Below are 127457 nucleotides of genomic sequence, written 5' to 3' on the forward strand. Positions count from 1 at the left end.
TCATGCTTGTTTCAAGCTGCTTTCTCCACTGCAGACAGCAAACACTGACTCCTGGGAGCTCAGGAGGGAACTGCCAGAGTACAGCCCAGTCCTGCAGGTCTCCTGCAGAAACTGTTACTGCAGGAGTCTGGAAACTGCTGCTCCAGGGCTCCTGGACACACAGATGCCTTAAAAAAAAAAAAATTAAATGACCATCAGGACAAAGTGTTTAATATGTTTTAAAATTATCTAAAGCCAGGATATGAACCTATTATTTCTACCTTAAGTCTCCATAAATGCAAAGTCTTGATCAGGAGTGACACAAGCCAACTAAAAAAACAGAAAAAAAAAAAACCCCCCCCCCCCCCCCCCAAAAAAAAAAACCAAAAAAACCAACCTCAAACCACTGAATTCTCAGAATCTTACACCTTTGCTGATCTGGCAACCATCTCTCCTATCACTGTTTTATACACTAGGACAAAGAGGCTCTGGGTAGAAATTTAACTCTAAAGAAATGCAGACACATCAATGACACCAGGGGCTTTTTAAAAAGACTCTTCAATTTTTATACAACAAAAGTTTCAACTGAAAATACTTTTTCACAACAGTGGAGCAAGCAGTAACTGCCATGTGTGCATTCACAGAACGTCACGAGCTAAAACAAAGATGGACAACATCACAAACAGGATCAGACACTCTCCTCTGCTTTTGTCCAACCTCATTCCGTGGCAATTGAAGTGTTTTCTGCACAGGTCTTTGCAAGTGAGTTCACAAATCAAACCTCTACAGCTTGAGGGTTCTGCATAGAAATCTCCATCCCTGTGAGATGGTAACAGGATGTTCCAGCACAGTTTCCTCAAGAGTTCCACAGTTTCACACGTGGTCATTAAGATCTACACAGAGAGCACAGGGTACAGGTGTCAGTGCTAGAACAAAGAGTGAGCCTACACTCACTGATGTGGTTTGCTTCAAGTCTCTGCTACACATTTGGACGTGGACATTGAGTGGTTGTCTCTGCTTCAACTCCCTCAGAGCTGAGCTGACTCTGCAGGGAGGCACCTACACAGGCTGCAGGCAGCCCTGGAGCACCACCTGGAACACACAGGGGTAACACTGACAGTCTTTCACTGCTTGCCCTTTTAATTTATTTTCTTTTTTTTCCCCCAAACCAAACTTGCAAGTAGGTAAGACCTCAATGCAGTAATTAATAAGCAAACTTTTACAAGCTGACTCCAGATGCCACCTTCCTCCAGCACAACACAGGCAGCCTGGTTCTTCCCCCACCAAGCAAAGGCAGAGGCATGGTGGTCAGAGGTCCATTCCTGTGGGCACACAGCTGGCATCGTGCTCCTGCCCCCAGCCTTCCAAAGGGGAACTGTGGGCTGCTTCAAAGAATCTTGTCATCTTTTACCAAAGGAGAAATCCACCCCTCCCTTCCAAGGACAATGGCTTCAGTGACAAACAAGTCCAAAACTCCAGGCCCAGCACAGCAGTCACTGCTTGGCCTTTTTTACAATGGTGCCCACAGCTGAGATCACCGTGGTTTTGGAGCCACTGGCACTGGTTGTCACTGTGACAACACCTGGCAGTGTTGCAGTGGTGGTGAGGATGGTGGGCTGAGCTATCGTTGTTACGGGGATGGCAGAGTCCCACTTGCTCTTCCTCTTCTGGGCATCTGTGAATTTGATTAAACCAAGCACATAAGGATTAGCATTAGAGGTCATCAATCCCTTCCTAACACTCTGTCTTGTCAACCCTTAATATCCCATTGCTTTGACTAGACAGCTTCCCCTCACACTAATTTCAAGATACACTGGCAGTAAATAGTGAGGAGGAAAGGCAACTTTTCTATTGGGGTACCAGGATTGTAGACCTGAACTCCAGCAAAAGGGGAGACAGGACCACTTTCTGCCCCAAAGCAGATTCAATTTCAACAGAGCACATGTATCCCACTTGCTCAGTGTCAGGCAGTGGACACACTCATCAGCCTCCAGTGGTTTTTGTCTCTTCCCCTCAGTTTCCAAGGCAGGAGAATGATTTCCAAAGTTTCCAAATCTCAAAATCTACCAGTCCCAGGAATACTCTACAGCCACAGACAGCAGCAGGCTTCTTGACCCACTAATAAGTCTCTTCACTATCCCATCTGGCTCCAGTCTTCCATTCCAGAAGGACAGCCATGGACTACAGGGACTAGAGGAAAGCTAGTCCAACACCCCTCAGCAGAAACACTCCCTTGCTTTATCTACAGGATCATTAAGGAGGCTTCAGGAAGCACTAATCCCAGCATTACTGCAGCTTAAGGGGTACATGCACAGCTATTCTTTACCTCCCACAGTGGTGCTGGATGTTGTGGTGGTTGTGGAAGAAGCACTTGTTGTTGTACCCTTTTTAGTGCCAGTCACAAATTCAATCTGGGAAGGGAGAGATGCACAGGAGAAAAAGGAAAAGATTAAAAAAATGAATTGTTAAGATACACAGCCTTTTTTAACCCACTGCACCTCTCTAAGTTTTTTTAAAACTGCTTTAGTGTGATGTAAGACATTGGACTGGCCTCTGAGCTGCCCATCATGTGGGAAGGAAGACACAGACCTCAGGCCATGAGAATTAAAGATTAATTAAGCTGCAACCCAGCTCCTAAGCCTGATACAATAAAAATGTGTTTGTCTACTAGTATAAGCACAAGATTTGATACAGCTCAGACAGGAGAGATCCTGGTCATTTAACTCTGTATTTATACAGTTAGAAGCTCATATTCATTTTCCTTTAAGGAATATGCAAGGCAAGTCCCTGCTTGTAGAATTTATTGTGGCTGCATCACAGCAGGAAACCTGGCAACAAGAGCTCTAACAGCAGTGCAGCCTCAGAACTGCAGATCTGGGCAAGGACATGATCAGATACCTGGGTTACTGTCCAAAAAACCAAAACAAGCAGCAAGACACAGCATGCACTGCACAAAAAACCCTCCATGTACTCGAGATGGAAGGAGCCTTCTGCAGCTTAGGTGGCAAATCTCTAACATTAAACATGTTCTAATGCCAGTCACTGGCTTAAAGGAAACACAGGACAGGAATGAAATCTCTTCCAAAGCCTGTCTGTGTTCTTTCTGGGGCATATCTAAGAATAACTGGGTTTGTCACAAAATGCACAAAGTTAAAATAGGCTCAGTTTTTCTGGAAATTGGTTGCAACAAGTTAATACCACTGAGAACAGAAAGCAGGTATTGTCTCACACTGAGACATGGTGAGGAAATTAAGCTTTAACTAGGCTAGGCACCAGGCAAAATGTCATAAATTAAGGAAAAAGCTGTTCTTTATTCATTATCTTGCCTGCATCTGACTTACTAAATGCCATTTTTAGAGCTCTGGTTTAAAAATACCGACAAAACAGCAGGAAATCCAGTGGAATAAACAACCTATAAATGGACCTATAAGGAAGGGCAAATAACTTGATCTGTGAAGTATGGAAAAAGACATGCAAGAAGAAAGGAGAGATCTGGGATAAAACAAGCAGTTTTAGCACAGAAATAGCAAAGCAATAGAATGAAATTCAGCAGGGAAAGGAAAAAAAGCTCTGCATCTGCATCTCTTTAGGTTTTGAGCAGGTACCTTTGTGCGTTCCTTCTTGGCCTTCTCCAGTTTGTCCATCTCGATCTTCTGGGCTTTAGCTGAGAAAGAGCAGAAGATGTGAAGCACTAAGAACAGTAAAATTCAACAGTTCTCATTCACACACTTCCCATGATAAAAAAATAAAAATTCAAATTCTATATATAAAAATTAAACTGCCATGAAAGCAACTGCTGCTTTTTAATCAAAGCATTGCAGCACTAATTTAATGATTTGAGAGATGAAAACATTGCAGAACCAATTTAAATTAAAAGCCTTTCCAAACTGATGAAGCATCAATAACATTCAGGCACATCCAACCAGAATGGAGTCATTAAAGAGCAGCATGTGATGACTTCTCATTTATACATAAAGTGAAGACTCCAGTGCAGTTAATTAAGTACAAAACACAAAGACCTAAGCTAGGACAAAAAAAGAAACTTCCTGGAATTACCTAGTGCCTCGTAATATGAATCCTCTGACCAGCCATGAGGATCAAACATATCCTGAAAAAAAAGGAAATAAATCAGATTAGGGCTATTCCCACAGAAACACAAAACCCAGTGCAAAAATGTTTTACGTATTTCTGTTCTCTGATGATAATCAGAGGTGACAATGAGAATCATCATTGATTTCTTCCTGTATCCCAGTGACACAAAGGTCCCATCAGACCTTATTTTATGGGACTTTTATGTTCTGTTGTGAATGAAGAAACAGCTTTGAAGCAAAAAGGATGCTGGGGTAAGTCATGCATTTTTCTGTTACTCAGATTTTTTTCCCCCTCAAGGAGTTCCATTCAGAGCTCCACACTTCAGCAGTTTTTGTGCAGAATCATTGTAGCAAAGTTCAGGCACTGAGGCTCAGTGCTACACAAAAATGTTCACATCACCGCAGAGGCTCAGACTGAGGTTGCCTTAACAAGACTCTAAGCAAGCAGGCTCAAGAAAGCCTGAGGTGAGACTTTACATCTCTGTGTTATCTTTACCCACTCCTTTTCCAGTCAAAAGCACTGCCCCTCACCTTTGGATAATTTGTACCAAGTTCATCAATGGAACAAAACTGGATCAGCTTTTCATAGATGCTGCAAAGGAAAAGCAAGAGGTCAGAACAGAACCAGGGAGGTAGAAGGGAACAGAAGTGTTTCAGATGTGCCAACAGAGAGAGGTTGTCACCTCTTCACACTAGTAAAATGAGAACCTGGGAAGCTACACCTGCTATGATGGATGTGGCACCCCATTATCCACAGTATTTCCTATTCCCCAAAACATCTCCCAGCTCCCAGAACAGTCATATCTTCTAAAGCACATCATCTCGAGCCTTCACATTTAAAATCAACCAACACACCAACTCCAGCTGCTGCTTCACCAAACACAAAGAAGAGTTTTACTGTTTCAGTCACAAAACTGAGAAAGACAATTTGTAAGCAGTAGTCCTTCCTGTTCAGGATCCTTCTGTGACAACTCCAACAAAGAAGAAAATTCTTCAAATTTGCTCTGTGGTGCTGTGGTCACATGAAAGGATGGTGGCTCACCTGGGATTGCGAAATTCCTTTTTCCTCTGGATGATGTAGTTCATATCCATGCCCTCTTTCACTTTCCTCTCATATAGCTTTTGAATTTTATCCTACAGGAGAAAGATTATAGGGTGAGCCAGGATGAAAAGGAGCAGCACACCAGCTGATTACTGTACATGTGGAAAGAAGCCAACTGAACCAGTGACCTCCTTGAACAGAGCTAGGATTTCACCTTTACACCAGGGCCAGGCTGCTTAAGAGACACTCCTTGAATGTCTGAAGTACCTTCATGAATTGTCTGATTGGTAAAGAAATTCTCTTTGCACTTACTGAAAGCTTTAGTGATTAAAGATCTGCATACAAGGCACAGACTCCTCCTTTCCAGTCTGTTGTTTCCCTTTACAGCCATGACACAGAAATCCAGAGGTTCTCCCACAACTCCCAACACCCACCTGCAGCCTCAGGTGAGCACCTGAGAAACAGCAGCTGGGCTACAGTGCCCACAGGGCAAAGTTCCTGCTCGTCTGTTACCCAGGCAGAACCAGAGCCAAGCTCTGCTGGAGAACTAAACCCAGAGTGATCATCAGGTATTGCTGGGGTTGCCCACTGCAGCCAAATGCTCTTAGGAACAATGTGCTCATAAATCCCTGCTTTGGTACCAGTCAGATGGAATCAGCTTCTCTTTGCACATCACCCAAAAGGCACAAGCCCATGCCAAAGGCAACTTAACTGACCCAGGTTGCAGATGTCAAGTGGTCTACTCTCCAAAAAGGCTACAAGATTTCAAATCAAACATGATTTTTTTCCTTCCTCAGTAAGGTGGATGAAAGTACATAAAAGTATTCCTACTCTGGTGATGGTGAAGGGACAGCAGAGGCAGGAGCTTTCAGACAGATCAGAGAGTTAAACAGTACTGCTAAAATATCTTCAGTAATTTGCATCATCTTTTCTTTACAACAGAAATTTCTCATGTACAAGAGGCACATAAGACCAGAGCTGGGCCTTCAGTCTTTCAGGATGGGAGAAGCTGAGTCAATTTTCCTTTGTTGCTTCTGGATAAATCACTTCATGTCTCCTTCCCTGGACAGTCAAACACAGAGCTGACTATTGTCTGAGGGCTTGCTGCAGCCTGAATAAAGGAGGATTGTTAAGAGCTGATATGAAACTCAACAACCTTAAAAAAAAAATTTAAGATAAATTTTCATCAGGTTGTCACAAAATCAGCAAGAGGAAATGACACCATCTCCACGTCTAGCAACACATTGTGAGTTTTGAAGGAACAAACTGCAAAAAGGTGAATCTGGGGAGTAAAAATGATTAAATAGGTGTTCCCTTTTAACCCCTCCCATGGAGTAACAATGAGGTTCCCAAAATCCAAAGATGGGCAACTACTCAGTCAACTTTATAATAAGAAATCCTCCCTTTGGCAGAGTTCAAAATACAGTTTATCAGAGGAAAAAAATTGACAAAAGAGCAAACTACCAAAAAAAAAAAAAAAAAAGCACAGAACATTTTGCATTTCTAAGGAACAATCCCGTCTCCTTGCTCAAAGTGCTCTAAGATGTGGTTTGACCTGCCAACAGAGGACAAGCTCCCCTTTGATGTAGCACACTAAACTTATGTCAAAGGGGAAAAATTCTGCTTTATTCTGTCTACCCCGTCAAGCTCTGTGCATTCCTCAGGTCTAACACACTCCAGTTCATTGATGTCAGAACAGTAAAATCCTCCTACAGCACTAGAGGAGGTTTGGGTGTGCCCAGGTACAGTGTGTGGAGAGGAAAGCATCATCTGGATGGTGAGTCACTCTCAATCACCACTGCATGTTAGGGGCAACTTTATAGAGCAGCCCAGGAGTGATTCTTTACTTGTATTTCTGCTGGGCAGAAAACCAGAGTTAAAACTCAAGCATGCATTAGGAGACAGCAGTCCCTGCTCTTTCATTTGCACTCCATGAGGAGAACAGAGAAGTTTATTGCAAACTTGGTCACTACTGTTATTTGAGTGTGCACCAGACAAAACATGTGTTTGTGTTCTTTTGTTGCCTCTAAGCTACCAGCCTTCCCTCTCAATGTTTACCATCCAGAGACATGTAGGTGGGAAAAGGAATCCAGGCATTGCTGCCTCAACTATTCCAGTTTAGGGGATTTCGGGCCTGTATAGAAAAACAATTTGTTCTTTGCCAGGGAGCTGAATTTGCTGAGGTAAGGAGGAAAGCAACCCTGACAGTAAACATTGCCTCTGTGTCACTGCTGGGATCAAGAGCTGTTTTAAAGCATAAGTAACACACAGAGGCTGGAAAGCAGCTTAAAGCTACTTTGAGATTCCTAAACTAGAACTGCTGGAAAGCCTAAAGCATTAACACGGTGCATTCATAAACTCAGTGTGGTAAAACCCAGCTTTAATGCTGGAGCTTTGTGCAAAATTACTGAGCAAGGTTCCAAAATATGCCCCGAACTACAAATCTTAAAAAAAAAAAAAAATGAAGTGGAGTTATACCAACCTGCAATTGGTTAGAACATCTGCCAGGAGGCTCAGGAGGGATTTTGATCTCATCTGGAGACATGTTCCGCACTCTCTCTGAAAAAGAAGCTGGAGAGAGCAAACTGGGATGAGTTCTGGCACTACTGATTGGAATTTCAGCCATACAAGTCATTAAATTTGTTTTATGTCTTTGTCAGCACTACTCCCTCATGGGAACCCAGGGCAAAGGTGATGAGAATGCTGACAACTGGTACTTGTGGTGTTTTCAAGGAGATGAGCAAGAAGCAACTAAAGAATCTGAAGGTTGGGTCATTACAAGAGGAGATGTGGTGCTTGCTTTATTGATACCTACACTCTTGGAGAGAGAATGGGACCGTGCATGTGGAGGAACACAGGATCAATATTATGCGGTCTGGCTCTTTGCCATTTTGGGGGAGATAATCACTTGGTGAATATTTAGTTCAGGACATACCTGGATGAACCAAAATGGCTCAAGGAGAGAACAACACTCCCCAAGGCTGTCAAGAGTTAACCACAAGAAATTACATTTCATCCTTAAGTTAACACTTCCTTAACAGGCACTTTGATCTTTGCTTACAGAGACAGACTATTGCTAGAAAGAACAACTCGTCCTGCAGGACTGGGAACAGCCCAGTCCAGATTGCCAAATTTCCACAGCTGTTTGTACTGGGATATACTACTAAAGTACCTGATTGCCCTATAAAGATTAGTTTACAGAGTTATCAGCAAAAGAAACAGCCACGTTTCCCCCCATTGCTTGCTACTTTCCCACTATTATGGGAAACCCGGGCAGTTCTCTGGCCAAGCCTCGGAGCAGAGATTTGTGCCCCATTTAAGCAGCTGGGATTGTTTTCAAGCATAATTTGTCCAGGGAACACATCCCAGAGTTGCTCTGTAGTGGATAAGAGACCTGAGAGCAGCACACAAGACATATCGACCAAGTTTTTCACATGTGCAGCTCCTCAGTTACACATTCCTCAGTAAAGCTGCCTGAGCTACACTCCAGCACCCAGACTTCAGCTCCTCTGGATAAAGGCCAGGAGGGCCCAAAGGCCAGACAGGGCTGTTGCAACCCTGGAGAGCTAAGGCTACAGATAAACAACACCACACATGATCAGTGCTGCTACAGTTTCCATGTCCTTTGTAAAAATGTGAAGCACTCAGGACAATATCCTTTGGAGAGGAAAAGCTGGCAGGCGACCACTCATTCTATTTGATCAAGATGTTGCTGAGGGTTAAATTCTTCAGCAGTTGCCAGTAACGAACAAAAAGTGTCCTTTGGCATTTACCAAGTGGGAGCCTTTATGGAAAGAGGAAAGCTTGCCAGAGTCCCCAAAGAAAGGCAGGCAAAGGGAGCTCCCTGACAACAAGGCACACATTTGTTACAGGTTACAGCTACTGGTGGGATGGGGAGGCCTCTGGGTTAATTAGAGCTTCGGGAAACCCAGAAAGACAGTGGCAAAGACACAGAAGTGTGGTAATACAGCACACAAGGCTTGCTGGGAAAGGTAAAAGATGATTAGTGGCTTAAGAGGTTCACAGCAGAAGCACAGAAAAAAAGACCATTAAATCCAGATTTCATAAGGCAAAGAAAGCACCTGAAAAAAAAAAAAAAAATCAAGCCTAGCTCCACATTAGACATCCCACAGACTCCCTTGTCTTTGCAGATGAGCCACAGAGAAACGAAACATTTATGGGAAGGGGAACTGTGTGCTCATATAAACTCAGGAACTCTGGGCAGGACCTCTGTTTTACCAGCAAAAAAAGTCGAAGTCATAAGAATATCTTCAGCAATCCATTCAAAGCCCCCTTGAAAAGGAAATCATTTTGGAAGCAGAACAAGAGCTCCCAATGAGACAATGTATTTTGATGCATGACTTTTCATGTTTGGTGCTCATTTCCTCTTTTGTTTGAGCCTTGTGAAAATAATTCTTTATCAACATTATGGGGTAAAGCATCTTTTAATGGTTTACAATGAGCTGGAACTAAGGAATCTTTGCCTCCTGCAATCCCACCAGAGCTGGAGGCAGCTGAACACTGCCAGCAGCAAGGCAGGACATGCACCTCACAAACTGAGCACAAACCTGCACCATTACTCAGTTATTTCATCACTTTGCAGCCAGTCTCAGGTGCCACATCATTGGGAAGAAAAAGGTGAGTTTAAGGGTGAGTTTAACCCCTTTGGGCTTATTTACAGTAAGGAAATATAAATTTTCCATGCCCTCCAGCAGTCCTCAAACTTGCTCCCCACACAGACAGAATGATTCCACAGCATCTTCCCACCAGCTCTTTCCCTTGAGGAAAGGGCAGCTGGGATTATAATCCTGGCACTTGCATGTATGGCTATATGCTCCTGCATAAAACACTTTGTGTTTTCCAAGTCCCAAGGGCAGCTTTCCACCATCTCTACAGCAATAACTGCAGATGAACAGCTCACAACAAGGTGTGTCCTCACAGGATACATCCAACTGCTCTGTGCATCCTGTTATTCCTGTCAAGACCAAAGTTTTACTTTGACATGAGTCACAGGTAGTGACACTGGCTTCAGCCCCTAATTTGTCCTGTGATTTGCAGACTCACAGCCGAGAGGATCTCCAAGTGTGGACCTCAGGAAGTGGCTGTTGGCACAATTAATCACTCCAGGCACACCCAGATTCTGGCTCACAGTAAGTAAATATCTGCCCCAATCAGATTCTCAGTCCTGACAAAAAACTAAGGCTGTGAAGCAGATCCCATGAGTCAGATGGGGGTGCAAGAAAGCAGAGGCCACTGCCCCTGAAAGCTTCCTGCTGCTAAAGGACACTGCTGCTGATGCTTAGTTCGTGCATTCTCCTTCCACAAGCTGACCTAAAAATTAAAGCCTTAATCAGCACAAGCAATAGGTGTTTGTAGCTTTTTGGGCAGTCAGCACATGCACTGTGGTAAAGGAGAGCCACTCCTCTGCTCTCAGGCCATGCACAGCAGACCAAAGCACAGGCAAATATTATCTTGCAAAGACTCAGCACCTCAGCAGTCAGTGAAGGATATTTCACAGATTTCAAGGATTTGCTCACCAGATCTTGGTAAGGCACTAAAACTAATAAATGGAAATGATACATTTAATGTGCTTCAGTTTGAGACAGATGGATTATGTGACCTACACCCAATAGCAGGAGACAATCTGCAAAGCAGGAGAGAAAGTAGCACAGTGCAAACTGTGAGCTCCAGTTCCAGAAGGAAATGACTGCTCTCAGTCCAAAGGCTGTGCTGGAGACATTGTCAGAGGGCACACAGGAATTTTGTTTCCTACACATGGGTAGGAATGTTTTCCTAGTGCAGAGAAAACCAAAAGAACAGAGAGCACAGGAGCTGGCTGTACAGGACAGACATGGTATGGATCATGGCTCTTGGATTAACGCTGCTCCCAGGTGGGATGAAGAACTCCTGTCCCTTTCAGGGGTCACTTATATGCTGTGTTTGAAGCAGCCACAAGGGAATAGAGGCAGTTCAGGTGCCAGTTTCTTTCTAAAGGTCACACTATATAAAAAAAACAAGGAAAGGGTCAGAGCAACAAGGGCTTCCCCTGGAGACATGCAAACCGGTGGTGCCTGCTCTCTAAACTGCATTCCCTGGCACTCTAGTCAAGGCTGCTTGGCATAAACCAGGGTGTGGGGGGTTCTGATTTCCTGGCACCAGAACAGCCAAATCAGAGGGAAGAACTGGAGACAACAACATGCCAGTGAGTCACCCATCCATGGAAGGACACCAGGTCCCTTTCTGCTCTGTGGGCTGAGAAATGCAGAGGGAGACCTGCAACTCAGCCATACTTTCTGCTCTTATGAACACTGACTTTGTGCTTAGCTATCCCAAGGGCTGGAGAGAACATTTCTTAAAATCCAAAAGGAAACCAACCATGCTGCAAAGACCTTCAGGGCAAGAAACCCCTACATCCTTAAAGTATTATTTTGCAAGGCTGCAGGAAACAGCACATGCAGTGTTGTGGCAGCACCATGAACTCTTCAGAGTGCTACAAAAAGCCCAAAAGGACAATACTGATGTAGAAATTTATGAAAAGAAGTTTCACACATATTTCCTTCTCAACTACGGGGCTGAAACCTTCCCTCTCATTCTGTCAACCATTTATTATGTGATCACTACTTTGGCAGAAGAAAGGACAACTGTTCCCTTCCCAGCAGCTCATCCCTACTGTTTTCTTTGTGCCAACTCCAGTGCTCACCTAGCATGCACTAAGCACGTCAGGGAATGGATCCAGCTGGAAGCCTCACAGGGAAAAAAAAAAACCAACAAAAAAAGAGCAGTGAAGATGGATCCCCGCTGGCTCCCACTCCCAGAGCTGCTCCAACGTTATTGTGCATCCGGGGAGGTAAAACACAAACAGTGCTTTTGGCAGGAGCCTACATTTATTTAATACTTAAGCAACTGCACAATCACAGACTTTAATAAAGGTGATGCTGAAAAATGTGGGGTTATCTTCTGAGAAGGGCAGGCCTGTACTCTTGTACTGAGTAATACAAAAAGCAGTTGTGGAAAACTGTCCAAGGAGGACCTTGATTTCCATAGACTGATAGACAAAACTTGAGGTGTCCAGATTGGAGCAGTTACTCACTTTGTGTCAGAAAATCTTGCACCTTTTTCCATTAAAGAAATTTAACTGTGAAAGCCCAAGTTTCCAGAAAGGGAGTGGTTCTTACATTACTCCAACTGTAAGTCTCTTGCAACAGTTCCTTTTCAACTAGATAAGATATGGCCTAATGGAACAGACCTACAGAATCCAGCATGGCAAGTATGCTGGCCTCTAATAACCTGGTTCTGCACAAAACCAGCCTGCACACTGCTGTTGGGAAAGGATATTAAAGATAAGATTGCAGAGACCTCAGTCCAGGTCTCAGACTCTTCAATGCTGCTCACCCATGAGTTGTGACACTACCAAGTGCTCCCTGTGCTGCTTTTAAACCCATGTGCAAGTCTGGGCCATGGTGAGACAAAGAAATCCAGTCTGGGCAGTCACTGTGGGAAAAGGGGACTAACAGAATTGTAACCTGAGCCTTACACCTTCAGTAAGAAAGGACTTCCCACTACATTGCTTCACAACTGCACAGCTTCACCCATATGTAAAATACAGAGGAAAAGAGCAGTTGGCTTCCAGAGATTTTGCTGTACTTTTTACCCCAAATGCTGTTGTCTCATCCATGTTTCCAGAGTGCATTTTGAGGAGGATGAGTAGATTGGCAAAAGATTTCTGTTGCATTTGATGCTGAGATTTGTTGAAGCAGTTTTGCCCTCTAAAGGCAGAAAATCCAATAGAGCAGTTGCAAAGTCTGGGCAGGTGAACTAAAAAGAACTTACAAATCCCAGACTTCAGTGATGGCTGCTGTAGGAGTCACAGCTGAGCACCTGAGTATTTACCATCTTAATTTACACTTACCACATTTTATGGCTGAAACATCAAACTGATTTAAGTGATGAAGCAACTTACAAACTCATTAGTTTTTAATTATATTATTACATGATACCACACAACTGCAGGAGTCACCTCAGGAAGAGAGGATCAGTTCAAGACAGTCAGAAATGCAATATAAAATGCAGTTTCTGTGCAGCTCCAAAGAGACCAAGCAGAGGATTGTATTTCAAGCTGACAACTCTGGACTTTCCAAATCTAATAATGGTGCAATGAATAAATGAGATGTCACAAAAATCAAGTTTTAGTAACTATTAGAAAACATAGAGTACTATGTCAGCACAGCAGCTGTAAATGGCTCACATTTAAATGGGGTTACTTTTAGTGAGTTTTGGAAGCCACAGAACAAAGTCATTACTCCTGGTTCCATTGGCTCTGTGTAGACAAAGCTACACTTGGTTTTAAGCTCATCTAGAAAAACACCAACACTGCCCTTTACATACATGTTTTAAACGTGAAAATATTTTCATATTTTTAGGTACGAAGCCTTTCTCTCAGAAGAAAAGTTCACTCAAAATACTCAGGCAGTAATTGAAATTACAGCATTGCCAGGGGAGAGGGAAGATGCTTTTTACAAAGTGAGACTTACAAGGTCTAGTTTGAATAAAAACCTGTGAATAAATACTTTTGAGTGAACTTACCAACTAGCTCCTGAGGATCTCTCTTCTCCACTTCTGAGAATTCCTACAAAAAAGGAGGAAGAAACAGATTTTAGTCAAGTTTGCCTCCAACCTAAAAAGCCACTGTTTATTTAGAAAGGTACAACTTTTTTTCTGAGACAAAAGAATAAAAATTAAGAATGAAATCCAACTTATTAGGTAAGAGGACAATGTCTGGACCATGGAAAGTCAAAGTCTAATAGGATGCTCCATTTCTTTGCAAAGCTAAATTTAATGAAAGAATTAAGGCTTTGTTTCACCATGTCTTGGACACTGAACTCCTTTGGAATTCCAGAGAAACTGCTGTACACAAAGCCTTTCCTCAGATCAAACCATAGATTCTTCATTTTTGGTGACTGGCCCTGGGTACCAACCAGGAGTCAGTGTTTTAGAGCACAGTTAGGTGAACACAGGCTGGATCCAGCCCACAGGAGACTCCTTTAGTCCTGGGAATGCCAACCACAGGCCTGTGCAGCTCCCAGTGCTCTGAGCAGGATCAGCCTGGTGCATTCCCCAGAGGAATGTGACAACAGCCCAGGTGCTCCCAGAGCCAGAGCTCAGAGACTTCAGGGCAGCACCTGATCAGCCTCTCCAGGCCCTGGGAGGCTCCCAGAGCTCTGCAGGGTCCCAGGCTGCAGAGGTTTGCCAGGTGTGCGTGTGTGTGTGTGATGCTAAATTCATCTCTGCCACTGTGCCATGCAGGGCTTTGGCTGACAAGCCCTCTCCAAACCAAATTGCCAGGGAGTGTGGTGGTGATGCAGATCCTGTGTTCCCATTTTAGAAGGATGATCCCACTGTCAGTTCTCTTGCTGCTGCTTTCCAGGAGTGATACAGCCAATCTGCTCTACCAGGGACTCAAGAGCAATCTGCACTGGCTTGCAGTGCTCTGTTTGGAGATGGCCACACAGCTAATCCTTGACTCGTTAAAGAAATTAAGGACACTTCATTTGCAGATGTTTGCAGCAGAGTATGCTGAGCAGGAGGCATTATGTAGGATAAGACACTCTTAAATATGGTTTCACCGTACTGAGACCAACACCCAAATATTTTGGTGTTTCTGGGAGATCCCAGCAGAGTCACAAGCGATATCAAGTTCAGCACAAATAAAGTTTCTGAAACAGTACCAGCTGTATCCCAACACTGCCCTCTCCCTCTGCCTCCCTCCTAAAGACCTTTTGTGGCTCACTGGACTGTTCGTCCAAAATTCTTCAGTGCCTCCAAACACTGAAGCCATTCATTGAACCTGACACTAACAGAATGCTGCCTCCTTGCTACTTGGTAACAGCTCCCTGACCCTCCCTCCTTTTCTCCATTTCCAGTCAGATGAGAGGTGCATCAGGTGAATAGAGAGCAGTGAGGTCACCAAGCCAGATGTGGGAACAGCTTGTGCCAAACTCACTCTGAAAATGACCCATTTTTAGAGAAGCCAAAGCCCTCTGGAAGCAGAAAAACAATTCTTTGTGTGGCACTAACTGCTACAGGGCATTTTTTATAGCCATTCATGGAAGACACAAAAAAAAAGAAAAAAAAGAAAAAGAAAAGCACTATTTCTGCATTAGTACAGTTGGATCACAAAAATACAAGGCAAAAGCTATTTTAGAAAAAGAAAGAAGTACACAGAGGAACACGCATCTTCTCCCTGGCCAGCTGGCCCCAGGCCCCTCTGAGATGGGCTGAAGTGTCACAGCTCCACCCCCTCTGAGACAATGCCTTTGGTGTGTCCATCAATAGCTCTTCTCCCAGCATCACAGACAGAGAAAAATTTAAACAGGAACATGACATTTCAAAGCAAAAAATTTATGCCAAAGCAGCGGCTCTCTCTGGTGAGTGCACTGGACAGGAATCCAGACTCTGTTCTCCACAAACCTACGTGGATGAGGAGTTCACAGACTGGGCTTCAGGTCACCACTGGAGAAGTGGGAGCAATTCTGTGGTAACTGATGGGCTGTGAGGACAAATCCAGACGACCATGGAGGCAGGAGAAGCTGCCAGAGCTGCAGATGCAAGTTAACATCTGTCCAGGCACATACAGTGACTCAGCAGCAGTAAATACATGTGTCAGGAGGCTGCTCATTCCCTTTCATGGGGGAACTTGCTAGATGGGTAATTAAAACTATTTCTCACCTTGGTTTGAGACAACAAGCAAATGTTTGTTGAGGTGAAAGGAGGGAACTGCTTTAGCTCCAACCTTGACTAAACTACATCCTGCTCTCTTATCTCTTGCAAGTTTTAAGTGGAACTGAGAGGGAAGTGGAAGAGACAGGCTATCTCCCTGAGCACCTCTTGATCCTTCCTCATATCCAGCATTGCATTTATTATTCCATTAAGCTTCCCATCTCCTTCTGCCCACTTCTTGCAAGAGAAATAATCCCCCAAAATAGCAATATTGCCAAGCAGGCACTTAAGCAACCCAGTGGCACAGCCAAATTCAGATCATTAGACATGGGCTACATAGCCACAAAAACACTGCCCTCTTATTTGGACCACTAACAGCTTTGGAAGGGGCTGTGCTTAATTCCTGACTTGTCCAGAAGCTAATTTTCAAGTCTCCTGTATGCCTGGAGTTAGTACCAAGCACACAGCTCTCAGGAAACATGAACTGAGAGAGAATCTAATGGCCAAACCCTTTCCTGCCATGTACCTTATATTAGACAAAGATCTCTGAAATGTCAGCTGCTCTATGAGCTTCCAGAATCATCAGTAAATCTGCTTTAACCAGAATTTTCTTCTTTAATTTGCATCCTTTGAGTCTGTCCCATTTATAACAGGCTAAATCAAGCCAGTGCTATCAGGCTCCACTGTTTTGCCCTGGCCCACACTTTCCCACCACAGACACTCCAACAAGTCCAGTCCCCACGTCCACAGGCCTCAGCCAAGACATCAGAGAGCCCAGAGCTACACCAAGCAAAAGCAAACACGTTCAGCCCTGGATTGCAGCCACACCTCACTGCCCAGGGACAGGAATTTTGCTTAGTGATGAGTTCCTTCATACCTCCACCCACTGCACCATCCTGAACGAGCTGGAGACATCAACACAGCTTTTCATTAACTTGGGCTGCTTTCAAACCTCTTAAATGCCTTCAAAAAACAAATGGATGACCACCTTCTCCTCCAGTGCTTGTTCATATTTGCTTAGTTTGCTGTTGAAAACTATGAGGCAAGCATCAACAACTTGACTAAAGTTTGGCAAATGCAAGATTTAAGGAGTCTTGTTCAAACCTCTGACTATCTACTGAAGATCCAGAACGTTCCAAAAACTTCCAGTGGAGCAATCACACGAGAAGTGTTCCACACTCCCTTAGGCTAATTTAAGTTTGAGACACATGATGAGTACAATGAACTGATTAGGAAAGACAGCATAAAAACCACAAATCTGCAGGTCTTACCTAATACATTAAGTGGAATGAAATGGAGAATCACTAAGTGGAAATATAAGGTACAATAAATACTGGAAAGTTGCTACCTTTTGGTTATGAAAGAGAAGAAATATTTATGCGTGGATGAGAGATTTCTAAAGGAATTCCACAGCATTTAAACAATGGAAATTTGAAGGTAACTGCTTTTTATATAGGGAAGTTAACTAAATCCACTTAGGAAAAGGTGATCTCTCTGTAGATTACATCACCAATACCCACTGTGTTATGTATCAGTATCTCACATGAAGCATAAAATCAAGCAGGTGAGTGGTTCCAGCAGGAGGGATTTTATGTCAATACTCCCTATCAGAGTAAATATATGAAATTACTAGAGATTTCAAGCATCCCAGAGCTAAAGGCATCACTTAAAGAGTTCATTTCCATTTGAATTCTGAGGCCTTTCAAAAAACAACAAGGTTAAGACTTTGCTAGTGACAACTGTACCATAGAGTTTTCACAAACCAAACCACTAAAACTCTGTACAGAAGCAACTCTAAATTCACTTATTGCTCAACTGAGTTAAAAAAAAAGAAAAAATAAACAAAGCAACAAACAAAAAAAACCCAGTACTGTGCTACATCATGAACTCAGCAAGTTGATTTTCTGGCTGCCATCTACTCTGCAGCTTTGATCTTACAAGATCAATGGTTTAAGGGCCCAAAGCCAGACAGCCTCACTCCAACAGAGCCACTGAAAGGAGTCAAGGGATGCCACAGTGCTCCAGAGCCAAGCTGGAAGACTGGAACACAAAAACAAGCAGGAGGGAGACTCCTTCCCCCTGATCTGGAGACTAATAAAGAGCAGCCTCTGAAGGGCACAAGCTGCTATGGACAAAGTATTAAAAAAACCCCAAACTGCACCTTTTCCATAGATTTCTGTGCTTCCAACAACAATTGTGCACATCAGCTCATTGACAGCAGAAAACACTTATGCTGTTACTAATCCTGTTCGAGTATAGGAAAAGGTCATTCATTTTTTCCACTTTCCCAAGACAAATGTTTTTTTTTTTTCAAGCCCTGGACAAGATGATTGCTTGCAAGAGCCTGGCTCATGAGCACCAAGTGCTGGTTCAGTTTTCATGTATCATCATCAGTTAAAGAGGAGTAAGATGAAGGGAGTGTGTGCACACACATAAGGAAAGTGCTGCGTTTTGCCTGAAGCTTTCACCTCACTGGGGTGAAATATAGACCATCTTATCAGTCCTACAGTGTCTCCATCCAGTTACATAAAAAACAGTGTCTGCTCAAGCCCCAAGGAAAATAAAAACAACCCAACACAATCCTCACAGCATGGAACAGAGATTAAAGGAAGGAAGCAAAACAATATGAATCTGAGACTGATGAATTCCAGTTTGGACAGGCTTGCCCAGAACAGCTTTATTTAATGGAAAGAATGGACAGACTTAAAACAATGCTCACTAAATCCTTGCTGAAACAAGACCCATAAATCCGGCTCAATGCTCACATCCAACATAACTGCTGGCATTAACAGTCACCACAAGATACAAATTCAAGCAATTCTTGCAGAAGCAGGTGCACATGTCAGTGCAGGTGCACTTCAAGCTACCAGGAGAAATGGCTCAAGAGGGAGGCAGAAGACACAAAACCAAATCCTGATGGCTTTGACAAAGATGCAAATTTTAAGAAATGGTGAAGCTGATGTCAGGTTTGCCACTGCTCAGTTGCATTCGCAGACTTGCAGCCAACTGCAGCTTCATTCTTCCACTGACTTCTAGGTAATATTAAAAGCAACTAGCTCAGACAGTACCTCCCCCTCAACATTTTCTATTTTTTTTTTCAGCAAATGCTCTTGTGTTGCAGAATTTCTTCTCTCTCCCAACTACTTCACATGATTGTTTGCACATAAATTTAATGCCAATTTAAACTGTCAGCCACAAAATGTACAGACCAGTCACATCATCATCAAGCAATGTATTAATGTGAAGATATTGCAGAGAATTTTTCAGTACAGTGCTTCTACCAGTAGCCAGGGGATCTGCTGCTGTAACAGCTGTTACAGTGGATTTCTTGAATCTGAGCAAGTGCCAGCAACAAGTTTTTGTAATTTTCCCTCCTCTCTACAATTCAAAATATCTCCTGTACTCCCAAAACACAAACAGCCTCACTTGGCTGAGTATGATGGAAAGAAACTATACATTAGCAGAAAGTGTTAGAAGAGCTGTCTAAGCCAATAGTGATGATGGCCTTGCCAGAGCAAACAGGTGAAATGTCTACATCATGCAGGCGGCAGGAGAAAGACAACCCCAAACCCTGCATCGTGCTTTTTTTTTCTCCCCTTTCTTTTCTTTTTTAAAAGGAACATGGTAGCAATTATGTTCTTGCTTTTCCTCTACAAAGATCAGAAGTGCTCATGGGAACAGAAGACCAGAAATGTCTCATTTAATATTAAAAGTGCATGACATGATTTCAATTCTTGCTCCCCAGATCTGCCTGATGTTGGTATGCACCCAGGGTAAAGGCAGCAGAGTGCATGTCAAGTGCATTTAGAGTCTGGGGAAGAGAAAGCCAGGCAACAGGAGTACAATGCTTTTATTCCTCCTCCCCCCCCCCCCCCCTTTTTCTTTTCTTGTATTGTGAGAGAGGAGAATCCCAAGAGAAAGCTTGAATCAAGCACATTTCCTACAGCCATATCCTGTTTGCCAGCTCTTCTACATAGCTCCAGGCAAAGTGCCCAGTTCAGCATAAGAAATTTAACTAAGAAAAACCTGTAGGGACCATGATCTAGATACCAAGAGAAATCCAGCAGCTCAGAAATAAGCCACCATATGAAAAAACCCTGATACATCCACCCTTCAGTGACACTTATATACAAGCTTTACAAATCTGTTTGGAGATACAGTCACAGACAGAAAGGGAAGGAAGAACAAATCAGAGTCAACTCCTGAGACATTCCCTATCAAAATGTGCATAGCTGAGACTGCCTTTTACTTTTCCAGCTAAATTACATCTAAAAATACACATTCATTAATGAAATTTAAAAAAAAAGAAAAACACTGAAAAAATTCCAACCAAGACCTGGCAAAACATTTCAGCAAGAAAGTGCTTTAGAAAGGAAGCATTCATAGCATAAAGCCTTTAAATAGCTTCTTTGAAACTTGACTCCATTCACCTGACATATGCTATCTCAGTATTTGACAAAGATTATTTGTTAGGAGTAATTTCCAGTCAAGGAACTGTGTGCCAGAACTTTTGCTTTCCATGTGGAGGTACAATGAATAACACCTGCTTCCCAGTGGAGCCTGGTCCCAAAGCTACCTGCTTCCCTTCACAGCCCCAGGAGCACAACAGCTCCCAGCAGCAGCCTGCCCCTGATCTGCACAGCCCAAAAATTCTTTTAAGTCATTTTTGCTTACTACAGTGAAATAGAAATTCACTGGTGAAGTACCAGCAAGACATGACAAGGTTGGAGGTGTCAAGGTACTTTGATGATTTTATTTTTTACAGCTTGATGCACTGCAGAATCAAGTAGAAGGTGAAGGTGGGCTGTGAAAATTCTGAAGCCTCACAGCAGCAAAGGAAAGGCTCGGAAGACAAAATTCACTTCTTGCACAAGCTTTCTCCCCTAGCACACAGTACTAAAAATTCTTCATGGTTTGGAGTAGAGGCAAAGTGTAATAGCAAGTATCCTCAGCGAGAAATTCACTCCTTCATGAATGGATCCCATGGAGTTTATCCAGATTTTGCTCCTTCTGTACCCAGAACAGGGCAGCTGGAAGGAGCTATTTTCAGCTATTTGCTGGTATTTGAGGCAATGCTCCATCTGTCCTGGCTGCTCAGCCTCTCACTGTGACGTGCACAGACCTGCACACTCAGAACAGCCTATTTGAGAAGAGCAGCCAGAAATAATTGCAGCTACAGAGCTGGACTTGAAGAACTCAGACCTTTATCAGGTGAAATATGCAAGGGGAAGCAGCTCCAGAAAGGACTTTTCTTCAAGTTTAAAGACAAACAGAACAAGCCTGGCTCTTCTTTGGAAGAAGGCAAGCCACACCTGTGTCAATAATCCCTGGTATTCAGTACTGCAGGGAGTGAAGAGTCTGCTGCAACATGTATGCCCGGCGGGGAGGAAGGAACAAGCATGTCCACGGACATGTCTCATCTTCCAAACAGCTCCAGAGCTGGATGGAAGCCAGGAGCTCTCCAGGAGGTATTCCAGCTTCAGAGCCTGACAAGGCTGCGATCTGTCTCCCTCTCAGAGCTGGAGACAGGAGTACGTGTGGCAAGGGGTAAAATAATCCCAGATGCCAAATGTTGTTTTGCTTCCTGCACACAGAACAGCTTTGACTGCCTGTGATATTCTCTGGCAATAACCACGGTTCACCCAGATAAAATGGGAACCAGGTATCAGCTGGTTTCATGTCTGGGCATTCACTGTAGCAGTGCAGAGACAGTATTTGCAGCTGAGTTACCTCTACTCCCCTCTAAACTCTCTGCGAAACTCTCTGGTTCTCTCTATAGAGCTCTGAAAAAACATCTGTCAAACCTAAAACAAGGGAAAAACACACAGAGTTGGAAGCATTTTACACAATTATATTAAAAGGAAGCTAAAACACAAAAAACAAATCTGAGGCTGCAGTGCTTATCACTGGCACCTTCAGGCTGTGCTTCCAGGCAAAGGAATGAGTGAGGAAACAAACCACAGGAGTTCTAACCTTGACCCCGACCCTGGGAACTGCACAGTTCATGCTTTGGAAGTGTTTACAGAGGTATGCTCACAGCCATGCATAATGCAAGGATATTAAGTTAATCACAGAACTTTTCCCAAACATACTTTTCCCCTTCTTTGGAGCAAAATAATTACATCTGAGATGAAAGTTAATGAGTAGATTCAAGCATTTTTTGAGAACCTGGCTTGATGAATGTATGCTGAATTCAGAAAAATTAATATGCCATATCAAAGTAAGAGTTAATTTCAGGGATTACATTACGGCACACACACCCATTTACTGGTTCTCAGCACTTACCACTTTTACTTTAAATCAAGATAATTTTGGTATTTAAACAAACAGGTCAATGGGTAGGCAAGATAAAAAAACCACCGCAGTCAAAAGCCTCTAAGTATTAGTACACACCTACACATCATAACACAGTAGAATTACTTTACAGGTATGCTGGATCAATAAAAGCTAAACATAATAAAGAGCTGATGATTATCAAGAGGAGGTACTTAGACACGCTTAGAGGCGCAGCATTCCTCTGAAAATCTGACAGCCTTCTGAGAGATCCCTGTTTGGCTGCCTCTCCGTACAACACCTCGAGCATGCAGAGGGGACCCTTAAAACAAAACCAGGAAAGGAAAACCTCAAAGTAGTCACCTGTTCTGAAAAACTGCAACCATGTGTCAGGCATTCACCTGCCAAGGGAGTGGCAAATTTCTTAGCTTTCCTGCACTGGCTGGTCCTGATACAACAATCAAGGCTCAAGAGTTAATGATTTCCCTCTGGGAAAGTTCCAGGAGCCAAGCTGCAGGGCTGGGCTCTGTCCTTGATCAACACTTGCAACCTGTTATTCATCCAGCCCTCCAATATGAAGCACAGAACCCCTCAGGTGAGGCTTGGTGCACAAGGTCAATATTTTAAGGTTCATTTTTCATTTTCCAGCAGGGCTGGTCCATTTAGTGAGCTCTGAAAGCTTGTATCTTGTTACTGCATCAAGGATGTAACCAGAGCCAGCTGCTGGCCAGAGCCCCAGCAACCTGCACCCTGTTAACCCTGTCCTTCCAAACAACACATTTCGCACCCAAGCCCAAACCTCCTTCAGTTTGTACTCAGGGCTCCTTTCCTCCATCTGAGGAAAGGGCACAAAGAACTCATCCAGGCTGTGGATATCACTGTTAAACAACAGATTTTGTTGCCCATTTCTTCTCCCTCCAAAGCAGAAGATTTTGTTTCTAAAGTGGTTTTAAGGCAGATGCTTGTTTACAATTGGTGACTGCTCAGGTAAAAGGGATTGTGCCCATTCAAAAACCTGTCCTGTGCCAGAGCCTGAGCATCCATCCAGCTTTGATTTCATCCAGCAGTTAGCTCTACCCAGATTTGAATCTCCAGTTTCCCATGAGTACCTGAAGCACTTCAAAATTCAGTTACAGGATGCAACTGAATATATCTGAATCTGCTGCTTAAAAAGAAGGAGTCTGCTTTTTGCTGCAAGCACACCATGTTTTTGAATAACTCAGAGATGCTCAGTAACATGAATTCCATGGGCCAGATGTCTGCTCTGGAAGAATGCATCTAGGTGACTGATGAGGCTTAAATATTCTCCTCCTCCTGGCACACCTTTTCTTCCAAACAGGTGCATAAAAACTTCTCTATCTCGCCAAGCAGTGGTTTGACATGACAATGTTAGAACTTGGAAAGCTTATTGTGACTTGCTCCTTAGCAAAAAAAAATAACCCACAGGAAAGCTGCAGTCCCAACCAGCATTTTGAATTGGCTTCCCCTCCAGTGAGGAACTAGGGCTGAAGAGCCAGAGGGGTGCCCCTTCATCAGAACCAATGAGGCCAGATTCCCTGGAATCAAGAGAAAAACCTGAGAGAAATATAAAATAACTATCTTCCCAGTGGGGCTATTTGAGGCAGGCTCCAAATTCCACTCTCCTCATCATCACTTTACCAAAGAATTTTTACATCATTCCCCACTTTCTGTCTCTGACTCCACCCACAACTGACACCAACCGACCCTTCTGGAGGTTTTGTGTCTGACACTATCCAAGTGCACAATGAGGCCAAATCACAGGATGCACCAGTAACAAAGGAGCTGCTGCTCCACACAACCTGGCTCCATTATTCAAGGTATAAGCTCTACGTAGCTCATTCACAATAAGTACAAAGAGGCAAAACAACAGAAAAAAAATATATATGTATCTTCAGGGCTTGAAATGACTATAATTGATGGATGAATTGCATTTTCTTTTTCTCATTCATGCATTTTAAATTATTTACTTTCTGCCTATGGTCAGATTCAGACCTTGGAAAAGCCCTAGCCATATATAAAGAGCATGGGGAATCTATTTAAACATGTTTCCAAGTCTCCGATGTCTCCATGAAACTGAGCAGGCACAACTATAGCACTCTTCAGGTTCAAAACAAAATTAGTTTACCCAAAAGTGTAAGCAAGTTATAATCAAGGGCCTCCCTTTTGGCTGCACTTTGGATTTACAGTAACTGCAACACCTGTTAGCTGTCACAGACATTACAAGCTCCAAGCAGTGAGGATGGAGGAGAACACTGCCACTTGGTGGAAAAAGGGGATAGGAAACATTTGCAACTGCTCCAAGTACAAATACTTCCACAGGGATGTTCCATCTCTCCCCATCCCAAGTGAATTTCCTAACAGCATGGCTGGTGCAGCTGCACCAGTGCCCCCAGAGCCACACCCCAGCAGGGCACTGGGCAGCCTCCTCCTCCTTGCCCAGTGCCAGCTGGCTCTACAGCTATAACTTAATATAAAAAAACAAACAAACAAAAAAAAACAAACAAAAAAAAACCAAAAAAAACCAAAACAAAACAAAAAAAAAAACCCAAAAAAAAAACAACAAAAAAAAAAACCAAAAAAAAAAACAAAACAAAACCAAACCAAAAAACCCCAAAAAAAAAAAACCAAAAAAAAACCAAAAAAAAACCAACCCCGAAAGGCCAAAGGACACAATTCCCTTTTTCGCCTGTGTTTGAAGACATCTATTAAGGATGACATGGAAGTCTGAAACTCAGCAGTTTCAGACTCAGTTCAGCTTTGCCTCCCTCCTACATTTCTCAAATCCTCACCTATCAAGCCACACTGGAATGGCAGGAATTACATTTTACTGTTATTTTATTGATTTCCTTTAATGCACATTTTCAGTTCTTGCAGAGTTACTACTGCACAGTCTACCAAGGTACAAAATGCTTTTTATTTTTAATACAATCATTATTTCTTTGCTTCCTCACTGAAGTTGAAATGCTGCTCTGTGGCCAGGTGTGGCTCTTCTTCAGAAGCACAAAATGCACCTGGACAGCAGCACACAAAACCCACTGAAAGCAAGAGGCTTCTTAAGCCAACATGAAATGTCAGTGACATATTAAAGCAGCACTCACACAATTCAGTGGTGAGATTTCTGTCACGTATGATTACTCAGATAAGAGCAACTACAGTCTAGTTCCGTTTTTTCTGTCTGCCAGAGCTATTCTCCACTGCCCTGAAGTCCTATAGCCCTTTTAGAGAAGACAGAAATGCACACACTTGCAACAGGGCCCTAATATGCAACTTCAAAAACTTGATTAACACCAAATTTATCTTCTAAGGAAATCCCGTATTTTTACTTCACATTACACATTTGAATCCAGCAGTTTTTACAGAATCATCTTGCTAGCATGTTTACCAGGGCAAAAATGTAGAAGTAGAAAAAGGATAAAAGTGAAAGATTCCCTTTTTTTTTCTTTTTAAAAAAAAAAAAAAAAAAAAAAAAATCATTCTTGCAAGAAGGAAAGGAGAAAATACATTCCATTTTCAAGTGCCTGGGAGCCATTTCACACATTGAGGCTTTACCAGCTGCAGTACAGCTGCCAAGATTTCCAGCTGTGTATCACTGTAAATCCATAAGAATATTGAAAAAAGGTACTGCTATAAAACTAATTCAAATAGAATAGCTAAACACATCCATTTGCCTTCATCTTAGCCTATCAAACCCCTGTGATAAATCAAATTCTCCACAGAATTTTGCTTTGCAGCACAGTCCTCTGGTTTTTGTAGCAGAGTTTGGGGACTGCCTGCATCCTTGAGGAAGCTGCTGGATAAAAAAAATGCCCTTGCAATTGTTCATCACTCAGCATCCCTGATGAACAGGACTGCTTCTACTGAATTAACATAAAAAATTTAAACACAGTTGTCTATAGTTTCAAATGGATTTGGTCTTTTGTCTTCCAGCTTCCAGCCTGATCCATGTCCTCTGTGCTGTTAAATACCTGCTGTCCAGCAGGAACAAGGTGAAATCCCAAGATAAAGATGATTTCAACTATTTATGATAATAGCTATTATCTGGGGATCTTATTTCACTTTTTAAATTTATCTATGACCTTTACAAAACTGCTTCATTCAGAAGGACAGAGCTGGAGAGAACTGAATTGATTCTGACACCTTCCATGGCCTGTAAGAGCACAGGATCATTTATTCATTAAGCTGTTCTAAACAAAGAAATTATTCCAACTAACACTGGTCATACAGAATTCTGTACTGGATGCTGCACTTCCCACATCACTGCAAAACAGGTGAGATGCTGTTAGCAAACTTCAGATCTAATGCACAACATGGCCAAGTTCATGAAGGCCAACCTTCACTGTGACTCAGCCTGTGATCAAGTGCCTTTGGCAGAAGCCAGAACGAAAGTCAGAAACACAGGTTAAAGCTACAAAAGGTGTGGAACTAACTACAGATCACAAATGAACACCAAGCCATGCTGTTAAAACTTACTCCTCTTGTACTGAGCTTCCCCACCACCACCAGACCACACTTTCAAATACCTTTAGGTCACCAGCCTCAGGTTTTTCAGTCTCTGAATCGTCATCTTCCTACAAGACAAGAATTTACAGGATTAAGCTTAAAGAGCAGGCCTGGCAAGTAACCGAACTTACAGCAAAGGGCATTCAGCAGCCCAGCAGCAGTCCAAGACCCTTTCCATGGAGAGCAGTTTTGCCCCACCCACTCATAACCAGAAAACAAGTCCTACAGTCAGGGGGAGAAGTGTTTGGTGTTGGGGTTTTTGTAGGCAAAAGCATCACTCAGCAGCAATTGCCCCTACAAAACTCATGCAGTTCTGGAATGCTCAGAATTAGACAACAAGAAGCAGCAGAACTGGGGAAAAAAGCATTTGTCCTTTGATAATTCTGTCCCCTCCAGTTGGTGGTGATTGAAGAGCCCCTGTTTAGCAGTACCCACAGAAAAAGCAGCATTTGCAAGACCTGTGATAGTCCCAAGCATCAGCAACACACACAGGACACACAGCTGGCCTGCCACCAAACCAAACATGCAGGCTTGGAGAGGGTCTGGCCTAGCACCAAGTTCCAGGGATCCAGCAGACACAACTTCCTTGCTGGTGCAGAGCTCTCATGCCTTGCTTGCAGATGCTGTGAACCTCCACAGAAGGGATCACTGACAAATTCCAGGTAACAGTCTCCATTTCTTAAAAATTTATTTTATGAACAAGAAATAAACCAAAGAACTGGGAGAACTTCTGGCCTGTGAGAGCTTAAAATACTGAAAACAGCATTGTTTGAAAATCCACACCAGGTGAGCAGGAAGCCCCAGGCTGGTCCCCACTGGCAGTAAACCTGCTGTCCCCTCACTGGGCATCTTCCCAGTACCCCTGTTTCTAGACATAAACACATTCTCTGGGTTCAAAACAAGTTTGAGGAGCAGAAAGTGTTTTTTCATGCTCACATAACTCAGAAAAATGTTTTTTCTTCCAAACTTTTCCACAAATTTCATTGTTGGCCCCAAAACAAGAACTTGGTGTTTCAGCTTCAAAACGGGCAACAAAAGAAAAAGTGAAACGAGAGGTGCAGCTGAAAGGAAGAGTTTACAAGGAACTGCCCACCTCAAATCATTGGCACATGAGCCAGTTCTGACAAGGCAAGCAAGAGACTGACCACACAATAACCTCAGTGAGTTTTAAGTGACTGAATTAAGATGCCTCTCTTACAGATTTGAGACACAAACTCCTTCACTTCAGCTACTCTCCAGCTTCCCTTTCTGAAAGATGCACATATGACAATAATTCAGTCCAGACTGTCAAAGGTTAATTACAGTGAGTTTGTAACTAGCAAAGAATCAACTAATTTGGTGTTTACCACAAATGAGATTACTCTCCCCTCTACAGTCTCCATTATATAGATAAAAGTGACTTTCATCAAAGCAATAATGGGTTGAATTATCCATGTTGCAGACAGTAACTGAAACAGCTCTCAAAAACTTCTTACCTAGCAGGGAGCAAGAACATTAACAAACAAAGCAGCATTACTGAGAACTGGCTTTGAATAAAAACAGAGGCTTTTCAGTCACTGTTAAAGTACTTAAAGTAGTTAAAACACCCACTGAGTTGTACAGAGCAAAGCACAGGACAGCCTGAGAGCACCTCACCCTGCTTTCTAAAAACAACTCATAACCCCCATGAGCTACCAACACAAGCAATGCCAAGGAAGTCTTCAAGTCTGCTCAGAGAATATTTAATGGGAAAAAAAAAGGGAAGTAACTTGTGCAACCTGCACTGTAAACACAAACCAAGTTCCACTGGCTGATACCAAAGTGATTGACTGATTGTCCTTTCCTGAACAGCAGCTGATGATGGAGAGCTGCAACCTGCACCAAAAGCTGCATATGCAATAAAGCCACCCCATTTACAAGCCCTTTACAATACTAACTAAGCACAGCTAACCTTGGCAAGCACCTGGATCACACACAGGGCTTCCTTTGATCTAGACAGACCTCACTGAAGCAGAGTCTAGAAGTGCTGGATATAAAAAGAAGAATCACTGAGGCAGTAAAAAGGTTCACTGCTTTGCTAAGGGAGACACCAGGGACAACAGAACAGAACTTAAAACAGGAACAAGAGACTGAGGAATATTTTGGCTGCTACTTGGGCAGACAAATGGCGGAAAAGAGTGTCTCCTAAGAGACTGATCCAACACACACAAAGCAGATTTCAGTGAGAAAAAGTTATAGGAGTAGTCCTGGGTTTTTGGCTATGTGGTAGAAGAAAGAACTGGAATAGGGAGAAGATAACACAGTGGTAAGAAAAAGGGCAACAATAAAGAAAGCAGATGAGAACTTTCCCTTTTCCCCTCCAAACTTATTGTTTCACTCCCCCAGACCCAGGGCAGAACTACACATCCTTCAGTGTGATGCAGCTGCACTCACAGACTGTGAGCTCTGTGCCCTGTCCCCCCACACTGTTGTTATCTCAGAATTCAGGTGATATCAGACATGTGCCATGCACCTGTGACAGACAAAAGCCACCCACATGTAGACAGGACACTGTTACATCAAGGTGACTTGATGCAGGGAGTGCACTGAGCTACACACAAAAGAATAATTAAGACAGCACAGAAGTTTATTCTTTTTAATCCACCAGCTGACAAGGTTCTTATAGGCCAACTATGTTTAAAGAACAGCTTTTATTTGGAGTGGCTGTGACAGCCCTTTTCCCATAAAAGAGTCCAACAACAACACAGTGACGAGCAACAAGAACTGTGCCAAGCTGCTAATGGGTTTCGGGGCAAATGCTTTCTACTTGAAAACAAAGTGGAAAGGAGGAGGTGGAAAGTGCTGAAACCCACACCAGGAGGCCAATATTCCGGGTTCCATCACGGGTCGTTATTCGGGCATTTTATTTGAAAGAGAAAAGCCTCTACAACTTATGTAAGGGGTCAAAACAAGTTCCCGGAGCAGGGAGGTACTTACTGACTGCCTGCTGTTCTCATCGTCCTCCTCTTCATACCCTTCCTCGTCCCCATCCAGGCGGGTAAAGTCATCTTCTCCGTACCCAACTGACACCAGGCCTCCTTTCTCTCCTAAGGAGGAAGAGAAAAGGAAATCGATGAGGAAAGGGGAGGTGGCAGCGCACGGGGCCTTCCCTTCACATAGGGGAAAGCGCCAGGCCGGCGCGGGCCGCGTGGGGTAAGCCTGGCGCCCCAGCCCGCCGCCTGTCCCATCCCCCTGCCCGCCCTCACCCGTGGGCGCTCCCCCATCGCTCCCCGCCGTGCCGGCCTCGCTGTCCGACTCCGGGTCCGAGTCCTCGGCGTAAACCGCCAGCGAGGAGAGAACACTGCGCTTCGCCGCCGCCATCTTCCGCCTGGGCCGCGGCGCGCTTCCGGCGCGCGGGGATGACGCACGCTGCGCTGTCACCATGGCAACGCTGCCCTTCTTCCGCCCTCAGCGGGCTCCCGGCGCACCGGGGGAATCCCGCCCTCACGGCCAGAGGAGAAGCTGCTCGGGGAGCTCACGGCCGGAGGGCGAAACCCTCAGCGAGGCGGAGCGGAGCGTTCGATGGGAGGAGAGGGGGTGAAAATTGCGCGGGCTGGGCCTTTAATTGAAGCTTTTGACGTCATTTTGTGGCGCCGCGACAGTATCTGCCGGGTCTGGAGCGAGCGCGGAGGGTGGGGGCCGGGACAGGGCGGAGGTGGGACGGGGGACATGGAGGGTGCAAGGACACAGGGCCCTGGGAAGGAAGGGGGATGGGTGAGAAGGAGCCGCCTGCCCCCACACCCCCCTCCACCTCGGGTGCGGCCGGGTTTGGCGGGCACTGAGGCCCCCCCCGCTATGAGCCCCCCCTGCTGTGCCCAGTGGGAGGGGGCTGGCCCAGAGTAAACACAGTGTGGCCCTCTCCAGTGAGGGGGTCTGGATAAGCATCCTTGAGAGACCCAACAAAAGGGAGAGTGTGGCAGGGAAGCCCTGGGGGAGGCCGTGCAGGCGGCAGGGGGTCGGGGCAGGCCTCGGGCAGAGCGGGGCGGCAGCGTCCGGGTCTAGCTCAGGTTCCTGTGGTCGTTCGCAGCATCCTTAGGATGAGCGGGAAAGCTCCCCCAGGCCTGGAGGGCAGGGTCAGGAAAACACTGCAGAAGGTCTTCGGGTTTGAGTCCTTCAAGACTTCCCTGCAGGAAAGTGCAACCATGGCTGTGGCGAGAGGTGAGGCTCGGCACGGGAGACGTGTGGAGCACGGCTGGGTGTCCATCTCCATCCGTGTGGGGTGACGCTGCAGGAGTTGCTGTTGGGCCTGCTGTGAGCAGACCTCACCTGGATTAAGCTGCAGCGCCCAGCCCTCCTCTGCTCTGAGGTGGTTTTGGGCCCAGGGCACGTGCTGCACACGAGCTCTGCATCTTTTAATTTGTTTTTAACACCGTCATTGCATCATGGGAATGGGAAAATGCTGCATTGTTGGAGTCTTTTCTAGTTGTCTCCTCATACCTGCCAGTGTGTTTGTGGTCAGATGACATCAAACCTGTTAACATCCGGACATTTTCAGAGTAAAACTGTCCTTGTGTTAAAGATAATACCAGCAGAGGACTTGATTTTCTTGGCATCCTCAGAATCATGGAGCCATTATCAGAAACATTTTTGTGCTGATGTTGACACATGCCCCAACCGCCAGCCAGCTCCCCCAGCAGCTTTCTCAGTGTGAATCAGAGCTGTGCCCAGTTCAGTTTCCATCTGTCACCACTCACTGTTGACAACAGACTTGTCAGAAGTGGGATTCTGTGTGCAAGGTGTCTCTACCTGTTAACCTGGTGTCACTGGCACCTTCCTGGCTTGAGCTGGATCCCGGTTAGTGCAGGAACAGTCACTCACTGCAGGATGTTCTCAGTGTGGTTGAGATTTACAACTCCTGTTTCATGTGAGGGGGCCTTTCTGGGATAAGCTTTAAGAGGATGTGGTGAAGTTCTGTCATGGGGCTGGTAATGTGGTAAGTGGAGGTCTGTAAAATGAGTGAAAGCAGCTTTTCTGGAGGAGATTCAGCATGAATAACTTAATTTCTCTTTATCTTGGTTTCTGTGTATCTTCTGGTACTTTTGTGCAGCTGCCTCTAAATGTTTACAAAGCAATCTGAGGTTCTTTGAAGGAAACCACTGCTGGCATGCAAAGTATTGCTGTGCTTTTAGAACCTAAACTGAAGGGTTTTTCTTGCTATGCCACCTGGTACATGCACACATGTGAGCCCCAGGAACTCAACACCACTCAGAGGCCTTGAGCTTTCTTCTGTTGTTTTTGCAGGAGAGAAGGATGTCTTTGTGTGCATGCCCACAGGGGCAGGGAAATCCTTGTGCTACCAGCTTCCTGCAGTTCTGGCAGTGGGCATCACCATTGTCATTTCACCTCTGATTGCACTGATTCAGGTAACTGTCTCCTGTTAGCTGGGAAATAGCAGACAGAGAAGAGGAGACTCTGGAGGCACAGCAGCTGCCCTCTTGTCTTTCTGCCTCTGGATTTTCTTGATGTCTCAGTGTGCTTTCCTTACCCTGGGATAGCAGAGTATCTCTGGTATGATACTTTGCATTTCTCTAAAAGGATGGTTTTGCCTCTAATAATAACCTGGTGGTTTTTATAATTGAGCCTTTCTCCATTTTCTCCAGACATTAGCAGCAAAGCAGACTAACTCAAATGCACCAAAAGATGGATGATTAACCAGGAAAAAACCTGCCACTTTACCTATAAAGTAATCACTCCAGGAGTGATGAAGTTGCCTTTGAAGGCACAATTCATTCTGCATCAAAATGTCTTTTTGTTGCAGTCAATCTGTGATGGGAAGAAGCTGGATTAGTAGAGCTGCTCCATGAGCACTTTCATCTGTGAGACTTTTCCCCCTCTGTTTTGCCTTTTCTACTGTTTCATCACCTGTTGGGAGAAACAATTTCCTGTAAGAGCAGCTGTAGCATTGCTTAGACTTGTGTAGACCATTAGCACTGCGTGACATCTGGTGCTGAAGGCTGTTGGTTTGGGATTTGTTATTTGTGGAATTATTTTAACTCCTTTACAATCTCACTGTAATACACGTTAAAAATGATAGCAGGCTTGGTGATACTTCTCAGAAAGATACTGTAAAGGGTGAATTTGTTCCAAGTGTGAGGATTACTGATGAAACTCCAGCATGGCCAATATTAGTGAAATGGAGGTTAAGATATCATTGATAAGAGAGTTACAAATAGGTTGAGATGGGCTTGATGAGTCTTAGGGGAAAGAGCTGGAGTAAACCCCCAGGGTCTTCTCATCCCTGAGAAGGGGTTGCTGTGCCTGAAATGATCATGATGTATTTCAGTGTAGCCAAACTTCAAGAGTTCACCCTGTGCAGTTCATTATAGGGAAGGCTGAGAGGTGACTGTGAACAGAAAACAGACATTAAATCAATTACTGAAGCCAGATAATGAGTAAAATAATGAGATACCTGTTTTTCAGGATTCTTCACATCCTGAAATGTCAGGTGCTAGTCAAGTGCAAGTGAGCAGGGGACAGGGAAGTGAATTTGTATGGCCAGTGTTCATCTGGATGTGATGCCACGTTTTCTTCTTGGTTTTCATGACACAATTCTCATCCATGCTTCTGGTTCTGCTTCAGTGGTGATTTGCATGATCCTTTTACTTTGTCCTGTCTCAATTGTGTCAGAACATCCTTCAGTTATGTAGGAGTGAGCTGCTTCCCTGTTCTTGCAGGGTGGGAGTGTTCATGTTCCATCTGTGAGAACTCCGTAGGGTAAATACTGAGACGTGATCAGGTCACTGTGACTGTGATGAGTTGTTCTGCACAGATCCCTGCTGGTGTTCCCTAGCAGCAAAAAGACTGTCTTAAAGTGAATGGATGCACAAAAATGCAGTTGAATGTAAGAGCTGGATGGAGCTCACAAGTGAAGGAAAAGGCATCTAGAATTGAAGTTATAACTAACAGGACTGTAGGTGTGTGTTGTCCTGGGATTTGATCCTGGAGGTGGAAGCTGGGGCCTCACCAAGGTCTCCCTACTAATCTTTCTTGGTGCTGATGACTTTCTTTATTCCCATTTGATTTTAATTTCTCTTTTGTATTTACTCTAGGATCAAGTGGATCACCTGCTGGCTCTGAAGATCAAAGCCTGCTCTCTGAACTCCAAGCTGTCTGCCCAGGAGAAGAAAACCATCCTGGCTGACTTGGCAAGTGAGAAGCCTCAAGTAAAGCTGCTGTACCTCACCCCAGAGATGGCAGCTGCCTCTTCCTTCCAGCCAACGCTGAACTCCCTGGTGTCCAGAAACCTCCTGTCCTACCTGGTCATTGATGAAGCTCACTGTGTTTCCCAGTGGGGACACGACTTCCGCCCCGACTACCTGCGCCTGGGCTCCCTGCGCAGCCGCATCCCCCACACCCCCTGCGTTGCCCTGACTGCCACTGCCACCAAGCAGGTCCAGGAGGATGTGGTGGCAGCGCTCAAGCTCAAGCAGCCACTTTCCACCTTCAAGACTCCCTGTTTCAGATCTAACTTGTTCTATGATGTGCAGTTCAAAGAGCTCCTTACTGATCCGTACGCCAACTTGAAGGATTTCTGTCTGAAGGCACTTGAAGTGAAGGGCGCCACTGGGGTAGGTTGTACCTTTAGGGAAGAAAACTAAACTGAACAAAATCTACCCTAATGGTCCCTGGCCTTCTAGGGGTTGGTGGGGCCCTCACAGGTCTGTGGCAGGAAATCAGGAGGTCCCAGGAAGGAAAGTGCTCGTGTGTATTTTCTAAGTCCTCTAAAAGTGCACACATATGTTTTTTAGTTCCTCTAAAACAGGTAGAATGTAGAGGCTGTGGTCCTGTCAGAGGTGTCCTCAGAAGGGGGTTAGTATAAAAGAAAATTGATTAGGAATACAGAACAAGCATTTCCACTTGGTTTGTCACATCTTCTGTGACCACTGTATGTTTATGTTCTGCTCTTTTGGTGTTGTGAGGGTGAGCAGAAGCATTTGAAGTGTTGAATTTCCTGCTCTAACACTAATTCTCAAAATAACTCTCTGCAGCTCAGCTATAACCTCTGCACTGGGTGTGTTTGTGAGATGCTTCTTGCATTGTGTCTACTAGGAGAGGATGAAGGGCTGTATTTGCAGCTTTGTTGTTTGACTTCAGGCAGTGTCCTGGCCTTTGTCTCCTGGCTCCCAGGTGTACTCCGGCTGTGGCATCGTGTACTGCAGGATGAGGGATGTGTGTGACCAGCTGGCCATTGAGCTGAGCTACCGAGGGCTGAAGGCCAAAGCCTATCATGCAGGTAGGTACCCGAGTCTGCATCTCTCACTAGCTGGGAGAACTGAACTCTGCCACCTGGGTTGGGGCTACCTAGAAAACAGCTTTCTAGGCATGCTCTGCACTCTGTGTGATGCTCACACACCAGTTCTGTGAGGTAAGTGCAGGCCCTTCACCACAATGGCATTCCCATGTTTCCAGAACTGTTGGTTCTGTTGGATCTTGCATGGCCTGAATATAACAACTGCTTTTATCCCGGGTGGGGAGCTAGATTTTTTCCTCTGGAATAAAAACAGCTGCTGCTGACTTCTGCTTGGTCCCAGGCTAGTTTAAACACCAGGAAGAGAGGAGTGTGTACATCAGACAGTTTTAGTGAGGGAGTTTGCCTGTAATGGGGGAATGGATGAGAAAGAAAATCCTCTAGTTTCTTTCCTTCTTGCTTTTTTGGGGGTTTTGTTGTTTGTTTTTTTTTTTTTTTGTTTGGTTTTTTTTTTTTTTTTTTTTCTTCTTGGGGGTTGGGGTTTGGTTTTTTGTTTTTGGTTTGTTTTTTTGTGGTGGTGTTTATTTTCTTCTCTTTTCCTTCCCAGGGCTCAAGGCAGCTGACAGGACTTCTGTCCAGAATGAATGGATGGAGGAGAAGATCCCTGTCATTGTTGCAACCATCAGTTTTGGAATGGGAGTAGACAAAGGAAATGTCAGGTGTGTGAGGCTGAGTGTTGTGCACCATCAGAGACTGAAACCTGAGCAGGGGGAAGGAAAAGTCTCTGACTCTGTTACCTAATCCACCTGACTCAACTGCCTGATGAACACTTGCTTAAACCAACAAAACCAGTGCTGGAAGTTTTTTATCTTAGAAGCAGCAAAACCAAACCTGGGAGGGCTTTGTAAAAACATTAAACACAAGGCAGCAGAGCTTCTCTTTGGCAGTCATCCTCAAAAATCAAGAAAATTGGAGGAATGCTTTTCTGCCACACCCTCCAGGGTTTCAGAAAGAGCCATCACTGCTATCACAGCTGTCTCTTTCACTTCTCTTAGTGCAATAGCTGCTGTTTAAAAGCAGTGGAAAGAAAATCTGCACCTAAAATAATTCACCCACCCTCTATTAAAATAGTCAGAGCCAGCTTTTTTTTGAGATCTCTTGCAATGCAATGGGGAAAAAATAGCCCTTCACAAATGGCAATAACCATATAAAAATACAGCTCCGGTCCAAGGACAGAAACTTTGCACATGGCTTGCTATTTCTGTTCCTCTGAGATTGCTGTCCCCATAAGGGCTCTGGGTTAGAATTCCTGCCCTGCAATATGGCTGTGCTGAGTTATTACTGTGATCACTTACTAGAGGGATAATTCAGATGCAGCTGAGACAACACCCACAACAGACCTCATGTGTAAAATCCACATACAAAAGCTGATCTGAATACTGTGAGAGAAGGGCAGGATACCACTGAGCCAATCCCATCAGTTCACAACTGTGCCATCCCTCTGCCTGTGTCACTGTGCTGCCAGGAAACAGGATCCCTGTCACTGTAGCAGTGACAGTTTTACTCCTTGATGCATCTTTCCAAACAGAGAAGTGAGGAGTCTCCTAGGACATGAATTAATGACCTGCTGAAGCACTCTGCCTTGTCCAGTGGTATTAAAAAAGGCAGAGTAACTGAAATGCATAGGGCTAACTGAAAGTGAAATATAGCTGAAATATGCTTGTAGTCTGGTTAGTTTACAAGGAATAGAGTTAAAATTACTCTTTACAGGCATTTTTAAAAATAACTTAAAGAACATTATACCCAAGCCTAGTTAACAAGGCACTGCTGCTTAGCTTTTGCTCAGTGTTGGCAGATTTCTGAGTATTCATGCATATGTTATCAAATAAGATCAGGTCTGACAACTTCTGGAGGTGACTTTTCTGGACAAAAGGGAAAACAGAGGTGGAGTCCCTTTTTATTCTGATGGAGTCTGCTCCTTTCTCTTCACTGTTAACTCAGTTCTGCTTAAAATGATTTATCAATTTCTTCAGCAAACTTCCTGATGAGGTTTAAATGTGCAGGGCTCTGATGCTTCCTGCTTGGCCTGTTCCTGGACTGTTTCTGTTTAAAGAAACACATTTGCTTGCTTTTGTCATTTAATCTTTAGCTACACCTATATGCATCATACCTGCCCTTGGGTCATGCTGGCTTTGAGGCAGACTTGAAAACATTGGCAGCATTACTGTGCAATCCTCTCAAAACAGGTATAAGCTGAATTGCTTATAATAGTCAGGTACAAGCAGGTTTAAAGCAGTCTTGCAGTGCCATGTAGAAAACCTTCCTACAGAGATTACATAAAATTTAGCAATGATTCTATAGTCATATTTGCTGGTTAGGAAGGTTGCCTTCATCTGAGAAGTACAGTGAGATGGAATTTCCCATGGAGATTTTGGCTAAATGTCTTTTTAAAAGAAAGTATTTAAAAATATGTTTCGTAATGGTGCAGTTGTGTCCCACAAAATAAATACGACTTTTTTATTAATGCTGTATTTTATGGTAAAATCTCCCAAACTACTTAATTCAGTGTCCTTATTCTCAGTCTTCATAGCTGCACAGTTGTATGCATGTTTGGGATACTCACGTGCTCATTCTTTTCTGAGTGGCATCCTGCTCACATGCTGTCCAGTTGCATTTGTTTTCTTACAGCTCTGCTGCTTTCCATGTCTTGTGTGTTAAGAGGACTAATACTTCAGTGTGCAAATTCTCTTGCTGTGTTCTATCCTCTTTTATGTTTTGCTGCCCTGTTTTTTGCTGTTGTTGATGCCCACAGACACCACACTGGTGTGTGCAGTGCTCTGAGAAGCCTGCAGCCTCATGTTCCCTGTTTTACCACATGCAGATTTGTTGCCCACTGGAATATTGCCAAGTCAATGGCTGGATATTACCAGGAGTCTGGCAGAGCTGGGAGAGATGGAAAACCATCCTGCTGCCGCCTCTATTACTCAAGGAATGACAGGGATCAAGTCAGCTTCCTGATCAAGAAGGAGCTCTCTAACATCCAGGTGAGAGCTGCAGAACAGTAGCCACCCGCCTGGATCACACTGCCTTGGCTCTGGTCTGGTTTGCCTGCAGTAACCTCTGAATACGAAAAGATGAAATGAAATGTTCTGAGTCTAGAGCTGTGTGGAGCCCCATTTCAAGGGATAGCAGAAGGAATGGAAGTAGGGAAGGGAAAGGCTACCAGAGCCAGTTCTATTAGAGAGGAATAGAGCAGAGACAGGGAGGTGTCTGTAGTTGTTTGCCATGTAGCTCAGAAGGGTTGGATTTGATCATTACTAGAGTTACTCTATCTGTGTAAATTTAAATTGGACTACAGTCCTTGTCCTATCTACTTTCAGGATAAAAAAGGCACCTTAAAAGAATCTGATAAAGCTGTGATGACCGCTTTTGATGCCATTGTGAACTTCTGTGAGGAGCTGGGGTGAGTGCATTTCTTTCATACACCACTGTTAATGCTGGGGAAAACATGCCCTGTTCTTCCAAGAAACTGGTATGGCTGAGATCCTGCATGTGTCCCTGAGAAATCTCTCATCACTCCCACCTCTGAGTTAACTGAGACCTTGGTCTTGGAGTCTGACCAAGTCAGGGGGATGTTTAACTTCTCTGGTGATGTATTTTACAATATCCCATCTTTGATCATGGGTTGACTTAGTTGCATTTGCTTTTATTTTGACTCTCCTCCTTCAGTACATCACTCCTCTCCTAAGGGGGCAGAGAGCCATGGGATGGAAGCATTTAATGTTTCTGTAAATCGCAGTGTCTCTACTCTGCAAAGTGTCTGTGATTCTCACTGACCTTAGAAGGACCTGATGGTGCTCAGAATGTTTCAGAAACAGGCTCAAATTATGGATGTGCCCAATCTAAATGCAGACTAGCAACCACAACATGCCTTGTTTAGGTTTAGTTCATGCCTTGTATGCTGTAATTGTACTAATTGCTCTTCTATGCTGGATCAGACATGAAAGCTGTAATTTTGCCAGGAAGACAGTGGTATGTGTTCACTAACTGAAAATGATCTTTGTGTGTCATGCTTACAAGTTCTTAATTTTGTTTCATTTTTCACATGTGGGTCTAGGACAGCTTTTTCAGCATGAATGTAACATGTCCTGCATTTCTGGTGCCTTGTTGAGAGTGTCCTCTCCTCGTCATGTTTGGCAAACAAATCCCGGGTTTATAGGAGTCTTGCTTGTACTGAAGTGTGGCACAACACTGAGCCCTGGGGCATTTGAAGGGTCACTTCTTTGCCCAAAGTCAAGGTGATGCTGTGAAGTAGCTGCTGAGAGACTTCTTGTTCTAAGAATTTGATCCATGTGTCTGAGGAGCTCTGCCCCTTCTGGGGCGTGTTCCCAGATCACCCATGGCTGTTGTGGCTGGATTTTGTATAATCACAGAATGGTTTAGGTTGGAAGAGACCTTTAAAATGACCTAGTTCAACCCTCTGCTATAGGCAGGGACACTTTCCCCTAGGCCAGGTTGCTCCAAGCCCCATCCTACCTGACCTTCCAAGGGATGGGGAATCCATAACTTCCCTAGGCAACCTGCCCCAGTATCTTACCACCCTCAAAGAACTAATCTGAGTAAGGGAATATCACTGACTTAATCAGAAATCACCCCTCCCAGACTTTTTCTTCCCTTACTCAGCTTGATCCATTCTTCCAACTGTATATCATGGGGTGTGCATCCAATAGTCACATATTGCAGCACCCCTGCCTGGCTTCCCTGCTTATAACTCTACAGGAGACTGAGGTGCTGTGGAAAGCAAAGCCATTGCATTTCTTTTTACATATTGAATTAATACAGTTCTACTCACTATCCAAACAGTGAAAGCAAACTCAAACTCTGACCTTGCAAGGTTATAATTAATAACAAATAAAGACTGTGTACTGGCAAGTAAGTTTTTGCATAGTGTATTTGGGCCTGAGTATGACAGGAGAACAATGGTCTAAGCTGCTTTTAGAGAGTGGGTTCAGACAAAGCTTTCAGTGGCCAGAGTTTCCTACTGCCCTTTTGCAAGGTGAAACCCCCCCCCCCCCATCCCACACAGCTCCAGCAGCAGAACATATCTTTATCAGCTTTAGGTGTTGGCTGACCATTTGCCACTTCTATCTGGTGGTTTTGCTTTAAAGATGAAAATCAGAGACGAGTTTACTTTGGTATTTGCTGAATGTTGCAGTTCCTGAATCCAGACAGCCTCGTGTATTGAGTTTGCTGTGGCCTGCAGAACAACTTGCTGGCATTGGGACATTGCTCTTGATGCAGGGAAGTTGCATGGAGAGAAATAACCACCCAGGGAGTGAGATGAGAGTTTTCTGTGAACAACACAATCAGGTTGTACCTAGGCTGGTTCTTGCTCAGCTGTACCAAGTTCTGGGTCCCCACTTTGCTGGCTATGAGCCATCCCGTCCGTGCCTTGGAGATGTGCAGCACCCAAAGATAGCAGCAAATAAAATGAGAGCAATAAAAACAAAACAGAAGACACCAATCACCACCAGCCCTCCAAGAGCCCAATCACTTGTTGCAATCAGTCTCTTTAGGTCTTGCAGATCTGAGGATGCCTCTTGCTTGAGTGACATGCTGGCTTCCACCCTGCTGGGGGTAGACAACAACAGGGTCAGATCTTGTATTCTCTCCATGCCCTCAGCCACAGCCCCAAAACCAGTGCAGGTGTGCATGGTGTCTGTGCCTGCAGGCATCCCCCTCCAAAGGAGGGTCACCCTTCACAGAAATGGGAGCAGAAACTAGAAGAAATACAGCTGAGACTCATTTAACAATCAGATCTATGGAGATGTAAAGAGGAAAAGCTGCTTGCTCTACAGCATTTTGGCAGCTGAGATTTATTCTAATAATAGCTTATCAATATTTTCAATAATACAGTGTCTCTCCAGCATGTTCAATATAAACTCTTTGTCAGCTGTACAGCCTATACTTGAAAGACAAGTATTCAGTGGAAGAAATTTCTTGATACCATTGGAAGGATCTCTAAAATGGAGAGTTGGGGGCTTAAACTCTGAGGACACAATGGAGCTTAAATGAAAACTTATTTAAAAAGAAACAAGAAAAAAACTCTACCAATAATAAGCAAGGATCATATACAACTTTTCTTCCATAGGGCTTAGAATAGTACAATTATATTTAAAGGGGTATCCTGCTAATGGAATTTGCTTTATTAATGGTTTCTGTTACTCTGCAATAGAAGCATAAGTTTTCCTCCCACAAGGAAGTCCAGTAATAATTTAAACTGGGATCTCACTTGCTCTTTCACTGATACTTTGAATAATGACTTCACTGTCAGCTTTCTAAAGAACATCCAGCATCTCTTTGTTAGCATCTTGTGGTTTTACTAAAGCTTCCTTGCTTCTCAAGGGAAAGGATTATTTCTCACACTTTCTTGCAAATGTGACTATGCAGATGTAATACAGGAAGAGATATTGGTTATTTTTGAAAATTTTCTTGACTTGCTGCCTCTTATGTCTGTATCCTCCATACTCTAAGAAAAATAATTATTCCTGTAAAGTGTTTCATCCTCAGCAGGCTGGATTTGGCTTGAAGCACAAGCTCACACTTGCTGAAGTTTTTGCTTCTTTCTTAACAGCCAGATTCATTCAGTTCATGGTTTGTTTTCTGGGTAGATGGCAGATCAGTGTGCTCAGTCTTTAACCAACCAGCACACAGGACATCAAAGCTGTTCTGGATTCCTTTCCCTTCAAAAAGGAGGCAGCCTAGATATAAGTTCCACAGACCCAAAGGCAGAAATCCTGTGGGACTGCACACCCCAGGAAGTTCCTGTCTCTTTTGCTAAGTGCAGTTCACCTCCCAGAATAGGAGAGCTGTATGATATTTTATAAATACCTGAAGCTGTTGTGGTTTGTAGTAGGTGGTGTCTCCTCTTCACCCCTCCAAGAGATCTTGGCCTGTGGTGAGGGACCCCTTGTTGTACCTGGAGACTTGTAGAGGTAGCCTGGAAGTTGCCTCTTTGGGCTGAAGTAAATTATTAACAGCTGATTAATCCCTGCAAAGGTGTGGCTAATCTAATCAAATCAAAGGCCTTGAACCCAACTAAAAAGTTCTAATTCAGCTGCTCCTCAGACATTTCTTCCTCTTCATGGCTTTATCCGCTCCTACAGCTGTTGCAGGGCTCGTAAAAGCCCACTGTGGCCTCTGTCTGGGGCAGGCTGCAGGATGTGGTGGAGAGAAGAGGGCTGTGTTTCCTGGATCCCAACTGGGTCTGTGTTGCAAGCTCCAGTAGAAGACAGTAGTGAGACTGAACAGGACTGCCCTGCAGTCCAAAATTCATTCTGACAGTTTAGGTGAATAAACCCATTCCAGAGCATTGCACTGCTACTCTCTATCACTTTCCTGACTGAAAAAGACCAGAGGGATGGTGCTGGAGAGAGGAGGGAGGACAGAAGGAGGATTGTGGTGTGTGAGAGTGCCTGTGTGTAAAAGGAAACTTATTTTTCACAAGCCAAGCAAACCAGAGAGATAATGTTACAGAAGTCATCAGTGGAACTTCAACCACTTCTGCTGGAGGGGTTGGCCTTGCTGGCTCTTTGAGGTTCCTCAGGGAAAGAAACAATTTCAACACTTTTTATCATCAGGACTGAAGTAACAGTATTCCAGTGCAGTTCCTCCTAGGCTTTCACAATATGAATGGCAGTTGCTATGTTAGAAGCAGCCTTGCCTTATTCTGTGCTTTTCTGAATTTCCCTCTGCAGGTTGAAACAAGAGGATCCATCCTCACTGCTGCTCCCTATAGGTGCCTGTATTTGAATACTGATTGAAGCCAAAACACAAAAGTTTGTGTGAGTGCTGAGCAGGGACCCAGGGACCAGCAGGTTTGTAGTCAGCAGAAGCTGAAGAGCTGCAGGAAGCTGGGCACTTGCTGGCATCTTTCAGGCTACCCTGAATGCATGCAAGAAAGCAGCAGATCAGGCAAACAACTGACATGTCTGAATCCCAGCTGTAGGAATAGTCCAGCTGAGTGCAGTGGTACAAAATCATCCAAAGCAGAACATTAAGCCTGTGAGGTCCAAACAAGTGTGTAGAAATTGACCCCCTCTACATGGTAGCTGGTCCTCTGCTCCAGAAAGCCACCTGAATCCTTTAGAGGATTCCCTGTTTTTCTTTCCTTCCCTTTCTTTAACAGTGCTGTGTTTATTCTGTTTCTAATTCAGGAACTCGCAGTGGCTGAGATAAGACAGGAGCCATTTCTCTTGTTCCTCTGCCTGGTATCTGTCAGTTGGTTTAACTTGTACCACCACTGGGAAACATGCATTTGTGGCTTTTCCTGTTGAGATAAGGCCTGGCAGCTTGCTCCCAGTGACAGCAACCTGTCAGCCCTTGGTGTGTGTCCAGCCTGCCAAGCTTCCTCTGCCTTTGCACAGGCTGGCTCCGTGCTGCTGGAACAGCCCTCAATGGGATGCTGTTAATGTCTGCAGCTGACACTGTCTAGCACAAGCCTGGAAAGAAAGTGAGCTCTGTTCTTCCCTGGGTCTCGTGACTTAATCTAGATACAAAAACATCTGTTGAGTCTGTCTCTGCAAAAGAGCTTCTGAGGCTCCTGATGTCACTTTGCCACTCGTTTGTGAGTGAAAAGAGCAAAGACTTATGTGACAGGAGGTTGGTGTGATGCACCTCTGAGTGTTTAAATTGATGCTGTGCTTGAGATTGTTTCCTCCTAACATGTTGGTTGTCAGTGAAAGCTTTAGGACAGCCTAATAAAATTTTTCTTTTCTTTTTTTTTTACACTTTGTTGTTTTAGTGTAACTGTGCATGCAGTAGCTCATGCTAGCGCAGTCTGCTCTTGGCAGTTGTCAAGTTGAAGCTCAAATATTTATTTCTAAAGAACATCCTCATTTTCTGCTGTAAAGTTCTGCTTTTTATTAATTTAAAAGTAACACTGGTAGTTTCAGGAATTTTCTTTTTCTTATAATTCTTAGACTATTCACTGTGTCTCTGGCTGCAGATATATTCCAATGTGCAGCAGTACAAAAATACCAAATACCTAGATTCAGTTTGTTGGCAAAAAAATAAAGTGCATTAAATACATAAGAAGCTGATGTAATGTGCCTTTTACTAATATGGGTGCAGGCAACAGAAAAAATACATAACTTTACAGAGTTTTCTTTTTTTTCTGTACCTCCTAAAGTGTAGAGTATTTTAAAGCCCATTGTTAAAACCTTGATGATTCTGTTCTCCCTAGCTCGATGTTGACTTTGTTACATACACTTAGATGGGATACAGAGGCAAAAGATGACTTCTCTACATGCACACAATTGTTTATACCTTCTCACAAAGGTGGTTGGTCTCCCATTTGGGGCTGAAACACCAGTGGTTCAGAGTTTAGTGCAGAATTGTGGCTTTCTTGTGCTATGCCACTTGTGGAAGTCGTGGGCTGTACCACAGCCTTGTACGTTCATAAATCCCTTTCGGAAGTTCACTGGAGTGTAAACCAAACATACACAGTGGCTGCAGCATGGAAAAGGGATTTATTTGCACTTGTTAACTCCAGCCCAACAGCCCATTCTTGGCTCTGCTCTGTCACAGTGCCTGCTCTCAGCTGCTGCACATATACCCTGAAGTGATGGCTCCCATCATGTGTCACTCCTCTGAAATGCCTCTGTGCTTGCTCATAAACACACCCCTGGCATCATGTTCATGTCTACTGAAATAAACTGCACACAGTGCAGGGAGTCAGGCACACAGATCCCTCAAGTAAGGACTGGGATTCGTTCATCTCCTGGAGTTCCCATACTCTGCAAGAATCATTCATCTGCAATAAGCAGAAGAGTGGAACCACAGGGGGTGGAGAGGGAGCATGTTGAGCAGAAAATGATCAAAATAAGCCATAGGATTTGTGAGTTTTTTCCCTTTTGCCTTCATCCTTCTATTTACAAAGAGTATTCCACATGATCTGTTTTCTTCTTTGGCAATTTCCCATCATCATATCACCAATGACATGACACTGGGAGCAGCTGTTACCAGCTGTACTCAGAGCCTCAGCTGGCACATCTGGATGAGAGGGTCCACCATTTGTTTTCAGCAGATATCTCAGCCAAGTGTGTCTCCTGCAGCAGGTTTGGCCTTGACCCATGATGACCTGAGCAGTTGGACCTCCCAGTGGTGTCAGTGGGTTTTGCTAACACCCAGTACCATCCTTCTGGTGAGGAGAGCAGGCAGTGCCTCGTGTGTGGCTGTGTGCGTGGACTCTGCTTGGCTCTGTGTCCCAGGGGGAATCCTCAGCTGGTCCAGCTGCAGGGCTGTCTTTGGAAAAGCTCTCTCTTTTCTCAGCAATCTGTGTCCATGCCCTCCCACCCCATCCCAGCCCAGAAGAGGGACACAGTGATGGTAAAGGAGCTTTACCTTTCTGGTCACAGTAGTGGCTGTCACAGAGAGAATGAATTCCACGCTGTGATTTCTGGTCCTTTGAGTCATGTTCATTAATATTGTTATTGCCATTTTCAGTGGGCTAGTTTGGAAAGTCATTCCCATAGCACTGAATCATGATGTCCAGGCATGTCCTCGATAGCAGGTTGTGTCACTTCATGAATGGGCAGCTGGGCGGACTTGGCTCTTCCTGTGTCTGGGATCAGGGTGTCCATCACAGCCACAGCAGCTGTAGCAGCAGCAACTGCAGGCAATGATCGTGAGCACCAGCACAGTAACTGCAAGAGAAACAAGGGATATTGCTTCATAGCATAGGAACAATCCCTGCAGAGTAACCCTGTGTCTTCTCCAAGTTGTTTGGTGAGCAGCAAAATGAGCAAAGCCTGGTTCCTTGAGAATTTGTTTTGCCCTATATCCCCATCTTCCTCCTCCTAAGTTCCTGCTCCTTTGTATTGGTTTTCCATTTAATCTGGACAGTCATTACCAGGCATTTTGAGACCTTAAGAGCTACATTCCAAACCATGTGAGGGTTTCTTTAGCCACTTAACGGGCTGTTGTTTGGGAGCTGACACGCAGTACCTATGCACAGCTATGTTCCTGGAAAGGATGAAAATCCAGCTTTGGATTTTTGAGTAACCAAACTTGAGGGAGTTGGTATTTTTGGCAGTTGTATGTCTGAAGAGTGAGTTCAGTGTACTCTTTAAGCATAACCCATGACTGGGTTGGATTTACTCTTCTGTATTTAGCTTGAAAAAATAAGATACTTCAACTGCAGGAATTTGTTTCACAGAACAGTGGCCTAACTTACTGTCCTCTATTCTAGCCAGGATGGCTGGTGTTGGCAGGGATATGTTAGTTTATCTGGAGTAGAAAAGGAAGACATGTTCCATCCTGCAGAACATGTAAAAGTGTGAGCAGGCCTCTGTATGCATGTGTTCCTTTAAAGCCTGGACCTGGGCTGCAAGGTAATGTGACCTGTGGGAAACCAGCTGTAGGGATGAACCAAATAAAGCAGCAGGTGTGACATTGTGAATTCCAGCCCAGGGAGGAGTGTCCAACTGAATACACACCCTTCCTTTCGGCCTGGTGCAAGCCCTGTCTTTGAGGAGCAGGGCCTGTCTTCCTTCCTGCTTATTTTCACATTGTATAAACAAACTTCATCCTCCTTGATCCAGCAGTTCTTGATCCAGTTGTTGTTCCTTCCATGCCATCCCCACACAGAGCAGCAGAAGGGATCTTGCCATTACCAGAGGAGAATAAATAAGCTCATCTGAAGCATATTGGCTTCCACTGAGCCAATACAGGAATGATACTCAGAGCCCCTCTTAAGTGTCTTCTGTGGCAGGGAGATGCTCTAGTACCATTTGTCATAAACTATCTCCTATGCATCAGAACATTACAGCAGCTCTGGGTTGGTTAAAATATTGCTGATTTAACTAATGTTTAAAATGGGAGCTTTGGGGAAAGCTGTACTGTTTCCTGCCATGCCATGCAACCATGTAGAGGTACATGTTGAGTGTTAATAAATTACCTAGGAATTAACCTGGGCTTTAGAGCACAGCCTAGAAAACAACAGCCAACACCACCAACCCACGTACACAGCCTGTGGAGCAAGTTGCCCCCATAAGAGAGGAGAGAAATTCTGAGACCCCTTTGCCTCCACCCACAAACTCACCAATAAACAGAAGAACCACAGAAAAGCTGACAATCTCCACTGGCTCAGCCTTGGGCAGTTTCTGGAGCTTAAGGAGAAACTTCTCACCAATGGCTTGAACTTCCTTCAGAAAGCCTTCAGAAGACATTCTGTCACAACCTCTCCAGGCTTATGCTGCAGGAGAACCAAACAGAGAATAAACCTTTACACTGACTAATGCTAGGGAGCTGCCAGCCTTCTTATACAGCCGGTGATCACAAGGAAAACAAGTTTATCTGGTCTCAGTCCTTGTTCCCAGTAGCTAAGGTGGAGGACTATTAATTGTCTACGTGTTCTGGCACTGTTTTAATTTCAAAATCCAGCTTTGAGGGTGTTTTTGTCAACTACTGTTAAGCCAAGTCCAAACGGTGTTTCTCCTTCAAGGACACTTCTTCCAGCAGGCACTGAGTTAGACTGGACAGTGCCTGCCCTTGGCTCTCACCCAATCAAAGCACTTTTTTTTCCCAGTTGTGCTAACTTGTCCTTCCAGAAACAAATGCAATTCTAACCCAACTTGAATTCTCAATGCTGAACTCCACTGTACATAGTCTTTAGTTGTTTGTTACTGAGTTACACAAAGTAGACTCCCTTGAAGGCTTCTTGCACTTTGAGCTACAGAACCCCCCTTCAAAAACAAAGGCATTTACCTCAATACAATAGCATTAATAACCTTTTATTAACCAGTTTTACTGTATGTGATACTAAAAGTTAAAGTCTGCATTCACTAGGGACAGCTGGATGCATTTCAAGCTCTTACAGATGAATGCAATTTTATAAAGAAAGCTAAATTTAGGTTTCTGGGGTTTTTTTTAAGCCACAGAGCAATATATAAAATGAACAGTGGATTCCACCCATCACTGCTGATGATGAGCAAAGCAAAAGCCCCCGGATCTGTCAGGGAGATATCTCCCTTGTGGAGTTAATCCCTCCTGCCCTGCTCAGTAATCTTAGGCATTCTTTATTCCCAGAGTGATGATCAGGAGCTATTGTTACTGAAAATAACAATTAAAGTTAAAAATAACAATTAAAGTTAAGTGCCTCAGTTTTGTCACCAATACTTGCTGTTCTTTTACCCCATGAATAAGATTTTAGGAGGCATTGCAACAAATTAGCTGGCATGAGACCTATGGATCTTCAAATTCTGCTTCAGTCAGGAACTGGAATTGGATATTTTTGAGAAATATCCATAGTTCCACCTAAAATAAGTGTTTGGACAGGTCAACATTTGAATGGGTTATAACTCTTACTTCATTATTATATCAAAATATACTGGTTTGTGTGTGTTGTAACAGGCAACACTGAGTTTTGGGGCTTGAACATTGTAATTTAATATCCTGATCTTGGTGATAACACGAAGCCAAGTGACCAAGACAGCACTTCTAGAACAAACCAGCTAGTTCCTTATTCAACATCTGGCTTGGTTACTCAAACAAATGGATGCTTGGAGTTCAGTTTTTCTAAACACACTGAGGACAGAGAGACCTTGGCTGTTCCTTTGCATTGTGGGCTTAAGTACTACAGTGCCAAGTTAAATTAGTTTTGTATGTTTATGCAATTCAAAAAGGGTTTTCTTTGTTCTTTTAAATCCAACTTAAGGAATAAAAATCGGAACCAGCTGGTTTCTTAGAAATGGGGGTGGATGGAAGATCTACATCCACAGAAAGATCACCGTGCAACTTAGGAAGGAGGCAGAGCTGTGGTCTTTCGACCTGAAAAGGTCAGTTTTGAGACTAGGGTTAAATACTTCTTTCCAGATGATTGCATACCCCAAGTGAGCTTCTCCAGAAATGGCTGCTTTATCCTTAGTGCTGCAGGATTCTGTGTCAACAGATTTTCAATTTTGTTTCCATTCTAAGAGATATGGTGGAAGAGGCAGAGGTGAAATGATTTGTGCTTTCTGTTCTTGGCTCTAGAAGAAAAAAAATTCAAAAAATAAAATTTCTGGCTTTAACATTGTGAAAATGTTTGTTCCCTTTGGAGGTGTTTCTCCAGAAGCTCTCCTCATACCAAATTTGCTGTAAACTTCCATGCCATGCTTTGGGTTGCATCAGAAGCAACAGGTATAAGAGCCAGGCTTGTGAAATTTGGTTATACAGGGTAAAATAACTGATCAGGATTGCAGAACTCCATGTGGATTAGCAAAGTGCTTAGTCAAAAATGATTAAGCCTGTCTCTGTAATGGACATTCCACTCTGCCCATGGTACCTCATCTGGAGCTAAGTGAAGGAGTTTTTATTCTAAAACTTGCAAGGAATGCTGCTTGTTTACCTTGGTCTGAATTATATCAGGGACAAAGTTTGATGGTGGTGGTGCAGTCTCCAGCCTATCCGTGAGGAAGCAAATGTTTTTCTGATTGACTGCACTTTCTGCTGCTTCCAAGGGCTCTCTGCTTTGGGATTTCTGCTTCTGCAGCAAGGTAAAAGGGTGAAGAATAAAATAATTCTTAAAGGAAAAAAAGTAAAATTCCCCCAAGAAAGCCAGTTACATTAATGGACTTTTGTATGTTCCATTCTACTTGTGATGTAAAATCTTTGTTCAGGACTAGTTTTGATGTGACCTTTTCCCAATTGATTTCAGTGGAACCAAGATTTTACCCTTGAGATTAGCACAAGGGTAAGGATAGTGTGATTTAAATCAGTTGTCTTATGCATCTGCTTCATTTACAACACAAAGGTGATGACATTAATTACAATAACAGAGTGGAGCTGTGAAAATTAATTCCTTTTGTTTTATTATATTGTTTTCAAATAAGCCTCCAGTCACCAACAGTAGTAAAGGCCAGGTGGTGCAGGATATTCAATTGAAGCAGTAACTATGATTATTATTAAAACATGGAAGTCTTAAGAGGTTTGAAACTTAAGGTTGTAGGCCTTAACTGACAGTTTACTTTCAGGCCTGGAGTGCTGTTTTAGAGCCTGGAAGAGCCACTCGAGTTAGTACCTCAGAGATTCTCAGGGGTTTGGAGCAAACATAATTGTCTGCCAGTGTTTTCCTCAATTGGGAATTCCTTCTTGCTCATCTGTGTCCTTCCTCAAAACTTTACCCACTGAGGATGGGAACCCTCTAGAGCAGAGGAGACTTGGCTGTAGGGCAGCAAAGCTATTGTAACTCATCCATGTCATGGAAAAAATCCTGAATGACCACAGTGCAATGTGGTCTTCATAACACACTGTCAGACTGATGTTAGAAAATTGTGCTCCACAGCTGTAGTTAAAGATCACATGAAGTGAAAATCAGATGAAGAGAGGCAAGATAAGAATCTCACATAGAAAAGAAAGTAACATAATGTCTTGTCACAGGCAATTTCTGACACTCTGCTGGGATGGGGTGGCAGCCTGAAATTCACGGTTTTGACTTAAGAAATAACTCATCTAATCAGTGATGCCAGTGGAACTAGATCATTAAACCTTTATGCCCTCCTCTAATGTTGCAAGGCCCAGCAGGGGGAAGGAAAAAAACCAAATCATTTAATTTGGGTTTATTTAGTTTTGATGAAAAAAAGGCCCATTCTGCCATGTGCCATGAGTTACTATCCTTGGTTGAAAGGACAGAGCACAGAAATGATGCAGGGGAATGGCGAACAGCTGCAGGTGTGCTGCTCAACTGCAAGGATTACATGACCCTGTAAAACCAAAGTGCATGTCCTGTGTTTAGGACTTACATAGATTTAGATTCCCAGAAAGCACTAATGCAGATTCAACTTGCTGTGCCCACTGAAGAAAGCTGTGAAAATTGCCATAATAGCACTGAAATTGTCTTTCTAAGTTGTTTTAATGGACTTGTGCCATGCTGAAGCACTCAAAGAAGTTGACTGCTCAGCCCCTTGGAGAATAAAGCCATTAAAAAGCCTCAATCTAGACATTCAAGAGAAAAGCCTCCATCAAGGTTCCTTTTTGCTGTGAACTGGCTGCATGTGGAGGCTTCTTTTTCCAAGAAAAAGAGCTTTGGGGTGACCATGTACAGTGGGGTCTCACATTCCTGTGTCTGCCTGAAGCTGGTGAGGCTGCTGTGAGTCTTCTGGAATTGCTGTACATTTTGGTTTTGCATTTTTGCTCTACATTTGGGTTTTTTTGGTCTGTCCTGATCCGTGTGTGGATACAGCTGCATCCAAAGGTGAACTGTAGGGAGTGGGTGAGCTAAAATTTACTGCTGAGAATGAGACACTTGTTTACGCATAGCCCTGGGGGTATTTGAGCAGCCTTTTTTAGTGCAAAAAGCACAAATTTAAGTTTGTGGTTTAGCCCCAGGACTGGAAGTTAGTAAATACAGGCAGTCTCCCTGGCCTGCCAGTGATGCTCCCTGGTTGTGTGACTTTGGGTAAGTCATCACATCCCACTGTTGGGTGACTTCATCTCTGCAAGACAGCGGAACATGGAACCACATCAGAGATTTGTTTGTTAATTGTTGTGTGTCCAAGTTTCCAGCATGCTTGGGAATCTTTAGATAGAAAGGCAACAAGTCTCTGGTTTTGCAGTTACAAACTGAACTGGCCATTGTTCTGCTCAGTACTTTGTACACTTTGTTCACTGAACCTGTTTAGGATAGATGTAGATGAAAGTGTGGTTTCCACTCTTGTTTGCTCCTAACTCAACCATGCTCTTCATATTGTTCTTGCCATAATCCTGATCCATTAGATTTACTGTGCTTGCATGGGTTTGTTGCTCTAGTAAGCTTAAATTGGAGATAAAGCTTTGGAGGGGGGAATTTTGGGGGGAACAAGAAGCTGCCAATGCCTTTAGTCCTAATGCAGCAAGTCCCAGTGATGGTGAGTTGGCTCTCCTCCACTGCCCACAGCCCACAGCAAGAGTGCTCCAGAGACCTTACAAAGCAGAACCTTCCTGATGTTCCCATCAACTAGAATGCCAGAGCAACATTCTCATTGCAACCTTGGCTTTTCCTTAAGACTACAGCTCTGAAGAAGCAACTGTTGTGCTGCTCTTACTCAGACTAGTCCAATAAATTGGTTGAAATTGGACCTGTACAGGGATGGGAAGCCTGTATGGATTGTGGGGGCTTATCTGGTAGGAAATCTTACAAGGCAAGCCCAACCTCATGGAAGGAGGGTGCTAAGCAGCCAAAGGGGAGGGGATGCTTTTTATTCTGGTCTAAAACTCTAAAATAAGCTCTGACTGTACTTGGCCACTTTTTAAAGAACATGAAGGCTTGGCCAGTTTCAAAACATACCAGCTTTGTTCTTGGCCCCTGAAATGTCCTTCTGATCTTATATGGATAAGGTCTGCAGTGCTTCCTGTTCTCAAACAATGCTGGGTTGCTAGGTGTGCCTACAGTGTGGATGCATTTTGGCATAACGTGTCATAATTCCTGCATGATTGTTTATTGTTCTAAGCTTTTAGTGCACTGCTGAGATGAAAAGGGCCATAGAAATGCAGTTGTATTATCAGTGCATGGTTTTCCCTCATCATTGTTAATGCAGTGTTTGCTGCCATGACTGAAGTTGACCAGCCATGTGAATCTTAACTATAGTTCAGACAAGCCCATTTTTCTTAAACCAGGAGTGCACAGAGCCAGACAGAACTATAATTCATTCCCAAGCAGATGAAAACAGTTTCCAGTATCAAGAGAATTCAGCCCTTGAACAGCACACACCCAAACTGGTAAATTGTAGCTCAATGCCATGGGAGAAAAGCTGGGACTTTGTCAGTTGGTTTGGAACAGAAGGCCACACATTCCTGAGATTTTAAAGCTGCCCTGCCTGGGTCACCCTTTGGCTGGAATACCCTACCATCTCCACCACCCACTATTTAGAGATGGGTTTTGAGGCAGCACTGTAAATGTGCCTTCTCTTCCCTACAACCTAATATTAGATTAATGGTAAAAAGGCAGTGAATTCCCAGTTTCAGTAGCAGAGGTGCCCACTGGGGCGCTTAGCTAGGAGTCTTTACACCTCTGCAAATCACCCTGGTTTTCTCCAGTCCATCCTACAAACATGTCCACAAAACCCCATGAGATAATTCCTCACTACTAGAAATTTTTTAAGTGGGGAAACCAAAACACTGAGCCATCCAATGAAAGAAAAAGGTCAATTTTAAAAATAAACCTGTAGCTCTTCTACAAGAGAACTTTTTTTGGGGTTGGTGATGCTTGAATCTAGCCTGAAAGTCTATTCTAATATTAGCAAAATATCAATTTCCCAGGAAGCTGACTGAGAGGTTGCTATGTGTCTGTGAAAGCCTTTTAGTGACTTCACAAACATAGTGGGATCTATCAGTAGTTGGTGCTTGAGGTCCAGCATCTGGAGGCCCTGAGAGTGCTGGAAACTCCTCCACCTTTTAACAGCCACCTCTGTGCCCTGTCCTTGATCTCACATCTACAAGTCTCCTAAATTACATGCATTTTTGAGTTTTTTGAAATATCCTGGACTAATCCTAGTAAAGGTGCCACTGGGGTATAGGAACTGAAAAATCAAAATTTGCAGCAGCTGCTGCAATTCCTCAGGAGATTGTTTGGAAGCTCATCAGCTGTGGCTGCATAGGATAGTGGGGAGAGCCTACATGGAGGTGTGGGGTGCGTGCTGCTCCCCACCCCTCCCAGTCCCTGCTGTCCCCTCCCCTGGCCCACTGCAGGCTCTGTGCTCAGGGGCTGGTCTTACAGAGAGGAGCTGCTCTATCAAACTTGGATTATTTTGTACCTTCATTCCCACACCCACTGTTGGTTGCAATCAGGCTGAGGCCCATGAACTGTGACAGCTGTAACGCAAGCCATGTCCTGCTGCTTTTATCCAGACATGTGTTTCACATTGCTGTGCCTCTCCCCCCACACATGAACAGCATGGCCACAGCTGGACAAGCCCCCAGCCAAACCCATTAAGATTTTCTTTTGGCCAGGAAAACTTGGCGTGTTTCTCTACCTCCTTCCCTCCCCTGCCCTTCTCCCCTCACTCCTCCCTCCTTATATTTTTTCTTTGTTATTTCACTAAACTTTGTTTTTTCACGTGCTTTATTTAAGAAACTCTCTTAACTGCAACAACCCACCTACAGAGACTCTCCCTTAGCAAGGTGGAAACTTCCCTCCATCCCCTTAAGCCTTAGGGCCAGGCTGGAGGTGTGTGGGTCTGAACTACATCTCCTCACCCAGGCAGTTCCAATTCCATGTTTGTACAACACATAGGTCAGAAAGACCTGCCCTCTATTCCTCGTTAATGGAAATGGAGAGAAGTGGAAATACCTGATCCTTAACATTCCTCCCTACAGGCATGTGGAGGACTGGGAAGACCTTTTTCTGTGAGAATTGGCTTTCTGCTCCTGTTTGTAAACAGCTGACTGCCCATGCGCCTCTGGGCAGAGGCTGAGGGGTCCTAGCTCAGTGCTGGGAGCTGTAGCAGCTTCCAAACAGAGAAGTCAACTTAATAAATGGGGATTTATAAGGCCAGTCTCCATTACCAGCCCCTCTTCCCGTACCCAACAGCAAAACAGAGATGGGAGCACAGGTGGGACACCTCTGTAAAACCAAAGCCTAAACCAAAACACAATGGCCTAAAATGTCTTTTTCAACCCAAATGATTCAGTTGTATAATTTAATGTATTTAGGTGATCCTTTTACTCTTCTTTCCATTCTCACTGCGTTCAAACTTTATGGTCTGGTTACTGTAAACCATGAGCTGTGTATGTACATGAACGTGTGTGTCTCTCAGAGCAGTGGGTTCTCATTCTGCTTTGAACACTAAGCCAGCATCTGTGCCTAAGTACACTGTCTGAATTCTTCTTTTTTAAATGTTCTCATTAGCAACTCTGTAAAATCTTTCCAGTTATTTCTATTGGACACAGATGCTTAACTTGTACAGCGTGCTAGTTCCCCGACCAGGGTTTGTTTTCTAAGCTCTCTGCATCAGGATTTGGGGGATAAAACTTAGCTGCAGCTGGGAGGAGCTCCGGGAAAAGCTGTGGCTGGCACCCGTCGGGTTTCATACGCGCCTGCCTGTGCTCCCCGCTAAGGGCACGCACAGCCTCGGACCCAGCTGCCTTGTCCACACCAACTATTTCTGTATCAGGTCACCAGCTTATCAGGACATACATTCTGTACGAGCACAGAAACCCGAGCAACCTGCCTTTGTCACCGGCAGAGGAGTTGCAGAGTCCCGCTCGGGCTCGGAGCTCCTTTTGTTACAGGGCGGCTGCGGCGCAGCTCTCCGCAATCCCATTAAAAGCTTTTCTCCTGCCAGCTTCGCTCCTCGGTGTCCCTGGCAAGCAAATTCCTCCTCCCAAGCTCTGCTCCATGCCTGACCGAGCAGGGGGAGCTCCCCAGGCTCCAGCCCCTCGCTAAGCAGCGGCGGGTGCCGCGATTGACCGAAGAGCAGCGATAGCTCAGCCTTACCCCGACCGCGAGCTCTGCTTCTCCTCTTGTTTTTCTTTCGTCTTCTTAAACTTTCACGTCATCTCTCCCCTCATCCTGGCTTGCGGCTCGCTGCTCGCTCAGCTCCTCTCCGCTCCGCTGCTGACAACCAGCTGTTGTCTCTGCCCTTTTTTTTTTTTTTTTTTTTTTTTTTTTTTTTTTGTTGCTGGTTGTCGTGGAGATGCGAAGTTTCGTGTTACATGTGTGCCAAAGAGGGAGGGTGAGGAGCCACCGCAGGCTGAACCGGAGCCGGTGCCAGCTCCCCGGGGCGCCCGAGGGCCGGCACTTGTTGCTGGCTTCCTCTGTGCATCTCCTCCGAGAGAGGAGTTTCTTTACCTTGTAATGACGGCTTTTTCTGGCGTGAGACTTGAATCGATTCCCTGCCTGCGATAGTTTGGGGCGATGTTAAAGCGAGTAACTTTTCTTTATGCTGCCCAGTTTCCTTCCGGCTCCGGGAGAAAGAGCTTTTCTCCTGTGTTCATTGAAAGGGCAGAGCAAGTATTACAAGGACAGTGCAGCACTGTGAGAGACCTGCCACGAGCAGGGCAGGGGGGACAGTGCTGGGGCGGTGAATTTGATGCTGGGATGGTGAATTTGCTCCGTGCCCTTGGCCAAGTCATTTACTCTCTTGATGCTGAGCTTTTCACTTCTTGTGTTCTGGGGACAGCTGACTGTCACTGTCTTGTCTCAGAGGGTGAAGCTCAGGTGATGATGAAAGGACATAGTCCTTCAGACAGGTGCAAAATTAGAAGTTCTCATCAACTTGCTCTTCTATTTGATAAAGCTCATTAAGTGGCTTTCACTTGACAGCTGCATAACTTATTTGTCCTCATATGATTTTTATCTTTTTTAACCCTTTCACTTCACATTATTCCAAGGCTTGCTGAGTTGTTTATTTCAGAAGGTAGCATTTCTGATGAGGCTGTGTACCCTTTGGCTTATACAAGGGAATGCTTTTTTTGGGTGTTTTTTTGGGAGAGGCAGAGCTTCTTTTGGGATATGTGACTTTGCTTCTTCTCTGGCTGTCCACCTGCTTCTCCTAATTGCAGAAATGGGGCTCCTGTTTTATGTGGTGTATAAAAACAAGAATTACCAAAACTACACAGGCGCAAGCAGCTTTATGGTCAGTTTAGCACTTTCCTGAAATGTATTGCCACAGACAAAAATGTGTTAATAAACCTCATTGTTATTTGCTCTTCATCCCATTCCATAATGTCAGATGAGGGGGAAGGGGATGTCTGAAATGACATAATGATTTTGTTTAGACATTTTAGAGACCAATGGTCAGCTCATACGTACTCTTTTTGAAGGGCAAAGGGGGACAAATAATACAGTTGCATATTTAAAAGATGCAATCATTTTAGGACACGTATAATAATACAAACTACCATTAATTTATGTAAATCATCTCATGGACATTAGTCAGGTGTTGGTGTGACAGGGGAAGCTTTCCCCTCATATGTTAATGCATAACCAACTGTCTTTCAGGAACTCTTGTGTTAAGCATTAATCCAGTGATTAACCCCAGCATCCCTGTTGGTAACTATTTTTTGCCTTTTGACCTTAATTATACGATTGCAATTTTAGTTTTGCAACTGAATTTCCGTTATGGCCCAACTCCTGAACACTGTTGGCTAAAGTGGGGCTGTGGCCCCAATCTGGGTAATTCTTCAGGAAGAAAAGGGCAATTACAGGAGGCTGGGTGGAAAGGGCTTGGCTTTACAAGTCTGATGGGTTAGAAACTGGAACTCTAAATTCCAGTGCGCTCACAGCTGATCTCTGCTTCCACCAAAGCCCTCCCCTGGGGCATCTAAAGGACAGAGGTGTGTGTGGCTATCCCTCCCCAGCATAAGCCTGGTGAGCTGTGGGAGAGGGGAGAGGGCTTGTCCCTCACTGAATGCCTCAGTTAACTCTAATACAGATCAGTGCTTACAAGGGGAAGAGACAGAGACTAATGAGCCTGTTTTCTTTTGGAGAAACAAAAAGCTGACTTGCAGCTCGCTGACATTTCTGTAGTCACGTTGCATTGGCAAGCCAGGCAGCACCAGTAGTTCTTGTGGAAAGGCAGGACAAGGGTATCGAATGTATTGCCCCCATCTCGGTCCCCCCACCCTTCCCCTCCATGTGAAAGGAGTTCTTTGAGTGCAGGAGCAGGGTGAGTCAGTGTGGCTCTGCAGGGGGATATAATGGCAGCTTTGTCGGAGCCTCTCCAGGCTTTGGTGCCCTGCACGCTGCAGACACCCTTCTGCAGCCCCTTACCTGGGCACTGCCAGCTCCCTGGCACTTGAGCACACTCCGGTGACTGCTGGGGACAGGAACCTGTGCCCTGCTGCTGTGCTGCCTTCCAGATCAACCTCCCAGGCCGTGGGAGGGAGTGAGCTAGCAGCCACTGCAGCCCCTTACAGGGTTTGTTTGTGATGCTTTGGTAACATGCAGTTGTGCTCCCTCCAGACACACACAGACACAGTGAAGAAGAAAACTGTGTTTGTTAGATCTCTGGCAAGTTTTGACGTGCCTTAAAGGGTTTAGAATAAGAGTAAATGAGGTGCTTGCTCTCTTACTTTTCCCCTCTGTGACCCACTTTTTGCAGATGAAGTTGGGAAGTCCACTAGGGCACACCTTGGTAGAGAAGAAAAATTTCCACCGTCTTCTTCCTTGTAGTAAAATAATTTTCTTCTAAAATAACTTCTGTTCCCACTTGGCTGCAGGACTTGATCTCTAAATGCCCAATGAAGTGAATGTTTTCTTATACTTATTATCAGCATTTTGACTAACACACAACCAGTCACTTCTGCTGAGAAACTTTCGTTTTAAAAAGCTCCTCTAAATTCTGCTTTCTTAAAAAAAAGGGGAGGAGAGTAACTGCCTGATCATTCTTTGGCAAAATCAGTGTATTCCTTGGTTTAAGTTAGGGAGTGTTTTAGAAGAGAAATTACTTCCTGCCTGTATTGCTGGTGAGCATATTGTCACCAAGTTCTTTTTTATGTACCCCAAAACACTGATGCCTGCCAAAAATATTTTTTAAATTTCTGGAAGAATCTAAAATAATCTTCTTATGGCTGGTTTACTAATCCTGGTAAACTGGTTGTGCAATCCTGTGTGAGCAAATGAACTTGTTCTCATGCATGTAGGACTCTACTCAAACTTTGGGTGCTGATGTGGAGCATGTATGAACCCATCAAGATCCACGCTGTGTTATCTGAATAGTATTCCATTGTGATCTCACTTTGGACTCTATTTCTGGGGCTTTCTTTACATTCCTGTGTCTTCAAATATATACTTTTTAACCTTCAAACCTAGAAGCTCTTTATTGTGATATCTACTCTGAGGTGTAGTGATCAATGGGGCCTCTTTACCTACAGCCATCCTGATAGGACATGGAATATATTTAGCCAGTGATGCAAAATTAATAACTGTATATTTCATCAACTGCTCCTTTTGCAGATCTCAAATATCTGGAAGGGTTTAGCAGAAGAGATTAACAGTGATGTTTTTTTACGTATGGGGAAGTGAAGGCAGAGAGATTTGAAGCAAGGTGCCAGGAACAGAGCCCAGATTCTGCTCTGGGGATTAAACCCTGTGATTCCTGCTGGAATAGACATTCTCTGTGAAAAAACAAGACTCAAATCTTTATCTAAAGATACCCTGCATTTGGAGGGTAGAGTTTTTGTGGATAGAAGTGATAACCATATGATTTTGCCTTGTGTTTCCAAGCTGTCGCCATGCTGCCATAGCGAAGTACTTTGGCGACGCCACCCCACCTTGCAACAAGTGCTGTGACTTCTGCAAGAACCCAGGGGCAGTGAAAAAGCAACTGGAGGCACTGGAACGCTGCAGCAACAGCTGGAGCAAAACCTGCATCGGGCCCACGGGGGCCTCCTGGGATAGCTATGACCCAGAGCTGTACGAGGGCGGGAGGAGAGGCTGCAGAGGCTTCAGCAGGTCTGTACCAGAGAGGTTACACTCATCTCACAGGAGCCATCAGAGAAAAGAGCATCCACCAGCTGCAGGCCCAGACACTCCTATTTTCAGCACATGTTTCTGTGTGGATGGTATTCTTCTGTAACTTTCTGGCAGCAGCAGCTGGAATTTCATTTTCCACACACTTTGGCAGCCTTGTTCATGTTCGTGTCCCAGAGAACCAAAAGCTGTTTTGACAGAGCTAAGAATTGCCCTGCACAATGTAATTGGCTCAAGAAACTAGCCTGAAATTTTTGAAAGCAGCAAGTGGACTCAGCCTGTTCATAGTCACAAGGATCAAAAATGTTTGAAATTGAGACCCAGGTGACATGGTCCAGAGTTCATTCCTGATTTAACACAACTGTCTGTGAGCCAGCAGGCCAGAGGCCACTGACGGACTTAGTCACCACAGAGGATGTTATGAAGTGCCAGTGGCAGTTTGTTCTGCAGAGTGCTGCATTTTCCTATCAGGCTGACAGCAAAAGGAAGATGTGCAGTGGGAAACATAGTGAATTCTGTAAAATGCTTGGCAGTGTGGAGGTGACAAATTCTCTTTCCCCTTGTTCTCTGGCAGAGTTGCAGTGACTGTGCAGCTGTGTCAGGATGAAGTTTCTCTAAGGCACTGCCCATGAAGCTGTGCCAGGATACACAGTGCTTTAGGCTGGCCAGGTCCTCTGCTTTACCTTAAAAAGCTCGAGATTGGTACCTTTGTTCTTTGGCCAAGTCCAGCTGAGTCAGAGAAAACCAGGACTTGTGACCTAAGCCTGTGTTTGGTCTCGGGACCTGAGAAGCCACAGCTAATGCTGTTGTACAGAACAGTGTTTGCCACTTGGCTTATTGAACCTTTCCGTGATCTGATTGTAGTTTTGCCTTGGAAGTTGTAATAGTTAGCAGCTCTAAAGCTCAGATTTGTGATACCTGTAAGTTCGGCAGCTGTGGGAGGCAGTGAACTCCTGGGCTACATCTGGTGAGGATCAGCTGCTGCATTTCAGTGTAGTAGAGATGGAGATTTCATTTATTGCAGTAGCCTGTGAACAAGTGAGGCTGAGGAATGGATGTTGTGCCCTTTCTGCCATCTCTGCTCCGAGGGACTGACAGATGGGGTACATGACATGAGGCAGTGACTCCTGAACCCCCTGGGAGCATCTGGCAGAGCTGCTGAAATGGAGCCCTCCATTCTCAGGGCACTAGTTACATGCTCTTAGTTCATGCCACTGCCTACTACTTTATGGATTAACAAATGCTGTGAATTTTTGGAGGACACTCACTGCTGTCCTGGTTGGGTAATGGCGGAGAAACTCAAAGTGAAGACATGTTCAGAAAGAATGTTGGATGCATCACTGGGGTGGCTTCCCAAACTTGTCCCCCAGTTTGTGCTGCGGCTACAGAACTGCTTGTTCCTCTTGCTTTCCTGCCTTATCCAGGTATGATGAAGAGGGCAGTGGGAATTGGGATGAAGACAATGAGGAGCGTCGGAAACGGGAGTGGGACAACTTCTACAAGAAACAGATGAGTCTGCGCAAAGTGAGTTGGGGTCAAAGATGCACAGAGGGTTTGCTGTGAGCTTGTCTGACACAAATAAAGGCTCCCTGGCACTGATGACAGTAAATTATTTCATCTTGGTGTTGCTTGTTGTCCTTCACTTCTTGTACTTCTGCTTTCGTTGTGTTCTCCATATTCTGGGCTAGTCCCATAATAGGAAGAAATGCAGCTTATTCATGTGCTGGTTTCTCTGCAGTGCTAAGCAAGAGGAGCCTGTTGGTTTTAATGCCCATGGTAGTAGTAAAAACAGATTTTCCCATTCAGCTTCTCTTAAATATTCCTATAGCAGAGGTGAAATTTTGGCTTTGATTCTCGTTCTTTGTCTTCTTGGCCCTGTTTTGGCACATATTCAATGCCTTTATAACTTCAGCTTTAATTTTCCCTGGAGCGGGGATATAAAACATGTCTATTGTGCTTCTAGATCTGCATGTGTGTAGTAGGAATGGAAATATTTGACTGATCTTTGTTTTCTTCCAGGGCAAAGAACCAGAAAAGGAAGATTTTGTTCCTCCAAGTAAATATCTTCTTTGATTTATAACAGGTTTTCTTGGGAGAAGAAAGTCTTATATTTTGCAGCTGCATGCAATTTGTACAGCATCACCACTGGAGGTATCAGTCCCTAGGCACAGAGGTCAAGCTTTTGGCTGTGAAAACTTGGCTGGAGGAGATGGACCACAGCTTAGCTTTGGTCGGGGTGAAGATATGGAATGCATCTTTCTGAACAACATTTCCAAATAAGCAAGAGAGAAGAAAAACTCTGTCTAACCTGACTTTGTAGTGTTAGTTATTTCTGCAGTGGTTATGAAGCAGTAATAATAATAATAATAATAATGCTATAAGGAAACTGCTGAAAACCTTTACTCTTTGTAACTGTGCTGCTTGGGGCCCTGTCTGGCACTGTTGCAAAAGAACACTTGATAGGTCAGGTTATTCTTTACAGCCTGATTTTTTTGGTTGATATTGTGAGGAGCACAAAAGATTTGAGTTTCCTAAGAGCCTTAAAGAAAGGTTTTCTGAGGTGGGAAGATTTTGGAAAGCTGTTAGTCCTAAACTCCAAAGTAGATGTTCTCAATCAGAGAAAACATTCTCACTTTGGTTTCTGCCTAATCTTTCGAAGTGTGTAGCTTCTCCAGGTAGAAAGGGTGACCACAGTGTTCCCTGGGGAGACAGTGCAGGGAGGAGAAAGCCAGGCAGTCCTGGACCTGCACCTCCCTGTGACAGCTGAGATGTTCTCCATCAGCCTAGCCCTGCTATGGCTCCTTTCCCAAATTCCTCTCCTGTGGCAGGTGCAGACTGTCCCCTGAAGGAGGCTGCCAGCAGGAGGATCGCCAAGCTGACTGTGAAGGTAAGTGATGTTGCAAAGAGCAATAAGGCTTCTGCCTGGCCTGTCCTTACTCCTTCACGGATGGAAGTCCAAGAGGCAGTGGGACTTCTGTAGAGCATGTCTGAGTATCCCATGTTTCCTAGGGCCGGGAACACTGCCTGAAAATGCTGGAAGAAGCTTTGAGCAACAACCAAAAGACTCCAGCAGCAGAAGGAAAATGGTATGAGATGAGGAAAAAGGGGTGCATACTGAGTCCCTTAACACAGGGCCTGCTCTTCCCTGAGCACAATTACCATTGTAATGTGTATTAATTTTGCTCAGGGAAGAGCAAGCCCTCTGTTAACACAATTAATGAATGCATTTTTGAGCTTTTTAAAGTTATTTTGTCCAAGGATGTAGTTTCACTTAACAGCATCTTTCTGGCTCTGATGTTGAAGATCAGACATGAGGATTCATGACTGATCGCTGTTATCAGCTTGATCCCAGGAGTGGCAGTTCTTCCCTATCCCACAAGATGGGGATAGTGCACTTCTCAAACGGAGCAGTGGGCAAGAATCTTGATTTAAAACCGTGTTCATCACCCTTTCCATTCTCCATCAACTCACCACTACATGCCTTAGGACTTAACTGGAAGTTATCACTTATTCTTGTACTGGAGAGAATGGATTTTGTACTTTCTGGGAGATACTTAAGCATTAGTGTTCCCTTTGCAGATGCAAGAAGTGTGTCTTGCCAGGAATCACCCCAGCCTGTGTTTCAGGTCAGACCCTGGTGCCTGTGCAGTGGAAATGGAATATGAAGCTTTCCGGACCAGTAAAATGGCAAATTCCTACAAGGCAGCTGTGCTAAAGAAGGTAGGGACAAACATCTACATCTGCTGCTCCCTGGAACCTGGGAGCTCCAGGGCAAATAGGGCAGAATTTGTGTGGGAAAGGTGAAGGACAAGCTCTGTTTTGCCTTGGGTATCTTACAAAACTTTCTTCTTGATTTTGTTTCCAGGAGGGCCCATAATCACCTCGAGTTCACATCTTTGTTGGCTTTACAGGCTCTGAAAACCTACATAGCAGTGCAAGCTTATCCAGATATGTTGTAGCAATACAGGAATTTGGGAATTCCTCAGGCTGTTGCTGGCATAGAGAAGCCTTAGTTTAGGTTATCTGGTTGCCATCATAATCTCTGAAGATGTTTCTGTTCTTGAAGCAGGTGCCTCTCCAGAGCAGATATTTGTTTTGTTACTATGACTTTTAGTATGTACAAAAGCAGGAATACATAAAGATTTCTGGCCGTTAGAGAATATTTCTGTTCTCTTTTCAGGTGGCAGAAATCAATAAAGCCTCCAAACAAGGGGAATTGTTCTCAGTCTTTGGGTCTGGAACAGGTGGTAACAGCAATTTGGAAACAAAGTCTGTGTCTCTAGCAGAAGAGGACTTTGTCCCTGCATCCCAGGTTCCCTCGGTGAGTATTGGTGGGATAGACAGGAGGAAATAGTGTATTTTGTCTGTCTGCCTTTTTTTTTAATTTGAATCCTTTCTGTAGCCCCAACTGCCATTGTGCTATATTTCTATTGTAATTGCTTTTTCCTGTCTGTCATGTTATTAGTGAATATAATCTGTGTGCAGGCCACAGCTTAAATAAGTTCTTTCTCATCTTGCTTTATCCAAGGATGCTGCCTTGTTTTCTTACTGTTGGCCTAGGACTTCCACCTAATCCATTTCCCTCATGTCTCTGTTGATGGGTGTGATGATCAGTCAGATTTAGAGCCTCCTCCAGCTTACAGCTGCCCACACTGGTGTATTGTGTGCAGAAACCTAGCTGCTTTCATGGTGCTTCACTCAGGGATCTCATATCCAAAATTTCTTATTCTTCCTGTCTCCAGTTCAAACCCAAGCGTGTGGGAGCAGGATTTCCAAAGAAATCCAGCTTGTTCCAGACAGCTTCAGAACTGCTAAAGATCCAGGAGGAGAGTGATGCAAAGCCTGTCAAAAAAGACTGTCCAAGTGGGCAAGACAACAGCAACTACAGTCTGGACCTGGACATCAGAAACCCTGTTCTCCAGGGGGAAGAAACTGTAACCAAAGCAGTGGGTGAGAGTGCAGGGGTAGAACTACACCCAGAAAAGAAGGAGCAGCAACCCAGTCCAGACACAAAAAGTGCCCTTGGGGAGAGCCCTGCTAAAAAGTCCAAACGTAGCAAGAAGCAGCAAATGCTTGCAGAAGCAGCTAAAAAGGAATCACAGGATATTTCCAAATTCTTCTCCCTCCCCAAAGCTGGCTCTAAAGCCCAAAGCTGTAGTGTAGCAAAGGGAGATGGTTGTTCTGCAAGCACAGTACCTCAGGTTTCTTCTCAAAGTGTTTGTCAAAAGAAACCAACAGCTCAGGAAAACAAAGATGGCTCTGGAGACCTGACTGGGCAGTTCCAGGGGGAGAATAAAGAACTGAGAGAAACAGAAGTAACACTGCCTGAGAGAGGGGAGAATTCTAAGACCCAGCAGGCTGCTGAAAGTGAATTGCTTGAGGAAGAAATAGATGTGAAGTCCAGGTAAAATCTCTACTTCTCTGCTCTCTGTGTTGTCCAGAGCCCCACCAGCCTTGTCCTGGAAACCTGTATGAGGTCTCTGGGTCAGTGAGGGAGACTCTTGCTTTACCATGCAGTCTCATGGCCACTGACACTGAATGCAGAAATATTTTCACTGTGTAATGATTACAATTGGCCTTCTCTCCACTCTTCCCACTAGTGTTGCTGAAAATGTTGCAGAAACTGAGCTACCTGTTGTTGGAGAAGGTGACAGTGGGAAGCGGCCAGGATCAGTTGAGGTAAGACTTCAAAGAATGCTAATTTCCTCTATTTCTTCTGCTCATCTTATACCAAATTTCTCTTTGGGAGTGACACTCCTGCTCTGAGAGTGTCATTTATCTGAGGAGGGCCCAGATGCAGTTGCAACAGGAAGGAGAACCCCAGTTGTGTTGCATTCCTGGTGTTTCCTTGCTGCCCTCTGGGCTGTGCCAGCACCTTGGGCTGCAGTGGAGAGCTCCCTCTCCACTGCTTTGTTCCCTCCTCTGTGCAACTCATGTGACTGTGCCCTTGCTGGTGACCTGCCTGGAATTAGTGTCCCCACCCCCTGAGATCGATCACTAACTATAATTAGGGAGCTGCTTTCTCAAGGCAAGGGCACAACCACAGGCCAGAGACACATGGGACCATTGGGAAGTGACCCTTGCTCACAGCTTGCCTTGCCATTCATTTTCTGCTTCTGCATTTGGCAGCTGAGATTGCCTGGCAGCTGTCTCTGCAACACTGCAGTCTCCTTTCTTTTCCAGCTGAGCAGGAGTGTGGCTCTCCTGATGTGTCTGATTCTTCCTGAGGGGTGTATTCTGTTCTCAGCAGACATCCTGAGAAATCTTTTCCTGTCAGTTTTCCTCTGGAGGATAGGGTCTAGCAATTAGCTGCCCCAATATGAGCGCAGGGTAGTTCTAAATGTGGTATTCTTCAAAGGGTTTTTTTTCAAAGTCCCTTTGTGTGGGAAGTAGTGTCTGCACAGCAAGTTAAAAGAAGTAACAGAGATTGCTACTGGGTGTTCACTGGAGGCAGAGGCTGCAGGATGCTGCAAAGATTCATGTTCTTGGAAGGTGGTGGCTGCTTGGAAGGGCAGTGCTGCCACAGGAATTGGTAGGTTTGGTTTTCTTCTGTCCCCTCTCCAGGATATGGAAAGTCCTGCAAAAAAGCGTCTCCGGACAGCGGCAAAATCTTCAATTCTGACCCAGCCAGAGGGTAAAAGTGTTGGTCTAACAAAGAAGAAGGTGACTTTTGACTCAAACTTAGAACAGTGTGATAAAGAAGGAAGCAGCAAGACTATACAGCCAGTGACCAAAGGCATATCCCTCAAAGAGACTGCAGACATCGTTGTCAAGTATTTGACCCCATTCTACAAGGGGGGCAAATTTGCTTCCAAGGTAGAGTATAGCTCAAGGCCCTCTTTAGCCGAAGGAGAATTCATTTCTCTAGGGATCTAGGGCTCTGAGAAGGGGGAGATGATCTGGATCCCACCTTTTATTTATGTGCTGTTTAAGTGACTCCAAGTGCAGTAACTCCCACAAAAGGGTTGGTGTCTGTTGGTTCCACACTTGCTTGTGATTGTTCATATTTTCACATTAAACCCTGGCATGTTTTTAACTCCCACCTGTGAAGTAGGAACAGCTCAAGTTTGGTGCTGGTGTAGTTTCCTTGCTGTGCCCTGCAAGGCAGGATGTGTGTGCCTGGGTTTCTCCAGCACTGCAGGGCCAGCTGTGCGTGTTCAGTCTAGGAGTGGTTTGTGCTACAGCCAGCCTGTGCTAAGGGCACGACAAACTTGGAAACAGACTGGTGAGGTAACAGGTGGCTGCTTTCTGCTCTTTGTCTTCCCCAATGCTGCAGGATCTCTTCAAGGGCTTTGCCAGGCACCTGTCTCACTTACTGACCCAGGAGCAGAGCCCTGCCCGCAAGACAGGTGTGTCTGGGGTGATTGCAATGCCAGATGAGTTCATGGCTTTAGAGGGGGCAGATGTCTTAAGTAGCAACTCAAAAGATGGTGTTTCCTCTCTTGCAGTGAAGGAGGAAGCACAGAGACTCATCAAGGAGTTTTTCAAAACAAAGCTCAGGTGTGAGAGTGAGGCAGACTGGGAGGAGCTGCAGAGCTTGGAGAGCTGATCCCTGCTGCTTGTTGGCTCTTCCTTCCTGCAGCAGCACTACCAAGGGATGTGGAAGAACTCAGCCATGGAAGGTTTTATGAGACTGCAGAAATGACATTTATTTTTCTTTTCCCCACTGCATTTTTGCTCACCTCTGTCCTTAGTGACACAAATTCCCAGGGAACCAGTTTTTGTGAACTCATGGTGAGTTTCCCCAATAAGTGGGGTGCTGAAACCCTCAAGGACCAAGAGGTGTGAAGTTGTACCTGCTGTGTTTGTTAGGGTCTGCTGCCTTGGATGTTCTGCACTGTCTCCAACCTCTACTACCTACAGCAGTCTGGGCAGGGCTCAGACTTTCCAGCTGGGACTGCTTTGGGATGGCACCTTGCTTTCTAAATGGCTCCTCCCCTTGCTCCCCCTCTCCCTGTCTCTTATTTCAGTGTCACCAATATGCTACAAGTTCTCATGCTTTGCTCAGGGCTGCCAGTGACAAACTCAGTGTTTGAGTTCCTAGATGGAGTATTTTCGTTTGAAGGGCAGGGGAGGAGCATTTTGTAATTACCATGGAGGCAGTGCTTGCTTTCTAAAGGAGGAGAAACTCAGATTATTTTTATTTTAATGTGAACTTCTTTAACTTTGTCCAGTTCTGTCTGCCCTTTAATTTAAGTGGTGATACTCCTTCAGTATTAACCCCTGCAATACTTCCAGCCTTTGCTTGTAATCCCTAAAGCCATATTTGCTCCCTGTGCCTCACCAAAAGTCTGCAGTACAGGGGGCAGTGCTGCTGTGACCCTCAAATTGACACTGGGTACCTCTGCTGCTATGTTTATATGGAACCTGAACCTGATTCACTGGCACGAGTCCTTTCTGTTGGATTTTTGTTGGGTTCTGCCTCTATTCCATACCTACAGGGGCTGGTGGCCGCAGGCTCTAGTGCTGCCAGAGGAACGTGCAGCCCAGAGGCTGCCCAGAGGTTTGGATCACTGCATTCCACAGATGTATTTTTTTAAATGTTCTGAAGGGTATATGCAGGACTGACAATAAAGCAATGTTACAACTGTTGTAGATTGTTCCTGGAAGCTTTTTCTTACCACTCAGTCACTCCAGAGGCCAGAGGTACATTAAGCAGCACTCAAAGAGAAGCACCTGCCAGAGAAAATGCTGTAGTTCCCACTGGCATGAGCTCACCAGCAAAAGTCTAACTGTGCATCAGGGCTTGCAGTGAGCACCCTCAGATATATCCCCCTTCCCTGCCAACAGTGACAACATTTTACTCAAGCTTTGCCCATTACCTGCAGCTAAGTTTTCCCAGGTTAGATGTAAGATCTAGCATATCATACCTTCAGAACATCTCTGTGATTATTTTATTGCAATTTCCTAAAGGGCAGTTACTCCTCAGGTCATTAGGAGAGCTGTGGCAGTAAAAATAAATTAAATATTTTTGTACAACCCAAAACACTTCAGTATAATACAAGTTCTGTTTGAAGAAGCTTCTTCCATGGGCTTGGAGCCATCATTGAAGTCTGACAGCTGCATGGCCATGACTGACTTCTTTATAGTAGAGGGAAGCATATGCATATAATTATGTCAGTGGGAAATTAATTAACAATAAACTTCCTTACCACTGCAGCTCAATCTGTGCCCCAGCATACGTGTTAATTGTATGATTAACACTGATCTGCTTTTCAATTAGGATGCTTTCTACAAACTGCTTCACAAATCCTGCAACAGGACCTCTGCATATCAATTCAGAAACAAATCTGGCTCCTGGAAAACACCAGCAGCCCATGCAGGCACTGCACAGCCTCAGCTGGGCATTGGGATACACAAATCTCTAGCAAGCACCAGGCTTTGCTTGTGGTAATGAATTCAAAACAGAAAGGAGGAGTTGCACAGTGCAAAGCTTGAAGACAAATGCTTGCTTTGGGTCAGCTGCTCTTTGTTGGAACGGGCTGTGGTGTGGAGAGGCCCTTGGGGTTTGTTTAGCCACAGCATGGATTGTTTCAAGGAAGTGCTTGAGGGCTGAACGGCAGGTCACGAGGGTTATGGTCACTCCATCAACAAACGCTGTGGTGGCATTCTTAGAAAGCAGCTGGCTGAGGTCATGGGTGTCTTCTGGAAGAGTTCTCTCCCAAAGACAGGTCAGGGAGCACTGACCAAGTTCAGAGAAGGGGAAACAGTGCTGTTTTCCTTAGCCATTCTCCTCCTTTGAGGCTCTAGGGGTGCAGCTCTGTTTTATCCAGCATGACAACAATCGTGTGGTACAGTTCTTTGGCCTGTCAAAACACAAACCAGCATTAATCACTCTTTACCCCAGAAAGAGCTGCTTCCCCTAATTAAATATCCCCATAAATCACTTCCTATAATTAAATATCAGCCATGTGCTGGGACCAAGCTGCACTTCAGAGCCGGGAAATGTAGAGTCCCCTCCTCCTTTAGGACACGAGAGAGGAGCAGCAGCACCATCCCTCAGCAGGGATGGTGAGCAGGAGGCTCAGCTGGGCAGGAGAGGGCAGTTTGGAGGAAGATGCAGGTCCAGGCTGATCTCACCTGTGACAGTTCCACCCACAGGGCCCCGGGGTTGCCAGGGGAGCCATAGTGGAGCTCCAGGCCGGGAAGGCCCCCGTCGGAGATGGGCCTCAGGGTGCGCATCTTCTGCAGCTCCTTCAGGGGAATGACCCGGGACACGGCCTGCGAGAGGGAAAATCCACCAGCCACTCTCAGGAGCAGTCCCTAAAGTGAAACCATCTGATGATTCTCACCACAAGTCACCTCAAGTGCCTGTGGAAAGCTGAGGGAAGGTCTGGCACGCAGGGTGGTGTCTGCAGGATACAGGGCAGGCTCTGGCTGCCCAGCACAGCCCTGGAATTCCCATAGGACTGGGACAAACAGGAATGGGTTCTACATTTAGTTTTACTGTGGATTGTGCTTGCTAGCATAAACACTGGACTTACAAAAGAGCCCATGGCAATAATGCCTGTTGTACACTCTCTTACTTTGGGCCAGTGCTGTTGTCAGAGTGGCTGTGATGCAGGGAATTCCACCCTCTTCCTTTACAAGTTCTTCTGAAGTCACAAATAGTATCTGACAGATCAGGGGGAACTGTCTGGCATACCTGGGTGGTGCCATCCACCACAATGATCTCCTCCTTGTTCACACCAAAGAAACAGGGCACAGGGATCATGTTATCGCTGATTCTCTCCACTATGAAGATGGTGTAGCCAAAGAACGGCAATTTCATCACGTCCTCTAGAAGAGAGCAAAAAGTGGCCTGAGGGCAGCAGCTTTCAGCCAGCAATTTACTGCACCAGCCTGGGGTGGTCAAAGCTGCCAGTGTTCCCAAGATTTTCTACGTTAAAAAGTAACATTGACAACGTCTGCCTCCCTCCCTGGCTTCTGAGACTCAATTCTCAGTCGCCTGAGTGGATGTCCTGTCCTTTTCTGACTGGAAAACAGACATGCAGCCAGAATATCAATTAAACCACAGCTTGTACAGAGCTCTGAAAATCCACTGCAGACTCCAACAAGAGATGGAACTTCTACCATGATCACCATGCTTGGTGGTGATCTGCACTTCCCAAGCTCCTTCCATCCACACGCTCCATTTCCTCTCCTGAAACACCAACTGCCCCCGTCACACTGCATGTGGCACCTCCAAAGATCTAATCCACAGTGAGGAGCTGTCAGGGAATTCCATTCTCATGGCTCATTCCAGGCTCCAAGAATCATCAACAATCTCATAAATTGTCCCAAAAGTGCATTCAGAGCAGCTTCCAGAAGCTGAAACAGCATAGAAACTGAACCAGATCTGGATGTCTCCTCACCTATGAACTGGATTTTTGCATCGCGTGGCTGGAGGGGCTGCCTCGTTCTCAGCAGTGTGGCCACGTGGTTGTGCAGAGCCTTGGGGCTGATGGAGGACTGCAGGGTCTTTGGAGTGTACTCCTTCAGCTCTTCCCTGTGCCAAAAACCAGATTCTAATTCATCCCCTGCCCAGCTAAAATCAAACATCAGCCAGGGGATTAAGAGGAGGGATGGGGGCAACAATTTTCCATTGTATATCTGGGAACAAGGATGAAGGGGGAGAGGAAGAGCACAACAGGTGATGCCTGCGTTGGATAAGGTGGAAGGAACCATCAGAGACAGTGAGACCACCCTTGTCCACAGAAAATTCAGCTGTGCACCACTGACCAGTGCATGGAGAGAAATCCCTCCTTTCTGGAGGCAGCAAGAGCTCTTCAGTGACCAGCAGGGTTGTGCCATTTCCCTGCTGCTGGTGCTTTAATTGCATCTGATGGAGGCATTACCTCAACTCCAAGTCAAAGTGCATAAGGAAAGGAAGGAGTGGCAAAGTACAGCTTGGAACTGCAGGACTGAAGATTTCCAGTATCCAGGGACAATTTTGTTCCCATTGGGCATCTCACTACAGATTTCAGGTGTCCAGGGTTGAAACCTCTGACACTTGTGAGGGAGAATAAAGGCTTAACACAAACCATGAGCTCATGCCCTTCCTTCTTGGTGTTACAAATCCATGGCAATCAAATGAAATGACCATGGCACCCTCGTGACCCTCTGTGTCTCCAGAACTGGACATTTCTTAATTATTCAGAGAGGACTTCAGGTACCTGCCCCTAACCCCTGTGGTGCCTATGGCCATCACAGAGAGATCCCCTCTGCCACAGACATACCTGGAGGGAGCAGATTTCTGCTGCTCCACTTTGGCCCAGTGCTGGAGCATTGCCAAAAGGCCCACCTGCATCTCCATTTCTTTACTCTGGTTCAGCAGGATCCTCCCATTCAGGTAATCCCACAGCACCTGAGGGACAGCAGAGCAAAGAGGCCTTTGTTAAACCTGCCAGAGGGTAGAGGCAAGTCTGGGCAGTGCCGGGCTGCACAGACCCACGTCCTGCCTTGCTGATAATGCAAAACAAAGGCTGAGCTCAGGAAGAGCCTGGGGAGCTGCACAAGGTGTGGAACAGCACTGCTCCAGGCTAAGGCCACAGGCACAGAGCCTTCCTGGCATCCATAGCTTTAGTGTTTAGTCACTCCCACAAACAGCACACAAAGCCTATCAGCACTCCTGCTTTTTCAGCCCCCTTGGGATTCCTGTTGGCTGGGACACTACATCTGTCCCTGCTAGGGAGGGTCCTGCCCTTGCTTACCTGTCCATAATGGACATCTGTGTAAACTTGGTTGTCAAAGTGCAGAGGTGTCCTCCAGATGAGTCTGCGTAAGGTCACAGTGACCAGCTTGTCCTCCAGCAGGTAATCATGGAGATACTCCTCCAGTTTTATTGGCCTCACCATTTTATCTACATGACACAGAGAGAGGGTCATCCATCCTTCTTGGCGGAGAGGCTGGCACAGGAGCCTTCCTGCACACCTCAGTTCCACCTTGCCCTGAGACTCCAACCATCAGCCATTCCAAAGGGACACAGAACCCCACATCTCTTTCAGGAACAAGCTACACAGCCCCTGAGAAGGATCAATCCTTAACCATAATACAGAGGGAAACTGCTTAAGAGGACCCTCCTAGGAGGCAGCAAGGGTGGAGGAACTATTCCAAGCAGGAGCTGTGATGCTCCCTTTTGCAGAGGCTGCCGAAAGAGAGAAGCTCCATGCTGGTCTCTACTTGCCAAGATTTTTGTCGTCACTCCTGATAGCAAAGAGAACAAAATCCTGTATCTCTTGCTGTTCACCTATTCCCATCTGCTCACAGATCTCCTGCAAGAGCTCCTTGGCCACCTGAAGCAAGGAAAGAAGGAATTAATACCCTGACCAGGCAAGCCCAAAGAGCAGATAGATACATTACTCCTTGTCAGATAAGGGATTTCGCTGGTGTGGCTCAGAGTCCAGACCAATGAAGGAATTCACAGCTGGAAACTCACAGTGAATGTCCTGATCCTGGTGAGGTACTCCATGCCTCCAGGCATCAGCACAACCAGCCGGCGGGCACCGTGTCCCTTCTGCAAAGGACAATGTTCAGGCAGCAAGACATGCAGGGTCCCATCAGCCCCACGTGTTTGTCCCCCTTCTTCCTCATCCCTGCTGCCACTGCTTGTCCACAGCACCTGCCTCTTCCCTGCCCACTCCATGGCACTGCACTTCCCAAGTTCCTTCCATCCACACGCTCCATTTCCTCTCCTGAAACACCAACTGCCCCTGTCACACTGCATGTTCACCTATTCCCATCTGCATCCTCCAAAGCCTCTTCCCTGTCCCCCTTCCCAGCACCCACCCCACTTCCCTGCCCCTCCATACCAGCAGTGCCTCCATCTCCACAGGGAAAGGGAGGTGCCGACGGCCCCCGTACAGGAAGTTTTTGCGCAGGTTGCTCTGGCAAATCTTGGCTATATCTGCAGGAAAAGGAAAAAGCTCCATGTGCTGAGCCAAACAGAGAACTAAACATGGTGTCCTGTGGTGTTGGGTCATCCTGGCTGAGTTGAATTTAACCCCTTGTCTTAGGTTGCGAGATGTGGCTGGCTGTGTGTATTCTATTCCCATCTGTCAGAGCTGGGGCAGTTCTCTGCTGTTCCTTGGGCAGTTTGCTTTATCTCTCCCACACCCAACCCTCCCTCCAGGAGATCTCTTCTGTTCATGGCCACTGAGTGTCCCTGCATGGCTGAGAAAATTCCATCATCCCATGGGGAGATGCTGCGCCCAGGGGAGGAGCCAAGCATTCCTACCTGGATACAATCTGGCTTTGGAACAGCACAGCAGCCTTTGCCCACTGCATTCCCAGAGAAGCAGCTTTCTGCCCCACTGCATTCCCAGAGGAGCAGCTTTCTTCCCCACTGCATTCCCAGAGGAAGCCCAGGCCCCTCTCCAGCAGCCCTGGAGCTTCAGAGGAAAACTCCAGCCTTGTCCAGGATCCTGCTCCAGCAGAAGCACAGCTGGCACTGCAGGAGGGCTGAGCCACCATGGAATGGCACTGCTGCCACCACCCTGACCCACAGCCTGCCACGGCCTGCTCTAACTCTGGCAGTGTTGTTCTGTATTACTGCATTTCTATTTTCTTTCCTAATAAAGAACTGTTATTCCTATTCCCATATCTTTGCCTGAGAGCCCCTTAATTTCAAAATTATAACAATTTGGAGGGAGGGGGGTTACATTTTCCATTTCAAGGGAGGCTCCTGCCTTCCTTAGCAGACACCTGTCTTTTCAAACTAAGACACCCCTGGTCACTGCTAGGAGAGCAAAGAGACTTGACTTCACCTCCCACCCTGCCAGGACACATCCAAACATGACAGTGTCTGGGACAGAGGAACAACAGGATGGGGAGATTAGATCTGGAATATTTGCTTTACAGGACACAAACAGTCTTACCGTGGTGGGTGCTGGATGGATCACTGCTGGCCAGCTGCAGGAACTTGGTGGCATAGGGCATCAAGATTTTGGAAGGCAGGAAGTACCCAGTGAGCAGGTTTAGGAGCAACCAGCCCCGCAGCTCGCTCTCCCTGTGGATCAGAAAGGACTTGGGACAAGAAAATTCCTGCTCTGAGCAGCTCAAAGTGAGCTTGTGCCCTTCTGAACACCTCTGGCAGTTGGCAGAAAAGGAGGTGTCAGCCCTTGGTCAGAGGTTTCTTGTGCTGAGTAAGAGATTGATTCAGTTATTCCAACAGCAAGCAAAGAAAGGGAACAATCAAGGCCACCTCCCAGGGCAGTGTGGGGCCAAGCCAGTCCTTGACTGGTGCTTATCAATTCCCCAAGGCTGAGAGGAGGAAATCAGGACTCTGAGCAGCACCTGACCAGGAGCCACCAGGAACGTTTACTGTGCCCAGATAGATCAGCAGCCAGAAATACAGGGAAAAATATCTACTAAAGTGAAAATGCCAGCCCCAGTGGCTGGCAAATTTCCTGAGTGCTCAGCAGGAGCTTCAGCACTGGAGCAGCTGGGGACAACCCACCGTGAGGGGATACCCTCTCCCCTGGCCCTGGTGTCCCTGCAGCAGATGGTTCCTCTCCAGCTGTGCACACACAGGAGCTGGCAGTGCTGGTACTCACTGCTGAGGGTTGTGTGTGACCTGTTTGATGACCTGGCAGTAGATCTCATCATGCAAATTCTCCTTCTCCTTGCACAGCTGCATCCAGAGAGGAGAAAACAGCATCAGAGAGAGGATGAGAGCATCAGAGATGTCCCCAGGTCATCTTTGTGCCCTTCCTCTCCCAGCTTCAGACCTCTGCCAGTTTGGCTTAAAGTTTGGGCTTTGCAGCCTTCTGATCCCTAGTGCTATTTAGGCTCAAAGGAAGAGAGAGCAGAGGCAGGTTGTGCTCTCATCCAGACAGCGATATCCAGGGAAACCATTTACATGCAAACCCTCCCCACAATCTGTTTCATCTCCCTTCCTCATGTAGGAGGTGCTATTATGGCTCTCCCTGCTCTTTTCCTTCCCAGCAAGGTCTTGGCCCTCCATTCCCATTGGTGCTTCTGCACTTTTTCCAGGGGAAGCTCACAAACCTGAAGGATTTCATAGATGCATTGGACCTCAGCTTGGTGCTTGTGTTTTGGCCGATCTCCCATGAACCTCATCAGCGCTGCAAGGCAAAGCCTGGCCTTTAGTCTGAGATGGGGTGGTTCTGCCATGGGGTTGGCAGTGGGCAAGCAAATATCCTGAAAACTTCTCTGCTGTTACAAGGCTTGCACTGGACATGTGGAGTCAGCCCAAAGCCCAGGCAGAGTGTTCTGGGACACTTAGCACTCAAGGCAAAGTCCCTTTTGCTGGAAGCTTTCAGCAAGCACAGAGGGGCTTATGAACTGCAGAAATGCCTTCCTGCCTTCCCAGAACTGCAGAAGGGGCCCTCCACTCCCACTGAGCCCCATAAGGTCTGTGTGTGCCCACCCTGGCCACCCCACTCCCCCCCTCTGCTGTGCTGTGTCCCAGGGAGGTCCTTACTCTGGAAGTTCCTTGTAGCCAGCTCGTTCAGCTCACTGTCAGAGTACCGGAGCAAAGACGCCTGGATTGGGACCTACAGGGCCAGAACACAGGGATAGACCAGGGCTGTGGCTCACACAGAGCTGTGCTCTGCAGGCTGCACCAGACATTGAGCTGCCAGGATCCCACAGGCAGCACTGAAGAGTAGGAGACGCCTAAACTTGTCCAGAGACTGCAGCCAAGGATCTGTTCTTTGGCCATGTGGGGACACAGCCAGAGGCAGTGCTGGAGCTGGGATTCTGGCTGTGGCCAGGGGGAGAGGCTGAGCTCACCTTGGTGTGCCGCACCAGGTCAGCCACATTCTTCTTCTCAACAGACGTCCCCTTCAGGCCCTGCCTAGACAGAGGAGAGGGAACATGCAGTCCAAGAAATACCCCCAGAAACAGCCTGGTGTGGGTCAGGCTACCCAGGTCCTGTTTGGGAAGGAGCACAGGCTACTCACATGGACTGAGCCTCTCGGAAGTAGCTGGTGGCAAAGTCAGTCATGGTGTAATGGTCACCAGCAGGGACTAACATGGTGCTGGTGGCTTCTGGTGTCAGGCTAAGGACAGAACTCTGCAGGAACACCACCAAACCCACCCTAAAACATTAGCTGAGGAACTGCAGAGTGTATTCTCAGCTGCCAGGCCTCATCTGTGTGTGGTGCCTCCCCTCCAACACTGTGATGGCTTTGAGTGTCTCATCTGCAAAGACTAAGCACTCATCATCTTCCCTCTGCCCTCAGAGGTCAGACACTACCAGAGACATGGACCCACCCTGGCAGCTCCCACAGAACCCAGCCATGTCCCCTGGGTGTCCTCCCCAAGGACTGCTCACCTCCCTGCTGGTGTTTCTGCTCTCTGGGGAAGCTCTCATGCTCTTCCTCTGTTCTCCCCGTCTGTCCATGCTGGTGGTGAGGTAGTCAATGGCAGGAGCCAGCTGCACCAGGCTGGTGGGGAAGAGACCACAGCGGCCACCGGTGGAGCCAAACTGCCACCCTGGAAAAGCAACAGAGAAAGGGTCAGGAGCCAGGGCAGCTGCCAAGAGAAACGAGCACTGAAGCTCTCTGCTGGTGAAGGAGAGCACCAGACTCACCAAGTTTTCCTGTATCCTAAGGAAACATATATATATATATATATATATATATATATGTAGATATAGATATATAAAACATATATTCCTATAACTGAGGCAACTGGGACAAGGCTTGTCTGGCAGAGCTGGAGGCTGATGATGCCAGCCTACCCTATATTCCTCTGGTTCTGGGCACCATGGGTCCAGCAGGCCCTTGATCCTCATCCTGCCAATCCCAACACACCCCCTCACCTGGCTCCACGCCCTGCATGGGCAGCAGCTCGATGAGGTCGCCCTTCTTGAAGCTGAGCAGGCTCTTGTCATCCACGATGTAGCTACGCAGAGCCACGACATAGTTGGTGTCCTGGGGAAAGGCCACGGCCAGGTCAGATCTCGTCCCAAGGATATGAAGGGCTCGGATCATGTCATCCCACGGACACTCTGAGTTTCATCTGGGAAACCACCTTCATTCCTTACTGCACACCAGCTGCCTCACCTGCCTCAGCTCCTGCATGAAGAGTTCCACCATGGCTTTGATGCATGGAGCCTTCGGAGAGTGCAGGATGAGCTGCTCTGTTTTCAGGGAGAACTCCAGGGAATTGCTGCCTTTCATCTCCACTGACAGTATATCTGCAAAGCTGGGAACACAAGCCAGCGTGCTCAGGCTCCTTCTGCCAGAGCTTGGGATGCAGAACATGGGGATGGGAGCCCATTCTAAGGACTGGGAATGGAGACATCCCTCAACATTCTCCATGTTGGCCTTCCTCCAGCTGCTCATGGCTTTCACCCTGAGGAGCTCCCTGTGATGACACACGGAGCTGATTCACCCCCAGCGCTCACTTGTTGTAAGCAAAGCTCAAGGTAGGAAGGAAAAGGAAAAGCCAGAGTCATTAAAAGGAGGGTCAGTGAGTCACAGCTGGCCTAGGATAATCCTAGAGAGCACAGCACAACTCGGAATTTTCAGCTCCCCCATTCAGTTTGCCTCCAACACCCTGCCAGACACAGACTGTCCTCCTGCAGCAGCCAGGGCCCTTTTGCTCACCAGTAGCTGCATAGGATCTTGAGGTGCTCGGGATGGTATCCAGCTGCTTTCTCCACCTTCAGCAGCCTCATGCCCCGGTGAGAAACACCCAGGATCTGCACATCACTTCCCTTTTCACCCTGTAAGGGAAGTGCAGCACAGAGAACCAAAGGCTCCGTCCCACCTGCACAGGTGGCACCAGGGAAAGGAGATGCCACACAAGAGGTGTGAAACCCTGCAGGGTATGGAAGGTACAGAATCACTGCAGTGTGGCCAGGCAGGGGGACAAAAAGAGTGAACTGGAGCCACAGCTAAGGGGTCTGGTGAGAGAATTAAGACTCACCTGAACTGGGAAAAGGCGGGAGAAATAGTTGGCCCAGTTGTCCCGAGCAGCCACTACAATCCTCTTCTTTATCCCGTCCTCCTGAATGGACTGGGCATTGTTGCCAACTCGGAACTCCACTAGCAGGGTTACAAAACAGTTACTTGCTTAGAAAGACAAAGGTGGCCAAGTCTCCCTCTTCCCAGGGATTCATTCCCAGTAGTCCCTCTGTGTTCACAGCACAGCAAATCACATGCAGAGGAGAAAGGACACTTGCACATACCAGTCTACTACTGGTTTCCATCCCTTCCTCCATGAAGATCATGTCAGAGATGACAGTTGGAATTTGAAACAAATCAAAATCCTATCCTTGGGCTTCAGTTTCCTCTCCCCACAATAAACATTTCAGAACTAAGTTTTTCTGGCTCACAGAAATTTCAGGGCCATTTGGAATAAACAAATATTCCTACACTGCACTCTACAAATCTGCTTTTCTGCTGCGGTGACAAACATTTCTCCTCTACCCTAAGTACTGACTGAAAGGGTTGGAGGTCGTTTTTCATTCCAGACTAGAAGCTGGGATGGGCACAGAGGGGAAGGGGTGATGGGGCTGTTAATTACTCAGCAGGTCTTTCATCTTGCGCTTCTCCTCCCTGGAGATCCGAAAGCTGGACTCAGAGAAGGTGTCACGGATGATCTGCAGAGGAAGGGAACAGAGAGGCTTCCATTGCAAAGGCCACACCTGGCTGTGTTGGAGCATCTGAGGCTGTTAAATTGAGTCTCAGAGAAGAGTGAACAGGGACTGGATGGATCTGGGGAAGAGACTTGCATTGCTCGGGATAGAGAAGTGAAGGTAACTCATGCAATGTAATTATGCAGTGTTTTGTCCCCAGAGAGACAACTGGCCTTGAGCCACACTCACTCCAGTGCTTACCTGTTCACACAGCAAGTTCAGACAATAAGGGTGGCTGAAATTTTCTTTGGGGTAAAACACCTGCAAGAGGAGGGCATTAGTGGTGTTACAGATATTGCAGAAGTAGCTCCCCAGGGATATTTTGCAATCCATATGCCCTGCTGCCAGGGAGGAGTGAGTTCCTCTCCAGGGACAGGCAGGGAGGAGACACTGTGAATGTAAACAGAAGGACCGGGAGTGAAGGACCAAAACCTGAGTCAGACCAAGGGATGTACCCTGGTGAGTTTAACACACTCTCCAATACATGATTTTAAACACATTTGTACTATATTAACAGGAAAGCACCAGGCAACAACAAATTCAGTTCTAGATTTCTCAGTAGTCTACAGAGGGAGGAAAGGACAGGTAGAGAAACTGAGACACAAGTGTCAGTAAGGCAGAGCAGGACTCAGATTCCCCATGACATGATCCCCTGCCTCCAACTCCTGTGTCTGTGATCCCAGAATTATCTTTGTGCTCTTATCTTGCATTGAGTACCTATGACCAAAAAAACCCATTTTAACCAAAGATGGGACAAGCTCCCCCCGCCCCCCCCCCAGACAATCCTCAGCTAAGGAACTGAACCTCTTTGCGCAGAAAAATTTTCCAGGCAGGGTCGACATAGGAAAAGCTGACACTGGTGGTGAGCTTGTACAGCTGGGTCTTGATCCCATCATCACCTGCCACTGTCACAGCAGAGTCTGCATGGGGAGAAAAAGCAGTGAAGATGGGTTGCGAGGGTTACAAGGTCCTTTCCACCCACCAAAGACCTACCAGGAGAAAGGGGACAGTTCCTGATGGAATATTCCAGTCAGGGAATCTCCTGAAGGTCAGTGACCAGCTCATGTGAGCACAAACCAGTCATTCCCAGAATTTCTGGTAGCATTTACACTTCCACTGTCTAGCCACAAAGTTCATTGCTAAGAACAGAAACACTCCAGGCACAGGGAGTGCTCAGCCTCCCACGCAGAATACTCCCCCAGTGCTTGAGGTTGAAGGCACAGGTTTCACGTTGTGTCATTATAAACAGGCTGCTAAAGGTTTCAGAGGAACATAAAAGTTCTCCCCTAAGCTTGGAGGCTGCAAGTTTCTGGTTCAGGGCACCCAAAACTAGCACCAGATTGTGTCTCTGCAGATGTGTTAAAGACAGGCTCAGTCTGAAGGCAACTGCTCTAAGTTCTTACTTTATGAGGCAGGAATGTCTTCATTTAAGCACTTCAAACTTTCAAAATTTCAGAGTCCATAAACAAATAATGTAGTAATTCCCATACTTCAGCTGTTTCTGTATCCCTATTCCAAAGCATGAAGGAATTTTTCAGGCTAATCCAGTTACTTTGATTTACTTTCACAGGACTTCCTAAAGAATATTTTTTTTAAGAGAGGAGGAGCTAACAGGGAAATTATTTTATACCAGGGAAGTTGCTGCAGGATGGAGTCCTTCAGTAATGTGTTTGACTGACTGTTCCTTGCAGATTATGAAATGTGATGCTGATGAGAATTTTAAACAGCTTGAAATACATTGGTACAGGTATCCAATGTATAAAATGAATTCAGGCTCACACTGAAATTCAAAGGCAAAACTAAGACTGAATAACACTTCCAAACTACTGATGCTAAGTATTAGCTCTACTTTTTTAAAATGGGCAGCATCCAAACACTCTTTATGTGTCCAAGGTCTCCCAGGCTCAGCCTCCCTCTGAGACACATTCTCTACTCCTGAGCCTGTCTCTAAGATCCCTCCAGAGATTTGTAAGGTGAAAGACCTGACTTCCCATTCCTCCCTGGTCTAAAGTCCACCCACTAATTGCCACTTTGATAATTATGCTGTTGGTAAACAATAAAAGGACTTTTCTATTTTTAGCTGCATTTTTCAGAAGGGAAGAGTTAAGAGCTGGGAAGTGCCACGCTGGTTGCTGGGCCAGGCTGGAACTGCGACATCTCTGATTGCTCACAGATGACGTTGCACCATCTCCCTGGTCTCACACAGCTCACTCAGTCCCTGGCACACTGCCTGTGCCATGACCTGTGCCATGACTCTCCTGGGCTGATTCCAGCCCCATCCCCTCCCTGCCCTGCCAGCAAATCCCACATGGGTGAAACCAGTACTCACCCTTCCCTGTGGATTCCTGCCTGCCTTGGTCCTCAGGCATTGGTGGGGGAAGAGGGGGAGCATGAGGGGCCTGGGCAGCTGGTGGGGCATCCTCTGGTTTGAAGACGGACAGGAGAGGCAACTGCTTTTCCTTGATAGAGCTGGAAGCTGGGCCTGGCTTGGGCTTGACAGGTGGAGGTGTTTTCTTCTCCTGTGGCACAGGAGATGGCTGCAAGACAGCAAAACATTTGAGCCAGTCCTTCCCTGCATTCCTGGGCTCTGTCCTGACACTGCTGTTCTAAATCATCCTAGGGCAGCAGTCCACCCCTGGAGAAAGATCTATGTGAACAGCCCACCACTGCCTTTAGATCAACACAAAATCTACAAAGAGATGATCAACCAAACCCAGAGGACCAAGTATTTGAGATCAAAACCTCCAGTTTGGAAAGGAAAAAAGGACGTTAACAAGCCAAAGCCTTGGTGCCAAACATGGAGAACATGAGTTGCTTGCTTCCAGATCAGCCTTTAGCATCTCACAATAGGACTTGCTACTCCAGAGCCTTTTCTTCAGGACCTCAGATGACTTTACAGACTGGAACTCAGTCTAGGATGGGCAGGACCATGGTGTGAGCTCCCAGTTATTTCACAACCCAGCCAGAAATCACCTGCTGCTACTGCAGCACCAGGGACATCCCAGCCTGCTGGAAATGGGATGGACAGGCTCTCTCTGCTGAGCTCCTGAAGTAACCAGAGAGTAAAGAACTCACTGATCGCTGAGGTGAGGGGTTCATCATTCCCAGCTTGGCCAGAGCCTCATTTTTGGGGTCGTTCTTCTTTATAAATGGCTTGGTTACTTTCCTGCAAGGGAACAGAGAACAGCATTATGGGGTTTGGGCACAATGGAGCCATGTGGCAGAGCTGAGATAGAGAACCCCCATGTCCCTCTGGCCCACAGAGGGGATCCCACACTCTCACCTGGTGGGCTGGATGGGCTGGGGCTCGGGGGCTGGTCTGCTCTGGTACATTTTGATGATGTTCCTGATCTCACGGCTGGGTGCAGGAAGCTTCTCAGGGCCTGAGGGCTTCACTACTGGCGGCTCCTTCTTTGGTTTTGGTGTCTCCTTCTTTGGCCTTGGCTCAGGAGGTGGCAGAGGGGAAGCAGGAGCTGTTGGGGTGACAGCTTTTATCAACAGACCAGCAAAGACACAGGAGAAATCCCTTTATCTCACTTGACCTTCACTTTCTTTCCCTCTGATGCTGACTGGCAATGGCCTGACATTCCTCTTTCCTCTCCTGTCAAGATGCAGACTCCCAGAAGAATCAGATCCTTTCCTCCTCTGCCTAAATCCTGGCCCAATGTTCCTGGAAAGTTCTTCCTTGTCAACCTGCTTGATTCTCCACTGCATAACATCTTACCTGGCTCTGGTTTAGGGACAGGCTTCACTTCTTTCCTCTTCTCCAGCTCCTCTTTTTCCCTCTTCTCCAGCTCCTCTTTTTCCCTCTTCTCCAGCTCCTCTCTTTTCTCCTCCTCCTCCTCCTCTGTTGGCTGGGGTTTTGCTGGAGGAGTCCAGGTTTTGCTAGGTCTGACTTTCTTCACTCGGATGTGCTGCTCTCCTGTATAGAAAGGGGGACTTGAGCTAGTCAAACCCACACCAAAAACCTGGCACTGATGGCACAGTTCTCACTCTTGCCTCAGTCAGCAAAAACCTCTTTTCTAGAGTGAGGGAGAATGTGGCAGTCACATACACAGAGATTTCTAGAAAACTGGCCCCACAACAGCTCACAATCTGAACTGTAGCTAGCTGAACAAGAACCCCAAACTCCTGTACACATATCACCAGCAGCTCCTGCAGGGATTAGCTGGATTCCAGACAGGGAGACAAGAACACCTGGGCATGCCAGGAAGGCTGCAGAGCAAGGTGTTATGATGAGTGAAATTCCCAAAGTAGCAGATGCTCACCCATCTTCTGGAAGTACTCTTTCTTCTGCTGGAAGGTTTCCCGAGGACAGTCATCATCATCACTGCTGGAGAACTCCTCTTCCATGTAGTCATAATCCTGCAGACAGTGCACAACTTGTTTAGTTAGCACCAGCCAGCAGTACCTCTGCAGTGCTCTTCAGCTCAGGGGTGATTTTGTCTCAAACTGTTCTGATCTAGAACCTCTCCACATCCAGGAGTGTCCCAATAGGTCAGTTTCTAACACAAGGAACTCTCAGCCAAGTACAGAGAAGGGAGATTATGTTAGAGGCTCAATGCAGCTTGCTGGAAGATAAAGAACTCAGAGTAATTAATTCTCCTGTGGAAAAATTCAGCTTAACTGGAAATGAATTGGCCAACCTTGCAGCCAAACCTCCACAGAGCAAAAGCCACTGAGGTGTGATCCTTAAGGACTCAGCAAGCAGAGTTTGAAAGGTCTCAGTATCATCAGGAAGCATAAATCTCTGCTCTCCTCTCTGCCAAACCACGGCCACACACGGATGGACGCAGAGCAAACACCAGACATGGAATTCAAACCAAATCCACTGTTTGTTTCTCATACCGGCTCTTTTGCCTTAGCTGGTGGCTCTGGAGACCTTGATGGTGTTGCAGCAGCCTGGCTGCTGGAAGGCTTCTTGGGTTTTGGGAAAGTGGCTGGGGCTGAGGCTTGTGCTGGGCTTGAGACTCTTGGCCTTGAGTTCTCCAGAGACTTTTGCTGCTTCTGCAGCTCCTGCTGCTGCTGCTGCTGGGAAATGCTCATGGCTTGAAGGGTCATCTGCTGGGCCTGGGGAAGGAATTGCAATGCCCATGAGCTCTAGACTATACAAACCCAGCCATGAGTCACAGGCTGTCCTGTTTTTTCACTGTTAATCAATCCCAAAACATCCACATAGTGCACGGCAAATTTCCCAGTGTGTGGACAAGGCATGTCCAGGGAGTCTTCTCCCACCCGGCCAAGGATGCAGAGCTCCTAACACCCCCAAAGGCTCAGCTGCCAGCCTGGGACTGCCATGTACTCAGAGGGCTTTGCACAGAAAGCAGAACACTGCAGACCTGCATCTGTAGCAAATCCCAGCTTAAAGCCCCATGGGAATTACAGCTGAATCTTCTCAGGGCCTGGTCCTCACTCACTGATGGTGCCTCGGTGTCCCCATAGACACAAAGGGGCAAAAAGAGGGTTCTCAGTTTTGCAGTTTTAAATAATCCCCACTTTATAGTGGGGATTAAAATAGAGTTCACCCCAGCATGTGAGCAGAGAGTGACACAGAGCAGGCCCAAAGAGGAGGAGAGCTGGGCTTCCCCTTCGAAGGCACAAACACCAATGTGTGGCTCTTCCCCAGTTCCTGGGGCCCTTCCACTCACCATGAGCATGGCCTGCTGGTTGATAAAGGCTTGCTGCTGTGCTGCCAGCTGGCTGGGATCTACAGCTGGAACCACGGGCTGGGGCATCACCATGGCTGTGGAAGACAACACACACAACTTCAAAATCCTACAGGTGAACATTCCCCACTGAGCCCCTCACCTGACACTGAAATGCACAGGCATCACTGACAGCCCCCTTCCACCCCCTCCCCTCTGCAGTTACAGAAACACTGCTATTACCTGGCATAGGTGAAACCCCACCAACCCCTGGCATCATGGGCATGGCTGCTGGCATCCCCACCATGGAGGGCATGGGCTGGTAAACTGGTGTTTGAGTCATTCCAGACAAGCCTAGAGGCAAAAGACCAAGTGAACAGTGGTTTGGAGAATCCCAAATGAGAATATCCTGAGCAACCCCAGAGAGCACTTCTGGTGCTCTCCACATGCACCAACCACAGCAGGACACAGCAAAGCTCAGGTGGAAAAAGGAAACCTAAGAAAAATGTGTGGCCTGCCAGATTTTAAATAGCAGTATCCAGATTCTGTTTCTGCAGCCTAGCTTTGGACACCACCATTCTTCACTATTAAGCTTATAAATAATTCTTGCCTGTGTATGATTACAGAGGCTTTCTCTTGAGCACTGGACAAAGATCTCTGGGGCTGGGACTGTCACACTGGTATCTTTGCAGTGAGTGGCAAGGCTGGATGAACAACGAGCCCTGGCCTGGATGGCATTGTGTGTCATGGGGAGGAGCTGTGGGGAAAAAGGAATTCCTCTGCTCCCAGCAATTGAGTCCCATATCGGGCCACAAACAAACCCCACTGAGTGTGAAACCAGCAGAGTAAGGGGTGTGGGGGGCAGACTCAGCTGAGAGGAGTCAGCACACAGCACAAATCTACTGAATCATTATGTCCTCGCCAGTGAAAATGGCCCTGGGATGATCATCATATACCTCACTCATCTAAAAGGCCACGTAAGTGACAAACTGGCCTCAGGCCAGTGATCTGTAATAGGGCTTGTCGTGCCCCAGAGCCTCTCCAATAGCCAGAAGTAGTGCCTGTCTCAGGAACGACTGAATTGGATATTCCTACCTTTCTGAGACTGCTGGGTGTGTTCCTACCCATGCAGATTTGTCAGTGCCATTAATATATTGGTGTTTTACTCCACCCTGCTGCAAAGGCCAGTCTTAGCTCCACAGAAATGAGGAAAAGTAAAGAAACCAAATACACAAATCAGAACCTCTTCAGGGTTCAGACTTACTAACCCAAAGAATAGCTACAGATGATGGAAAGTTCTGTAAGGAAGTAATAAAAAAGATTAAAACCACCCCTGATAAAGGCACCAACTGCTCTGTGATAGCATGGGGTGAAGAGAAGGTGAATACATGACTTACAGATATTTGTCTAGGGAAGAAGTGGTCTGGGTCAAAAACAAGCTACCTGCTGCCTTGACCCCAAGGCCAGCTCAGAAGACAAATTACAAGCACAACAAAGCAGTTCCCTTATCTAACACCTCTGCAAAGCATCTGTCTCACCTAGGAGGAGTGCAGCCTGTGCTAATCCCAGTGCTCTGCATGAACCAGCTGAACATGCAATAGTTAGCATTTAAGGGGCTCCCTGACTTGTGCTCACTGAAGGTGATGTAGTCCCAGGTGTTCCCAGCTGTCCCCATGCCCTTACAGACCTGTAGAAGGAAAGATTCCTCTCTGTGTGGGTCCAATCTTCCCACCTCCTTTCATGCATCTGGTGAGAATCTCCCTGTTCTCCAGATCCTGGATCAAAATAAGCCCAAAACAGTTATCTGAGCTCGGAAGGACAGACTTCCCAGAGGGAAAGACATTCAAAGGCATGTCTGAGCTGAGCAGGGGCAGTGAATAGGCAGGGAAAACTTGAAGGATTCACAGGGACTGAGAGCTGCAGAGAGGAGGCAGGAGGGAACATCAGGGCACTTACAGATACTCTGGAGCCCTGATGCAGCACAGGGCTGAAGAGATCATCCACATAGTGATCCAAGCCTACAGGGGTCCTCAGGTCATCTCTAAACCTTGGATCTGGGAGCAGAGAGAAGTCTGGTGACAAGGCAGGTAAGAAACATTCCCCTGCCTCCAGTCTCTATTAATCATGTTTCAGAGTGGAGCTCTACAACAAGAAGAATCACCTGACTCCCCCTCTGCCCTGATGCCCTGGCTGGGGCCCATCTGGCCCTTCCCAGTGTCAGCCACAGTCCTGGGCTAAAGCTCACCTGGATGGAGACCAATAGGTTCTGGAGGCAGGCTGGGTGGGGGGAAGGCAGGGGCCTGGATACCTGGAGCAGGAGGGATCCTGTTGAAGAGGAAAATGAGATGAGTGCTGAAAGATGGGCCACAAGTGATGGGGCAGGAGGAATAGGTGGCTCACATGTCCAGGTCAGAGGACTGGAGAATGCTCCTGTCCCTTTCTGGAATGATGGGGTACTCAGTGGGGGCCTGGGAGGAGCTGATGAAGTTGCTGGTCTCCTCCATCTCTCCAATGAGGTCCAGCACAAAGTCACAGCCCAGCAGGTCCTGCCATGTGTTGCCAGTGAACATGGAGACAGACCACCCTCGAGTCTTCTTGTCACAGCCCCTGGCAGAGGAAGGGGAGGCAGGCAGGGGAAAAGGAGAGGAAGGAAAACATTACATTCAGTTTCTTCTTTCCTTGTCTATCCTGGCTTAAGTCCTTTAGGTTTAGGGTGTGAATCAACTAGAATAATTCAAGATTTGTCCTTTTTATCAATTTTTTGTTCTCTGAAGCTGCTCTCAGAGATCACACCAGTGGCTCCTCTGTTCCTAAAGAAGCCCACTGTTTATGGTTGAGGGTTATGTTAAGGGTGAAGGAGGGAGCACAGGCTGGAGTGGGCAAGAAGTGAATATTCTGCATGTGACCATATCAATCTCAGCCTGAAGACCAAACCAGGCTGAACCTTAGAGCTGGTGACAGCCTGTCACACACCCCCAGACCTGCTCCCATCCTCTGGCAGTACCTTGCACTCAGGATCCAGGCTGCATACTGCTCCCCAGTCATCCAGGACTCCACCTCAGCTGAGAACTTCTCCTCTGGCACAGAGAGCAAAGTCAACACCCACAGCCTCCCTGGCAGGACCCAAAGCAACACCCACATTCCATGGGACACAGGTAGAGCCCAGCTGGAAAGTTTCACACACTCCTGAGCACCGCCACAGGGCTGTGGAGTAGGGCCACAGGGCAGTGGAGCTAAGACTCTGGCATTTGAGGACTGAAAGCTCATGGAAGGCTCCACATGAACACATTCACATCCAAAATATCTGTTTCATGGCACAGGTTGGTATTTCCAACCTGACAGGTGAAAACTCTTGCAGTGTCCTGGTTTGCTTGGGGATCACTCCACTCACAAGGAGCCAGAGTAGGGATGTTCTGTGTTCAATTCATAGAGCTGCTAGTTGCTCAAGAGGCAGCTTGAGGTAATATTTGAGAAGGGCAGAAAGTCCCTGTAACAAATACTGCTGCATGGGCTGACATGGATAGCAGCCCTGTAGAGATGCATAGCCTGAAAAAACCCTCTGTTGAGCAGGGCCCAAACCCAGGACAATCTCATCCCTCAGCCTGAGAAGCAGGCCCCACCATGCCCAGACTTTGCAAGTTTTGGGTCTAAATTCAGATGCTTGTTTCCCCATGGTTGTACCAGCAAGCAGTGTTCTGATCCACTTTACTTAGTTGAGGGAATTATTTCCCAAATGCTGATTTCTGCACTGGAAAAGTCCTTAGAGACTAAAAGACAGCAGGAGGGCAGAAGACTGAGTTACCATTAAAGGTATGAACATCCAGCACCATCTTCCCTCTCCTCTGGTTTGCTGTCCACTCCAGCTGGGTGGGAAGGTAAGCCCGAGAGCGTGCAGGCTCTGTCTCTGTGCACTGAGCTGCCGTCAGCATCTTGCGCTGGCAGACAGCGCTGTAGCCCTCCATGCCATAGTCTGACACAAACCTAGGAGAAGGACCTGCATGTAGCACTGCTCATCCCTCTAAACCGCTCTGCAAGCCTGTCTTGGCCTTCTCTCCTCTTACTTCAGCAGTGGCTTCTCCAGTGCTGGTGAGGGGCCAAAGCAGCTCAGCAGAGTGGCCATCAGGACCCAGCCTCGCTGGCTGTGCTCTGTGTCCGGGTTCCTCCAGGTCTGGGCAACCACCTGGCTGAAGATTTCATTGCGCAGAGCAGCATCGCTCAAACCTCTCCCAGCAATGTAGTTGCCCAGCAGGACCTCCTGCCAGCCACGGAGACTCTGGTCACCGATGAACCGCAAAATCTGCAAGCATCCAGGGCAAGAAAGAGAGAACTGGAGCTGTAACCCTCTGTCCCAAACTGTGGTCTAAGGACTTGGAGACACCAGGAGCCTCCATAGCCAACAACCAGATTGGGGTCTGTCCTCAGGTTTTTGTGCACCACCAAAGTGCTGGGCAATTTGGGAGGCAACGTTTATAGAGATTGGATCCTGACTAAAAGTCAGGGTGACTTCAGTCTCTTCTGAGGTATGACTCAGAATTTGGTCTAGGGCAAAATATTTCCCCTCGGGCAGGGCTTAGACACACAAGAAAATTACCATAGGATACTTGCTACTGAGCCCACTGAGTGTCTAAAAGCCTTTGGAACAGTTAATATTATACCAAGTACTATGGGATGTGGTGTCTCAACACAGTCACTGAATGATTCAGCTTCTTGACTATGCATATCAACGTCTTCAATGCTTTTTTAGTTTGTATTTCTTACCCTTAGGTACAGAATGATTTCTTTCATCCTCTACACTTCAATACATCATTAATTACTTTTTTTTTCTAAAATGGATGGCTTTGTAAAGAACATTTAAGCATAACAACACTTCTAAAAACACTTGATGGTACCAAGTGTGTCAGAGATTCACTGAGAAAAACAGGGGATGGTGGTTGTTTAGTTCTCATGGAATTCTTTGCAGCAAATCCCTACTTCATTAGCAAGGGAGAAAAACTGCCTTTGATCTTTAGAAAAATAATAGTGTTCTGCTTAAACACAATCCTATTCACAAGATTTTATTGAAGCTTATGCTCTTCTATAATTGGGATCACAAGGACAAAACAAGACTGTTTTTAGGTATTAACTTTCTTAATGGGCTTATTTTAATTCCATGTAGTTCCCAAAAAGATTACTAGATTTACTTAGAAAATATCTGGAGTTTCATTCTATTTTCAACCATTTTAAAGAAGAAATATAAAGAAATATATGTTTCACATCCACAGAGATGAACTAGCACCATCCCCTTCACACAAACACTACAGCGTGAGGGTGTGGTTCCAGGTGTACTTTTCCTGATGACAAAGTCCCTGCCCTTTTCCAGCCTTTAAACAACAGTTCACTGTCCCCTGTGGGGTACTGACACATCTGTGAGCCTGAGGTGCAATCGAGATGTTTGCTATAAACCACATCATGGAAAAGATCTGGGTTAAATGAAACTTTTTTACGACTGACAGATGAGTAGGTGGTTGAGAAGACAGACTTCCCTTATCATTGCTACGGAGTCTGGAATATTGGGATATTAAAGTTTAGCAGTCCTGTTCCTATATGCCCTGCCAAATTCTCAGCCTCCAGCAGCAGGCAATTCACTTTGATCCCAGTGGTCTGTGGCTGGTCTGTGCCTCCCCAAAAACACAGCAACCTTAAGGGGCTGTGTGTGATCTCTGTCAGGCTGCTTCAGGGCCTAGAAGGAGCAATTTATTCTGCTTTTCCAGCCCTCCATGTATTGTAAGAATAGCATCCACCACCAGCAACTTCTTGTATAAAGTCTTCAAAACATTGTCTGTGCCCACCTGTTTTTCAGCAAGGTCAAGAACAACGTCTCTTACCAGTTTGTTTATCTCAAGTGCACTCTCCTGGTGTTCAGCATCCAGGTGGGTTAAGGGGTGCTGCAGAGGCTGACCAGGGGCAGGGAAATCTGGCTTCTACAATGAAACAAAAAAAAAGATAGAAATATTTGCTCCTGGTGTTGCTAAAACCAGTGTGGCTGCCCAGAGGGGAGGCAGTGAAGAGAGATAAAAAGAGTTCCCACCTGGAAGTGTGATTTGACGAAGGAGGAGAAGGGATAGCTGTTGATGGTGGGTGGGAGGGAAAGGTCATCCTTGACCTTGATTTCTGGGGGCTGTGTCTCAGTTATCTGGTTGGCCTGTGCTTGGTGTCGACCTGCAAGGGAAGGAGGTCTGGAGTGGTGGCAGTACACAAGCAATTCACGCAGCAGCTCCTGGCTGACCTGCACCTCACCCTGCCGAGCCTCTGAACCAGACCTGGCTGCAGGGACACCCAGCCCAGCCCTGCTACTTCAGACCCCCAGCAGGGACAGCCTCACCTCCCTGAGAGTACAAGGACTCCCTTCAGGAGGGAGACTTTACAGCTCTGATCTTTCAGACTCTTCTCCCCAGACTCATCACTCACCTGCTGCTCTGCAGCATTTACAGGCAGGAAATGCTGAGCCCACACAGAGATACTGCTGACAACAGCCCAGTCCACAAGGAAATGAGAGGTCTTTGTAATGAGGGATTTCTCATGGATAAGAGAGGAGCAAACCACTAAATGAAGGGATTTCTCAGTGCAGCAGAGCTCCTGTGCATTCCTCTCTCTCTAGCTGTGTCCCCTGATGCTCTCCAATCCTCCCCATTTACATCCCATCACCTTTCATTTCCAACAGTTTCACTGTTCCCTGAGCCCCTCTGGCTTACATTGCTCACTAGACCAGCTGACAGTTCCTGGAGGGCTGTGCCATGAAATGTGAGCTATTTGGGAATCCAGCACAGACTGCTCCAATTCACCAGACTCTTCTGCCTGATTGTCTCCCTTACTGTCCCCCACAGAAGGCCACAGGCACAGCTGGCTTTGGGTTTGACACCACACAGACAGAGAGAGGCAAATCCTGCCTCAACCTATTTGCAGCTTAAATATTTGCACAGAGAGCTGCAGAGGAAACACAACTGCCCAAAACCTAATGCTCAGGGTCAGATCAACAGCTTGTGAAATTATTGCAGTTAGTGGTATTTTGGTGATACGAAAACCGATTGGTGCATCCCTAAATTGATTAATTAATACATATGCAATTTGTTATATTGTTACATCCTTAAGTAACGATATTGTTATATCCTTGGACTGATAAGTTGTTACATTGTTCCAAAATCAAGCTGTTACCCTGTTTCTCCTTCCTTCTATTTTAAACTTCATTTTGAGGTAATATTTTTTAATGAAACCTAAAAATATTTCTTTGAAATTGTCAAACCCATAGTTTTCTTCCCCTTCAATTTCCTTAAAGATTTTAGAGCAGGTAAAAGATGGGTTTAAGTTTTTCCACCCCAGATACTCATCACTGCCAGAGACCCGAGTTCGTTAAACAGTTTGCTGTCACATAACTTTGACCAGAGTTTTGGACCATCCCTGTCATCAGTTCTACCAGCCCAGTTCAAAAGAAGAGCTGAAAAATTAACAAAGATACTGATTTTCAAATTGGTGCTGCCCCCTGGCCCAAGTTGCTTTTCCTCCCTACTGTGTCAGGAAAAAACATCCATGGTACCATTTGCCTTTATCATATTTACACTGCAATGATAATGAATAAAATCCAGCCCAATGACAGGCAGCAGGGAGAAAAAAGACATACATTGATATAAACAAGGAAATACTCTGTGAAACAATGCAGGAAAGGGAGGGAAGGAGGAGGATTTCTCACCTTCAACAAAGTGCAGGAGGGCTGCGAGCTCTGCAGGGATCTCCAGCAGCCCCACGTCCTGGAGAGAGAAAGAGATCAGTCACTGGCTGCCAGCAGAGAAGAAAAAACATAAAACCCCTGAGATGAGACTGGGTGAAACTGCCTTGGAAAAGCTGCCAGGACAGGGATGGAGCATCTGAGCCAAAGCAGTGACTTCTGCCTCCACAACATTCAGAACCATTGCAAATAGGGAGGTATTGCACGGACACAGCTGTGTGACATAGGTCATCAAAGGAGGGGAAGGGGAGCAATTCCTAAATAAAAAATCAACTGCCACAAGGGGAAGGACAGGAAAGCTGGCTTTCTTTGACTCATCCCTCATTCCTATCAAGTGTGGCATATTGCATTGTAGAGATTGCACCTGAAGGGTAAGGGCCATTTCCTCCTGCACTTTCCTGACAGTTTTCTTGTGATTTTTCAGTATCCAAAAGTGCTACAGCATAAAATGAGACCTCATTCTCATATTTGAAATATGTTGGAGTTCCTAAGAAAGCTCAGATCTCTACCAGGGTAATCCAGATGAGAATCTGACCAATGAGTCTTGATTTTTCACTGGTTTGTACCCTGCACTGCTGCAGGGTAGGCAGCAGATGGGCCAATACAACACAGTGTGTCAGCATCGCTGCATGTAGAGTCAGCTCAGGGCATTTCAGACAGAACGACTCAGATTAAGGCACTGTAAAACCAAGCCAAAGTCACAAAACTGAAGCCTTTGGGTTTTTTTAGTTTCTTTTTATTTTTTTTTTTTTTGGTGTTTCTTTTAGGATCTGCATAGTAAAGCCTCTTGTCACCAGCACATTTTTCTGACATCTCTCTCCACTTAAAGACAGATTCACAGCACTTTTGATCAGTTTGATTTTGCTCATAAGATACTTGACTTCAAATCTGTCTTTTCAATGGTGTATTCAGGAAGTGGACTGTGAAATTCCACAGTTCTGGATCCACACCTGAGGAAGCAGGTGATACAAGAGCACTCAGGGCTAATTTTTCTTCTTGTTACTGACAGATCTATACAGAATTGTGGATAATATCAATTCAGATTCCCTTGATACAGACAGTGCAGCAAATGTGTGTCCAGACTAGACACATCAATAATGGCATTAGTTAGAAGTGTTGATACAGGCTAAAAGTGTTATAAAGCCTTTAATACATCCCTTCCTCTACATCAGCTTCTGTTAATACATTTATGCAGAAGTGTCTCATTCCCACCCCTCACAATAGAAAATGATCACCAAAAATAGTCTTCTCTCCACCTCTGAAGACCAGGTCCAGTGCTGTGAGCAAACACAGTGCTCTAACTCAGGACTGGCTGACAATGCCTGGCTGTGCCCAGAGCATGGGAAACACTGAACTAACGAGATATTTCTGTATTAGAAGGCCCTTTATACCATCTAACCCTTTGTACCATCTAACCTGCAATCTGTACCAGGTTCCAGACACATGTGTGCCCCCTCTAGATGTTCTGCTGTTCCCCATCAAACCTGGGCTGAGGAGGCACAAGGGAGGGAGAACACCTGGAGAAACTAATTTTTTTGATCTCAGACCCTCCCAGACCGTTTGACAACTCACCATTCCTTGGCTGGGACTATTCTCTGTGTCACCAAAGGCCAGGAAGCTCTTTCTTTGTTTCCTTTCCTCTAACTCCTGCTGTTAGGAGATGAAAAGGGAATAGAGGGTGGGAAGATATGTGTATGAAGTAAATTCCAGCTATTCTGGGGGCAGATGCTGAGGGTAGCCAGGAGATGGTCCTGCTCCAGCAGATAAAATGACAGAACAGCTACAGAGCCTTCTTGGGACTCCAACACAGTGTATTGGGAAGAGGCTGCCCAGGCAAAGACCTGAGCTTTGCTGAAACACCTCCAGCCCTTCATGATACAATTCAACAGCAAGAGCCTCCAGCACCTGCCCAGCATCCTGCCACACCTTCCCTTGCTAAGCATTTGATGTGGCTCAGGACAAAAGCACCCAGCAGCTGCCAGAAATATTCACCCACCTCCTTCAGCATCAAAGCACCTGATAACAGCCTGAACAGGACAGATGAACTTGTCCATGGAGAGGAAATCCTTTAGAAAGGTGGGAGGGATACCAAAAGCTAAACTCCCTCACAGCTCTGCCCTTTCCCATCCATTCTACTGCTCCCCAGCCTCATCACTCACCTGACTCCTGCTCAGAGATGGGGAAGGAGGGTCTCTGTCTCCTTCTCTGCCCCTCTCCTGCCTGTCAGTGGTGCAGAGCACTGTGACTACATGGGAGTTTATGAGGGCTGGGCTGAGAAAGACAGTGACAAGCTAAAGTCCAAAGGGCAGGGCTGTAGGGTGGGGAAAGGAGGAACTTTGCAGCAGGTGAACTTTGAGACCTTTGCTGCTGCTACTGCATGTACAGAGACCTCAGCAAACAAACACTGAAGGAACAGAAACAGATTCAAAAGAGCTACACAGTTGTGGTTACCTGGGAGAAAGAAAATCTGGATCCTGTCCAAGTGGGAAGGGCAAGAAACAGAACAGAAACTCAAGCTGTGCTGGAGATGGCAAGAGAGGAGGCACCTCTGCAGGTTTCAACACCACTATCCTTAACCCTCTGCCCCACCATGCCCTCAGCCATGCCAGGAGCTGTGCTGGGTCCTGCCCTTGTAAAGCTGACAGCTATGAGATGTTACTGCTACTCTAAGGATGAGTGGTCTAATTTCCTCTTTCCAGATTTATTTTAATAGTAAGGGAATGGCCCTTTAATAATAAGAAAACGGCCCTTACCCTTCAAGTGCAATAATTTAATTTCCCGATTTTATTTTAGTAGTTTGTGCAGAATACATTATACCGATTTGACAGAACCATCTCTCTCTCCTGTACACTATTTTCCATCTTCTCAAAAACCTACCATCCTGTTCTCACCCTAGCTGATTTCCAAGAGGCCAAGGGCTTGAGCAGCCTGAGGCATCTGTGAGGGATTGGGGGAGGATCATCGTGGACTGAAAAAAATCTTGCAATTCAGTCACCATCAGTAATTGAACTGGGCAACAGAAAAAGCAAGATGAATGACTCCTTACAGCTTGAGCAGAACAGCAGCTCTGAAGACCACAGATGGAGCTAGCTCTTGTCTCATGTAGGGCAGCCTGGAGTGATGTCTGGAGGGGCTACCTAGAACAGAGGCTACACAGAGTTAGAGAATAAAGTAGGTATTCATTAAAAGCCTTCAACAGATACACCTTGGGCAGTGCAGGAGCCTGGCAGAGGCCACACCCAAGATGGACAATGGTCAGTTTTTCAGACAGACGTAAGTTTGATCTTTTTGCATATCAGAGGTTAACTGTCTAATTACAGCTTCAGGTAACGAAGTCACATTCCCCCAGTTTGCTTCCCCCAATTCACTTTTGTTTATACTTTTCAGGCCTGAGGCTATGATGGTGACCCTGGTTCTCAGGCCTGGAAGGATTGTTTTGTCTGACCAAACTGTGAAGAGAGCTTATTCACCCCCTATATGGAGTTCAGAGTTATACCCTATGCAGTACAGGATCTGAAAAATATAAAAGCTAAAACTTAAGGCATCGTTCTCACGCTGGCTCCCACAACCAGACCCATGAATCAGCAGTGTTTGCAATACCTGTGCCAATTCTGCATGTCAGGTAGAGAGAGAAGGCTCCAGCCTCTCTAGTTCCTTCATTTGACTACATTTATGTCAGACAGAGGGTGATGGACATCTCATTGGGCGAGGACACCTCACCTCACTCCCAACACACCTTTCAATGCCATCCCTGCCCTGGCCTCACCCAGTCCCCAGCTCGCTCTGCTTAGGGCAGAAACAGCCCCTCCTGTACACCTTGCTCTGTTGTTACCTGGCAGCGCTTCCTCCTTTGAATCAAAGGTCTGGAGATTATAATCATGGTTTTAAATTGCACCAAAGTCTTCTTCAGCCTCCTGTAACGCTTCCTAGACGATGAGAAAATAATTGTCTTAAGGGGCGACACATCAGCCACACAAACACACACAGAGGAGGCCAGGAGCCAGCGTGAGGAGGGGCCTGGACATCCCCACCTGGCTGTCCCTTGCAAGGCCAAAGGGCTGTCCCTTGGCTGGCCTTTGGCTCCTGACCTTGCCTGGTAACCTCGGAAGTGAGCCTGGATGAGCGTGACTTTCTCCTGGAGGACACGGAGGCGCCGGCGCTGAAGGAGGCGTCGGAATTTCCTCTGCAGAGTGACAACAGCCCAGCTCTGCCTCTGCAGCCATCGTCTCTCCAGCAGCTGCCTGCCCTTCTCCTTCAGAAACACCTGGGCAAAGGCAGCAGCTGCTGACCCACCAGGGAAGCAGCAGCTTCTCCCAGAGCTGATCAATAATAAAAACTGCTGGTTTATCCCTTTGTAGCCTTTAAGGGTTCTTGCTAAGGAAACTGGGGAGGGCAGGAGGCACAGGTGGAAGTAACAGAGATGGATGCATTTGTGGTGGACAAGGAATCAGGGAGTGATGAAGGTTAGCAGGTAGCAAAAGTAGAAGCCCAGGAATGCTGGGTATACAAAGGCCTTGGCCATGCTACAGTAGCCTGGAGCTGGAGTCTCCTGTTAATCTGAAGTGCTAAAAATGCCTCCTCAGTACTTGAGACAAGAGGCAAACGTGAGAGGGGAAGGTGTGCAAGGCCCTCCCTCTGTGGGCAGAGGCTGAGCTCCTCTCCTGCTTTGCCAGCCTGGGGATGGGTGGCTGGGGCTGTGCAATCCAGATGGGATTCTCTGGAGGCATCACCTTTGTCACCCCAATCTGATAGAGATCCGAGGGGTTCCCCAGCACGTGAGCCAGCACTGCTGCACAGCCTTCTCTCTGCTCCAAGCTGCTCCAAGCTGCTCTTCTCCCAGCCAGGAGCCCGTACCTGGCACAGGAGGAGTGGGTGTGACAACACCAGGGCTGGCGGAGCCCTCAGAGAAATCCTCCAGGGCTGGGGGATCCCAAGCCAGGAGACCCCTGTACCTGGCCAGGAAGCTCTGGAATGGCAGACGGACTGGGAATCCCTCCTTCAGAATGTGGATGGCCTCCAGTATCCCGGAATGTCGCAGCTGACAGTTGACATATTCCATATCAAAGACATTTGACAGCTGCGTAGATAAAGCAGACAAAAATAAATAAATAAATAAATAAATAAATAAATAAAAGATAAACAAGAAATAAAGACAAATTAAAGAAAGGAGACTGAAGGCAGGGAGTTTAGAAAGGGTCTCCTTCTCTTGTCCTGTCCTTGGATTGGATCCTGCTGTGGGCTGTGGGCCACGGAACACAAAACCCAAGGAATACTTTGGTGTCCAGCTGATCCTGGCGTCTTCTCCTGCAGGACAGGATTAACTCACATGGCCACAGAGAAGGGTGGGACACAGAATGGGGAAGAAAAATCTCAAGCTATCAAAGGAAACAAAGAAGTTTACATTCCAGCTGTGAAAGGAGAGCTGTTGGAGAAGGATGAAGGAAGTGAGGGACACCATAAGGAGGTCAGGGTGCTGCCCTACCTTCCTGGGATTAGGGGTGATGCATCGGATGAAGAAGGCATGGCTCCTGGAAAACAGAAGGAAGAACCTTGGATCACCTCCTCTCCATGCTGACCCTGGAACGTTTTATACTTCTGTGTGCCAACAACTTCTCTCACCCTCTCAGCTTGGCTGTGAGGTCCTGTAAAGACTGCTGGAATTTGGACACCAGTGTGGAGGCCTGAGGCCTGAGCCCTCTGCCCCTGCCCCCCAGCTCCCTTCGCTGACCATAGGCAGCTTTAGCCCTCTGGAAAATGTGAGACACCACCTGCAAAAACAAAGAAATTACCAAAACTCACTGAACTATGTGGAAAGAAGAATCTCTTCTACCTGAAACTTAAGGGGGCCATTTTCCCTTGCCCCTGGCAGTGGCAGGAATGCAGCTGCATCCTCAGGCAGTCTCTGTGTTTTATATATAAAGTGCACCAATTGCGGGCAAAGACAATTTGCCCAATTCCCAAGTAAATTCAGTAAAATAAAACTTGTGGCTTCTCCAGGTTCTCCTGACACCTGTTCAGCAGCTTTCTGCTACTCACATAAAGACAATGAATGGATCATTGAGTGTCTGCAATAGAGATCTTCCTCCTGACCCACTTCTGTACCTTGAGGCGGCTCTGGGAGAAGATATCCAGCACCTCTGGCCGCAGCTGGTCACGGTTTTTATTGAGAAACTTGTGGACCTGCAGAGGCAAAATCTGATTTAAAGTACCATTCAGACAGGCAAACACCCCTGTTACACACACTGGGACTCGGGACAAGCAGCTGAAGAGGTGGAACAAGGGGAAAGCCCTGGAGAATGAAGCTGGTTCTTCCTGCTGCCACCAGGGTAGAGAGGAAAATGACTTCTGCTTTGAGAAGGGATTGCTCCTTTTCTCCTTCACACCACCACCCAGCAGGCTTTCACTTTTTTTTTTTTTTTTTTTTTTTTTTTTTTTTTTTTTTTTTTTTTTTTTTCCCAGCAACAAGAGCTTTCTTGCATTTCCAGGACTCTGAGGCTGTTGTGTCACTGAGGGCAATTCCTATTTTGCTTCTGCCCAGAGGCAGCTTAGTTGGCTCTCTTAATAACAATCTCCTCTCTTCGGATGTTCTAGAGGGAAGTGCAGTCACAAGGGGAGAGCTTTGGTCACAGAGCTGGTCCATCAGAATACCCACAGCTTGTCCCCCAGGTGAATTATTTCTCCAGCTGCTCTGAGCTCCTGCCAGCTCACCTGGTAGGTGACAGGGCCAGCGTAGTGCTGCACAGTGAACTCTGGCAAAGGCAGCTTGGGCTTGGTGTACCAAGGGCTGTTTCCATGGTGGTAATGACACTTCTGGAGGAAAGTGTGGTCTGTGGCCTGTAAAAGAGATTTCCTGATGCTGCAACACTCTCAGTAGGCTGAAAAGTCACTGTTAAACTGAAGGTAAAAACATTGAATACTTGTGCAATCATTCTGGAAAACAGCCTCACCTTAACCATCCTTTGAAGGGGATCCCATGAGAGGCTGAGAGCTCCTCACCTGAGTCAGGGATGTCTGGTCATCCAGGATGCACAGGATGCCGTGGGGCTTTGCAGTAAGGAAATCCAGGCACGACTCACTGCACATCTTGGAAACAGGAATCCAAGCTAACTGCTGCTGGCTGTATTCCTCCTGCATGTTAAAGGCCAAATCCAGCCATGCAAAAAAGGACAAATGGAGAGAATTAACAGAGGGATTTGGCTGTTTATCAGGAAGTTAGTGTTTCACTGCTGTTACGAAATTGCCTAGAATTGTCTGGTTTTGTCTCATGAAACTTCTTCTAAAGCCACTAATGATTTTCCTGATTTGAGAGAAGAAGGCTGCTAAGCTGAGTGATAAAGTGAACTCTAGAAGTCAACAAGTCTGATAAATACACTTTCATCCCCAGAATATAAGTGGTACAGAAAATGCTACAAAGAAGCCAAACAGGCTTTAAAAGTGCCCACTGAGGTCTGACCAAGTCACTTATAAAATCTGGAAAAGGGAGCAAGGTGCTGACAAAATCTCCTTCCCTTAATTTAGTGAAGAATCAATAAAAGGTATTGAATAGGCAACTCTATGGATATTGCCTAAGAGGACCATTCATGTCAGGATCTGTGATATTTAAACGATCCCAAGATTGTAAAATCTCTGTCTTTCAGCCCCGCTGCCAAAGAAGGAGTCGCAATTTGTCTGTGCTGGTTTTCAAGGTTGTTTATTTCTTCTCATCTAAAATATTTTCTCTCTGACCTGCAGCAGGTCTGTCTGGCAGGACAGCGTGCGGGGCTCTGCCCCTCAGTGGGATGTTACAAACATTCTAGACTGGAAACTACGTGTGCTACATTTACAATAACGTGCCAATATCCATCACCCATGTTGAACAGTGTGTCCCCAGCCTGAACCAACAGAAAAATGCCAACACCACAGTGAAACATGGAGGGCACGAAGAAGAAAAAGGACAAGGCGCGCCCAATTTTCCTCCATCTTGCCTCCTTTGAACCCCTTATCTAGAATCCTAAAATTCTGTTTTTGCACCCATGCCACACTAATTACTACTGATATCAAACACTCAGAGCTTGTAATTCATCCTGTAAGATTGAAAACTCTTTTCCATGGACAGAGATCACAGACAGTGTCTCTCGGGGCTCTGTACAGGGGGGTTCCTGACACCCTGCCAGGGTCCCAGACCTTCCAGGGCAGCCAGAGAGGGATGCCCTGGATTCCCACACATTCAGTTTCCTGTTCCCTGCTGAGGGATACTCTGAGGATGCCCCAGCTCAGTCCATGTGTGCTGGCTCAAGGTGGTGTGAATTCCACTGAGCTCCACTTACCTCTTCCTGGGCAATGACAGTCTGGCTGAAGAACCACTGGAGGTGCTCATTGGCAAAGTTGATGCAGAGCTGCTCTAAGCTGTTCACCCCCAGATCCTGCAAAGACAAAAAGGGATCATCCCTTCCAAGGCCCAGGGAGCTGGGCCTCCCTGTAAATGCTGCACAGGCCCAGCTGAGCTGAGCTGCTGGTTCTGGCCAGTGTGAATGAACCCCAACAGTTCAAACCATCTTCTGTCTCATTTGCAAGCTCTTAGCCTGGCTCACTGACTAGGCTGAACAGCCAGAGGTGAGACGAGCTGTGAAGGAGCATAAAGAAGGAAAGATTTACTCCTGGATGCACAGCCCCAGCTCTGTATTCCATTGGTTTCAGCATTCATTGGGACACAGGTTTTAACAGGAGCCCTAAATAAAATACTGCAAGGCCTTGGTGAGCACATGCCCTCACTGTCCAGGCCATAGCAAAAGAACATGAAAAGTAACCTCAAACCCATGGATGTCCACAATGCCCACGGCACAGTCAGACTCCCAGGGAGCCAACCACTCATTGATCCTCAGCAGCAGCCACTCAAAGAGCAGGTAGTACAGAGCCTTGGCAATGGAGTCTCTGAGTGGGAGAGGGGAGAAGAACCAGTTGCTGCAAAGACCTCTGGGTGCATCTCACCCACCCAGACACCAGCAGAAGTCACCTCGCATCAATGGCTCCTTCTACAGACAGAGGGGTGAAGATCCGATCATAAGATGTAACCTGGATACATAAAGAGACATAAAGAGAATTTACTCTTATCTCACACAACCACCTTTTTGTTTTAATCCACAAGGAAGTCAACCCAGTTAATAAATGGATATGTTTTTTTCTATTTGGCTGAGAATTTACCCAGGTATCAAAAGAAAAACTAAACCCAGAATTTTGCTGCCAGAGATGAAAGTCAACTGGCCAAAGTACTAAACCTGGGGCCACTCATGTCGGAAAAGAGCCCTCCTAGATGTGAGCTCTGCCATCTTTACAGAGCTGCCTTGAGGGGCTCAGCCCATCCCAACCATTTTATTCCTGCTGTTACCTCCCAGATTTTGAGCCTTCTAAGTTCAGGACAGTGGGGCAGGACATTGTGTGCTTCAGGAGGAATGAGAAATCACAAGAAAGGGACTCACAGTGACACGGTGAGTGACAGCACTCTGCAGGAGCTCTGCTGAGACACGCAACAGATTGGCCACAATCTGAATCTCAGTGTCACTGGCGATGGCTGCGTGTTCAAAGGATTCTTTCTAAATAATAAAGTGTTCTTTATTATATATATTATAGATACATATTATAATATTGGCTTTTCGCAAATATTAAAATATGGATTTTATATGTGTAGTGTTAAAGAAACTTTGTTATAAAGATACAGTTTTTATTCCTGTTGTTAATTAAGCTTAGTGAAACAGCTGCTTGTGTTAAAATGCCTGCTTAGATGGGATAACAACCAGTGAACACAGGATGAGGACACCTGCTACAGATATGCCAACTATCAGCACTCACTGTCTGAAGACACTGTGGACCAAGGCCCAAAACTGAAGATAATGGTAAAAATGGATTAAAACCACAACCAAGGAACACGCATGCTCCAAAAAGGCAGACCCAAGAAGGGGCCATGTAAAAATATGTAAACTAGTTTGGGAAAAGGTTAACTATGCATAAGATCTATGAATATGCAACAGGCTGATGTAAGGGAAAAGGTATTTGAGGAGTATCTCTGAAGAGAAGTATTGTAAAATGCAGGAAAACCCAGTGGGTAAAAATGATGATGTCTGACTCCAGTTCAGAAGGCTGAATGATTTCTTTATTATAACTATGCTATAATACATTAATATACTATATAAAGGAAGATACTAAAACTACAAACCTACTTTTCTAACTACTATATCTAACTAACTCACAACTTGTCACCTTCTCGCGATAGTCCAGCCACAGGTGGGTTGAATTGGCCATCAGGCTCAAACAATCCTCACCAGAATCCAATCAAGCAATCACCCCAGGTAAACAATTCTCCAAACACATTCCACATGGGAAAAACAAGGAGCAGAAATGGAAATTGTTTTCTCTTTCTTTCTCTCTGTGCACCTCTATGAAAAAATCCTGAGAGAGAGACAGATAAGTGTGCTCTTGGCTGAGTGCCAAGATGCACGGCCCCCTTTATAACATTTGCTCTGTGGTCCTTGTCTCTTATTGTCATTTATTAAACTTTTTTTAATTTTCACAGGAGAGTGAATGTGCTTTGCACATATATTACTGTACACATATTACTATCTATAGTACTATATATTATAGATAGAAGCAATGGATGGGATACAAGGTCCCTCTTCTATAAATATTCCCAATATTCCTCAGCTGCACAGAGCTGGTCACAGCCTGGGTAGAACACCAGGTTCATTTTGGCTCCTTAAAAAGCCACCCAATCTCTAATGACTTTTGTTTGCCTCCCATCTTCTGTCCCTGCCTAGACCAGTCTAGAGCCCAACACTGAAAGGACAGAAAAGTCTTCAGAGGATGTCATCCTCAGTCCCACCACACGGCAAAACAGCAATATTCAGCACAAATATCCCATTCCCAAGCTGTTGGGGTTACTGTACCTCATAGGAGGTAAAGCAGATGTTCCCCAGCTGCAGAATGGCAGCCAGGACAGCCCAGGTGGAGCTCAGCTGATCATCTGAGAGGCTGATTCCTTCCAGAGCTTGCACCAAGACCAGAAAATCTTGACTGTCCTCCTTCCCCAGGACTTCACATGCTCTGCCCTGAGAGAAAAGGGACAGATAATCGTGATCAGCCCCTTTAGCCTCAGGCAGGGGTTAAGCCACCATCAGGAATCTTCAGAGAAGTAGTTCAATCTTTTAAAGACTGGAAGAATCTGAAGAGATGAAAGACAGCACTAGTGGAAACTCAGCATTTGTGAGGGGCCAGTGTCTTTACCCTGTGGAGTTTTGAGATTAAGATCTCTCTCACCCACACAGGCCAAGTTTCTGTTGGAATTCCAGTACAAACTCCCCAGGATGCCCCTGCCTGCTGCCGGGGTGGAACTTGAGAGAAGTGTCACCTGAGGGGACTCCCGAGGGGGTAGAGCTGCCCGCTAAATGGTACCAGATGGGTTCTGTAAACCCAAAGAGCCACCCGGGCTTACAGCTTGTCTCATCTCGGCCACGGAGCTCCACTACAGCATGGGCTCAGCACTCCTCTGCTTCTTTTTTTCTCTATAAGAGGCCACTCCTAGCAGCTGTGTGTGACCCTAAAGGTCACAGAAATCCTGGGTCAGGGGGTTCTGCAGAACCTCTTTGTTTCAAGGGCATTCTTTGACCATAGTTCCCAGCTCTCAGCAGATTTTGGTGAGACAAGGATGAGGTCCAAGCAGCCCTTGGGCTTCTTCTTGCCAAGATCCAAGATAGATTTTGTCAGTCTCTGATAACTCTTTTGTGCATAATCTGATCTTTTTCCCTTGCCTTCTCTGCAGCAGACTGGGATATTCCTGTTATTATCACCTTGAAGACTTTGCTTTACAGTGCTTTGCCAGCCAGGAACCATTAATCACCCATTAAGGGCTGGGCCCTTAATTGCCCTCCATCCTAGAGCCATTAATGGCACTTGTCCATTCCTCCCCTGAAGGCGAGGTGATAGCAATCACTACCGAGGATTCCTCCTGACCGCACCTGCTGAGAAGAATTTGAATTTGCCACCTGGGAAAACTGACTCACGTTGAAATAGGAAAAATTTCTTGCTATTGTTGTGACCTCCTTGATTATGGAAAACAATCTTAAAAAAAAAAACTCAGACAAAACAAAACCCACAGCCACATTAAAAAAAAAAAAAAAAGTTCCAAGATTGTGATTTGATGTAAGTCTGACAAACAAATTCAATTTAAATAATTGCAATCAGCAGTATATTTCAGTGGTTTAAAATCTGTGCCCATTGACTCTGTCAATAAACGAAGTGTTTTGCAGAAGATAGAAATCCTCCCTGCTTTTTACAGTCCCACAGTAAATTGCAAATGCAAGGAAAGGCAATGAGAACAGGGGTGTTACACCACACGGTGGAGCCATGAGTCTACACAACGACTCCTCGTTAAAGTCCGTCCTTTTAGAGTAGAAGGGTCTGAAAAGTGAGAAAATGATCACAAAAGAGACAAATATGTTGATTCTTAGATCGGGTATGAGAAGGAACAGAGGATGAGAAGGAGCAGAGCTGACTTTAGCATAGTCCTGAGAGTCCTTTGCAGGAGAGCAGAGTGTTTGGTGCCAAACAGAAGAGATGCCTGGACCATTTCTCTGTGCCAGCTGCTGCAGAGCACCCTCAGCCACTCACCTGGTTCAGGTAAAAGTAGGACTCTGCCTCCTGCAAGTACATCTCCTCTTTCTGCTCCGCGGGCAGCCCTGCCAGCAGCTCGTAAAACACGTGGTAGTTCCTCTCACCATGGGCCTGATGGGACACATCCATGGAGTTGATCCATATCCAGCCCCAAACCCCTCCAGAGCACACTCACAGAGCAGGATCAGGTTTCCCACTGACACCTTAAGAACATTCCATCTGGGAGAAGTCCTGTTCACACAGCTCTAATATTTGACCATTTCTACACTCCAGACATTAAGAAAAACTTAATTGAGGGAAGATTCAACTTTCAGTAATCCCTAATAAGTGGCTTAATTCGACCTGTTTAAGACAGAGAAACCTCCTATTTTATTCAAATAAAAGAAGTGATCATCCTGTGCTACATGAAGGGGACCTAGTTCTTGCTGGTAGAAGAAATGGAAATAAATTCTCATACTAATTTCCACCCCTGTTATTTAACAGTAAATTTAAGACTAAATATTAATAAGGGAGAGAGGGGGGCACTGGTCCTCACCTGAAATACCACACGAGACTTCTCCAGTAGGTACTGGGAGATGGATGTTCCCACCACAATGCCACTGAGCATAAGACAACAGATCCTGTCAGAACCTGGGGACAGCTTTTCTGCAGACTTGTGTCTCTGCAGATAAGAATGATCTTAGAGACATAATCCACATTAATTTCCAAAATATTTTGACAAAATTGTGGGGCTTTCAGGGAAACCAAGCAAGCACAGAATAAGAAGTCCTAGCATGGGTAGGAATAAAGGTCAATTCTCTTAACAGTCTGAAACAACCATCAGAGTTTCACAAAGTGTCTGTACCTGACCTGTGAGTGCAATTGAGGGTTTGCTAAGTGACATAGAAGAGCAGCTGAACAGCAATGGGACAAAGCTTCCTGCTTGTATGAAATTATTCAGTGAGGATGAAGGTCAACTGTGAATAAATGCAGACAGACCTTACAGTGCAGAGTGAGTGAGCAAGAAAATGGCACATGAAGCCCACTGTAGATAAAAGTGAAGTGATGGGTACAGACCCAGCTTCACATATAAACAGACAGGCTCCAATTTAACCACTGCTCCTTAGGACTGAGACCTGAGGGTTATGATAGACAGTTCCATGAAAGAATCAGCTCAGGGCTTAGCAACAGTCAGGAAAAAAACCAAACAAACCAACCAAATGCAGAAGTTAGAAAGGAGACAGGCTCAAAACAGAAAGGTGTTTTTCACAGAACTGGTTAGACCTGTGGAGCACTTGAAGGCTGTTGCAGAAACATCAAGTCTGAATGAGCCCAAGAGGAAACTGGAATACCTCAGGAGACTGAGGAAAACTCCTGAGCTGCTGCAAATGTTAAAGAGCTCAAGGGGTTTTAGGGAAAAGCATTGTTTGTATTTGGGCTGTTCTTGCCTCAGGCAGTGCTTGAGGTCAGTGCTGAGGACACAGCAGGGTATCAGATGGGTCCTTGGTATAAACCAGTTCAGCCATTCTTATGTTCTTAATTAAACTCATCTTGAGAACCAAGATCTGTTCTTTTGGGAGGAAACACCAAAAAAGCAAAATAGAGGTGTAAACTCACCCTCTTCCTACCCTGATGATAACAAGGGGAGGGAGGGTTAATGTGTGAGCACTGCTCCACCTGGTCTCACCCAAACACCCCTTGGCACCTGGAGGGACCCGACGGGATTCTTGAACTCACTGTCGCAGGTGGACATTCAGCAGCTTTCCAAAACGGCTGGAGTTGTCATTGAGGATGGTTCTTGCATTTCCAAAACTCTCTAGGATGGGTAGGACACTGCAGGGCTGTAAAGAAAAGAGGAGGGAACACTTCAGTAGCAATCACAGGTTTTTAAACTCAAAAGAGTTTATGTACCCATCAGTTTGAAAAGATAAACAAAAAATGGGACTTCACTGATGTAATTCTCACACGGGTAAAATATGTCTTTTTAAATGTATCCTGGTATCATTATCTCTAGCCAGTGGTGAGTTGCTCTGTGAGCTCTTTACCCTCACTGGTATAATCTTTCCCTTTACTTCTGCTCTGTGTTCAGATTCACCTCCCAGACTGCTGAAAGCTCTCCGTGGCAGCTACCAGCTCTCTGTTCAAGCAGATACAGCACTTTTCACAGCATCAGATCTCCCAGGTATTAAAATACAGAACTACAAATACACCAGCTCTCCTCGAGTCTTTATGGGAGCTTAACCTTGGACCACAAACCCTCCCAAGCCCAGCCAAAGAAATAACATCAGCAGCAGCCTCTCTGCCCTGTCTTTGGCTTCTTTCCCCTGTCCACCCCTCACGGCCTCCAGCCATGTTCACTTGCCTGTTACCTGTCTGATCCTGTGGCTGTCAGATCCCTGGTACAGCATGGTCAGGTATTGCACAATGGCTTTGGTAGCTTCTGTTTTACCTGATCCACTGTGCCCACTGCAGGAGCAAGAGGTGGAGAAGTTGGCATCAAAACAGAGGTACCTGATCTAGGCACATCAGAGGCCCTGCTGCACCAAGTCAGAGGGGTTGTGCTGATTTACAGCTGAAGATTTATCACTCATTCCTTGAAACACTGAGACAACCTGACAAAATGGGCCCAAATAGGATTCCCCTGGGGAATATCAGACTCCTTCTCTCCCACTCCTCTGAAGTGAAACTAAATTCAAACTGTTATTTGCACAGAGTGAAATAAAAATCCACCTTACTCAAGTTCTCCACAGGCAGCCCTCACATAAAAGCCAGAAGGATCAACTTACAAGCAGTGAAATACAAAAGTGGAACTTTTACATAATGCAATCCAAGGGCCTCCAACAAAGCCGTTCACTTCCTACCTGATGAGGACACACTGCTCCTGCCCTGACGACTGGGACAGCGTGTAGGCCATCTCTGCTATGGCAAAGATGTGTCTGCATGGACAGAAAGAAACCCTCATTAACTGACCCCACATTTCCACCCCACAAGTGCAGCACTGACAGGGTCCTCATCAGGGATCTACATTAGAGATGGGCCAGTGTCTTCATCAAGGAAACTTGACCTAAAAATCACAGAATGGTTTGGGTTGGAGGGACCTTAAAGACCACCTCATTCCTCTGCCATGGGTAGGGACAGCTTCCACTAGATCTGATTTTTCCAAGCCCTGTCCAGCCTGGCCTTGGACACTTCCTGGGATGAACTTTAGCTCTGTGGAATGATAGGCCCAAGCAACTACAGCTTTGCCAAATGGGCTGTTCGCTTCCTGTGACATTCATCCTGCTCTACCAGAGAACTGGAGGAAAATAAAATACTTTCTGGAGCACAAACAGAACAGGGGTTAGAGAGTTATTTGAGAAACAAAAACATACGGGGCATTTTTTGAGAGAGTCCCTTGCTGGTACTTGGCAGCCACATCTTCAGAGTAGATACTGAGGTCTTTGAAAGGATTCACAGAAATCAAAATTTGCCCAATGTAAGTCTAGGACAAAAATAAGAAAGGGGAGGAAAATCTGGTGGCTTCTTAGATTTTTCTGAATGAGGATTGCAGCTGAATACATATATTAATACAAATATACAAGTTTCCTTTAAAGGAATATTATTTATTCTGACTATACTGCCAATTTATTGCAGACACAGCTTTTCAGCGGTCATTTTCAAATCTCTGTCATTAATAATTTGGGATAAGTGAGCACTTACTGGTCTGTGATAATTTTCTCTAGCCATTATCTATTCTCCACATGAAGTTATAGGCACAGGTTTGAACACTTGAGCCAGTAAATGGAGAAGAGAACAATTAACCATCCACAACCAGATCTGGACTGCAACACTGTGAAATGTTTGCAGAAACTCTGAGGTTTCTTCTCAAGATCCACAATTTTTAACTCAGAACTTCTCTGCTAAAATAGGAGATTCTCACTAGGAGCAACTGAGGCTAAAAAGGAGCCCAAGTATGCTCACAGGTTGGCAACGAATACCAAAATTACAGAGAAATCTGGAACTTCCAGATTTTACCCCAAATATTTAATGCTACCTGATTTCTGAGCAAAAGCTGTGTGAATATACTTTTTATCATTGTTCCCAGTAATGAGTGAGATACTTGGTGCATTATTAAAGCTTGATGGTATAATATAAATTACTTTCACTTAAAGCTCATTGCCCAGAGTGAATAAGCACTGAAGAAAACCAAACCAAACCAAACATCACTATCCATACATAAATGAGATTGCAATGGAACCTCTTCTTCAGGCACAGCAGGACTGAGCTCTCAGAGACTTCCCTACAAACAGAGGAAAGGACTCGTCAGCCATCAGCTTCACTTGCATGTGTTAATATTAAATATTAACCTTTCTGCCCTCCCAAGGATCACAGAACATTCTGAGTTGGAAGGGACCCACAAGGATCATGGAGTTCAGCTCTTAACTGAATGGCCCATATGGGGATCGAAGATTTTGTGGGGAGCTGGGGCTAAAACTCTTCACTGCCTTCATGTGGTTCCAACATCCTCAGGATTAAACACGTCAGAGAATGGGGCATTCAAAGCTCAGAACTTCCTCTGTGTGATCACAGCTCCTTGCACAGCCTTTATAGGTGTTTATCTCAACAGGATGACAGGAGGGGAGGATGTGTGAGGAGCAGTGTCATGGGCTTATCTTTCAACAACAGCAGTGCACCAAGGGTTTAACAGCTCTTAAAGATGCAGGATGTGATTTTTTTCACAGCTGAAGGCAACAGGAGTCACTAAAGCCACAGATGCCAATGTCAGCAGGCAAAGAACATAGAAATATGCTTCTCATCCTGCAAGCTGTCCTTTCTTACCACTCACTCATACAATAAGAAAGACATGTTAAATTTCCAATTCTGTCCTTCTGCTATGTCACAGAAGTCACATCAGCCTCTAAACCTAATTTCCCCTACCTATTAAGTATTTTGGGGTATTTTTAGAACCCATTTCAGGACTGGGAAACATTTAACAGGAGAGACAGAGTTCCAGGGATGCAGCTGTACAGAAGTCTGTTAACCAGGCTGAGCTGCTGGCTCTGGGGTGACTGCAGAGGTTCAATGTGCCCTCTCTGTGCAGCGGAGCCTGGGGACATGCTCTACCTAACAGTCAGGAGCTCCCTCTGCACCTCTGCTCCTTCCCAGTATTTCAGTGTAAGTCCATAACTTCACCACTAAAATTCAGTCTTTTACTTAGTTTTTCAGCAGAGCATCAGTTACTCAGCTATGATACACATCCAATCCATTCTATTTTCTCCCACAGAGGAAATATTTTATTTTCTCCTATCTAGCTAAGGATCTAGCTAATCTATCTAGCTAATACGTTTTCTATTGTTGAGCCACCTTTGCAGGATAGCAAGCAAGCCCTTGTGACCTGAATGAGCTGCAGACACTGAGGACACCTACTCCAGTCTGGTTAGATCTTCAATCTCCTCAACTTCTGCACAGTGCTCTTCACACATGTACACCTGAAATGCACAGATACATGACTGAAAATCAGAGGAAGTTTAGTTCCACTCTAGTACTGGGGACAACACTTGTACCTGTTTCTGCATGAACTCCATCTCCAGCATGTTGTCAGCAACATCATCTGCCTCCCACTGGTCCTTGCAGACCCTCACACGGCTGCTGGCCAGCTGGGGCTCCTTGGAGATGGCCCATTTGCTCAGGTTCTCCATGGCTGGCCATGGCAGCAGCAGCTTGGAGTTCAGCCATGCTGCAGGGTCCCATCCCTGCCCCTGCTGCTGGGACCAGTGCACACTAGGAGTGACCATGGATCCTGCAGTCTGGAGGACACCTGAACCCTCCTTGGTATCTACCTCACTGCAATAATCTAAGGTATGGATTGGCTCCTCGTCTCGGCGTGGGAGGAAGCCCTGCTTGCTGCTTCTCTGGCTTGGATCCATCAGAGATCTGGGAAGGTCACATTTGAATCTGCAACCCTGTTGCACAGGAGTGATAGATTTTCTCTCTGATGGAGATTTCAGTTTCTGTAGGCAATAACCATTGCCAGAGCCCCTGGACAAGGAGTTCTTGGCCTTAACCAAGCTGTGGACTCTGGGGAACACTACAGCAAACTTGGCATCAGTAGTAGGACTGTTCTTCTCATCCAAGTATGAAAAGGAACTGGTTCCGTGGAGAGGGGAATCACCAGGAGAAAAATCAATGTGTCCCACTTCCTCTACCATTTTAGGACGACCTTTCCCCTCCACCAATGAAGCAGAAGATTCTTTGTCCCTCGGCTCAGCTCTCTCCAGCTGTCCAGCTGCACCAGGGAAGGCTTTGCCCGACCTACCAACCCACCCAGCAGTGCTCAGAATCCGGATTGCCATTCTACTTCTGAATCCAAAAGGTTTGCTGCTCCTCTTCTTCTTCCCAAATTTCTTCAAGAGCCATCTGGAGATACCAATTGCACGTGCCACACTCAGCAGTCGAGCTTTCAGCCTTGCTTTCTTGGCAGGTTTTTGGCCAAGCCAGCCGGTGACTTTTCTAAAAGCAGAGCAGCTGTGCAAGTGCTTGGATCCTTCCTCACCATGCACAGGTTCTGTTTCAGAAGGTGCCTCTGCAACCACTTCTTCTGCTTTCTCTTTTTTTGACTTTGTAGACTGGCCTGAACTCTGTTTAAATTTTCCAATAACTTTTCCAACTCTCTTCTTCTTTCCAAGGAGCCGCTTATCATATGATTTTTTTGTAATTGTGGAGCAGCTTGAAGTATTTAATCTTTTCCCTCCAAAACTCTGATCTGTGTTGGGTTCTCTTTGTTTACTGGGAGTTTCTAGAGTCATGGGTTTTGAACAGATGCTTTCAACATTGTTCAGGTCTGAGCTGGTTTCCAAAGCCATCTGGGCAGGATTTGGTTTCTGGCTTGCTGATAGCTTGGTCTCAGCATTTTTATGCTGGTTTTCCAGACTGAGGGGGATTTGGAATAGAGAAGAACATTTCCTTGTAAGCATCAGTGCTGGTACATCCTGCCTGCTGCAGTCTGAACTGTACTTCTGTCTATCTCCAGCCTCTTCACCTTGTTCTGGGATCTCACACTTGCCAGATTTCTCCTTCAATGTCCTCTGCTGCTTGGAGAGGAAAGAGCCATCTTCCAGCTCTCTGCCTTCATCATTCACCTTCTCTTCCAGTTCATATTTGCTAAGGTGAACATGGAGTTTTGCTTTCACAGCTGTTGGGAGTGGTTCTAGTTTGTTTTCAATGTTCTCTGCATTGCTGCTCTCCCCACTGCTGTCAGAATTCACATGTCCATCTTTAGACATATCTTCAACTCTATCATTTTCTAGTATATTTTCCTTCTTTATTTCAATATTTTCCCTGTTCTTAACACTCTTAACTTCGAGTCCTGAAGTGCTTAATTGATCATCTGCCTCACTGCTCTCAGCTGGAGCAAATTCTGGTTGTCTCAGCATGTTGTCTGGCTTCCTCATCTTCTCCTCTGCTTCCAATCCTCCAAATTCAGTGCCTTCAGCCTCAGATTCAATTTTTCCACCTGTGGTCACCTGCTCCTTTTCAGGTTCAATAGATGCTTCCTTGCTTTCATCAGCCAGTTCCTTGTAGCCTTTTCCTTCATTCACAGGAGGATCTTTGAGCACAACTTCTTGCTCACTCTTGCCATCTAACTCGGAAGAGCTGCTCCTCTCTTCAGAAGAGCTGCTCTTCTCTTCACTGCAGGAAGTGCTGCCCACCACAGCCTCCTTTGTACCCGTTTTGTGGGTTCCATGGCCTTCACTGCTGGAGTCGGAGCCAGAGTTACCTGAAGTTTCCAGAATATTTTCATCCTCACTTTCAGTGATGACAATCCTGGTAAGATTTTCAGCATGCTTTTTCCCAGTCCTCTCACCTTTTTCCTGTGCTGTACCGCCTTGGGATTGAGAACCTGATTTCTGCTCAGAAGCCTCCTTGAAGTCCTGATTCCCTCTGTGCCTTCCCCTGGGATTCTGTGCCTTTTCTGCCAAGTTCTGTCTCTGAAAAGAACCTTCAGTACCTTGCTCTGTGATCTCCCTTACAGCCCCCAGCTCAGTGCCTGTTTCACCAACACCAAGTCTCTTTCCACATCTCTTTTTAAAACTCAGTTTCTTTCTGTTTGTGATGGCTTTTCCCTCCTTGTCACTGCTGTCCTCACTCTCCTGCCCTGATGTCATTTCCCATTGCTTGCAGGGCTTTCCTTTTTTCCTCTCCAACCTGGACACTCCATGTTTTCTCTCTAAACCAGATTCATTTTTGTAATTTCTCCTGCAGGCTCTTTTTCTCCGGAATAACTTCTTGTGGTCATTTTCTTTGCTTTCCTGAGGCCTCCCCAGCCTCTGGATTTTTAAGGGCTCTTCTCCAAGGCTGTCATCTTGTCCAGGAAGTGACTCTTTGCCCTTCCCTTGGCCTCTGCTCTTACCTTCCCTCCGCTTCCCACAGCAGATCTTTGCGTCTCCTGCAGAGTTTTTCTCACAATTCAACACCTTCTCTTTCCCAGCCTTTTTCTGCCAGGTCTTGGATCGGGGAGGAGGCATTTCCTCAGTGTTCAGGAGTATGTGAGGGTTTATCTTGACTCACCTGTGAAAGGAAACATTGTGTATTTTGCTGTGAAATAAGCTACAAAGGGAAGCCAGATGCTCCTGAGCACTAATATGCCTCGTTTCTGTGGAGCCAAATAAATATTTGCAGAGCCTTGCCTGTGCAGTGCCAAACTGACTGCCCTGTTCCAGGTTAATCTCTGGCTTATTTTGTCACAAATCACCCTGATTTTCTTCTTTTCTTAGAATCATACCATCACAGAATATGATGATCTGGAAGGGACCCATCAGGATCATCCAAGTCCGACTCCTGGGCCTGCACAGGACACCTCAAGAATCCCATCATTAGGCCACGTGTCCATGACTCTCTACAGCTGACAAAGGTTTCACTGTAGCTCAAGATAGAATGATTACTTTATTTCAGTTCCTGCTTCTCCAGTATCCTTTGTGCTGAAGAAGAGAGGAACACATCCAATGATTATGTGAAATAAACATCAGCAGCAAACACTGCTCCAGTGTGTCATAACATGTCCACTCAACTGCCCCTGCGTGCACTGGCATTCCCTGGCACTGTGGGAAATGGTCAGTATCCCAGCTGTTCACCTCTTTACCTCTTCATCTTTCCTCTAATCATATGCATGGGATAAAAGATGTAAAAGTGCCCGAAGGATTGGTCCTGATCTTTCAGGCTGATGCAAAATATCACTTCTACCCTTTCCAGCTATCCAGACCCTTTATTTTATGAGTGAGCCCTTTGCTGCTTCAGACATCCCACTGGGGCCCCTGGGAGTGAATGAAGTACTGATGGCAGAGCCTGGGTTTGGGTCCCAACACCAAACTGGAGGGAAAGGCTCCAAACCACAAAACAGTAAGAGCACAACTGAAAGGAAATGATGGATCAGAGAAAGGAAAACTTGGAGATGAGTGGATGAGGAGAACGGGCCTAAGGGGAAAATCTTACAGCAAGGAAACCCACCAGTCTGCAACATTTTCCCAAAGAAAACAGACTAAAAGGCTCTTGTTGGGGCTATTTGGGACTATTTTGGAAATTACATTACCCAGTGATGGGCAGGGAACAAACCAGCACACGGGACAGGGAAATTCTGATATATTTTGTCCTATCATCTCTTTATTAAAGTCTTCTCTCCATTTTCTCCTTTTTCTTTCTCTTTGTTTTTCAGCCAATTAAGTGGAATCTCCAGAGGCAGAAGAGAAACTTCCAGCCATTACAGATTTACAAATTCTGCCAGTGGGTAACAGAGGATGGAGCAGTCAAGATTTTGTTACTGATTCCTCCTAACTCCACCAAGCGTTAACTTATTTAAAGGCTGAAATCCAGCATCTGGAAACCTCCAGTCACTTGTTAGACTATTATGGGATGCTGGCAATATATTTAGCTGACACGCTGACCCTGCACTCCATGGGTGCCATGGGTGCAATGTCTGTACACAGGCTACAAGCCCAAAAGGGTTTTGCCCAAGGTTTCCTGGAACTTCCATCCACAGACATGTCCCTGCCTCAGGGAAGGGGATGGGGGAAAACACAGTCAAGACTGCAATTCAGCAAGCTTTAAAAGCTTTAAACCTTTACAGCTGCTATAAAGTCTGACAAGGAATGAGAATTTTTAGTACTTAGTACCTCAACAAAGATGGAAATCCAGACACTCTCCATAATATCTTATGACTTGATTGCAGACTGAAACTTATCTAAGTGTATTTACAAGTTATTAAAATAAATTTTGAAAAAAAGGCCATTAAAAAGTACATTCCAGTACTCTGGGAGCAACTCTGTAAGAAACCACTCAGTGAATCAAAAAGTTTGTCTCACCTCAGTCACTCCAAGGAGGGCAGCAAAACCACATTTGAGATTTCCATAGCTCAGGAAGGATGATGCTCTGAGAAAAGCACACTTGGTGTGTGTAAAGCACAGGGGTTTATTGCAAATGTTGGTTCCTTTTCTATACCAACTATTTTGTGCTGTTCTGCACCACAGAACAATCTGCAATGAGGAAATGCAGCATCTCCCTTTCCCCCAGCCGCAACTCTGATACTGAAGCAAAAAGCTGCTGCCCTGAAAGCAGTTGCATACAATTAAGGGTTCCCCAACAATGTGTCTTTAGAGTTCCCTCTAAACTTGCATTTTTTGTTCTGGTCTAGAGCTGACTCTGTTCAAACCCTCCTGGACACTCTGCCCAGTGCAGAGTTCATCTCTGAACACCAGTCCTCTTCCCTCCCTCTCTCTGAACAGGACAGTCATACACAGGTATCTGGTCACCTCATTTCAGCCCCCCCTCCCCACTTAATACCCCAATACTCCTGGCCTAGATCTCTAAATCCTGCAACGAGACTTTTGTTACTGAGATTAATGGCAGCTGAATTAGACCCTAAATCCTCAGTACAGAATAGTTGTTAATATTCTGTCCTCCTAGAGGCTTAAAGTTGATTCAGCTTCTCTACAGTGCCAAATGCAGGAGAAAATAATAAATAAAGGTCTGCTTTTATGTGCTGTTGCTAGATAGTCATGTGTCTAAAGCCTTCCATAAAACAAAAATGCTGAAATTCTTGGATGAGGAGGAAGGTCAGGAACATTACCCAGATTTGTCGGTAGCTCAGACTCAGGAGTTTGGTTTGACCCACTGTAAAGGCAGGACCCCAGAGTGAATTTGGGTTAGAAAGTGAAAAACTGGAGTTCACAATTCTTCAGAGACAGAGCTTTAGAGAAGATTGGTTTGTAACACCACTGTTATTACTGGGAATGGGAAGATGAATCACTGCTTATATAAACAATTCCTTTGACATCAGACCTGCTCCAATTAACTGCCCTGGACCATCTGCCTGCTGGACACACTGCAGCAGGTGAAAGATGCTGCTCATCAGTTTCTCAGCTCCCCTCACCACACCAACTTCACCTAAATCACTACAGGAAAAAGAGCAATTCTATGGCATTCTCCCTTTTTAGAAGAAATGAGAATAACTCACATTAGGGAAAGGAGATCCTCAGTGCTGTCAAGAATCACAGCATGAACCTACAGCTAAAAAGAAGAGCAGAAAGCTCACGCTGCTATTTTAAGACCAATAGAGAATTGTCTGTCTTCCCTGAGCACGGTGGATTCTCCCAGCTCATACAGAGGAAAGTACAATCATTAATATTAAAGGCACCTGCCTGGAACTTAATTCTTAAGTTTCTATTTTCATTCACTGTACAAATTGCTCTAACCCCTTCTTTTATCATTCTGCACAGTAATTTTTGTAACATACCTACACTGATTCCAGCTAGGCCCCCCATACCTGGATCACAGGTCACATCCATGCAATGGTAACATATTCCCTCTCCCATGCCTTGTTTCCATGCAGCCCAGGGTCTGTTCCAGAGTTCTTGCAAGCCTGCCCAGCTATGGAGCCTAACAGGGATTCTGGCAGGGCTGTGCCCTAAGAGCAGATAATTACACGTGTATGGAAGGAAAGTGGCATCAATAATTCAAGCTTTCTCATGGTATCTTTTGAACTTTTCAACCAGTAATATCAGCAGCTGGCGTGCAGAGTTTGGGATAAAAGAAGAGGTGGGATTTCACCTAGGTCAGGCTCAGATGTGGTATGATTAGGGCACCCCCAAAGAAAGGGGTCAATTCCAAAACCAAAACACATCCACTATAATGCAAGAGGCTACCAGACAAGGCACAATAAAACCTACCATAAAAAAAAAGCTTAGGCCAGTGAAAACAATTAAACCATAGGCCCCTTTCTTTTGCAGCCCCGGAGTTTTATTCCAGGGAGCCAAGCACGGATAGCTCAGCCTCTACTCTCTCCTTGCCAATACCAAGCTCTCTGCTGAAAGAGGAAAGCAGTTTCCAGTTCAGCACTGAAAAAGACAGCAAAACTGGCACCATTTTTGCCCTCATTATGCCTAAATCTCGGTCCAAATCAAGCAGAACGACTAAATCTCCCTTCAACTTGAATTTCCAAATAAAGTTGTTCTCCTCTTGCAGACAGGCTGAGGTTACTCACAGCCAGTGTTTATGTCCATGAAACTCTGTTTAATTCAGGCTTGGTTTTGCCCTGCCTGGGCTGTTCTCAAGAAATCAGGTAACAGAGCAGGCACAAATGCCCTGTGTGAGCTGTACCACGTGCAGCCACCCCCTGCTCTCCCCAGGCTGCAAAGGGACAGTGCAGGGAGACCAGGATTTAAGAGCTCTGAGGATGGCACTGGCTCTGTAAGGTTTCCTGCCCCCTCCCAAAAAGCCTTTCCAGAGGAGCTGGAGATTAAAGAAAATTAACTCAGGTCTGACCAGCCACCAGAACAAGTGACCCAAACATGAAATGTGATAAGATTTTAGATGCTTTGCAGCATTAGTTTGGGTGGGACATGTTTGTCCATCTCCTTCCAAGAGCCCCTGGCTGTTACGTTCTGTACCTTGAGGACTCCTCCATTAAGAAGCAAAGATAAAAACCGGGGGTTGAGCTGCAGAACTTAAGAATTTTACCTGAGCTTTCTGTCCCTGGATGCTCCACTTCTCTTAGTTCACAAGAATGAGGATGTACAGCAACAGTGTAATTAATTATTTCATCACGTTCTTTTATTAACTGTCCACAAATAACCCTCTATCCCTCTCAGCAGAAAAGAGAAATCTCTCCTGTAAAGCCCAGAATGACTGATGGCATGTGGATCATCAATTCCTTAATGAATCTTGGAGAAAAGCCCTGGGGCTCTTAGCTTCTAATGTGTGTGTGGCAGGGAAGAGAAGCTGCTCTGAAAAATTCAACTCTTGAGGAGGAAATGGCTCTAACAAACTCCATCAGCATCAGGTGGAGCCTCTTCAAGGCTCTGCATAGCCCAGGCAGCACTGGAGCTGCTGCTTTGATTTCTCTGATTTGTCAGAAGCCTCAGACATTTGGGTTTCACCCTGGGAGGGCTGAGATGAAGCCACTGATCACATTCACTTCAGACTCCTGTCTGCTCTGAGCTACCTGAGATGAGAAAGGCTAAACTGGTGCTGTGCAAATACTCCCTCCCCACCCCAGTCTCCAGCCTGGCTGTCCCAGCACCTCTAACCTGAATTCTCTGCACAGAGTGAACACATTTGTTTGCCTTTTAAAGTGCTTCTGGCAAGATGCTGGCAGTTGGTTCATATCTCGCTAAGGGAGAGGCAGATAAGCACCAGGAAAGATGAAACCCTTCCAGATTTCAGCTCCAGATCCCCAAGTAGACTGGATAGTGGAGTTTCCTAAAGATTTCTTCATTTACGCAAAATACCAGGTCCTTTCAGCCAGAATTCAGCCACTATGATTTTAAAAGGTTATTAGAGAGTGATAAAATATCAGAATCACCTTTCCACTGCAAATTCTTAAGTCAATTACATAAAAGCTTTTGATGCTACTGCATAAAAGAGACATGAAAAGTAACTCCATTTTTAAAAATTACTAAATCACAAAAAAAAAAAAAAAATAGAAACTGGCAGTGATTTGTCAGAGAGATTACCCTTTTCATAAATTCCCAACCACCTTGTTTGCTTGGTCATAGCTCAGGTAAAGAGATTGGTCAAAGCTATTCTTAAGAACATCTGTTTTTAAGATAAACCCCCTAAACATATAAATAGGGTCTCATCTTGGTTTGACTCCAAAGAAACTAGAATCGACAATCCAGGCAGGATTGAAGCCTGTAAGACTTGTTTAAAAATATATCTTTTTTATGTATCTCCCCTCCTTCCCCCCACCCCCCATTGCATTCATATAAAGTATCTCCACTCTTGCTTGCATATCATATGCTGCCTCATATTGACAGAAAATATTCTCCTTTGAGCCTGTACCCCAGGCTACTGAGGGAGAAATCCTGACCTCTCACTCCTGACCTCTTGCTGTTTCAAACTGGTAAGGGCTCTGCTGCTTTCTTCCAGCTATTTTAGGACGAGCCAAAAGGTCTCCAAGGGCCTCTTCCCCAGCCATAACCCGAGGAAGCCAAATAAAATATTCATTGCAAGGAGAAACCAAAACAATTAAGTTACATAGGTTTGAAAACAGCCCCCTTAAATATTTCAGGAGCACTTTGTTGCCCAATTGTCTGCCGTTCAGCAGGGCTGGATGATCCTGTTACACTGCAAGGCAGCGTCCTGTGGCCCCAGCTCAGGGGTGAGACAGCCCCAGGCTCTGGGCAGGGATGGACCTGAGCTGGGTGAGCTGAAGGACTCTGTGCTAAGACAGGGCTCAGACTTCTCCCTTCTAATCCCCTGAGTGACCTCTGTGGTTCGTGTCTAAAAGGAGCAAACCGAGGAGGCAAGGCCAGGCAAGCCTACACTAAATCCAGTCCTGGTTTGGTAGCACCGGTTTGGTAGCACCAGAGCTCCTGGCAGAGCAGTGCCAGCAGCACGGGCAGCAGCCAGAAACAGGCCCATGGCTCATCCCACTGGTCCTTCACTGCTGCTGTGCCCTGTGCTGCTCTGAGACTCTGGGTGTGATGTTTGTTCTTTTGTTTTACTGGGCACAACGAGGAACCTGGGTGGCCTCAAATGAGCTGTCCTTGCTCTCCTTCCCTGTTTCTGCATAGCTGGGAACCATGGGTTTGATAGAGAATTCCTCTGAGTCAGTGAAATCCCCTGGATTTAAACTGGGTTTCAACCCAATTATACATGAAAGCAAGAGGCTTTTTAATGGTGGGGGGTGGGCTACAGCCCCAGGGCTGTTCTCCCGTGGGAAATGAGTGCTCTGCAGAAAGCAGCTGAGCCCCCAAAGTACAAATCAAAGGCTCAAAGTGGAATGTCAGATTGTGCAGACTGAAATGATTACACCTAGGTAGTTGAAAATCCCCAGCAGATTCTAATAAGCTTGTAGAGATAAAGGTAGAAGGAATCATGCAGCTAAGGGTGAGGTCTCATGTTACAGCCAAACTGACTTTGTGGGGCCACTCCTTCCTTCCAATGTCTTCTATATTCCCCAGCTGTTTCCTTTGCACCAGTGCTGGTGGTCACCTCAGTGCAATTTGATCTTACAGGTAAGTTGAGCTTCCTCATGCTGAACTTCCTTCTAAATGAGAGGCCTGTTTGCCTGGAATTGCTCTTGCTGGTTATTCCCTTATTCCAGATCATAAGGCATTAGTTAAAAATTAAATTTAAAAGCACACATGTGCACCAAGAGAAGAAAGGGAGCAGGAACAAGCAACACAGGAGGGCAGAACAGACCTTGGCCACAAAGGTGAAACTCTTCTGGAGCTCCTGAACTCTGGCAGGGAAAGAGGAGGAGAGTACAGGAAGGCCACTGTACCTGGAAGAAAGTTTGGTTTGGAAACTAAGACAGAAACATAAAGCATATTATCCTATAGTGGAATAACAAACTTTCATGAGATATTGGGCCACACATTTTTTATGCGCTGTGATATTGTCCTTACCATTTTGAGGCACAGGCACTGTTGTTATGCTTTTACCGAAGATCTGAAACAAACTGGGAGTTGTTTGCTGAGCCAGGCATTTGAAGACACTCAAAGACTCTTCTCAAGGGGATTGCTTCCAAAACTTGACATTTATTTTTATAGTATGACAAACATTTTCTCTTGTTTAATATTAACTACCCTGTATCTTATGCTCTGTTCCACTGCAGATATTTAACTCCCTTAATCTTCTGTAGATAAATCCCTCTTCATTTTATGAGAGGTCTCACCTCTCCCTGTGCACAGGAGAGATCCTCACATAAATCTCTCTCACCAGATATCACTGTGACAAGGAAATGAGTTACAGAATTTGAGCCACTTCCATGCAGGATACAGTCCAATGGAAAGCTCTTTCTGTGCATAAGCAGATCTAGAACAAACACATCAGTGAGCAGAATCAAGTCTGGTCAGTCTTCTGAACAAGAAGTGATCACAGCTACTTTCTGTTTCTTCTCCTCAAAGAAAATCTACCAGTTTAATGGTACCTGCATCCCATGTTATTAATTAATGAGGCACATGGAGTTCTGATACATTAATTCATGCCTGTGAATTGAGTTACTGAGAAATGGGCATTTTTCTTGTGCACTAAAAATTACTAGTTGAAGATCTTACCCTCAAACAGGTTTTTTAGTGGTTTAAACAAACCTCTAAGAAATAGCTGAATGGGCAGAGAACTGTCAGGAGGCGTCTGCCTGTGCAACATCAGTTAACAGAGATGAATTGGAGCAGGAGTGGTTTCTATCCAATCCAGGGTCTGAGGCTTTAAAAGGGCAAAGCACTTCAGAGAGATGACATGATATTATTTCACTTTGAAATCCTCATCCATCACTTACCACAGTTTCAAAACAGGGTGTTTTAAGGATGGACCCTGGATGCTGCACAACAGGAATCCCAGTGCCTGGACTGACACTGCTTTTAGCAAAGGGCTCCAGGAGACTTTAGGGCTGAAGTATTGCCACCTGCTCTGGAGCTTCAGTAAGTTAAGTATAAAAAAATTAAACCAGTCTTTTTTAAAGGTTAAATCCATAGTAAGTAACTATAATTTAATGCTTAAATTTTATTATTTCCATCAACTGTGCCTCATGGATCTACCTTGACAGAACTGAATTTCCTTGAGATGGATTTTTTTTCACATCCTCATTACTGTTAATTTACATTCAAAACATCTTCTTGTAATGAAAGTACAGGCAAATATCACCAGGTCTGAACTGTGAGCAAACTGTCACAGCACTGTCAAGATCACAGGTAATCAAACTGATTAAGGACTGTGATACCTCCTTTGGTCACAGCCTGCATTTTATCTGCTCTTATCTGTGTCAGAATGAAGTCAGGAGGATGTGTTTGTCTACAGAACAATCACACCCTTGAAAAACACCTCTCCCAATTCCTGTGGCTAACTTGCAGTTTGGAATAAAGCTCCCCCAGCTATAGCTGAAGCCACTTTTGTCTCAATATACTGCCTAAGAAATAACACCAAGCCTTTTCTTATCCTGCCATATTCTCTGCTTCCTTGGACTCTTACCCCACCAGGGCTTCAGCTGCAATATCTGACTTTTAGGGTGATGTTCAGCAGCTCAGAAATGTCCTTGTGTTGCCAATTAGGGTTTTTTAGGAGCTCAGCCTGCTTTTCAAGGACTCAGCACAGCAATCTGATGCAGGTAAGTTCTCTTTAAGGAAGGAGAGTGTGAGCAGAATCCAAGCTTCATTTCTTGAAGACCCTGCCTTAAGCGTAAGCAGAGGAAATTGGCTTTAAACAAATGAACAACATGCAGAGTCTGTAGGAATAAGCACACAATGCACAGACTCATCTGCCAGAGGAACAAACAGGAGGAAGAGATCCTTGTCTTTTGAAGGGCAAGAGTCAGGGACAGGCTGAGCTCTGCCCTTGGAGATACAGGTCCTTCCAACCTCGGCTGACTCTGCCTGATGCTGTCAGCACGTGCTCAGGACCATCCATCTTAAAGAGGGCCCCCTTGCCAAAAAGCTCTTGTAAAATTTAACTTAGCTCTGCATGCAAGAGCTGTGCCACAAAGAGCTAGAGATCAGTTTCTACTTATTTAGCTGGGGAAGAGGTGAGCAGAGGGAAGAGCCTCAAAGTACCTTTTTATCTGTTTTCCTCCCTACTGAAACAGGCCACAAGTGAAGGCCTTCAAAGCCTTAAACAAGAGTTAAACCCTCTTAGTTTCTGTTAAAATCCGCAGGATACTACCCTGCATCTCCTGAATGCAACCCAGGCACTTTAATTAAGCTAGGACTTTCCGTACCACCTAGGCAGATGGGCTTCGATCCCACAACACTATAGTTAACAGCTATATGCCCAAACCAACAGGCTTCTACCTAAGACCCCGGCACACGATCAGTGTACATCAATGAGCTTGCAACTCACTATGAACTTCACCACAGGGCCGATAAGAAGAGGAATTGAACCTCTGTGAAAAGGACTACAGCCTAACGCTTATACACTCAGCCATCTTACCTATGACATTCATTAACCGATGACTATTCTCAACTAACCACAAAGATATTGGAACCCTATACCTAATTTTTGGCGCCTGGGCCGGAATAGTAGGCACTGCCCTAAGCCTCCTAATTCGAGCAGAACTAGGACAACCTGGCGCCCTACTAGGAGACGACCAAGTCTACAATGTGATTGTCACAGCCCATGCTTTCGTGATAATCTTCTTCATAGTTATACCAATTATGATCGGAGGCTTCGGAAACTGACTAGTCCCCCTAATAATCGGAGCCCCCGACATAGCATTCCCTCGAATAAATAACATAAGCTTCTGACTACTTCCCCCATCCTTCCTCCTACTCCTAGCATCCTCAACCGTAGAAGCAGGAGTAGGAACAGGATGAACAGTATACCCCCCACTAGCAGGCAACCTAGCCCATGCCGGAGCCTCAGTTGACCTGGCTATTTTCTCACTCCACCTTGCAGGTATCTCATCAATCCTAGGGGCCATCAACTTCATCACAACAGCAATCAACATAAAACCCCCTGCCCTGTCACAATATCAAACTCCCCTATTCGTCTGATCAGTACTCATCACCGCAGTCCTACTACTCCTATCCCTGCCAGTCCTAGCCGCTGGAATCACAATACTACTAACAGACCGCAACCTAAACACCACATTTTTCGACCCGGCAGGAGGAGGAGACCCAATCCTATATCAACATCTCTTCTGATTCTTCGGCCACCCAGAAGTGTACATCCTAATCCTACCAGGCTTTGGAGTCATCTCCCATGTAGTAACCTACTACTCAGGCAAAAAAGAACCATTCGGATACATAGGAATAGTATGAGCTATGCTATCCATCGGATTCCTGGGCTTCATCGTCTGAGCACACCACATGTTCACAGTAGGAATAGACGTAGATACTCGAGCATACTTTACATCAGCCACCATAATCATTGCCATCCCAACAGGCATCAAGGTATTCAGCTGATTAGCAACCCTACACGGAGGAACAATCAAATGAGACCCCCCAATACTATGAGCCCTAGGCTTCATCTTCCTATTCACCATCGGAGGACTGACAGGAATCGTCCTAGCCAACTCCTCACTAGACATCGCCCTACACGACACTTACTATGTAGTAGCCCACTTCCACTACGTCCTGTCGATAGGAGCAGTATTCGCAATCCTAGCCGGATTCACACACTGATTCCCCCTATTTACAGGATACACACTTCACTCAACATGAGCCAAAGCACATTTCGGAGTCATGTTCGTAGGGGTAAACCTAACCTTCTTCCCTCAACACTTCTTTTAGCTCTCCTGTCTTGGTTGTGTTCCCAGCAAATTCATCCTTCCATCCCCATGGATCAGCAACATGCATAAAAGGCACAAGAGGCAAGATGGAAATGAGGAGTTTGGTCACACTTCAGTTTCATTACAAGAAAATCACACCTGGAAGAGGCCATTTCTACCTGGACAATGGTTGGGACAGGTTAATCAACACCAGGATGATCTCAAGGACCATCCTACTGCTACAGCAGCCTTTTCCACAGGGATTTGGAAGTCCTCTGGGAAGCTGCAACTAACCCAGAAAGCTTATCAGACACCCCCATCATCATCACGTTGGAGAAAGAGGTTGAGGAATAACCCAAGCACTTGGGGCATGCGGCTGTGAGTGAAGGCACTGAGTTTCCTGTGACCAAGGGCTTGTGGCAGATATTGAAGGAATTTTTCCACCTGGTTTACCCCAGGGAATCAGCTACAGCTGCAACACAACCTTGGGCTTTGCTTGAAAGAGATGAAGTCTAAAGTGGCTTATCAAGGACTGCTGGGTTTTAGAAGCAATTTTACACTAAAGTCTGTCTCATCTTTCAGCCATACCAATTCCTGTTCCTTTTAAAGACATCCCAATCCATGAGGCCACATAGGCAGTGGTTTGGAGGCTGAATTCAGGACCATAGTCCAGGCATGAAATCCTTTAAGCTACCACAAACCAGATTCTAAGAAACAGACCAATTAAGCTGTAAAAAAAATTCATTCTCTCACTAAGCAGACAGGCCTCAGGCTTCATGACCAAGATGAAAAGTGCTTTTCCTTCCAACCTTATGTTCTTCTAATGGAACTGTTAGACAAATTCTGCAAATATTCAACTGCTAAACATCTGAGGAAAGCTTGTATCATTATTGAAAAGTAAAAAAAAAAAAAAAAAAAAAAAAAAAAAAGCTCCAGGCCAAGCTTTTCTAGGAGTAGAGAATTTTGGCAGAAAACACACCACCCTATAAAAGAGCTCACATTACCAGAAAGCATTTGACCTAAAACTCAGGCCACTATAAAACAGCATCCCATATTAGGGACCCAATGTGTACTCAGATGTGGGAAATTTGTTCTTTAGTTGTGATCCAAGACTGTCCCCTCTGCAGAGCAGCAGGTCTGTGGGGGTCAGGGAACACTGTGCCAGCATTGCTGGAAGGATTTTTTCAAGTCAGTGTTAACAGCAACTCTGGTCCTGCAGCCAAGGGACACTTCCCAGTGCCAGAGCCCTGTGAGGCTGCACAAAGCAGAAGGGGGAAGCACTGCCAAAGCCTGACTGGCAATAACCTTAATAAGGGCCAATGAGCCCTCGGAGTGCTTCCAAGCATTAAAGCATTAGCTCTTGGAGAGGGCCAGCAAACTTCTATCAGATCCCAGACAAGGAGTTCAAGTGAAAAGTAGAGGTAGGCACAAAATTCGAGGGGTTTGGCAGCAGCTGAATCCTCTGATCAGAAGCAGGCCATTATTTTTAATGTCAGCTGAGGGGCAGGCTAAGAGTAACCACAAGGCTCAGAAGGCAGTTCCTGAAAGGGAGAGATGAAAAGGGATTTTTTTTTCCCTTACTACATTCAAAAGCTGCTTACATTCATTCATTGAAGGCTCCACCCTTCATGATCATCTCATCCCATCACCAATTTTACTTGCTGCTCATTTTCTGACAGCACAAGAAATACACCCTAATTCTGTCACAAGCCTTTCCATCCCTTCCTGCTTAACTCAGAACACAACTGAAAGCACAATTCATGAGTTCCAGTCTTGCCGTTTTGTTTGCAATTTCTCCTGTATTTTAGGCATAGGAGCTCTAAAAGGATTCTTAATGTCCCTGCTCACAAGAAGTCAAGGATCTCATGCCATTGAATCCTTCAGTTCCAAAGCTCTGCTAGAAAAAAAAAAAAAAATCTACCGTATCTCAGCACATACCCTAAACAAATCAATCCCATTTGTAGTCTGGCTTGTGCTTTGAGGAAAATAAGAAGCCTGGTGTTTTGGTTTATTTTTTTTTTCTGTTGGTTTTGAATCTAAATGCACTTTAGGGTTTACAAAAAATGGTAGCATTTTTCTAACTCTCTCACTCTTCCTGTGGACCTACTGGAGTTTTCAAGTTATGTGGGTGAAAATAGGGAGAAGACAATAAATTGCTTCTGCCCTTTCTGAGGCGGACCGTCGCATCTCTTCCCTCAAGCATGCCAACAAATAAATACTCAGAAAGGGCTTTAGAATCAGTCCATCTGTGAGGAGCAGAAAGAAGTAACTGGGTGCACCAGGATGATGCACATGCACATGCTCCAGCTCACACCAGCTCAGAAGCTGCTGATTAAACCATAATTTCCTGTAAATTTGCAGAATCAATGCCTGGCACAAGAGGTAGAAGCAGCAGGACACCTCCCTGCCAGCTTCAGTCCTGCAGCAAGAGACAGGAAATATTGAAGCAATCAGAAATAAGGAAGTGAAAACTACTTTGGAAATAGAAACTGAAAGAGAAGGCTCTCTAAAACCTCATTAGCAATAAATTAGGTCTCAAAGGAGGTATTAATAATTTTAGAAGGAAGGGTGCCTGAAGCACCAGCAGAACAACTCTACAAGCATTTTCTCCTCCAGAACAGAATGTACCATCCTAGTGCTGTAGGTAAGAAAGGATTCCTCAGCCTTGCTTGGAAGATCAAGAGGGCTCCCAAGGAGAGGTAGAAACAAGAGGACTTCCACAAGGAGAGGTTTCCAAAGTGTGCCAAGGGCAGCTACTCAGCTCCATTCCAGGAGGATTTAGTTCTTCCACTGTGACTGGCTGTCATAGTGCTACAAGCAAGTTACAGTAGATAAATTTCAAAATACTTTGTTCTTTTTCTTAGCAGGAAAAAAAAAAGTGCTGTTTGGTGAGGGATAAAGGAAAAGAGAT

The 127457-nt window shown here is 45.7% G+C and overlaps 4 protein-coding genes across 13 annotated transcripts; 1 reads left to right on the forward strand and 3 right to left on the reverse strand.

Moving 5' to 3' along the window:
- Positions 1 to 518: 518 nt before the first annotated feature.
- On the reverse strand, positions 519 to 30006 carry SAP30BP (SAP30 binding protein). Of its 2 annotated transcripts, XM_053995128.1 has the most exons (11): positions 29847 to 30006; positions 29578 to 29687; positions 26643 to 26690; positions 13696 to 13738; positions 7595 to 7683; positions 5113 to 5204; positions 4602 to 4662; positions 4036 to 4087; positions 3585 to 3643; positions 2306 to 2390; positions 519 to 1654 (listed from the first exon to the last, which is right to left on the reverse strand). In XM_053995128.1, the coding sequence occupies exons 1-11, from the start codon at positions 29959 to 29961 to the stop codon at positions 1473 to 1475; spliced, it is 936 nt and encodes a 311-aa protein (XP_053851103.1). In that variant the 5' UTR covers positions 29962 to 30006; the 3' UTR covers positions 519 to 1472. The 2 variants fall into 2 exon arrangements, with proteins under 2 accessions (XP_053851103.1, XP_053851104.1); XM_053995129.1 differs by lacking the exon at positions 26643 to 26690.
- On the forward strand, positions 30000 to 67848 carry RECQL5 (RecQ like helicase 5). Of its 9 annotated transcripts, none has more exons than XM_053995119.1 (20): positions 30000 to 30177; positions 30668 to 30798; positions 31882 to 32003; positions 33690 to 34208; positions 34768 to 34873; positions 35436 to 35547; positions 37710 to 37872; positions 38209 to 38291; positions 59013 to 59240; positions 60683 to 60782; positions 61278 to 61314; positions 62087 to 62145; positions 62268 to 62344; positions 62885 to 62978; positions 63439 to 63579; positions 64001 to 64662; positions 64859 to 64937; positions 65823 to 66074; positions 66535 to 66607; positions 66686 to 67848. In XM_053995119.1, the coding sequence occupies exons 1-20, from the start codon at positions 30023 to 30025 to the stop codon at positions 66805 to 66807; spliced, it is 3315 nt and encodes a 1104-aa protein (XP_053851094.1). In that variant the 5' UTR covers positions 30000 to 30022; the 3' UTR covers positions 66808 to 67848. The 9 variants fall into 9 exon arrangements, 8 of the variants coding, with proteins under 8 accessions (XP_053851094.1, XP_053851095.1, XP_053851101.1 ...); XM_053995120.1 differs by having other exon boundaries at positions 66707 to 67848; XM_053995122.1 differs by lacking the exon at positions 30000 to 30177 and adding an exon at positions 30186 to 30252.
- On the reverse strand, positions 45285 to 55382 carry SMIM5 (small integral membrane protein 5). Its single transcript, XM_053995130.1, has 5 exons — positions 55281 to 55382; positions 49218 to 49355; positions 48716 to 48858; positions 46932 to 47084; positions 45285 to 45534 (listed from the first exon to the last, which is right to left on the reverse strand). Exons 4-5 carry the CDS (start codon positions 47056 to 47058, stop codon positions 45413 to 45415), a joined length of 249 nt encoding a protein of 82 aa, XP_053851105.1. The 5' UTR covers positions 47059 to 47084; positions 48716 to 48858; positions 49218 to 49355; positions 55281 to 55382; the 3' UTR covers positions 45285 to 45412.
- MYO15B (myosin XVB) lies at positions 67839 to 113375 on the reverse strand. Its single transcript, XM_053995070.1, has 67 exons — positions 113261 to 113375; positions 111865 to 112627; positions 111175 to 111360; positions 110415 to 110631; positions 110278 to 110339; positions 109087 to 109150; positions 108243 to 108352; positions 107733 to 107807; positions 107241 to 107337; positions 106609 to 106712; positions 105428 to 105491; positions 104890 to 105003; positions 103170 to 103331; positions 101709 to 101822; positions 101246 to 101304; positions 101040 to 101163; positions 100560 to 100655; positions 99250 to 99381; positions 98962 to 99087; positions 98356 to 98433; positions 97873 to 98021; positions 97736 to 97781; positions 97206 to 97330; positions 96984 to 97107; positions 96342 to 96436; positions 96086 to 96179; positions 92218 to 92275; positions 90562 to 90692; positions 90359 to 90454; positions 88556 to 88791; positions 88297 to 88475; positions 87499 to 87571; positions 86895 to 87101; positions 86740 to 86846; positions 86451 to 86548; positions 86182 to 86269; positions 84738 to 84848; positions 84498 to 84592; positions 83698 to 83919; positions 83118 to 83214; positions 82574 to 82771; positions 82133 to 82322; positions 81925 to 82015; positions 81179 to 81386; positions 79654 to 79769; positions 79051 to 79110; positions 78738 to 78813; positions 78138 to 78256; positions 77816 to 77934; positions 77270 to 77411; positions 77026 to 77137; positions 76537 to 76697; positions 76163 to 76275; positions 75993 to 76056; positions 75682 to 75754; positions 75246 to 75322; positions 74792 to 74868; positions 74114 to 74244; positions 73049 to 73143; positions 72676 to 72753; positions 72424 to 72532; positions 71951 to 72099; positions 71477 to 71604; positions 70613 to 70746; positions 69904 to 70037; positions 69339 to 69479; positions 67839 to 69064 (listed from the first exon to the last, which is right to left on the reverse strand). The coding sequence occupies exons 1-67, from the start codon at positions 113373 to 113375 to the stop codon at positions 69005 to 69007; spliced, it is 8448 nt and encodes a 2815-aa protein (XP_053851045.1). The 3' UTR covers positions 67839 to 69004.
- Between the last annotated feature and the right edge of the window lie 14082 nt (positions 113376 to 127457).

The sequence above is a fragment of the Vidua macroura genome, chromosome 19, assembly GCF_024509145.1.
Source record: "Vidua macroura isolate BioBank_ID:100142 chromosome 19, ASM2450914v1, whole genome shotgun sequence".
Lineage (NCBI taxonomy): Eukaryota > Metazoa > Chordata > Aves > Passeriformes > Viduidae > Vidua > Vidua macroura.

What these genes read in the sequence shown, in the direction of transcription:
- SAP30BP (XM_053995128.1), bottom strand. Translation starts at nt 29,961, where the DNA reads ATGGCGGCGGCGAAGCGCAGTGTTCTCTCCTCGCTGGCGGTTTACGCC. An exon ending in CGATGGGGGAGCGCCCACGG is followed by an intron (nt 29,688 to 29,846) that starts GTGAGGGCGGGC and finishes CTTCCTCCTTAG; the next exon opens with GAGAGAAAGGAGGCCTGGTG. An exon ending in CTGAGGCTGGTGACCTAAAG is followed by an intron (nt 13,739 to 26,642) that starts GTATTTGAAAGT and finishes CCTTTTTTGTAG; the next exon opens with GAATTCTCAGAAGTGGAGAA.
- SMIM5 (XM_053995130.1), bottom strand. Translation starts at nt 47,058, where the DNA reads ATGTCTTCTGAAGGCTTTCTGAAGGAAGTTCAAGCCATTGGTGAGAAG. An exon ending in TGTGGTTCTTCTGTTTATTG is followed by an intron (nt 45,535 to 46,931) that starts GTGAGTTTGTGG and finishes TTTCTCTTGCAG; the next exon opens with TTACTGTGCTGGTGCTCACG.
- RECQL5 (XM_053995119.1), top strand. Translation starts at nt 30,023, where the DNA reads ATGGCAACGCTGCCCTTCTTCCGCCCTCAGCGGGCTCCCGGCGCACCG. An exon ending in AACAGATGAGTCTGCGCAAA is followed by an intron (nt 60,783 to 61,277) that starts GTGAGTTGGGGT and finishes GTTTTCTTCCAG; the next exon opens with GGCAAAGAACCAGAAAAGGA. An exon ending in AGCGGCCAGGATCAGTTGAG is followed by an intron (nt 64,938 to 65,822) that starts GTAAGACTTCAA and finishes TCCCCTCTCCAG; the next exon opens with GATATGGAAAGTCCTGCAAA.
- MYO15B (XM_053995070.1), bottom strand. Translation starts at nt 113,375, where the DNA reads ATGCCTCCTCCCCGATCCAAGACCTGGCAGAAAAAGGCTGGGAAAGAG. An exon ending in CTGTCATTGCCCAGGAAGAG is followed by an intron (nt 99,382 to 100,559) that starts GTAAGTGGAGCT and finishes TTTAACATGCAG; the next exon opens with GAGGAATACAGCCAGCAGCA. An exon ending in TTCCGAGGTTACCAGGCAAG is followed by an intron (nt 96,180 to 96,341) that starts GTCAGGAGCCAA and finishes CTCATCGTCTAG; the next exon opens with GAAGCGTTACAGGAGGCTGA.